The following is a 144,179-nucleotide window of genomic DNA, read 5'->3' as shown; positions in this document are numbered from 1 at the left end:
CCTCAGATAAAATTATATAATAGACAACTACATGATATGGTTGTACTTGTTTCATCTACATCATTTATAACATGAAATATTTTCATTTCTGTTTGCTTTCAGCCCCACAAATGATAAAAGAATGCAGTTGGAACTTTATGTATAGATACTGGAATATTACTATATTTGAATGAACTTTTCAAAGTCTTCTACATCTTTATGGGCTCTTCAATTAAAAAATTAACAGAAGCAAATTACTCACCCTGCTATTTAGAGTTCTTGTTTCACTGTCACCTGGAAAGTGCAGAAAACATATAAAGGAGTTTTAATATCTTATGCTTTCCTTAATGCTCAGTTGAAAAAGTACAGTTTTCTCAAAACTGAGTATTGAAATATATTTTTAAATTTTAACCATTTGAAGATTTTAGAGTATTTAAGATAAAGGATATAAGAAGGAAGCATAGAAATGTACTTAATTTTGATACACTACGATGTTTCACTGGGCTCCCCAGACAAGCTGTTTGTTCTAGGGCTCAATATAATTTCCAGAGTTAATATCAATAGAATTTAATGAAATTCTAATTGCCCACCAAAAAAAAGTCACATTGAAAATGATTGAGAGTAAGTTAAATGAGTCCCCAAATTACTGTTTTTAAAATAATTTTCAAAATGGGAAATTAATCATTTTTATCATTTAATTTTTAGATATAAGAAATTGAAAGCTACAAAAATTCACCCTGAAAATATCTGCAAAAAATAAATTTAATGCAGAATTCTGATAATTGATCAAATCACAGGTGGCATTCTACATGTAAAGATATCTCTCTTAATTAATTCCCTTCCAAAAAATTATATCTCTTCTTAGAAGAAAGAACATGTACATGCTCCTATCTTTTTTCTTCATGCTGTATGTAATGTGATGCTCATCAATAGTTCCAACAAAGCAGTAGTAATGATTTGAAAATTTATGTTATTAGAGTGCCTACGCTATAGCTTAAATGAACAGCTATGTGATGGAGATTAAAAGAATCAATCTCCTCAAAGAATGAGGAAAGTGATCAGATGAAAGAAATAACTAATTATTTTAAATTCCTTTAAGTGTTGCTTTGACTATTAGTGATTTGCCATCAAATAAATGTTTCCATTTAGAATTTTTTTTTTTTTTTGTGGTACGCGGGCCTCTCACTGTTGTGGCTTCTCCCATAGCGGAGCACAGGCTCCAGACGCGCAGGCTCAGCGGCCATGGCTCATGGGCCCAGCTGCTCCGCGGCATGTGGGATCTTCCCGGACCGGGGCAAGAACCTGTGTCCCCTGCATCGGCAGGCGGACTCTCAACCACTGCGCCACGAGGAAAGCCCCTAGAATTGTTTTTATTATTTACTTCATGATAATGCTATGATTAAGTTTATTTTTCAATTTATATGTCACAATATGACATCAAAAAGCTAGAAAAATTTAATAATGAAATCCTAAATGAATGTCATAATCCAATAAGTAAACTGAATCCTCAGATTCAGAATTCCCAGGTCCACTGACTCCTGCGTTACCCCACAGTGTGTTGTGCGGATAGAATGTGGACAAGATACCAGTGTTACATGGTATGATCCTCACAAATTGTGGGTAGGTAGAAACTGAAATAACAGAATTAATGGGAGAAAAAAAAGAAAAAAGCCTCAACTGTGCTTTAATTATTCCTGAATGCACATCTTGGTTTCCAAATACATATCTTTATTTCCAGAAATTTTTCCTTTCACATATTCTGTGGCATTTTCTCAGGTGACTGGTGATCAAGGAATAATGAAAAAACACATTGAAAATAAACAAACCAAAACAAAACTGAACTACACTGGACATTTGTCCCAGCAAATAAATAAGTTTATGGAAACTAAATCCATTGCCAAAACCACTGACCATGTTAACAAGAAACAGTGCAGAAGAGGGAAAAAAGAAGTGTGTGTGTGTGCGTGTGTGTCTGTGTGTGTATATGTGTGTGTTGACCTAGACGGCATTAAAGTTCTCCTGTTTTGACTAAACTTTAGACAGGCTTTTTCCTGAATATAGTCTTCTCACCTCCCGATTCTTAGAGCATTTACTTTAGAAAATGCGGGATTGTAAATTTTTCCTCCACCCCTTTGAGATGTAAATCTTGTTCCAGCCTCCTGAAAGGAACTCAGGAATGTCTTTCTCAAGGACCTGGGAGCCATCCCTTTGAAATGTGATCATTGAGGAAGAGAGTGCCTTGTAATCAACTTCTCTTACCACTTTCCCCTAAAGTCCTGCATTGGTTTTCCACAGTCTCAACCATCCAGTGCTCCTGTTTTTCCGTTTCAGCAGAGTTGAGTTCTGTCTCTGTGTCTATGCCAATAGTCTTGACTCTGTGAAAATAAAGTCTCATTTTAAATGGAGTCAGGAAGCCCAGATTGGGACGCTCTCACTCACATAACCACTTGTTGCAGCCTGCATAACCAGCAGGGAAAAGGAAGATAGGAATGTTACCTTTCTTCTGGTACAAGGGAGGACGATTTCACATAGGAATTTTACCTCCTGCTTTTAAAAAAATGCAAGGAATTTCTCTCTGCCCTTAGCAACAACACTAACCACCCCTTGAAGCCAAGGAGAAACCTTCACAACTTGGAGCTCTTGTTTTCCAATGAACTTTTCTTCAAAGCAACCCTGCCCAGTTTCTTTCTGAAACCTAATAAAAGCAAGCCCCTCTCCTTTGTTCTCTGGATTTGCCTGTCCTGAATTACAATTCTCTGCTATTCCCAATATTTCCTTCTCTTTACCAAACAAAATTAAAGGGCAATATGTTTTTTGACCACTAGACGGTGCATGTCTTAATTTCACTTTGTTCACTTAATTGCCCTGAAACATTAGACCAAATGACGACTAATATTCTTTAATCTTTTATTATGATAAGAATGCCATCACTAATATATTATATATACACATAATATAAAATTACTTGAAAGATTATATAGACATTCATGCTATTAATAATTATTGATCCACAACTACTGCTTTGAGCATTAAAATTATTTTTGTGACTTCCATTTTAAGTACTATGGGTTCAAAACCATTTACATGCTTGTTTACATCTTTTCTGCATCCAATATAACAATCTTATATAAGAAAAACTACAATGTTCTATTTGCAAATGGATGAATTAAGTTTACTTCAAATGGAATTATACAATATCTTCCCTATGTTCCCAGGTTCCAAAGACAACCTTCTTGTGTTTCTGTTTACTTAAAGAGATTCCAGTTGCAGATCAGTGGTCCTATGTGGCTGTAACACATCTCTGATAGACACAAAGGAGCACACGTCTGAATGTAGCTTCAATTTAGGACTATTACAGTCAGAAGTTTTTGATGGGCTTTCATCTTGTACCCTTATCTGGAATATCAACATGGCCAGTTCATCTGTTATCTTCTATATATAAAAATTCCTATATCAGAATGGGAAATACTTGTGCAAGTAAAATGAAACGATATTGGAAATCATAAAAGTTAGTTTATAGGTATTATGCTCCCTAAATTTGGTCTAAACCTATTTCATTATTCCACAACCATATTACTTATTATTTCTGTCCTCGCATTGCACTAGAGACATTCATGAATTATCAGTTGCAATGGAGTTAAGGGCACAGTTTAGTGTGATCTTGAGCATTTCTATTCTTCTGTACACATTAAAGAATCTTCACTGAAATATCAAAAGGTCTGAAGTGTTTTTACATTTTCTTTGAGTTAGGCTTGGCAGCCAAGTGTGGCTTACAGTGATAAGCTCCTTGTGCTTGAGCCCGTCAATCCTCGGCAGTAAAACTACTGAAGAGTTAAACATTTAAATCAGAGAGATGAAAATCAAGCCATAACTACTATTCATGTCAGGTATTTCGGAGGACTTTGTTATTTTACTCTAGCTAGATTGGTGTGGAGGTACATTCTCCCTTACTAAAGCAGATAACTTTACAACAATTAAAGTATAAAGAACATGGTCAACTCTCTTGTTTAATGAATGAAGATTATGAAATAAAAAATTCCTACAGATAATGTAAGGGCAAAATCCATATATATCCTCTTTGTTCAAATGTCTTATCTTCATGAAACCCCTAAACCCTAACTTTTTCCCCTAACCAAGACTGCAAACTCTTGATTGATCCCTATTTTCCCAGTCATTCTTCATCTGGATTCTCCTGTATTGTATTAATAGTTCAGTGCAGACCAGACAGTGCAAACATTTCAAACACATTATCCTTACCAATACCAATCCCTTCAATTCTTAGATCAGCATATTCACAATGAAGTATCCAACATGAAGAATACTGATCACAGAATACTGGAGTCAAGTGATTGCAGTCTACATTTTAGCTGTCACTGACTTTCCATCTTGAGGTCTTGGAACAAACACCACATGATAACTGTGCACCTCACAGTTTCAGGTAAGAATACTGGAACCTTACTCACAGTCTCCATAGAATAAGGAATTGTAAATTTGAAGCACTATGCAAATATAAGCTAACATTATTGTTCAGTCCTCCATGAAAGAAGCTGAGAATAGGCAGAAAAAAAATCATATTATTTCTCTATAAGTTAGTCACTTCTAAATTCAGACAGACCATTAGTGCTACTTTTCTTTTATTCATATTCATCACCAGTTTACTCTATTATGCATGTTTTTCTCACCTCATTGAGTACTGATGTTTGTTAATCAATTCATTTCAATAAACTATTATTTAGAGTTTCAAGCTTTCTATACATCTGCATTGCCTCCTACTTCACAGAGGAAATACAGGCCATCAGATGTGAAGGCTTTCATTGTGTCTAGATGGGAAGACACTTCTTAAACTTCGCTTATTTTTCACTTTTCCCCTGTGCTCTGAGGAAATGTGGACTGCTGCTCATTTCTGATACCACTGGGCACCTCACTATTTCAAATTATATGGTCGATATTTTCTGTATCTTCATTTTTATCCTCTTTATTGGGTGATATTTCTCAGGCTTACAAACAAATTCAATTTATCCCTATCCTAATAAAGCCTTCTTCTGACCTTCATGGCCATTCAAGTTACTGCCATTTCATTTTTCTTTCCCTCACTAGAAACCATTTTACTATCTTTATATTTAAAAAAAATTTGAAACGAACTCTAACAGAGAAGAGTTGCAAGTATAGTACAATGGACATTCTTTTCCTGAGCTGCTGGAAAAAAAAGTTGCCAATATTATGTCCCATCACACTTAATATAAAAGTGTATATTTCCTACTAATGGGGACCTTCTCTTATATAATTACAACACAGCCTTCAAAATCAGGAAACCATCATTAATACATTTCTAACATCTAATTGTTGTACCCCATTCGTAGCTAACAAATTGTGCCAATAATATTATTTAGAGCAAAATAATATAGTACATTATCTCATGTTGTATTTAATTTTCATGTCTCTTTAATCTCCTTCAATCTGGATCAAGTCCAGAGTCTCTTCTTGTCTTTTGTGTCCTTGAGCCCTTTGAGGATTAAAGGAAACTTATTTTGGTTAATGCCTATCAATTTGAGTTTGACTATTTTGAATTTTGACTAATTCGAATATTTCCTTATGATGAGGTTCAGTTTATGTATCTTTGGCAGGAGTATCATCACTGATGTTGTGTTCTCCTTGCTTCATCTTATCAAGTAGTACATGACTTTGTTTTTTTTTCCCAATACTGGTGATGCTGAACACTTGATTAAGCTGGTGTCTGCCAGGCATCTCCACTGTAAAGTTATACATTTTTTCTTTTAAATTTATAAGTAATTATTTGAAAAAATTTGAATCTTTATAAATTTTCTAAATTTCATCAAACTTTCACGTTATTCATTTTATTTACATAAGTATGGATTTTTGGATAACTGTATTGTTCCATGGATTATAGTCTATTAATAATATTAATTATTTTTAAGCTTTACTTATTCAAGATTTGGCCAGTGATAGCCCTCAAGCTAGCTCATGTGTCCAAATAGTATGGAGGTTCCTCAAAAAGGAAGGACAGAGTTTCTATAGCAAGTTATGACGTGTTCCATAATTTAACAATGTTTTAACAATGAAACAGGTAAACATGTACATACATGACATCTGAAGTTATCACCAAATACCATATAAAAACATTTTGCAATTTACTTTACATTAAATATTCATCTTTATACAGGAAAATCATGGATCCAAAATCCATTTAAATAGTAAGTGAATCATGTATATATAATTTTAACAGATTTGCAGGATAATGTTGAAACAGGACCTTGATGAAGGGTTGAAAATTAATTTAAAAAATATAACTTATTTATGTTCATATATATTTATATATATTTATAAATTAAGATTGTTGAATTTTAAAAACTGTCTTCTCCAATTTCTATCATATTTCCCCTGGAAGATTATACTTGACAATTTCTACATTTCTCTGCAATAAAGTATCATAGAGAACACTAAGTTCTAGTCAAGATGAAGTCACCTGGACCAGATTTACTCTCCTTCCTAAAACAGATAAAATATATGTAACAATAGATTTCAAGACACTAGACATAAGGAAATGAAAAGCAGTGATCCCTAAGCGATGAGAAACAAATGAGATGAGTCCTGAGATGCTCTCAGTTTACTACATTGAGAGAATTTCCTAAGTGCAGTGTTGAATTTGGAGCCTAGGTTGAATCCTCCTAGTTCCTGGGGTGAAAGAGATAGAGTTAAGTCTTTGTAGAAGACAAGGCAGCTTGTTTGCAGAAGAGCAGACCTAAGCGAGATGCTTTGAAAGAGTCCTCCTCAAGTATTTAGCAGAGTACTGCTTAATGCATGTTGGTGAAGAAACTACTGGAACCTGGGGAAAAAGCCATCTGTTATCATAGGGAATATAGTACCTGGAGTTGACACAGAGTCTGGAATAGTGCCAGTTCTCACCTGTGAAGGAAGTGGAATGCTCACACACTGCTGGAGGGCATAGAAAGCGGTACTACCATTTTGGTAAAGAGTTTTGTATTTTGTTATAAAGTTAAGCAAACACCCACCTTCTGATCCAACCATTCTACTCCTAGACCCAAGAGAAATCAAAGCCTAGGTCCTTACAAAGACTTTTATACATAAGAGCTGTATCTGTATTAACCATAATCTGGAAACATCTCAGGTAAATGGATAAACAAATTTTGGTATATCCATTAAATATGATTCTACTGAGCAATAAAAATGAATGAACGGTTAATACATGCAACAACATGAATGAATCCCCAATTATCCCGTGTAAGAGTATCCAGACAAAAAGTACATAACATGTAGTTCAATTTATTCAAAATTTTGAAACTATAAGATAATCTACTGTGACAGAAAGTAGATCAGTTATTTCTTGGAGGCTGAGAAAGGGGCTCCTGTGGGGAGAGATTATACTGAAGCATGAGGACAATTTTTGGTTGATTATCTTGATTATGATGACATTTCACAGATGTATGTCAAAATTTATCAAATTACATATTTTAAATATGTGTGATGTTTTTGCATTTTGAATTATATTTCAAAAAAGCTGCTTTTGAAAAGCAAAGAAGCAATTTAAACATTCCCTTGGTGCGGCACCACCATCAAGCCATTCTCAATTAGGCAAGTTGAAAAGAAGCAGCAAGCTCATTTGTCATATTGAGATCCTTAAAAATCAGTACACTGTTATTAATTCAAATTATGTAAATAGATATTTAGTATAAAGAGTGCTATTTATAATTTCAGAATGCCAGAATTTTAAATTTAACTAGTCGCTGGTATGTGTAAGGTACAGAGCTTTGTAAGATTTTTCTTTTCCCTTATATTTGTTCTGATTGTATTCCTTGAAATGCAAGTTTGTGTCTCCTGAATCTAGCCATAAAAAAGTAAACTATATTTTTATGCCTTTTAATTTTTGTTTTATTTTTCTGGTAATTTGTTTCTATTGGTCAAGAACCTTTCGCACAGATAGGTTGGGGAAGGACTGAATTTGACCCCTCATTTCTCTATTAACTTCCCAGGGCTGATGAGGAATGCTTCTAAGGTTTGCTGCTTCAGTAGCTCTCAAATTTGACTTTTTTTGGATACCAATAAGCATTATTTTTCCTTCTCTCCTATTTTTCCTCTCTTCCTTCTTTCCATCCTTCTTTCGTTGCCCTACATGTAAAAAATATATATTTCAAGTATTTGAGTAGCCTTTGAGACAGTTTTTATGCTTTCACCAACCAGTTCTTCATTGTCTGTAATGTGGTATCTTTTAATGGTTAATTTATTATAATTTCCCTTATTAAATATGAGCAACTTTTGGCAAAAATTCTGACCCCTCCAGCAGTGGCGCCTAGTAGATGTTTAAAAAGAGTCAAAATAATTCAACAACATTGTAAAACAAGACAATAGTTTTTTCTCTTAAAATAATATTTTTTAGTAATTCTACCATTACTCAGCAAAAATCACAGGAAGCAAGTGATCATAGGGGCTCATTTAATTTGGACAGATTTCATTTGTCAATTCACACATGGTATATCTCCTCAAATGTGATTTTTTTAGGTAAACATATTTTTAGTCCTAGTGTTTAAGTCAAATTAGGAATATGTATCAAAAGTTGACTTAAAGAGCACACATCTAAACAATTGTAAGTTGTTAGGTTTAATTTCATGTATTTAGCTAAAGCATTAAATCATTTTGGCTTGGTAAAGCATCTAAAAGCAGTTCGTAGAGTCATCATGTAGAAATACCAAGGTTTTATTGAGAGTATAAAAGAAGATTTCTCATCTAAGAGTATGTATAGAATACATCTAAAAGTACATTTAAAAATCAATAAAACATTTTGTGTTTAATGCAGGTCAGTGACAGCGTATCTCAGTGGAACCAAAGGCCATTTTCCCTGAAGGTAGCACAGAAATTCTCTATTTCTTAATGCACATTACAGTTCACTGAACTTCTCCGTTATCTAATTCTGAAATGCCCTTGGTTCATGACAAGCAGTTTCATAGACAGTGAGATTCTCAAAATTGAATAGGATGGCAACCAAATTTCTGGTCACTACCCAAGTATTCTTTTAACAAGTGGTGCCTTTCATCTTGGAGCCCTATGCTATTCAACAAAATATTTATTCAAGTTATCAAGAAGCACTTCATATGTAAAATAAAGTTTCTATTTTGTTTCATAAAGGGATATTGCTCTTTCAACTCTATTCCCATTTTAATGCATTCATGTTCTTTTCATTTTATGTATATTTACTTATTGTTTTTATTTTACATCTTTTTTTCTACCCATCCAGCACATAAAATTCATGATGACTGAAAATGACTGGATATTTTCCAAAGTCCATTTCTCTTCTAACCTAAAAACCATGATAGTAGGTAGTTAATGAATACATCCTCAAAAAAAAAAAATCTAATTCATGCTTTTAGCTGGTACCTAGGGATCTGTTAGCCCACTGTGATACAATGTTAGCCCCATATCATTATTTTAAGCTCATTCATAAGACGTTAGAAATTTTAAGATTTTTAAATAGTGTAATCATATTTCTGTGTTTCTCTTTGCACCCTGTGAAATAAAAGAACGTTATAAATTTGTAGTTGCTTAAAAAAATCATCCCGTGTTTTGGATGTATTTGTTAAAATTGCATGTTTTCAGGTTACCATATACCCTAGTAAAGATTCTTAAAAATCTCTGTACATGAGCCCCTTGGACAATCTGGTGAGGACTATGGGCCACTTTTCAGAATAATTCTTAAATACATTAAATTAAAGATATAACTTTGTAAAGGAACTAGATTATGTAAAATTCACTTATCAAGTTAATAAAATCAAAAAGTAGAATTGGGTGTAGAACTTAATGTGGTAAAATAAGATATAGCAATACATTTAATAACAATGATAATTCTGAAGCAGTGACGAGCAGAAATAATGAATTGAGATATCTACAAAAGTTTCAATAATATATTAACATTTGAGTTTTACTGCTGACAAATATAATGCTACTTTGATTTATTGCATATGTTTGAAAGAAATAACATATCTCTGTTAGAGGTTAGTTAAAATGAAGCTTTAATTCTTCCCATTTAACTTCACAAACTCCCGAACTCAATCCACAGATGACTTTGTAGTCTGTGGACCCTTGTTACAGTATTTTAGTTTTCCTATTAGAAACTCCATAATGACAAAAACAATGAGATTTTCTTCAGCTCTTAAACTGTGAGATGTGCATTTTTACTCCTCTTGTATTATCTATATTCTATCAATTTTTTAAAATAGTGTATGCTTTTGAGTCCCATAACTCAGAGGTGAAATGAACATTTATCATTTGTTAGCTGCCTAAAATTGGGCAAGTCATTTGCTTTCCAACTGTGCTTTCCCACACACTTCTTGTAAAAGTTTTGTGAGAATCAGAAATAATTACTGTGAAAACCTAGTACTTCATGTGGCAAAAATAAATAGTATCTTTGAAAAAAGGTTCAGTACAAATCAAAACTTATTCATGTGACATGTTAGTCCACACCAGTATAGAGCTTATTAATTCACTTCTGAATTTATAGAAATTACAGAATAAAAGAGAGCGCTGGAGGGTTAAAAGGAAGGAGAAGAGGTGAATTGAATGACAAAAGAACTTGGAGGTGTTTTCTATAAATCAGTCCCCAGGAGAAGTGAATCTGATTACAACCAGAGGGCTGAATCACAATGACAAGCGTAGGGCCTTCTTGCTCTTGGTGTGAAAGGGAGCATGAGATGTGAGGTGATGCTCACACATGGTCCATTTTCCTTTAGGTCTTCCTGACTTCTAGTCATTCAGCCTGAATCTGTTATTCATCCCTCTGTGTTCATGGGGCATTTGGAGAAGCATCTTAGCATATATCCAGATTTCCATCAATGACAGATTAACTTAATAATATTGTTAAGATTTATTGGAAAATAATAGTTAATATGTACATAGCACTTCTATATATGGCACTCTGTTTTGAAGTTAACAATATCTATAATCCTCACAGCAAAAATGAGATAGGTACCCTTAACATCCTGGTTTTAGATGAGAGAATTGAGGCACAGTGGGACTAGGTAACTTGCCTGAACTCATTTTCTATCAAAGCATGCAAAGTACCCAGGACTTTCAAATCACAACTACTTGGTGAAAGTCAGGTGGAGAAATACAGAATATTTTATGTGTAACTCTCATTTATAAAATTTTTGTGCACTACCTCATAACACTTTCTGAAATGTTGTTTTTCCATTGCTGTTAAAAACACAAAACAGTATAAAACATGGAGTCTGGCCTTACATTGTCCACATTTTAGTAGGGTAAGTACATACTTAAGTAAATATAGCAAAAGGTATAAATTGGAATTTTATAACAGATAATAAGAAAAATAAAATAACACTTAAAATTACACAGTACCTTACTACCTTCTTTTTAGATATGATTATAGTCAAGTGTTGATATTCAAAGCACATTAAAAATCAAGCAAAGCACGAGAAGTTGGGAACATATGGAGCATTTTTCAACAGTGACAAGCCTGGTAAGAATAATTCATAAACTGTTCTGAAGTTTTAACTCTTGTTCTTCATCTATTTTGTAAGGCATTACAATTAACATAACTAAAATCTAAAGACAGCATTCCATAATTAAACACTCAGTGGATTAAAAAATGAGGAAGTTGATATCATTTGCATGTCTCCAGGAACACTTGCATTTATTTCCAGGATCTTCTAGTAAAGAGGAACACAGCTGCTAATGTTGTGACTAATGAAAAATATAAAGTCATGAAGGACTGGCTATATTATGTATATTTCTACTACCCTAAATAGTTTTCTTTGGGTCCAGAATTTATATTACATATTATTTTGACTAGTGATTCATTTTGAAGTAATAATATGATGTTGGCTGATGTATTAGTCAGTTGAGGCTGCCATAACAAAATATCATACAGCTGGTGGCTTAAACAACAGACATTCATTTCTCAAAGTTCTGGAGGCTGGGAAGTCCAAGATGAAGGTGGCCAAAGACTCAGCTCATGGTAAGGACTCTCTTCCTCGCTGGCAGATGAGAAGCAACTTAGCTGCTTGTTTACCTCCAATTAATCTCACTCACATTAAAAAAAAGAAAAATCTGTTTCTGTTCTTCACTCTTTTGTTAGCTAAGTTCTACATTTAAAATACTTATGTAAAATTAAGCAGCATTTCATGGTTTTAAATAAGATAAGTAATCAGGGTATCTACACCCATGCATTTTGAATGATATAAAATTGAAGATGTTAGTAAGTGTTTTAGGTACTATGTAAACTTCTTAATTTCCTTATTACCTATTGCAATCTGAATTATGTGAATAACAAATATAGTCCTCAATACATAGACATTAAGCATATGTACACATTTTTACTTATCTTTGATAAAAATGGATTTTCAACAATAACATTTGTATTCATAAATAAATTAACTAAAATGAATCATGTATTTTCTTGGTATCATTTTTTTTGGCAAAAAAGTACTAAGATGAAAACATCCCAGTAGAACAATGTAATAATGAAGATATTCAATGAATTGTTGAAAACGACTCCAAGAAAGCCAGAAAGGACAATGATTTGATAGTATAATCTGCTGGCATGACTTCTAATCAGATACCATCAATGTTACAAAAATAATACCTTCCTTGAATATGGTAGCTCTTCATAAGAAGAAAATGAAATTGTAAAGAATCATTAGGTATACTGTCTTACTTTTAGTCTTTGAAATTCCAAAGCACCACAAAGGTTTGAGACACAACCAAGAGCTTGGGCAGGGTAGAATGGTAAGGTTCATCTCCTACTGAGGCCATTCCATCAAAACTGGGAGAGGTGGCTGTTTTATCTAATGTATAGAAACCAACATAGAGAGTCACAGAAGATAAAGGAACAGAGAAATATGTTCTAACTGAAAGAACAAGATACAACCCCACATAACATATTTTAAACAATGATAAAAAGACATAGGTACCGCTTGTTAAAAAAACCTTTTCTAATTTTAATTATGATAATCTACTCAACACAATATTTACTGAATATTTTCCCCTTATGTAGAAATATGCTACAGTTTCTTACCATTAGAAAAATGGTAAAATTCTGAGATGTTGATGAAAACATTACACAGCCTAAATGTGCTAATTAGTATATAATTTTACCTATTATTAATATACTTGTCAATTCTAATGTATAACTGCATCAATATTAAAATGGAATTTTAAAAAGAAAGCTAAAATATTATTTATGTAAGAATAAGAAAAAAACTTTATTTCACATATAGTAGGTATGTTTTTTTAATTCATTGTATCAAAAAATTGGCAAAAAAAAAATTGGTAATGTATCTTAAAAGATTACTAAGTGTCCTTAAATATAAGCACTGAAAGTAGCTTATTCATCAAGGGGCCAACAATTCTTGAGGTTAACATATTTGAAATTTGCATAGGCTTATGTTAAATATGATTTAATATTCAATTCATTTTAACAAAATATATTTATCATTTTAAAAGAAACTTTAAGATGAATGAGTATTCTCCGAAAATAAACTTACAAATTACAAGAAAATTAAATGAAGTTATAGTGCATTTTATGGAGTTCAGTCAAAAAGATGAAATTCCTCTTTTAAATTAACCATAATAGTTTAAAAGTCTACATAAGGTATTCTGGTTTCCAATAATTTCCAATAATGGGTGATTGAGATAGTCAAAGTGATGATAATTTATAACTGTTGATTTAAAAAAAATTATTTTATTTATGGCTGCATTGGGTCTTCACTGCTGAGCACGGACTTCCTCTAGTTGCAGCAAGTGGGGGATACTCTTAGTCGCGGTGAGCGGGTTTCTCATTGCGGTGGCCTCTCCCGCTGAGGAGCACGGGCTCTAGGCGTGTGGGCCTCAGTAGTTGTGGCTCGCGGGTTCCAGAGCACAGGCTCAGTAGTTGTGGTGCACAGGCCCAGCTGCTCTGTGGTATGTGGGAGCTTCCCGGACTAGGGCTCGAACCCATGTCCCCTGCATTGGCAGGCAGACTCCCAAACACTGCGCCACCAGGGAAGCCCCTAATTGTTGATTATTTTATGACATTGTATTTACATAGAACTAAACTAAAGGTAAGATTAAATAATTATTCGTGATTTAAATAATGGATTATATCAAACTAAATAAATCAGATAAAATATTGTGGTGGAGGATTATCTGAATTGGAGATGTATTTAAATTTCAACTGCTATTTAAGAGATGATCATAAATGACTATTTAATACTAAAATAAGGTAAACAATGTGAGACTGATGAGGCAGAGGAAAAGAAGTCTTACTTATTTCAAAGTCAGATTTAAAAATTCTGGAAAGCTGTTTATGAGATTTAACACTATCATTTTGTATAATATTATTCATATGCATTTTACTAATTTTTATTAGTGTAATATTAATACTTATTTAATACATATTAACTCCTTTGAATGAACAGATTTTTATTAAATTGAGGTCTTTCTTTTTTTTTTTTTTGAGGAGTATCAGTGCTTTGATTCCCAAAAATATATTACACACTGCTAAAAACACAGGTTAACTGAATTAATTGTCTTAATTTGAGCTCCCTTCACCAAATGAAGCTAAAAAAGTCAAATACTTGAGTTAAAGGTATTTTAAGGTAGAACTTTGTATGTATCTGTGTGATTTCCACTTCAAGCCCTTCTTGACAGATTCTGCATTAACAGACTAACCTAATAATAACCCTGGACCAATGTGCCTTTGAAATTAATCACAAGAGTGCTGAATTACAATGACTAAAACGGGCATAGCATAACGGCTCTTGTACAGTGGTTCCAAAATGAAACAGGAGCTTTATTTTTGAATTTACATGGCATGAAAAAGCTCTCTTCTTTCAAAAGCATTTTATGATGTAAACTTTCATTGAATTAATACTATTTGATAAGTTCCCTTTACATTCAATCTGTTTATCTACACATATGTGTACTTTGTTTCTCTAGAAGGATAATTTCAGAACCAATAATGGTGGTTTTCTTAATAAAAACCAGTTTTCTTAATAAAAACTTAATGTATCACATTCCATTCCATTACAGCACACTCTAATTAAATTCCTTTTCATTTCAGTCTGTCTCAGAGGGTTAGGGAAGCTCAAGAATGTTTAACAAAATTCAACAAAGCAACTACCTGAAGTTGATACATTAACCTTGGCACTGAAAGTTACTTTATTCAATCCACATATGCCAGAAACACTATTATACAATGACCTAAAAAAGACAGTATTTCACTTTAACTGGAGCGGTTGTAAATGAATAACGATAATCTCTAACTCATTATATGCATTATGTATTTTGCCCTCGGAAATGTTAAAGAAAAACAATCACCAACTGTAAAAGTGTGTCTTACTTGGATGTAAAAGCTAAAATATATCTTTTCTTGATAATAAGGAGGATGGATAGATTTTAATACTTGTGTAATCATTTACAGCAAACACATGCCTCACAAATTGAAAAATATATATTGATACATTTTGTTCCTCCATTTGGAATTCGAAGAGGGAACATGTAATTTTAAAGAGAAGATTAGCCTTCCTATTGAACATGCCCCAGGCTTATGCCCAGAGAAAGAACTCATTCCAATGGGGGTGGGGAGGTGGGAGGTGATAAGGCTAAAGGCCAGATCTCTTTCCTTGTTTGGTTCTAAAGAGTCATGGGGCTCTTTTCTGTCATAACAATCATATCGATACAGGCCCACCATCCCACCATGGCTTATCCAAATCTTTACAGCCGCCACATAAAATTTAGATTTCTAAATTTTTCATATTTTAGGAAGGCAATAGCTTATATGTACTTTATACTATATATCATCCCTAGTTATAATAATGTACTCCTTTTTTTTTTTTTTTTTTTGCAGTGAGACAAAAATATCCATATATCCATACTAGATTAGGTAAATAATGACCATAAGTAAACTTATGTCAGTTCTGGCAAAAGATTTTATGTAGGTTTCAAGTTTTTCTGCCCATTGAAGAGCTTTTTGATTTTGCAATATTTGATTCAGAACTGTAGACTCATGTGGCCATGGTTTGAAGGCCATTTATACTTTCCATTCTGGTGCACCCACCCCTAATTTCTTGACCATTCTATTATATGATGGCCAAATAAAGCCAAATAAAGGATGAAAGAGAGGGTTCAGCCTCCTATAAAGCTGGATGAGTCAGATATGGAGCACAGACTCCAGGTTCAAATACATTAGTTTGAATCCAGTTTCATTTATTGGTTATTACTCAAGTGGTCAGTTCATTTGGTTTGCCTGTTGAAGTCTCTGAAAATTTCCAGCTATATTACTTTTTCCTCTTTTGGCAGTAGCTGAAGCAGCTGCCCTAAATACATCTTCATCTTTATGGACTCAAACTGTCTACCTCCCCTTCCCCTCCACCCCCCAATCACCAACAGTTAAGAAGAATTTTTTTTTTTTTTTTTTTTTTTTTTTTTTTTTGCGGTACGCAGGCCTCTCACTGTTGTGGCCTCTCCTGTTGCGGACCACAGGCTCTGGACGCGCAAGCTTAGCAGCCATGGCTCACGGGCCCAGCCACTCCGCGGCACGTGGGATCTTGCCGGACCGGGGCGCGAACCCGTGTCCCCTGAATCAGCAGGCAGACTCTCAACTACTGCGCCACCAGGGAAGCCCAAGAAGAATTATTCTTTAAACTCCTAAGTTGTCTGCATGGCAGCTGATCCTCGCCACACCCCTCCTTTCTCTCCTATAGGTTGTAACAATTTCTTTTCTGGCTGCCTTACCCCTTAATTGCTTTAACAGATTTCCATCTCTTCTTTTTTCATCCAGCTTTCTATCTATTTGAATAAGGGATTTTAAAAGAGGAGCAATGGGGGAAAAGAAATGGATATCCTCAGATTTTAACACTCATGAATGTTAAGTCTATATCCCATCTTAAGCGATTTCAACAGTAGAATGGCAAAAGGCACATCTGCTTTAGGGAAGATAAAATGGTGAGTGTTTGAGTGAGTTGAGAGTTGTTCAGTGTGGTAACAAAAATAACAGTTTGGACACTGTTGAACTAGTTAAGGCAAGACAAGGAGTAGATGATCTAAATTCTAGTGATAGGAACACAAAGCAAAGATTGGATGCTAGAAAGATTCCAAGGTGAAAATATCTGGTTCTGTAGATGATCTAAATTCTAGTGATAGGAACACAAAGCAAAGATCGGATGCCAGAAAGATTCCAAGGTGAAAATATCTGGTTATGTTCCTCGTTAGACCTGGGGTGAAAAAGTGCAAATATAAATTCAAACATCTCACAAAAGCAAAAGTTAAAGCAATGGAACAAGAAGAGAATAGGATTCTGAAAGAACATCTCAAGAGCTCATAAAATATGTGACTTATAGGGCACATTTGAAGGAATAGCACAGATTTTTCAAGACAACAACTAAAATAGAAAAAAAATATGGTTATGTTTTGAGGAAAAAATGAAATTTGAAATCTTTCCTTTTATAAAAATGCATTCATATTCCTTATTATTTTTTTCTTTATTATGGCTTATTAGGTTATTTCATATAGATACTTTGGACATGTATAAATGTCTTGTGTCTTCTATGAAGTGCATACCATTTTAGTTATACATTGTATGTATATATATTAGACAAATGTAAGTAGAAAAGATTGAGTTATAGACAGTTGTAGCTAAGGCAGGTATTTCTGAAAACATATATGATTTATTTCATACAAGTTAATCGAGGAGAAATCAGTATTGCACCCTGATGGACTGGAAAAATGTCACAAGAGAAATACTAATTGAACAGACAGGATCCATCTTTGCCCAAGAAATAAAGCTTCTGAATGACACTGCATATATAATTAGGTGTTAATGAGACATAATTAAGAATATAAATACTACTAGTGAGGAGAGTTTGATGGACACAGTGCGGGGGGCGAGATGATATGAGAAAGATGTGACCAATTGAAAGGAAAATATGGAGTAATAGAAACAAATGCTTCTCTATTCCTACCTAATACATAGATTTATATTCTGTGTCACTGTGAATGCTAGGATGCATCTGAGTATGTGCTCCCAGAAGATGAATGGGTACTCTAATAGAGATAAAAGTTCCTCTGATTTGTTACCACCTTGTTACAAAGGAAGTCTAACTGCATAAAGCATATTCAATAAAACTACCTTCCTAGAATTTCTTTTAGTGGTATTGATTCAAATCCTTGTAGCGGCACAAAACTTGTTAAATAAATATTCAGTTACATTTCAGGGTGCACATTGGAAAGTTAAAAATGTTTTCATTTAGGGGTTGGTCCTGGGCTAGTTAAAAAATTTGATTCGTATGTTAAGCAATTGTATGAAACGACTTACACTGTCTTTCACCTAACAGTTCCAGTGTTATAACAGTCTCATAATTACTTGGCTTCCATATTTTCTTTAATCCAGTAGTTATCAATGTGCGATCTAAGGACCCCTGAGGGCCTCAAGGTCTTCCTTGTTCCAACTACAGATCTGTGTGAAACAGAATTTTCTTTATAGACTTCACCCAAAACATTATATGACAACAGAAGATAAAGATATTTATTAAAGAAATCCCAAACATGCAAGACAATCTCCTAATTTTTCTGTTTTCAAAAATATAGTTCTATTTTATAAAAAATGTTATTTATGTTAACACGTAGTGAGTTTAAAATACCTGTTTTAAATATTTCTCCATTTTTATTTCTAAATTTATAAATCTAGGAAGATATAACCCATATAAACACAATCACTTTGGGGTCTTCAATAATTTTTTAAGAGTGTTAATGCTGTAAATGGGGCCTGGGATGGAGTAGTTTGAGGACCGTCACTAGAATCCATCCTGGGCACCATCACCAGGGTGGTGGGATTTAATCATGCTGGTAAGTCTCTTGTGGCTTCCCACAGTTTTCAACAGTGTCCTTCTTTTTATTTTTTATTTACTTTTCTTTTCCTTCTTTATTTATTTCAAAAATTATTTTATTTAAATTTTGCAGCTTTATTGAGATACAACTTTGTCTTTCAATATGCTTGTTGATCCTGGGGATCTAGTGGTAGATCCCAAATGGCCCAGCCAAAATCACTGATGGACAATATTGGATCTGCACCTCTTGACAGTCCATAGAGCATTCCCACACCTACTTCATTTATATTCCCCAAGCAGACTGTAATCATTTTGAATTTGAAAGTTTTGCTCGCTCCAGTCCTTCTGTAATATTGTTCTTGTCCTCGCTGAATATCTAAAATTTATTCATATATCATTTACCTGATCTATATAGCACTCTAAAAGTCTCACTAAAAATACCAGTTCAAACTGATCTCCCTCTGTCTGCTGAACACACAAAGCGTAGGTATTAGATTCCTAATAAGACACACTGAATATTGCTTACTTTTATAAAGTAAGCATTGTGTTTGCTGCTGAGGATGTTACATTACTATAAGGACAATGTGATGGACTAACTAACCTGGGAAGGTACAAGTGTCTTGAGAGCACAATAGAGAAATCTGAAAATGAATTATAATGGACACATAGTATTTAACTGTATAATGGGAAAGGGTGGAGGTGGGAAAGAAAATTCAGGTAGAAATTAATGTATAACTGTCTCAGAGTGAGAAATAGTATGGAAATTACAAATACAGCTGTCACTACAAGGTAAAGTGAACAGAGAACAGGGTTCAGGTCATGAAAGAGTTTATATGATATGTTAATTATTTTTGACATTAATGTGGAGGTAATTTGTAGTGCCCTTAGTGTATAAATGAAAGGCTAACATATTCATATGTTTCTTTTCTATGCTTTCTTTTCTGTGCAAAACTCTATGGAAGTCTAATGAATGAGTTTTATCTTGCAAATAGTCACCTATAAGCAAATGGAACTGACATCAAAAGTAGCTGAATATTAAAGATAATGATAAAATAAGTTAATTAAAGTAATTATTGAAGATGCTGCTGCCAAACTTTTGCCTATAATATCCAAAATACAGAGAGAATTTTCAATTTTTCAAATTCATGTTAAATTGCTTGTACTTACACCATTTCAGTCCCTCTAGTTTATCAAATTACCAGAAGCCTCTTCTTTCTGCAAATCACCTGAGTTATCAATCTAGAGTGACCACCATTTCTAAAGTTACCTATACATCAAATAATGTAGTCTATTTTAAAAAATGCCCTTACATCATCTTTCATACATTTTGGAGTGAAGCACTCTAAGTTAGAAGTATAGAGTTAACATTATAAAAGATCCATTAATCCACAATAATGTGGAATAAATTTTTTATTCTCTTTCCTGAAACTTTTTTTTAATGAGGGGTTGTTAAGCTTCTCTGTAAAATATTGAACCATAGCAGCAAGGTACATTCATGGCAATGTATCAGCTGAATTCATTTGGAATTGGAAAATGTGTGTGTTCACTGGAGCATTTAAAATGATGCACAACACAGGCTAATTTATTAGAATAAAGTCAAACTAAATCTCAATTAGAAGAAAGACCACAATTAATTGTTTGAGGAGAGTCCTCAGGGTAAGGGTAGAACAGGCTCTATAAATTCTTTACAGTTATACATTTCCACCCCAAATTTAAAAAAAAATCCTTTGCTCGTTGAATTCAACCTCAGTTAATTATTTCAGTTTTATATACATCCCCATGTAAAATAAATTTTAACATCTCAAATCTCTACTTGACTTCAAGGTCATTAGTTTAATGAGATACTACCTAAGATATTTTATTAATAATCATCTCCCACGTCAGCTTTTAGTTCTTATTCATTGTTCCCCTATTTATGTAGCACAACTCCAGCTCAGTCTCCTGAAACCTAAACAGTTTAAAGGGAATCCGAAAAACCAATTTTAAATGTTATATGTGAACCTTTATAAATGCCTACCATATCTCATATAATTTTGTTTTAACAAGGTTATCTCTATTAGATTTAGGTTTGTCCCAAACAAAAATGTACCTTATTTATAACATTTTCTTCTGATAATTAGGAATAAATTTTCTGGGTATTACCTCTGAATTTGCTATATCTCATAAGATATTTTTAATTGAACAAAACCCCACTGGAACTCCTATAAGCATGTGGGTATTATTCAAAAAGCAGTTTTGCTAAGAGACTTGAAATTTTAATCAAATGGCTTTGGGGATGGAGATAAGAGAAGAGGAAGGAGAAAAACAGAGATTCAGTTCAAAGAATTTTAGTAATTATGGAGGCAACAGATAATACTTTAAGCTAAAGATAAAAAACGGAAGAAGCATTTTTCTTAGTTTCTACTGATTAAGTCAATGAATTTTGAAATTCCAGTAACAGTTATGTATTGAACTTATCTATGTACTAAAGATTTTGAAGTTTATAAACTGTAAGTAGATAAAGAATTTGGCATTGCTCCATACCAAAGAGGCAAAATGACTGAAAGTAAATATATATTAACATTAAATATACTCAAAGATATATGCAAAAAGTATAAGGATATGAAACTTACTCATCTGAGGTCTTTCTAAAATAATGTAAAACAGGGCAAATTTCTGAAGAGTAAAGGGGTAATAATTTCTCCTTATATATGGCTTCAAGACCTGTTGCTCACATATAAAACACATATCCTCCCACTTCATCACTTAATTTAAACTGGAATTAAATTCTTTTCAAAGCATATGTCTCTTGGAGATAAACAGAAGTTATCACTTATTTAACACAGGGCTAGTTCACTCTTCAATCTCCAAGGTAAATGCTGGCCTCATGTATATAAGATTTACTAAATAATTATAGCATGAAAGCACAAACAACAACATATACAATATATTAACTTTATAATCAAGCATGGATATTAGGTATATATAAAATAAAATCTATAATCAACATAGTAAAAAAATAGTGTTTTACAATTATGCAGCACCCTTATTTTTTTTAATTTAACAAAGAGTTGAGCCATTTGCTACTAAGATTCTATAACTCTAAACAATATGTTTCTAACAATATAATTTTTGTTTAATTTTAAGCATAAATTTAAAATAAGTGATTGTGTAATTTAAAGAAATCTTATTTTATAAACATTACTAATACACTTGAAAATATCAGACATTGAGGGATATGGAATTTATGATTTCAGTTAACACTGATATACAGTTTATACTTTTCATTCTGCTTAACTAAAGTCAATTGGGAGGCAACTGGATGCATATTTACTTCTACAAATTTTTTCTCATACAATCTTTAAGAGAAAACAATATAAGTAATACATAATTTTTTGAATTAATAAATATTTAATTGAGTAAGCTTACTAATTAATTTATCCAAAGATAATACTTTTTCTTCTATTTTAGATTTATATTTTGAAATAAAATACAGAATTTGTATGAATAAGGTATGAATCTATTTGAAGAAAAGATTAAATTCCCTGCTGAGGACTGCTAATTAATGTTGAGTTGACTTATGAGATATTTAAGTTTATATATAAAGTGATTAGAAATCTCTCTTTTCTCAGGAATCTAAAAACATTTATGGGATACAAGGATTCTTCAATATACGTAAATCAACGTGATAGACCATACTAACAAACTGAAGAATGAAAACCACATGATAATCTCAATAGATGCAGAAAAAGCTTTCGACAAAATTCAACACCCATTTCTGATAAAAAAAATCTCCAGAAAGTGGGCATAGAGGGAACCTACTTCAACATAATAAAGGCCAAATATGACACACCCACAGAAAACATTATTCTCAGTGGTGAAAAACCAAAAGCATTTCCTCTAAGATCAGGAACAAGACAAGTGTGTCCACTATCACCACTATTATTCAACATAGTCGTGGAAGTCCTAGCCATAGCAATCAGAGAAGAAAAAGAAATAAAAGGAATACAAATGAGAAAAGAAGTAAAACTGTCACTGTTTGCAGATGACATGATACTATACATAGAAAATCCTAAAGATGCCACCAGAAAACTACTAGAGCTAATCAATGAATTTAGTAAAGTCACAGAATACAAAATTAATACACAGAAATCACTTGCATTCCTATATACTAACAATGAAAGATCAGAAAGAGAAATTAAGGAAACAATCCCATTTACCATTGCAACAAAAAGAATAAAATACCTAGGAATAAACTTACCTAAGGAGGCAAAAGACCTGTATGCAGAAAACTGTCAGATACTGACTAAAGAAATCAAAGACAACACAAACAGATGGAGAGATATACTATGTTCTTGGATTAGAAGAATCAATATTGTGAAAATGACTATAATATCCAAAGCAACCTACAGATTCAGTGCAATCCCTATCAAATTACCAATGGCATTTTTCACAGAACTAGAACAGAAAATTTTACAATTTGTGTAGAAACACAAAAGAACCTGAATAGCCAAAGCAACCTTGAGAAAGAAAAACAGAACTAGAGGAATCAGGCTCCCTGACTTCAGACTATAATACAAAGCTACAGTAATCAAGATAAAATGGTACTGGCACAAAAACAGAAATATACACCAATAGAACATGACAGAAAGCCCAGAGATACAACCCACACACCTATGGTCACCTAATCTATGACAAAGGAGGCAAGAATATACAATGGAGAAAAGACAGCCTCTTCAATAAGTGGTACTGGGAAAACTGGACAGCTACATGTAAAACAATGAAATTAGAACACTTCCTAACACCATACACAAAAATAAACTCCAAATGGATTAAAGACCTGAACATAGGCCAGACACTATAAAACTCTTAGAAGAAAACATAGGCAAAACACACTCTGACATAAATTGCAGCAAGATCTTTTATGACCCACCTCCTAGAGTAATGAAAGTAAAAACAAAAATAAACAAATGGGACCTAATTAAACTTAAAAGTTTTTGCACAGCAAAGGAAACCATAAACAAAATGAAAAGGCAACCCTCAGAACGAGAGAAAATATTGGCAAACAAAGCAGTTGACAAAGGATTAATACCCAAAATATATAAACAACACATGCAGCTCAATATCAAAAAAACAAACAACCCAATCCAAAAATGGGCAGAAGACCGAAATACACATTTCTCCAAAGAAGACATACAGATGGTCAACAAACACATGAAAAGATGCTCAACATCACTAAACATTAGAGAAATGAAAATCAAAACCACACTGAGGTATCACTGCACACCAGTCAGAATGGCCATCATCAAAAAATCTACAAACTGGAGAGGGTGTGGAGAAAAGGGAACCCTGTTGCACTGTTGGGGGAATGTAAATTGATACAGCCACTATGGAGAACAGTATGGAGGTTCCTTAAAAAACTATAAATAGAACTACCATATGACCCAGCAATCCCACTACTGGGCATATACCCAGAGAAAACCATAATTCAAAAAGACATATGCACACCAATGTTCACTGCAGCACTATTTACAATAGCCAGGACATGGAAGCAACCTAAATGTTCATCAACAGAGAAATGGATAAAGAAGATGTGGTATAATGGAATGTTACTCAGCCATAAAAAGGAACAAAATTGGGTCATTTGTAGAGACGTGGATGGACCAGAGAATGTGATACAGAGTGAAGTAACTCAGAAAGAGAAAAATATTGTATATTAACGCATATATATAGTATCTAGAAAAATGGTATAGATGATCTTATTTGCAAAGCAGAAATACAGACACAGACGTAGAGAACAAATGTATGGATACTAAGGGGGAAGGGGGGATGGGATGAATTGGGAGATTGGGATTGATTTATATACACTATCTATACTATGTATAAAATAGATAACTAGTGAGAACCTACTGTATAGCTCAGGGAACTCTACTCAATGCTCTGTGATATCTAAATGGGAAGGAAAACAGAAAAAGAGGGGATATATATATATGTATAGCTGATTCACTTTGCTGTACAGTAGAAACTAACACAACATTGTAAAGCAACTATACTCCAATAAAAATTAACTAAAAAAAAAATAAAAACATTTATGAAATTACTCAAAGAACTTACTGGAGGAAAAGTAAGTACATGTCTAAAAATCTGTATATGTCCCACTACTTTTTTAGTTTATGTTTTGTATAATATATACATTATTATATATTATATTATATGTAATTATATACAACTGTTTTATCTAAATTGCATAGTTTTCAAAATGTTTACATATTTTCTGAAATAGGAGAAATTTTCAAATCTTCCTTTTGCAAAGAAACCTGTACACTGTGTGGTAGGAGGGACTTGATATGTTATGAAATAGAGGAGTTAAGTGCAATTGAAATGAGGAAATTTAGAAATACTGCTTAAGTAGAATCAGTACAATTTGTAACTAAGTAGATGTAAGTAAAAATGAAAAGAAGGAAGAGAAGCATGAAACTGAAGTCTGAATACAGAATAACAGCACTGAACACCTGGAGATAGATAGTGCATACTTAAGAATAAGAAATTATGGGGATAAGTTGCTTTTGGGTATGTTTGCTTGTTTGCTTGCTTGTTTACTTTCTAGATGTAGATACAAATAGTTTGGAAATATGCATTTAGATCTTAAGAAATAAGTGGTCACTGTAGATTCAAATTTAAGAATAAGGTACAGAGAAGTAATTTTCATATATATATATACACATGAAATGGATACATGAGGAGAAATATACAAGGGGGTAAAGATAATGAGAGAATATTCAATTAGCAGTCTGGTTATAGAGAAATATCAGAACAAAAATGACTGGTAGAGTCTATTAGATGTCCATAATCTTGAGTCACTATGAATAAGAGTTGCAAAACAGAATAAAACTTAATGAATATTATTTGAGGAGCTCTAGGGAGAATATATACAGCTGCAAATCTCAGACAAAGGTAGTCAAATATTGCTACACAATATAAGAGGTGCATCCTGCCAATAAAAGCAATCAATGCTGGAGAAAAAGGTGGAATAGGATACACAAGCTGATACCAGAAGATTCTTTGGACTGCATTCCCAACAGCAGCAACAAGCTGAACTGAAGGAAGTATTTAAGAAAAGATATATCAACAGAGCTCAGCTTTTCAGCAAGACCAATTTTAGGAAAGATTCTACTGACTGGAAGAAGCCCAAGCTGCCAGTCCAGGTGGGCTGCAGATATGTCAATCAGATTTCTCAAAAAGCAGAAAGCAGGGAAACAATAAAGCAGTAATTTCCAACAGAATTTTATACCCTCTTAAACTATCACAAGTTATTTTCAGGCCCTCCAAGATCTCTGGAGATACATTGTTCAGTTACACTCTCACTTCTGTCATTTGCTAGCCCTATGATTTAGGGCAGTTAAGTTTTTCTGTATTTACCTCAGAATGTTCATGTATAAATGTTTTCAATTATTAAAAATTAACTTTTTACTTGAATTATTAAAGGTAAAGCACTTAGTGAAATGCCAGGAAATACTAAGCAGTATATAAGTGTGTCATTATTATTGTAGCTTTTATTAATGGTGTTTTCAAACATGTCAGATACACAGTAAGCCTGGAGACACTGATCCCAGGTTGAAGCATAAAGCTCAGGGAGATATTTCTTCAAGAACAAGAAATTACTAAAATATTTAAGGTATTGAGAGGAAATTGAGTCAGCTGGGAAAACTATATTGCTGGGTTCATAAAAAACTAATCAGTGGAAGAAATCATAATATAGCTTACACCATGATGGAGGTACCTTACACTGGAACATCATTCTGCTGCACCTGGTGATGGAAGAAGAAAACATACTCTCATAAGGATTTGATACTCTCATCTATATAAGTCCCCATCCCCTTCCATGCTGAAGAGCCACTTAAAATCAGAGAGCTCTTCTGGATATTTTCTTCCTGCAATACTGCTGAATGCACTCAAACGGCTCCAGTGTTCTAGGGACATGTTAGTTTCTTTAGACTTGTGCCTTATAAGGTCAGCTAGTGGAAGGAAAAAAAAAATGACTAGACGTATGAGGAGGGAGAGGAAAAGTACACATCTTCTAATTTATTTCTCAATAATTAACAGTACATGTTCCCATGGGAACTCTTGGTAATGAATGGCTCTGTCTTCACCCCAAATTCTCATGCTCTTAAAACTTGTAGCTTTTATCTTTTTAATAATATAAAAATTCCCAACATATCGTTAATTCCTTGAGAACATGCATAATATCAGGACATGTATGTACAACTCTGTATGTCCAGTACAAAGTTTTGCATATAACAAATGGTCAAAAAGGTTTTTAAATGAATGTTGATACCATTTCCAATTTAAATTTAACTTGAAAATAAATTCATAGTGGGCAGGATCTCTACTATGAATTCTTTCCATCTCCACAGATCACACAACATTCCATATAGTTCAGTTGTCAGGACTTTGGATTTCAGTAACAGAAAAACAATTCTAACCAGCTCAAGAAAAAAATAACGTTTTGCAGCTTGCAGCTTGCATATCTGTGAAATCAAAGAGAAATCTCCTGCTTAAGGCATGAATAGGTCCCAGAGTTCAAAAGGTGTCATCAGTTGTCTATCTCTTCCACTTCGGTCCATTGTATATATTTCAAGAAAAATAATTCTTAAGCAGGTCTTCTTCACACGTCGGCCTTAATATCCACTGGCAGCCCAAGGATAAGCTGGTTCTCGGTCAACCATTTCAAAAAAAGAGATTCCCTTCTCTGTAGAATCAGTAATGATGCCATAAATAGGATTCTTAATTATCTAGTGTTGTATAACCTTTAATCCAATCACTATATCCAGGAGGAATGTGGTATTATTGGCTATCCTCTGTCATTTACCTACGGAAAGGAATGCAGGACAATGATAATGTTGACACTGTCTGCTGCGGGGAAGGGGACAGTTCCTGAAAGAAAACAATATGAACAGTCAAGAAATAACTGAAGTACATTTTACACAGTCTAATTTTAATTGTTGATCTTCTATTCTCTATTATTAATAGACTTGAAGCATCTATATTTTCCTTGTATTTTTATAATTCTTCCATGTGAGCATGGGCATTCTAGATATCTACTGCTGCATAACTAACTGCGAAAATTTAGTGGTTCAAAACAAACTTTAATTTGCTCATGATTTTGTGGAAGGGTCCAGTTAGCAGGTCATGTCTGATCCCATGCGGCAGAAAATGGAATGCCTGGAGCTGGTGGATCCATTTACTACATGGTTTCCTTATTTACACATCTTAGTGCTCTTGCTCTCTTCTTCTCTGTATTTCTTCTGATTTTCTAAGGGACACATGGGATTTGGGGTTTTTTCTGTTTTTTTTTGTTTGTTTGTTTGTTTTTTTTGCCGTACACGGGCCTCTCACTGTTGTGGCCTCTCCCGTTGCGGACCACAGGCTCCGGACACGCAGGCTCAGCGGCCATGGCTCACGAGCCCAGCCACTCCGCGGCATGTGGGATCTTCCTGGACCGGGGCACGAACCCGTGTCCCCTGCATCGGCAGGCGGACTCTCAACCACTGCGCCACCAGGGAAGCCCTGTTTTTTATTTTATTTTTTTAATGGAACCTTTGTCTCAAGGTAAGTGCTCTTCATATAGGATTCCTAGAAAATGTAACATGCTAGGCAATTAAAGACTATACTTCCTACTGGTCCAGCATTACTTCTGCAATATTTTACTGGTCAGATTCAAGTGAGTGAAGTACACTACTCCAGTTCTTGATAGGGGAGAGACAAGTTCATATTGCATACGGACATGCGAGAAGAGAGATACTGTGATGTTTTATGAACAGAGGTGGCTGCTATGGGTAAATTATATCTGTTTGGTTAAGAAAATCAGAATTTGATGACTCACACATTGTGATTACCATTCGATCAGCAAGAGTTGTAACAGCTAATTATTAACTGCTAAAATTATTAACGGTGTGTACGTTCCTATAAATTTCTTTTAGAGAACTAATAATCAGGGCTCTATGTCAAAAGTTGATTACTGATTAACACCATGATACCATACAAGTTTCTTGATTGGCCTTTAAAAGCAGCTCTTTAAAAAGATCTCACACTGTGTGACTGGAGGGAGTGCCACTTTCCCTAATGACAAGTTTGGGTTTTTTTTTTTAACATTCTTTCTTCTTTTAAAAATTTTATTTAATTTATTTATTTTGGGCTGTGTTGGGTGTTTGTGCTGTGCGTGGGCTTTCTCTAGTTGCGGTGAGAGGGGGCTACTGTTCGTTGCCATGCCCAGGCTTCTCATGGCGGTGGCTTCTCTTGTTGCGGAGCACGGGCTCTAGGCGTGTGGGCTTCAGTAGTTGTGGCACGCGGGCTCAGTAGTTGTGGCTTACGGGCTTAGTTGCTCTGTGGCATGTGGGATCTCCCCGGGCCAGGGTTCGAACCCATGTCCCCTGCATTGTCAGGCAGATTCTTAACCACTGCGCCACCAGGGAAACCCCTCTAATCACAAGTTTATAAAAAATGTACACACGCATATTATCTTAAAAAGCATAATATGATAGGTATATTCTTTGAACAATAAATACTACAAAAATATGAATCATACACTATGTCCATTATCAATGTTACTGCCATATGACAATATTTAATGTTTTCTTGTAGGAGGATTAAAATGATTATAGCTCATATGTCATTGGACTCCACTATAAATTCTAAAGTAAGATTATTAACTATTTTTGCCACTTTCCTTCCCAGAACCTTTAAAATCTGAAGTAAAGATTTTATCCAAGAAAATATTTTAAAACCCATGTTTAAAGCGTGTAAATATTAAGGACTACAGAATCGTTGTTTATTTTCAGAGAAACGTTTTTTTAAAGTCATACACATAAGTACCGAAACAATACATATTTTTTCTCAATTAGAAGTACCATTTTTTTCTGAAAGTGATCAAAGTGTTATAACACATAATACAAAAGAGCAATCTACGCATGTCTCATCAACCACTGAAAATGTGCAGAAGTGCTGGTCCTAAGAAACTTGAAAGAAGCTTGAGTGGTCATAGCAGCTATTCTTTCAAGCTTCCATGCATGTAGGAAGTAGATTATCACAAAAGGGTCTAGAAATAAGTTTTCAAAACCTGTGATAATTCAGAAAATGAAAAGGAGATAGAAAATATTAGTATTGAAATATTAATAAAATGCAAGATGCAAAAATGTATTACTGGGCTTCCCTGGTGGCACAGTGGTTGAGAGTCCGCCTGCTGATGCAGGGGACACGGGTTTGTGCCCCGGTCCGGGAGGATCCCACAAGCCGCGGAGCGGCTGGGCCCGTGAGCCATGGCCGCTGAGCCTGCGCGTACGGAGCCTGTGCTCCTCAACGGGAGAGGCCACAGCGGTGAGAGGCCCGCGTACCGCCAAAACAAAAAAAAGAGTATCTCTGACAATTTTCATTACAAAAGCATTAGAAGTTACTGAAAGTTATTCTGAAATGCTTGGTAACTGCATATTTCAATTATTCTGTTGCTTAGAATAACCTTCTATATACATGATTAGAAAATAGTGGGAGCTGAAGGAATATATGTTTGATATGGATTCTCATAAAATAAATATAAATTAGTTGTGAATATTCATCTCACTGAATTTCTTTCTGCAGAATAATTGAATTTATGAGTTTCCTTAAAAATGCTATAAGTTAAATAGTATAGCTACTGAACATTTTATTTTATGTGAGACAATGCATGACTACTTCAAGATATGGTGGAATGTTCAACTTCATCAGCAAATTATTAAATAAAAAAATAAAATAAAATTTAAGTATATTTGTTGATTATCAAATTGGAAAAACATTAAGATGACTTATTCATTGTTATCAAGGTGTTATGTTAAATTCAAAGTATCTATAATGTGTCTGGAGAAAAGTATATCCAGCTATCTTTGCCAGAAGATATATCAACGTGCTTTGGAAAACAGATGGATCAAATATAGCACATTTTAAAATTACTTGAACAGAAATATTGCTGTTTCTGATCTGCAAGACATAAAATTGGATGTTGCTTTTAGGCAAAAAGTTCAATATTTATAAAAACAAAAAAATGTATTAGGTTATATCCACAAACATAAATATACAAACAAATTAATAAGGTAAAAATTGTATTCATGAAAGAATGGTTAATATAAAGGAGAATATAAATTGTATCCTATTGTGATCTCCAAAGTCTAGATCCACTTACCTATCTATCAATCTGTGTCTCTGTATGTGTGAACACGTGTGCGAGTGTGGGTGTGTGTGATTAATTACTTGCTCTTTTGAAGATGTCATTCCTGCCTAGAGGTGCCAGTTCACTGGTGACATGTAAAAGAATTAAATATACTGGAAAGAAGTCTAGAAATGAATATACATACTCATTCTGAAAGCAGTGTTTGTGTACTATATGGCCTGTTTAACTTAATTACAGATATAGAAATTGGGGCAGGAGAGTGTTCAGGAAATACAATATAAATATATAAAATTCTTCTAAACTTGAGAAGAAAAACTATAAATTACTTAAAGCATTAAATGAATAATAAAATACAGTACAGCACTGCAACTATAGTTGATAATACTGTATTGCATATTTGAGAGTTGCTAAAAGAGTAGATCTTAAAAGTTCTCATTACAAGAAAAAAAATTCTGTAACTATGTATGTTGATGAATGTCAGCTAGACTTACCGTAGTGATCATTTTGCAGTATAGACAAATATAGAATCATTATGTTGTACACCTGAAACTAATATATTGTATGTCAGTTATGTCATTATGCTTCAATTTTCAATCAAAAAGAATATATAACCATAAGAATCAGAAAAACCTCATTTGATCTTTTTTTTGGCATATATGCTATTTTATGAGGGGTACAGATTCACATTTAATGAGTATGGTTTGCATTTGGGAATCCTTGAGAGAAAAAAAAGTGTTTCAATTATTTTTCTGTGAAGGAGGAAAACCAAAATGAAAGTAACACTTCCATTATGGGTTTAGAGTTCAGGTACTGCATGCAGAATTAAGATGAGCAAGAAACCTTAAATAATTTTTACTAATATTCTTTTAAAATCATTGTTCATCTATTATTAGGTAATATTAAAGTTACAATGAATGTTAATGTGACTCAATTCCTTGGATAGTAGAAAAACTGTTCTCTTAAAAGTGATTCACACCCTCTGGTTTCTTGCAAACCTGAATGAAGAGGACATCTTAAAAATAAAGTTGAAGCTTACTGTAAATGAATAAATAAATAAAAATAGATAAACATCTAAATAAGGACAACAATTAGAAACCTGGAATAATCAGCATCACAAATTTCTTAGAAGTCCAATAGTCCAGAACTATTTTTATTTTCCCATGTATATACACTCAAAGAAACCCTTATTTATCACCAACAATGTGTTTCAGCAACTATGCCTTTATCCTTTGGAAAGAAGCTAGATTCTCTGCCAAAGCATATCATATCAAATGTTAAAAGAAGGACTACGTGAATTCTTGAACACATAGAGTATGTAATATATGACTTCACCTGTGCCCTCTACATAGACAAATACTACTGACCCACTAAAGAACAACCCTGCTATAGTGTCGGAGCAAAGAATAAGGACTCTTTTTACAAAATCAGGCAGTGAAGTTCCATGTAGCCTCTTATGAGAGGGGCACGAACCTGTGTCCCCTGCATCAGCAGGCGGACTCTCAACCACTGCGCCACCAGGGAAGCCCTAGAACACTTTTTGATAACTAATGTTTATATATTTAGGCTTTTGAAATTATATAAAAACTTAAACTACTCTATATTTTGCGTTTCTGAAAATGGTTTTCCTAACCTACTAATTTTCTAATTTTATATTTGACCTCGATTCCATCAAAATCCTACTCTTCTTCTTTTGTATTATATATATTCTTATAAAACATCTTTAGTTATTTATGAATAGAGTACAATTGTATATGTATGTTAAAATAAATATTTTATCTTGGGGTTGAGGTTTTAAAGCTGAGAATAATAGATGCAAAGTAATCCCATGTGCTAATCTAAAACAAGGTGCAGGAAGATCTGTGAAGGACTTGCAAGGAGTGTGGGAAAATGCTGGGTTTTTTTTTTTTAGAAACATTATTGAAATATGATTCATGTACCACAAAATTCACCCATAGAGTATACTATTAAATGGTATTTACAGAGTTTGTGCACCTGTCACTACAATCAATTTTTAGAACAGTTTCCTCACCCTAAAAGAAACACCAAACCCACTGACAGTCAGTCCTCATCTATGCCCTTCCAGTCCTGTGCACTGATCTATTTTCTATCTTTATAGATTTACTTATTTTTGATATTTCATATTAATTCATTAATCATACCATATGTGTTATTGTGTCTTTGCATGTTTCATTACTAAGCATGTTTTCAATGTTCATCCATGTTGTAGTATGTATCAGTACTTCATTCCTTTTTATTGCCAAATAATATCTGATTGTATGGATATACCACATTTTGTATATCCATTCATCACTGATAAATATTTGGGTTGTTTCCACCTTTTGACTATTATGATTTAATCTATGAACATTCATGTAATGTTTTTGTTTGGATGGGCATATGTTTTCATACCCGTCGTGGGTATATAACTAGGAAGAGAACTTCTGGGGTATATGTAACTTTATGCTTAACATTTTGAGGAACCGCCCAACTGCCAAAAATGTAGTTTAGAAAACCATTAATTATCATGCAATTTGAACATACAAGAGAGTTTTTAATTAGAATCTATTGGACAGATAAGTCAGTAATGAGGATTTGTTTGGTGTACTTTTCCCTTTTGTTGGGAGTGGGCAGGCAGTGTCCTTGCTCATGTTTCTCCAAGTGACAAGGTCTAGATACACCTATGGAAAATATCGTCTATGTCTTATAAAACATGGTGTACTCAGGATTAGGTACTTATCTCTCTTGTGAAAAATGCTAATAATTGGCAAATCAGGGAGAGGAGCCCCATCAAAAATCATGTGTTGAGAGGTAATTACAGGCAGCTAACCAGGAACATGCCATCTGTGCCAGAGGTCTGCATGTGAGGGTCTTCAGAAGAAAAAGGCCTGAGAAACCACAAATACACAAAGAAAGAATATATATTTCATTATCTGCCAGACAGAGGCCCCTGAGAAAATGCTTGTATTATTCAGGTGACAGGTTTTCTGTCAGTTATCCTTCTTCTTTTCCCCTCCCCTCACCTCCATATTCCATCCCAATCTTGGATTTGCAAAGACTGTCTAAGAAAAAGGGAAGGAGGAAAAGAAGAAAAGCTATTAAACTGAACTCCTTTGAATTCCTCAAACTTTGTGTTACCTCTTACACCCAGGATGTTGAACTTGCCAGGCACATATGCTTTCCTTGTTTTGCCTGGCTAATGCCGAAGCTGCAGGTTTCACTTTACATCACCTTGTCCAACCAATCTTTCCTAAAATTCTCCACATTTCTACCTTTGAAACCAGGCCAAATGTCAGATACATTAGACAGTGTATTGACCTTGTAATCAAAGACATAGGATCGAGTTATAATTTTTCCTTTTATTGCTTAATTGTTTGATCACCTTTTTTTTTTTGGAATGCACTTAACTGCCTTAGTCTCTTCATCTGCAAAATGACTATGTTGGGTAAGATGACAGTACTGCTTTTCCTGTCAGCTCTGATTAGAAGGCTCAGCTGTAGTATAGCTATTTGTTAGGAAGTGTCCATTTACATTTGATTGAGTTGTAGATTTTGTTACAGCTTCAATTAGTGAAGCCTAGAAGGGATATCATTGATGTGCATCATCACTTTAACTTGTTTATTCTGTCTTGAATGATTGAAGGGTATTTCCTCCCACTACTTACATTCACTCCACTCAAGTATTTAAGTGCTTCCAATTGTTTAATATTCATGTAGTTAATGCCTTTTCTGAGAGCTTTCAATATTATTTTTTCCTTGACTGTATTATAAGAAGTGAAAATACCAAATTTTAAAATGTCTGTATTTGTTCTGATTTTTATCTTCTCTCTCATCTCTCTCTCTCTCTGTTCTTTTTCCCTTTGGCACTACTGAATGTATCATAATAAAACTGGGATTTAAGGAGTATCCATTTATCATGTGTGCTTTCCCATTTATTGTTTTATAATAGATAATATCAGTTTATGAACTCATGAATTTTTTATACAGAGATTAATATCTTTTTTGCTATGCTGAGTAGTTGAATCTGATGAATGTTGATTTTATTATTATACAACATAGGAAAATAGAGTCTGTTTATTCTTATTTAATTTATATGAGATAATTTTCATTTTTATACACTGAGGCTTATAATAATTTTTGGATATATATCTTAAAAAACATCTACAGTGTGTTTAAAATTTTACCTAGTATCAGAAAAAATTTGACTTCTAAAAATATATATTTATGGGGCAGAGTCAAGATGGCAGTGTGGAAAGATGCAAAGTTCACATCTCTCCATAACCAGAGCGTCTGCTGGACTCTGGTGGGGGACGCTGACACCCAAGGAGATGGGAAGAACCCCCCAAGTGAACCGGTAGGATGTGAGGGGACTGAGAGGGGAGGACAAGTGGAGGCCTGAGAGGACTGGCGCCCCTGAGGGGTGGCTGAGAGGGGGGAGGGGTTCCCACACCTGGAGGGACCCTCATGGACTCAGATCAGCAGGGAGCAGGCACAGCGTTTTCCCTGCCCAATCGGCCAGGGAAGTTTGCCCGGCTCTCGGGCCAGGTCCTACGCCCCCAGAGGTCCCCTCCAGGCTGGGTTGGTCTTGGGGGCTTAGGAGGGAGGCTGGGGGGATCAGGAGAGGCAGGTGGGAGGGGACCTCTGGGACGGGAGGAGCAGGAGAGAAGTAGAGGGCATTTGCCCTGCCCACTTGAGCCCAGGAAGCCTGCTGGGCTCCCAGGTGGGGATGCCCCACGCTCTGAGACCAGAGGGAGGCATGCCTGGGCCCCTTTTGTTCTGTGAACTTAAGCTCCACCCCCCACAACACTCCCCCCACACCGCCCCGCCACCTTTTCCAGCCCTGTGGGTCCTAAGCATAGGCCCCATCCACTGCCCAAACCTCACCCCTGCTTAGGCCCCACACTCTCCAGCCAAGGCCTTTTCCACCTTTTTTGTTTTTCTTCTCCTCTTCTTTTTTACTACTGTGGTTCTACTTTACCTCCTGGTTGTTGTTTCATCTATATTTTTATTTTTATATTTTTTCTAACATAGCTGCTAGTTTCCTAGTCTAATTTTATTTTTTACTTATTGTTCTCCTTTCTTTTTTTTTTTTTTTTTCTGCCCACATGGCTTGCAGGACCTTGGTTCATGAGCTGGGGATTGGGCCGAAGCTCCTGCGGTGGGAGCTCCTAGTCTGAACCACTGGACTTACAGAGAATCTCAGACCCCAGTGAATATTCATCGGAGTGAGGTCTCCTGGAGGTCCTGACCTCAGCACCAAGACCCAGCTCTATCCAACAGCCTACAAACTGCAGTGTTGGAAGCCTCAGGTCAAACAACCAGTAAGACAGGGACACAACCCTACTTATGAAAAAAAAAGGAAAAAAAAAATGAGATGGCAAAAAAAATATGTCACAGATGAAGGAGTAAGGTAAAAACCTACAAGACCAAATAAATGAAGAGGAAATAGGCAATCTACTTGAAAAACAATTCAGAGTAATGATAGTAAAGATGATCCAGAATCTCAGAAATAGAATGAAGGCACAGATTGACAAAATACAAAAATGTTTAACAAAGATCTAGAAGAACTAAAGAACGAACAAACAGAGATGAACACCACAAATGACTGAAATGAAAAATACCCTAGAAGGAAGCAGTAACAGAATAACTGAGGCAGAAGAAGGAATAAATGAGCTGGAAGACAAAATGGTGGAAATAATTGCCGAGGAGCAGAATAAAGAAAAAAGGATGAAAAGAATTGAAGACAATCTCAGAGACCTCTGGGACAACACTAAACGCACCAACATTCAAAGTACAGGGGTCCCAGAAGAAGAAGAGAAAAAGAAAGGGTCTGAGAAAATATTTGAAGAGGTTATACTGGAAAACTTCCCTAACATGGGAAAGGAAATAGTCACCCAAGTCCAGGAAGCACAGAGAGTCCCATACAGGATAAACCCTAGGAGAAAAACACCAAGATAAATATTAATCAAACTAACAAAAATTAAATTCAAAGAAAAAATATTAAAAGCCACAGGGGAAAAAAAAAATAACATACAAAGGAATTCCCATAAGGTTAACAGCTGATTTTTCAGCAGAAACTCTGCAGGCCAGAAGGGAGTGGCAGGATATACTTAAAGTGATGAAAGAGAAAAACCTACAACCAAGATTACTCTACCTAGCAAGGATCTCATTCAGACTTGATGGAGAAATCAAAAGCTTTTCAGACAAGCAAAAGCTAAGAGAATTCAGCACCACCAAAACAGCTTTACAACAAATGCTAAAGAAACTTCTCTAGGCAGGAAACACAAGAGAAGAAAAAACCCCCCCAAAAACCCCACAACAATTAAGAAAATGGTAATAGGAACATACATATTGATAATGACCTTGAATGTAAATGGATTAAATACCCCAACCAAAAGACACAGACTGGCTGAATGGATATAAAAACAAGACCCATATATATGCTGTCTACAAGAGACCCATTTCAGGCCTAGGGACACATACAGACTGATAGTGAAGGGATGGAAAAAGATATCCCATGCAAATGGAAATCAAAAGAAAGCTGGAGTAGCAATAGTTGTATCAGATAAAATAGACTATAAAATAAAGACTGTTACAAGAGCTAAGGAAGGACACTACGTAATGATCAAGGGAATCAATCCAAGAAGATATAACAATTATAAATGTTTACGCACCCAACATAGGAGCACTTCGAGACATAAGGCAAATGCTAACAACCATGAAAGGGGAAATCGACAGTAACACAATAATAGTAGGGGACTTTAACACCCCACTTACACCAATGGACAGATCATCCAAACAGAAAATAAACAAGGAAACACAAGCTTTAAATGACACAATAGACAAGATAGATTTAATTGATATTTATAGAACATTCCACCTGAAAGTGGCAGAATACATTATCTTCTAAAGTGCACATGAAACACTCTCCAGGACAGATCACATCTTGTGTCACAAATCAAGACTCAGAAAATTTAAGAAAACTGAAATTGTATCAAGCATCTTTTCTGACCACAATGCTATGGGATTGGAAATCAGTTACAGGAAAAAAACTGTAAAAACCACAAATACATGGAGGCTAAACAGTGCGCTACTAAATAACCAAGAGATCACTGAAGAAATCAAAGAATAAAAAAATACAAAACAAATGACAACAAAAACACAATGACCCAAAACCTATGGGATGCAGCAAAAGCAATTCTAAGAGGGAAGTTTATAGCAATTCAATCTCACCTCAAGAAACAAGAAAAATCTCAAATAAACACTAACCCTACACCTAAAGCAACTAGAGAGAGAAGAACAAGGAAAACCCAAAGTCAGTAGAAGGAAAGAAATCAAAGATCAGAGCAGAAATAATTGAAATAGAAACAAAGAAAACAATAGCAAAGATCAGTAAAACTAAAAGCTGGTTCTTTGAGAAGATAAACAAAACTGATAGACCCTTAGCCAGACTCATCAAGAAAAATTGGGAGAGGACCCAAATCAATAAAATTAGAAATGAAAAAGGAGAAATCACAACTGACACTGCAGAAATACAAAGGATTATAAGAGACTACCACAAACAACTAAATGGCAATAAAGTGGACAACCAGGAAGAAATGGGTAAATTCTTGGAAAGGTACAATTTTCCAAGACTAAACCAGGAGGATTAGAAAATAAAAACAGACCTATCACAAGTAATGAAATTGAAACTGTAATTAAAAATCTTCCAACAAACCAAAGTCCAGGACCAGATGGCTTCACAGGAGAATTCTATCAAACAGTTAGGGAAGAGCTAACACTGATCCTTCTCAAACTCTTCCAAAAAATTTCAGAGGGAGGAACACTCTCAAATTCATTCTACAAAGCCACCATCACCCTGATACCAAAACCAGAAAAAGATAACACACAAAAAGAAAATTATAGACCAATATCACTGATGAACATAGATGCAAAAATCCTCAACAAAATACTACCAAAAAGAATCCAACAACATATTAAAAGGATCATACACCACAATCAAGTGGGATTTATCCCAGGGATGCAAGGATTCTTCAATGTATGCAAATCAATCAATGTGCACACCATATTAATAAATTAAGGAATAATAACCACATGATCATCTCAATAGATGCAGAAAAAGCTTTTGACAAAATTCAACACAATTTTATGATAAAAAGTTGCCAGAAAAAGGGGCACAGTGGAAACTACCTGAACATAATAAAGGTCATATATGACAAACCCACAGCAAACATCATACTCAATGGTGAAAAACTGAAAGCATTTTCACTAACATCAGGAACAAGACAAGGATGTCCACTCTTGCCACTCTTGTTCAACATAGTTTTGGAAGTTCTAGCCATGGCAATTAGAGAAGAAAAAGAAATAAAAGGAATACAAATTGGAAAAGAAGAAGTAAAACTGTCACTGTTTGCAGATAACATGATATTATACATAGAAAATCCTAAGGATGCCACCAGAAAACTACTAGAACTAAGGCAATGAATTTGGTAAGGTTACAGGATACAAAATTAATGCCCAGAAATCTTTGGTATTCCTATATACTAACAACAAAAAAATCAGAAAGGGAAATTAAGGAAACAATCCCACTTACCACTGGAACAAAAAGAATAAAATACCTAGGTACAAACCTACCTAAGGAGGCGAAAGACTTGTACTCAGAAAACTATGAAACACTAATGAAAGAAATCAAAGATGACAAAACCAGATGGAGAAATATACCATGTTCTTGGATTGGAAGACTCAATAGAGTGAAAATGACTATACTATCCAAAGCAATCTACAGATTCAATGCAATCCCTATCAAACTACCAATGGCATTCTTCACAGAATTAGAACAAAAATTTTACAATTTGTATGGAAACACAAAAGACCCCATACAGCCAAAGCAATCTTGAGAAAGGAAAACAGAGCTGTAGGAATCAGGTTCCCTGACTTCAGACTATACTACAAAGCTATAGTAATCAAGACAGTATGGTACTGGCACAAAAACAGAAACAGATCAATGGTACAGGACAGAAAGCCAAGAGATAAACCCATGCACATATGGTAACCTAATTTATGACAAAGGAGGCAAGAACATACAATGGAGAAAAGACAGACTCTTCAATAAGTGGTACTGGGAAAACTGGACAGCTACATGTAAAAGCATGAAATTAGAACGCTACCTAACACCATACACAAAAATAAACTCCAAATGGATTAAAGACCTAAATGTAAGACCAGACACTATAAAACTCTTAGAGGAAAACAGGAAAAACACTCCTTGACATAAAGCACAGCAAGATCTTTTTTGACTCACCTCCTAGAGTAATGGAAATAAAAACAAAAATAAACAAAAGGGACCTAATTAAACTTCAAAGCTTTTGCATAGCAAAGGAAACCATAAACAAAACAAAAAGACAAACCTCAGAATAGGAGAAAATATTTTCAAACGAAGCAGCTGACAAAGGATTAATATCCAAAATATATAAACAGCTCATGCAGCTCAATATCAAAAAAAAACAAACAACCCAATCCAAAAATGGGCAGAAGACCTAAATAGACATTTCACCAAAGAAGACACAGAGATGGCCAAGAGGCACATGAAGAGATGCTCAACATCACTAATTATTAGAGAAATGCAAATCAAACTACAACGAGGTATCACCTCACACCGGTCAAACGGCCATCATCAAAAAATCTAGAAACAATAAATGCTGGACAGGGTGTGGTGAAAAAGGAGCCTTCTTGCACTATTGGTAGGAATGTAAATTGATACAGTTACTATGGAGAACAGTATGGAGATTCCTTAAAAACTAAAAATACAACTACCATATGACCCAGCAATCCCACTACTGGGCATATACTCTGAGAAAAGCATAATTCAAAAAGAGACATGCACCACGATGTTCACTGCAGCACTATTTACAATAGGCAGAACATGGAACCAACCTAAATGTCCATCGACAGATGAATGGATAAAGAAGATGTGGCACATTTATACAATGGAATATTATTCAGCCATAAAAAGAAACGAAACTGAGTTATTTGTCGTGAGGTTGATGGACCTAGAGTCTGTCATACAGAGAGAAGTAATTCAGAAAGAGAAAAACAAATACCGTATGCTCACACATATATATGGAATCTAAAAAAAAAAAAGTACTGATGAACCTAGTGGCAGGGCAGGAATAAAGATGTAGATGTAGAGAATGGACTTGAGGACACGGGGGGTGGGGACGGGGAAGCTGGGGCGAAGTGAGAGTAGCGTCGACATATATACACTATGGAATGTAAAATAGTTAGCTAGTGGAAAGCAGCCACATAGCACAGGGAGATCAGCTCAGTGCTTTGCGATGACCTAGAGACATGGGATAGGGAGGGTGAGAGGGAGGCTCAAGAGGGAGAGGATATGGGGACATGTGTATGCATACGGCTGATTCACTTTGTTGTACAACAGGAACTAACACAGTATTGTGAAGCAATTATACTCCAATAAAGATCTATTAAAAAAATATATGTTTATGAATATATGACAGGTGTTTAGTAAAATAATATTAAAGGCCTTCTAAAACTCAGACAGTATTAATAAACTAATTATTTTTAAATATTTCAAAACCTGAAGTACACATTGATCAACTCTTTAACTCCTTTAACTGTGCTTGTATTATTTACTTCTATTTTAATATTTTTGATATATTTTGCAGTTGAAAACAAACCACATGCTGTCAGAAGCAAAAAAAAAAAAAAAAAATGGGCAGAAAACTAAATCTCTCATACTCAAATGCTTTTAGTCTGACATTACAAAGTAGTTGCCGAGTTTATTATGCTAGATATTTGTAGCACTAGGATAATTTATAATGTGACTTTCCCTGCATTGATAGGGTGATAACACATTTGAGTTTTCTCAGTGTAAGTCTTTTCTCAGAATATTGGTTGCTAGGGCTGTTGTGACATACTCTGCTTTGGCTCTGAAATAAGCTCTATAATTTAGTTTCCAAGAAGATGAATAGAAGCCAACATTCCTTGTCATTTTTGATTCATCAATAGATTGATTGATTTAATATTTATTTGGCACTATTTTCCACAGTGTAGAGTCTCACTCACATCCCCAGTAAGAAGTAACCAAGCACAGGAAGACAAATTAACTCTTTCAAGTATTACATATTCAAGCCAACCAACTTCCACTTCCAAAAGTAAATGCATCTTGTGAGACAACTGTAATAAATTATAGCCTGAATTATATTGTTACGGTCAAATGTTGCAAAGTTCAAAGGTATTAAAAGAATATTCGGTTGATTAAGAGAAATGGTGTCAGGTTCTAGAGAGTAGATATCCTACATATTATATCACACGTTACAATATATGAAACAAAAAAAAAAAACCCATACACAAATGAATATTTTAGACGTTCACCCACATTGAAATAAGAAATTTTAAAAAATAGTACTTCATTATTTAGGACACCTTTTGGGGAATTACAGTTTGAAATAATATTTTAAAATATCTAGTACACAATGAGTGCTATATGTCAAGTGATACTCTAAGCATTTAAATACGTTATTTAGTTTATAGTCGGCATAAATATTTACCTTATTCCTATCAATATCAACTATTTGCTCATCTTGCATCCCAATGAAAAACATAATTCCTGCCTGTGAATTGAGCCATATTTACTGTTTGCATTTTCATAAGAAAACATAAGTGGAAAATAATGTAAGAAATGAATGAAGTATAAAGCTAGAAATATACTTGACAAAACATCATTATTTTTACTAATAACTGGTTCATATTGTAAGTGCCTTTATGTTTTGTAGCTTGAGGGAATAATTGCTAGTTTTGTGTTTGTCAGATACAGTAAAAACTTAGAAAAAGATATGTGTGCATAAATGTACTTATTTGTTTAATTGTGAATTAAATTAAATAATTTGTGAATAAGTTCTCTTTTTTGTTCTCTTTTACTATCTTCAGAAAAATCTTTTTTCATGATTGTCTGATGATTTATTTTCTGAAATTTTTAATATTTTGAATGTTATAATAGGTGTTACCCTATTCTTCTACTTTATCTAATGTTAAGTTTCTATAAATTGTTTTATCTGAAAGGAAAGTATACAAGATTTTAGGAGGGAGATGGAATAGTGCATATACAGAAAAAGAATACTTTAAAGAATTTAATGCATTATGTCTGAAAATTATCTGGTGAGGCTTCTTAATCAAGAGGTAAATTCATGGAGTTTTTTTTGTTTTAGTTAAAGTTAGTCTCTATCCAATGTTTTGGCAAAGCAGACAAGTATAATCTAATAAGAGCATGAGTAGAAAGTCTGTATAAAATGAAGTCTGTTCTGTTACCAAACAAAGATCCCCTGGCATTCCAGGATGGTATACTGACTCTTCCTATACATAAATATATATGCAAAGTGAATCTTGTTATTTCTAAAAGTCTCAACTACCCTGAATCACCTATAAGCATAAAACAATATATTTCATTTATATTTGAAAAATTTAAAGGATTATAGACATAGCTATTCTTCATAGAAATGCATTCTTTATAAAACATTGTTATTTTGAACTAAATCCAAGGATATCTGTAATAGGATGAATTCATGTATCCCTAGAATAGTAGATTACAGAGACTTCAATGTAGTCATATTCAAAATTTCAGTCATATAATGAGTCATATTCATTATTTCACTGGAATAACAAAACATACAATTAATTTATCAAGCAAGTAAATAAAAATGCCATTTGGTATTTTTCTCTATAAACAAAGCAACTTTAATGCCCTCCTTCTATTTTTAGTCAATCATGTAATGGGTATAGTACATTGAATCAGAAATTGGTACAAATTAACAACCTGTCTCTCTCAAGCCTTTTACACATAAGCAAATATATGTTTCTTTTTCTTTTTTTTTTTTTTTTTTTTTTGCGGTACATGGGCCTCTCACTGCTGTGGCCTCTCCCTTTGCGGAGCACAGGCTCCGGATGTGCAGGCTCAGCAGCCATGGCTCACGGGCCCAGCCGCTCGGCGGCATGTGGGATCTTCCGGACCGGGGCACGAACCCGTGTCCCCTGCATCAGCAGGCGGACTCTCAACCACTGCGCCACCAGGGAAGCCCTATATGTTTCTTTAATAAACCTTTAGACAGTGTTCTGGGCTGATTTTAGAATCCATATATGTAATAAGTAAAATACTTGTTAGTATCTATACTTCTGCATTTTCCTTCATATTAATAGGTAAGTATTGCCAGGGGATGTTGTAAAGGTCAAGTTACCACATGCCCTGGCGTACTACCCATTTTGTAGCACTCCATAATTATCCGGTTCTGAGTTTACTGTCATCATTATGATATAAAAGGAAAGCAAACTACAGTAGGAGGGAATCTGTCACTGCCAATAACAAAACAGTATGTGGTGGAACCGTTCAAATAAAGAAACTGTAATACAATTCATCCTTAGCCTTGCTTATTTTGACTTTTGTTAGTGATATACAAGATACTTACAATAGAATACATTTTACTATCAAGGTTGCAGAGATTGTATGGGTCTATATTTGCTTAAACTTTTTTATTTAAAACCCTGTTAATAATAGAGCAGACACTGTGCTTATGATATATTTACCTTCATTTCTTCCTATTGTTGCCTGAAAAGAAAAAAAAGCTATGATGTACACTTAATGTTAGACAAAACACTGAGAGTTGTATGACTGTGATTTTAAAAAGGAAAACTGGTTATATGGAGTTTCTCTGTGAGCCTATTCATTTACTGTCAGAGCAACAGGGCACTTTATAGGAAGATCTTTTCACATACAAATTTCTCATAAAAATGTGTTATAATAAAATAAGTTCAGGTCCTCTTGAGATTAGTCTTTTCATTTACTTATTTTTCTTATAGACAATTTGCTTTGAAAGTTAAGCATCTGAAAACACTCAAATTTAACATATCACCCTTTAGAAATCATGATAAAATGTTTTAAATGTCATGTAACGATATTTCATATAGAAGGGATTGCTCCTTCAAGCAATATTTATTAGATGCCTTCCAAGTACTCACTGTATTTCACATGTAATGTAGAGATGAAGAGTAACCCTTAGACCTTGAGATCACCCGGCATAAAGCAGGGAAAATGCTCTTTTTCTTGTCTTGTTGAGGTATAATTTGCCTACAACAAATCTAAGTAAACAATTTATTAAGTAACCACCAAATTGATCAAGTTATAGAACATTCTGATCAGTCAGAAAATTTCTTCTTTTCCTTTTCCTGTCAATCCTCTTCTCTGACCCCGTAGGAAACCATTGTTCCTTCCACCATAGCTTAGAGTTGCCTGTTCTAGAACTTGGAATAAATGTAATGTGAAAGTATATGTTCTTTTTTTTTTTGTATCTTCTTTCACTTTTTTTATTGTCATGTGGCATTCAACTATATGGATATGCTATAATCTGTTTATCGAAGACTGCTCATTTCAAATCACTAAGGTGAATGTTGATAGGCAGGGCTAAACAGAGCATTTATAAGACAAGGAGGAGACTTGGCAGACAAGTAGAGGTTATGCAAGCAGGAAGATGTACCTGCCCCCATTGTTTCCCAGGGACTGAGGGGTATATATATTTTTAATTTTGACTAGAGGAAGCAAATGCATAAATCTGGAGAGAAGCTTGATGCCTGAGCAAAATTTACTCTCGTATCTAATATGCCTCTTAGATTTTAAAAATGACTAATAATTTTGTGTAATGTTTTTATATGTTCTTTTTAATTATCTTAACACTATTTATGCATTGGATCAAGGAAAATGCGTTTTTGGCTATTCTACTCTGATAAAATGTAAATACAATAACTTTTTACTCATGTCTCTTTTGTTTACAATGACTTATAAATTAAAAATATCTCCAGACATGGGACTTCCCTGGCAGTCCAGTGGTTAAGACACCATGCTTCTACTGCAGGGGGCACGGGTTCAATCCCTGGTCAGGGAATTAAGGTCCTGCATGCTGTGCAGTGCGGCCAAAAAAATTTTTTTTAATAAAAAATAGAAAAAAGCATCGCAGTTTACCCTCTTAAAAACAACAACAACAAAACTCTATGCACACAATCGTGACCAACTGCTGAATTTAACCTATGTACATTATGAAGCAATTGCAGAAAAGTATTTCTGATTCTGTAATTCATTCTGTATAGAGAGTTAAAATCCTAATTTTTGGATTTTGGCAAATGTATCTTCTGTATAGATTAATATGATGACGTGATTTTTCTTTTTTATCCTGTTACTATGGTGAATTCCATCAACTGATTTTCAATTTGAAGTAGTCTCGCATCCTTGGAAAAAATCCATTTTTGCTTGGTATATTATTCTTTTTATATGTTGATGAATTTTACTTACTAAAATTTTTAAGAAATTTTGTGCCTATATTCATGAAGGACATTTCTCTGTTGTTTTCTGTTCTTTATGGTCTTTGTCTGATTTTGGTTTCAGGGTAATACTATCTTCATAAAATGAGCAAGGAATTGTTTTCTTCTTTTTTTTTCTGGAAGAAATAGTATATGATTTATGTAATTCTTCAGATGGTTGGTAGAATTCTCCAGTAACACTATCTGAGCCTGGGAATATTTTCTAAAATTAAAAATTCAATTTCTTCATAGACATAACCAATTACAGAAGGCTTACTAATTCAAGTGGTATATGTTTGCCAAGACTTGAAAATAGTTTACTCATGCTGATATTGTTTAGGGAGAAATAATTTGCCTTTTAAAATAGATTTTGTGATTTAAAACTAGGACATCAAAAGGAAATATAATGTTTTATTTGGCATTTCCAGTTTCATCAGAATCATGTAGTGTGTATCTCTGCATGTGCTAATGGAACGTATTAGGTCACAGACATTTTAATAAATGTGGAAAAGACTCATAATTTCTTGGTAGACAACCTAAGATCTAAAATGGAAGGTAATAAGTACCTATTTTTTCTGCTGTCATACAGATTATCCTGGTTATAAATGATCTAGTTTAGAGCTCTTATTTACTGTCCCATTATGTTATTTTACTACATACCAGGGATATTTTAAAAATCAGTATAATTTGACAAAAATTCTTATCTATCAGATGTGAATTTCTCTAAGACTTCCTTAAGCCAAACTCTTGGATAGAATACATTTGTGTGGCTCCACAGAATTTCTCACTTATCACAGCACTTGTCAACCTATATTATAATGACCTGTTAACTGTGGGGACTGGCTTCATGATCTTGAGGGTGTGTACTGTATGACCTTCAAGAATTGAGCTGTCTTATCTAGTAGCTAGTAGCCACATGAGTCTACTTAAATTAAAATTAATTTAAATAAATAAATAACTAATAAAATTAAATAACATTAAAAGTTTAGCTTTTTAATCATACCAGCCACATTTCAAGTGCTCAGTATGCACATGTGACCAGGGGCTACTGGACAGTGCAGATATAGAACATTTCCACCATCTCATAAAGTTCCATTGAAAGGTGATTCTCTAGAATATAGGGTCTGTGAAAACAAGGAAAAGGAATTTTGCCTGTTTTGTATCACAATTAAAGTCCCAGATATGTGGTATGTACTTAATAAACATTTGTATATTGATATCACCAAAAAAACCCCCAAAACCCCCTAATTTTAGTAAGTAAATTAATGGAGTTGACAACATACTACTGTTTTTTTCCAGGAAGATTGCCTAATATATTTTTTGCTGTTACATGTTTTAAAGGTATACTGGTGTCTTTTAAACTGTACAGGCTTTTAGAAATCCTGTAACAGAGGTATTCACCTGTCACATATATATTTATTGATATGATAAAGGAAGGCATTATAATCCTAACAAATGTCTATATACTTTAGAATACTTATAAACTATATTATATTAGTATAAATTAAACAAATATTTACGTTAAAATGATGATGCAAAAATTTAGAAGCGTTTAGAACTATATTGAGGTCTGATATATTCACAATTGTCCTATATTCTTAAATAATCATTTAAGCCATTCATACTGAATATAATTTGCTAGTGTCTAATAAAAAGGCCTACATTCATTCAGTTATGTAGTAAGACATGAAAGATTTGATGGGGAGAAGAAATCATTTCTAATTCATGTAAAGTATAAGGGTGCTGGAATATCTAGTTGCTTCTACTTGAAAAAGTTACATTCCTCAATGTCATAATCCTAGAAGATATCTGAAGAATGCTAATAATACACCATTTATGCTGTAGTCACTATGTCTTGTGATAATATTAAAAAGAGAACATTAATATACTTTTCAGATTGTTTTGTGATTCTATAGACTATGAATATATATGCATGATTCTACTGTGTTATTCATTAATTCTTTTAGCAAATATTTATTAAGCACATATTATACACTAGACACTATTCTAGGGACTGGTAATATATAGTAAAAAAGAGTAGAAAAAACATAAATAAATCATTTTAAGTAGTGATATGAGTTATGGGAAAAATTCAGCAAAGTCAGAGACATAGGGAGGGCCTGTGATGGGAAGATTTTTTTTCTTTACGCGGGGTGGTGAAAGCAGGCTTCCCTCAATAAGTGATATTTAAGCAACAAACTTGAAGAAAGGGAATGAACCAGGAAATATCTAGAAAATAGTTCTCCAGGTAAACGGTGTAACACATTCAAAGCCCCTGTGGTAAAAACATACTTGGCATGTTTAAGGGCTGCAAGAAGTGGAATGAGCAAGGTGAAGACTGAGGCTAAAAGTAGTGAGTGGGGGTGTGGGTAGTGAGAAGGAATGAGAGAAGGAGGGGTTAAGGGGGCTTAAGCAACTGGACGAATGAAGCTCCCATTAACCAATGTGTGAAAACCTGAAGATGAAGCAGGTTTGAGATCTCTGAATAAGGAGTTCCAAATTAGATTTATTAAGGTTGAGATGTTGTCAGACATCCCACTGTAGCAGTTGAGATGATTATTGTACATAGATTCCAGAATACAATACAGAATTGTGGACTGGAGATAAAAAGTTAACACTCATTATTGTAGAGTTGGAATTTAAAGTCTTGAAAATGGATACAATCACCAGAGGAGGAAAGATAGAAAGAACAGAGATGTCCAGGGACTGGAGCATGGTTCAGAAACCATTGTTTAGAGATGAACTAAAAACCTGGAGAGGACTCAAAGCTGAAAGATGTGAAAAGGCCACTCAGTAGGGACAGTGGCTTTGCTAGAGGATTGGCAGCCCCTGAAAACCCGTGGCCGGATAGGAAGCAAGCCAGAAGACAAAGTACCTTGAAATACATCTCCCTGACCCCCCAGTCTCCTTCTATCTCATGCCATCTGTTGATCTCAGTAGGAAACCAGAAGGGCAGGAGGCTGAGTTGAAGCAGTCCCTAGAGGATAAATTTCTAGGACAGATCAAGGGGAAATAAGATAATAATAGATCAGTAGAGGGAAAGGGAGACTATCTAGCACACATGGAATGCAGAGCAAGTTGGATTTAAATAGGGTTGGTGATGATTCTAGAAAGTGTGGTGGAGGAAGAGGACAAGGAAATTGAAGATATACATAAGAAAGTCATAATAGTAATAATGGAATATGCACTCCGTTAAGGAGGAAAGTAGGAAAAGGAAAGAGAAATAGTTAACAACAGTAGGATCAATAGATTATAGGTCCTGGGATATTTGAAGAACTGCTGGAGTCAGGTTACTATAGAAAGTGGTCAGGAAAGAAAGGAGATGGTGATAAGAGAGGGTGATGCTCACCCCGGTTGCAGTTATTGTTGGGGTCATTGTACGATGACGGAAACGTGTGGCTGAGGAAGATTAAAGAACAAATAATTAGAGGAATTAGTCTGGGTATGGAGATAAAGATGAATTCATCTTGTCAAGAACCTGAAATGATCTAAAATCTTTCTCATGTTAGTGTGGAAGCCAAGAGTGGTGTCATCTGATCAAGAAGTAGCTAATTATGGGGATATCTTTACTAATAAATGTGTGTGTATTCCTATAATTCTTTTTACAATTAGCTCATATTAGCAAAATGAAGAAAAGAAAAATTAAGGTCAGACTGTTTAGGTGTATTTTCCAGAAGATATTGGTATTATTTTGGTCATATTTTGATTTTGCTTAGGAATGTCTGTTAGATCAGAAGTATTTCTCACTACTTAGTGACTATTTTGTATATGATTCTTTTGAATAATAAACATCACGACTTATTAACTCTGCCTTTTGAGGAAATAAGCTGATGTACTTGTCTTTGAAAAGAAGGGAGAGTCAGGAATAGACAAATTTCTTGTGGGTAGAAATTAATAGAAAGGAACCACTATAACAGTGGGAGCCTTGGGCAGGCAAGCTATCTGTTTCCTCAATGTTCTGAGTCTTGAAAAGACACTTTAAATTTTCTCAGAATAAGCCTAGGGAAAACCCAAGAGCAATGAAGTCATGTCACGGACCAGGAGAGCTCACCAAGATCCTGTCACCAGCCATCCATCTTCAAGAACAGAAGTCCAGACGTTGAGAATATATACTCTGGGAACAGAAACAGGAATATGGGAACATAGCCATGGAAGAAATGGAAGGTAGGATCATGGTGGGATGGGTAGTTGCTGCCATGCCTAATTATGTTCACAAACACAAGAAATATTTTTCTAATTTTGATTTTTTTTAATTGTGTAGTTTGACAAAAAAGATTTGGATAAATTAGTCTGCCTCAGGCAACTTGCTGCTGATTCTCTGTTCCTGTTAGATATTATTGGAGGGAAGGAGCACACTGGGGAGGGAGGAGGGTTTGGAGCACAACTGATTGGCCTTTTATTGTCTGTAGATACAAAGTTGGAGTAGATGACAGCTGCATTTATACATTTCCTCTGTGATTGCTCTTTTTCTTTCCCTTTCCTTTAATTCAACCCCAAGCAAAAATGTGTTGTGGTTTATCGACTAGGAGAGTAAGTTTAGTAACCTCAGAACAATGTCTATTCCAATCTTGCTGAAATATTTTGGGGTACTAAACACATTGACAAAAGAAGGAAACATGATTAGATTTGATCATATGTCTTTTTTTGTAAAATTAATATTTTCTTTATATCACCCAGTTTTACTTTTTGTTATAGTACTTATCATTCTCTGAGTTTGTACACTTAAGTTATAATGTACTTGCTTCTAGTCTTTTTCTTCCCAAATAAAAATGACTGAAAGGACCCTGTTTGCCTTGTTTAGCCCTGTATGCTTAGATCTTGGAATGAAACTAGGCAGAGAATGAATGAATGAATGATGAATGAGTGCTACATTTTCAATTTTTTGATCCAGAAATGCATTCAGGCAGCATATTCACTAGGAAAGACTTCTTTCAAGAAATACTGTCAAAGGTTTAGTTCTTTCACGGCTCATGTTTTAAGGAAATAACTCTACTACAAATTCAATTCAACTAAACATAAGCCTTTGAAGTACTTCTACATGAAACTTCATCCACGTATACCTGTAAAATGCAAAGATGGAAACCACAGAGTTTAAAATGGTGCTACATTGTAAAAGAAATTCAATAAAATAAAATAATTTATGTATATATTTAATATACATATATTTGTCTACAGTTTAGATATCTTTTCTAAAAATAATTGGAGAATGTTTAGATTCCTTCATCAATTACTTTGAAAAGAAAACAATTATTATTATTGAATGCTCCAACTATTTCATTCTGTTGCTGCCAGAAATAAAAGAGCAAGCTCGATTTCAATATAACAATTCATATTCTGAATGCTTTATTAGCCAAATTCTGTGATAGTTATTTATTCCAGTGTTTCCTCCAAAAGGTATATAACTCCATTAGTTTTTGGATCATACCAAAGGATTACTCAAGATGATCTTACTTTAAATGAAGATGAATATTATGATTCTAAATATAATGATTCAGTGACTTTCAATGCACAAAAGCAGAATAGAGTCCAATACACTTACTAATCTATGTCATAAGTGACAAGATTCTCACCAAAAATTACCCAGAAAGTATAATCATAAATTATATAATGTCCATTAATATTGGTTTGAAAGGACATTCTAATAGGCAAACAGATTCACATAGTGATGAAACCAGCAGTTCCTTAAAATTTTAATATAAGGTAGATCTACTTTATTTTAAATAATTTTCTTTAATAATCAATTAAATGATAAAAATATTTGTTTTCTTTTTTGAAAAGCTACACTGTGAAAAATTTGATAGAGCAAATAATTTCCTTTGAGAATAATGGCCTATTATGTAGAATATTAAAGATAAAATTAGATTTCATTTATCCACCCTCATTTTGAGAACTCTATTGTCAAGTGTTATAATATCTCTTGGTTTGACATGTGTTCTCAGCTTCAAAAAATAGCAAATAGTTGAAGACACTTTTTGATATCACTGGAAAAAGTCATTGCTTAGTCACTGAACTTAGAAAGTTCTGGAAATGCAAATAAATTGAACATAACCATCTGCATTTGCTAACATAAACTGAGGCAGAATCTCATTACAGAAAAATATTTAATTGAATGTCATTTAATATTTAAAAATCATAAAGACAAATTGTTATATTTTAATCAGATCTATAGGAAATTATACAAGTTTATTGCAATAATAACTTATTTTATCCAGCCAAACTGGATTTTCCTTACAAATTCTTCCTCTATTTTAACCCTCATGAAAATCTGTCCCAAATTTCAATATATATTCACATATGTGCATATAAAGCCATATAAATGTTTGTTGGTATGTCTTATGTCCTGTTTCCTGCCACTATCTTCACCCTGGTCCAAATTCGTTCGTACCTGGATTACTGTTTCTTTCTGTCTTTCACAACTTCATTTACAGGCTTGTCTGATTCTCCTTACATAGAACACAGTCAGTACCACCCAATCACCTTACTCAACTGAACTAAATCCTATTATGGCTTTCAAATGCCATTTTGAAATCTATACTTATTTCCCTGGCTCTTATGGCTCTATACAGCATTCCCTGTCTTTTGTATTTGCGTGTGGAATCTCACAAAAATTGTTTCTGGCTAAGGATTTGATTAACCTCAAAAGGAACAAGGCAATGGTTGTATCAGGTAACTGCATTCAGAAATGCCTGTCCTTTTAGAACAAATCAAATGCCTGTTAAAATTTTGGGTATGATATAAGTTGGAAGCAAAACCCTTGTGAGTTTGGGGTTTTAAGTCAATGGTATAATACATTTTAAATCAATGGTATAATATGATCCTCTTTCCCTATTGCCTGACTACACTGGTACAGTAACCAAAGCATGAAGGTAGGAGTGGTACTCTCAGGATTATAAACAGTGACACACTTCCCAAAATTTTTCTATTTTCCCCAAATGGCATTAGGCTACGTGTTTAAAAGTATCTGCGTGAAGGGGGAAAAACGGTTTCCCCCAAGCGCCACAATAATGTCTTATCAAATTGGAAGCAGGCAATTCCAATGATCTCATCTTAATTTGACCTCAGCTTCTGCTGAGCAGATGTCCATGTAGGACAGTAGAGAAACATATTTTGAAGTTAAGGCTGCACTTCCACTGCCAGCAGAATCATCACAGCCTATGTTTTTTCTCATTTTGTGGAAGCCGAAGTCCCTCTATGGGACACCTAGCTTAATGAATTTTGAGAGTGCAGGATATCTTTAAGAAGGCTTGGATGAGAATAAAGAAGGTTTGTTTCTAGAGCCGTTGCATGCGGTGCCATTACCCAGAGTTCTCAACTTCTTTATCATTGAAGAAAGAGCAGCAGCTACCATAGGCCAGTTGCATGTTGACAATGCAGAATTGCTGAAAGCAACTTATATTTTCTTAAAGTGTATGTAAAACTTTTCTTCAATTTATCATGTTAATAAAAAAAACTGTATCAATCGGGGTTTTTCAGAGAAACAGAACCAAAAGGATAGGTAAATAAATGGATTGATAGCTAAAATATAAGTTTATATATTGTATTATACATAAACATGTTAATATAATATATGTGATTATCTTAATCTTATATATGTGTGTGCGTATACATATACAAAGGAATTGGTTCACATAATTGTGGCAAGTATTGGGGTTGACAAGTATGAAATCCGTAAGGCAGGCCGGGATCTCAAGAAGGATTTCTATGTTGAAGCTAGAGGCAGAATTTCTTCTTTCCTCAGAAACCCCTGTTTTTGATCTTCAGGCCTTAAATTGATTGAATGAAGCCCACCCACATTACTCACAGTAATCTACATTATTTAAAGTAAACTGATTTTAGGTGTTAATCACATCTACAAATAACTTCATAGCAACATCTAGACTATGGTATCAGGTTGTTGACCAAACAACCTGACACCATAGCTCCTAAAGCCATCACCCTGGGAGTTAGGACTTCAATTTAGGAATTTGGGGTGGGGGGACACACAAACATTCAGTACATAACAGTGCTCATTTCCTCTATATTATTTCTCCACCACATAAAAACATGTACACACTTCAAGGACCTGCACTTCTATGTTTTCATAGAATTTTGTATCTCTCATTGGTGTTACCTTTTATCGAAATGGATATTATATAGTTTTTCACTGTACTTACAATTGAATGAAGAGATGAGCTGCTTTGCAGAAGTCATCTACATATATATATATATATATATATATAATCAATCTATGATTATCAATAGATATGAGGCATACATCTATTTAATAAAATTAAAATATTCAAGTATATTTCTCTGCTCTTATTACTATTTAGTAATATTGCTATTTATATTTCATCACAAACTTGCTCTTTAGATCCTTGACTATAAGAGTTTTATATAGATTCCCTCATGGAAGATTAAGACTGATCATATCTTAGTCAATTCAGTTCTGTCAATGTCTTATTGAATTATTATGGAGACAAAACCTTAAAAGCATATTGAGAAATACTCTTCTCTTTTAATAAAATCAAGTAATTCTAGAAGTGCACAGGTTTCCTAGGGCTGCTAAATGTATGCCCATAAATACAGACTGCCTACTTCAATCCTCCATGGTGATCCAATTGCTTTGAGTAGCCTTAATTTTAATCACTAAAGAAACAATGTTTCCCATTTATTGAGGTCATGGGCAGAATGATTTCTCTTATAACTAGAAAACTTTTGGTGATGGATATTATGTAGTGACAAATTTTGGACCATCATTCTTTAAATTGGCCCTGATTTTCAGTGTTTCTTTAATGCAGGAACAAAAGGGAGGCTAAAATTTTTCTAAGAGTGTATTCCGAATAATAAAACAAGATGCCTACCTCAGCAGTCTTGCCCTATAAACATGATCCTCTTTGAGAGTTTGCCCCACTCCTGATCATTTTAAACTTTGATTGTTTCATACAGGTCTATTTCTCACTAGGTGGCTTATTTTTCCTAAGATTTTTAAACATTTAAGGTGTGCTCAATACAGAAATGTAAATATTGTTACTTTATCTTTTTTTTTATTCTGCATAGGGAAATAAAAATAAAATGAATCATAAAAAATTTGCCACTTGGTTTTAATCATTAGTACAAATTAATACCTACTTCATTTAATTAGAAGAATGCATTCTAAACTAAAACATACATGGGTTTAATTATCCATATTTCCATAGTGAGATAACAATATTACTTAGGAAATTCCCTATACAGTGTTTTACAGATTTCTAAAAGATGTTTAATTACTCATTTCATTCCAGTTCCTGTTCCGTCTGCCCTTCTGGATTACAAGGTTATATAATTTGGAGTATTCAGAGTCTTTGTCAAGAATTAAATCCAACCTTTCTTACTTCCTCTAATTAAACAACGGGCACAGAATTGATATAATTCCTTCATATTTATGAATACTGGACTGAGTAGCACTTGATGTTTAGGTATCCTTTTGTGCTGCTTTTGATCTTTGAGGTTTGAATATCAAATATCATTTTTATTTAATATTTGCTGAATATTTTAACTTAAGGAAATTCAGGTAACAGAAGTATTTGTTAAAAATAACTGAATATTTTCTTTGCAACACTTTTGGGCTAAATCTACATTTGAATGTGGGTTAAATCTTCCCTTTCTCAGCTAATTCAGAAACCACGAGAGTTGTAAATATTTAGTATATAATTCAAAGTTTCTGCTGCATTTTGATACAAAAAGGGAGATTAACTAAGTCAAATTCTTTGTTTTAGGGAGAAAATGAAGCCTACTGAGAAATGCTTCTAAATGGTGCATAACTGTTTTATGAATCAGGCAGAATGAGTTGGTGTAGGGTTATAAAACAATTAATGTTATTCATTGGGCCTGGAGTAGTAAAGTAAGAGTTCAGTGCTAATAGCATTTCATCACTGGAAGTCACAGAGAACAGGAACCTATTTATCACTGAGCTCTAACTGCAAGTACAATTTATGGCTGGAAGTTTGTGTTTCTGTTATGCTGACAGAACAAATAAAATGTGTAAAGAATTAATTTTCTGGAAGTCAGGTCAACAGTGAAGACATTTAAAAAGGATAGGATAAAATCAAAAACAGGGAAGAAATTGCTTCAACGCTGAGTCACACTGGTGAACTGTATTATCAAATAAAGTTAATCAATTCAGTAGTAATTTAAACATTTCTTCTAATTTTCAATGAATAAAATATAATGTAAGTCACTGGAGATTAAAAAAGGCTTTGAATTTTATATTCATTAGTTTACAGCATACAGCATATAAACACTGACTTCATTTATAGTATGCAGTTTGCTTGAGTAAATTACCAGAAGCATCAAAAGAAACTGAAGCACACCCAGCATTAAATGGATATAGCAGACACTACTAATTACGAGAACATTTTAATATTTAGGATACTTCATTATTCACTGGGCAGAGAATATAAGCAACCAGTCACATTACACATTTTTATGGCAGGACTGAAAACATTTTAATATTAAAATCAGAAATGAAAACAACATTTTAGAAGAAACTGAGAGAAAAATCATAATACATATTACCTCATTGCATAATGGTGCAAAGTTTATGACCTGAACTATGAAGTAATTGTGTATTCAACTGCCTGCCTAGATGTGACAGGGTGAAAAGCTTGAGCTTATAGTGGTAAAAGAGATTTTTGGAGCAAGAGAAAAATGTGTTAAATGCTGCCAAATCTAGATTTCAAGTCTCTATAACTAGATTTTATGTTATACAGTAGTCTAATTTGACAAAGTGATAATAGACTTCAGCGAGAGAAGAACCAAATTATACTGGCTCTGAATAGAAAATCTCATTTGAAGACGCAACTACTCTCATGTTTAGCTAGAGTATTACACTTTAATGAGAAACAGGCACTCAGATGCCAATCAGCAAGTCTAGACACTATTTCAATATTGTGTGACCAGATGAGAACTCTAAATTTGATTCTTATGTTCTGAGAATTAATATTCAACATTCATGGTGTAACAGACCTCTGTACATTTTCCTTGTCCTGCTCTGAAGGAGAATAGGAATATTTCTGCCTCTGTTCTTTCACACTTTTACCCACAGATGCTTTGATACTGATATATTTCTAATCATGGAATTCACTTGCTTAAACTCCATCAGTGGATTCCAATTACTCTCAGGATACAGCTAAAAATCCTTAACATTATCCACAAAGTCTTCCATTGTCAGTTCCCACTTAACCTTCCAGTTTTATCTTCTATCTGTACACAGTGACTGTACTGAAAATACTTAACATTGGTAAAGCACAGGCATGGAACTCCCAGGAGAGACTCCAGCTAATGGGCCCATGCTGTGCCAGGCACTATCTCTTAAGTTTTTGGATCTTGGGTGGTTGGAGGATTTCTACGTGAGACTAGGAGTACATGAGGGCCTCAGGGGTAAAGACCCTTTATGGCTCTTTCCTCAGCCACCCTCCTTCTAATCATACTAATACTTCCTCTGACATATAAAGGTGTTAAACTCCTTCCAATCATTGAGATCTTCATATCTGGTGTTTCCTCTTCCTGAAAAATCTCTTCTGCCCCCCTAACATTTTCATCTGGCTAAGTATTTCACATCTTCCAGGTCTCAAATTGTTACTTGATCTTCATCACAGACTGGATTAAGTTTCTCCAGTTATTTTCCTCAGATACTATTCTGTACTTTGCTTGCACAAAATAAACTGATCTTATTAGATGTTATTTCAATAATTACTTACTTAGCATCATTCTGACTCTAAAGCAATGGTTTTTGTATGGGGAGCTATAATCACCTGGGTTCATAGTCAAAAATGGCAATACTTGGAGTCCACTCTACAACTAATGTATCAAGTTCTTTTTGCCATGGCTCAAGCATTGATAGTTTAGCAAGATCCTTGGTGATTCTTATGCAAGTTACAATTTAAGAACCACTCTGTTGAAGTCAGCACTTAAGAACACTTTGCTCACTTAGCACAGAGTACAGAGCGTAGCGTACAATTGGTACTTGAGATTTTGTTGAATGAAGAATGTACATCAAAATTAGTTCACTTACATGAGTTCAGTTTCAAGTGTCAGCTTGTGAACTTATATAATATGGAATAAGCTGGGAATTGAGTTAAAGCTTGGATATAATAAAAATTTTATGCCACATTTCAATAATCATTGATGCTGAATCCTTCAACAGGAGAGCTTTTCCTGCTTCAAGGCAGCTGTGGGGTAGATGCCATATTATAAGCTCTAAATTATTGGTCCGTATTAATCTATCACTTCCCACATGTTTTTTCTTCCTTGCTTCCTCCTTCTCCTCTTTATCTTTTCCTTCACCTTTTATTTGTTTATCTCTATTTATATGTTACCTTTTCATACCTTATTAACTCCTCAACTTACATGTTAGACCTCTCTGGTTCCCAATGGTACCCAAGCATATGGTTTCAATCTTCTGTAGCTCTCAAACCTAAGAAAATAAGAAGGTTAATAATGTGTGTGAAAAAAAGCACGGAAAATATAAAGTGCTATACCAATGATGATTCCTGTTTTGACATATAAACCAGAGGACTACGTTTTTAGTACTAGTGATGACCTTTTTATACTTACAAATTTATAATACACGTCAAATAAGACAGCATCAATTCCCGAATCAATTAAATTCGGAGTAACAAGATCTGTATTTGCATGTTATTATATTTTGAGGCTCAGTTAAGTTTTGAGGTTCCTTTAAGTTACTGTACAAAGGTTTTATAAAACATTATTTATTCTGACACATATAATCATAGTCCTGTGCAGGTAAACCCCAAAATAGTTTACTGTGTAAGATTACCATTCAATAAACCCATAAAAATTACCTATGTATCTCTGAGTGAAAGATTTGGAGTTTTTCTACTTCTGGGAATGTTAATGTTAAGATAATGGAGCATTAGATTATGAAGAACCTTAAAAACCTTCTAGGCTAAATGAGAATTGCACAGGTAAATATGAAGAACTTAGGGAATTGGTCAGTTCAGTGATTTGTTCAACTAAGAAGAAGCAAAAATTAGATGAGAAGTCATAACCCCTGACTCCCAGTGAAATTTCTATTTCACCACATGATAAAGGATCTTTACTTATATTACCTATCAAAAGTGTGTATAGCCTATGTCACTCACGGAAAATACTCATAGCTATGTCTATTAGGTTTCCAAGCAAAGAGACTGCAGTTATTTTCTGATTACTAGAGTTTGCCAAATGACAACATCTTTTCAAGCAATAGGTTAGCTTGAATGTAATACATATTTCAGTTTTCAAAGCTACAAATTTAACAAACATAAACTATCTCATTTTCACAGAGAGGAAAGTTGCCAGTAAAATATGATATAAATCTTGTTACAAATTAGAGACATATGCCCTCTTGTAAAAAGTCCTTTTCCTCTTGACAAAAGTCAAGCCTTTAGAATCATTAGCACTTCTGGAGCTTATTTGAAAACAGGTATTTGTCAATCAAATTCGTAAGGATATGCCCTTAACTGCTGTGCATGTAAATTGGAATACACTTTCATTTTTATTGTAAGGATTTATCCTTGGCCAAAACTGATATACGCCCTTAGGGTGATGATTTTTACATGTTTTATTAAGAACCCTTACAAATAGAAAACAATTCTTCTCCTGTTCTAGAGGAATAGTCCAAGATGGGCAAGATATATTAAATCACTGAGCCTCCAATTAGAGAACTTTACATTAGATGATAGTCAAAATGATAAGAATATTCCAGAAAAGGTCACAATTTTGAATACATTTTCCTTCTACAATATTTTCTGTTTAAATTCTTTAGTTCAATTAAACATTATCTACGAAACATGCTTTTATTATGATATTTTGACTGATAAAAAAAGAAAATCCATCCCTACAAGCTATGAGGCTACAGTGTAAATTTTATATCACCATGCTAGGACTGGACAATAGTCTCTCCATTTTACTGCCCCACATTTTATATGTTGACTACATGTGCTATATTATTAAAAGAAGGACATGGATATTAATTTTGAATGAATGTGAGTTGTTTTAGAAATTTTTAAAATACAACATACACTTATCCGAATGCTTCAGTGTGGTGGTGATGGAAATAATCAAAAAGAATCTCTAATCACGTTTATTAATATAAACTTTTAGTGCCTATTCTACATAGTCATATGACATCAAGGGTTGCAATGGTTTATATCTGTGTTTATTTGCTTTCAGGATGTTAATTCTAGCTCCTTCACTTAATGGACACTAGATTAAGTCACCTGATTTGAACTTGATTCTGTCATAGCTGTTGTGAAATTCAGCTTGAAAACAAATCATATATTATCTCTGACGTTAATGAAATCTTTAATTAATTCCTATTCTTGGTTTTACTCATTTCTTACAGTCTCTAATCTAGTAAGCGATAAAGTATTTTTGAGACTCATGATGTCAAGAGAAGGGCACCCATCATTAATTAATACCTGTCATGACTTAATGTATTACTGGAGACTGCCAAGTGTGAGAAAGCTCATGTTATAAGAAATCATAAAATGGACAATTATGCCCTCATCTGGAAGTCGTTCTTGGCTTTCCAGAATATGTGAACAGAGGTTTTTGAGGACGGTTCCTGAATCTTCATTACTTCTTTTTACACTAGTCAAAGAGTGAAAATTTGACTTTTGAACTCCACCATTTACTTATCAAAATTAACTTTTTCTTTAAAATGAGAGTAAAGCAGCACAAGATTTTCACACATTACATTTTATTAACACTTTGAAAACAATTTAAAATTACATGTTTTTATGTTGTTTGAACTAATGTGACCATTGCCAAATTAGATGAGAATTAGATTGTTTTTACATTTTGATCTCTGTATTAATGATAAACCAATAATAAGATAGCCTCTATTGATTTGTACCCCTTGGAAAATTTAATAATCATTTAACAAAAATGTTTACTTTAGTATAAATACGGAGATAAATCTTTATTGTAATATATATTCTAATGTTACATAACATATGTATTCTAATATTATGTAACATAAAATGTAATATAATATGATATGATATGATATGTAGTGGGTTTGTCAACAACATATCTTACGAGTTTCACAAAAACTACTGTACCACAGTAGGTATAAAAATACTCCAAAATAGTTTCCAATAAAAAATAAGAGTTAAAAACTTTGTAGATGTCTCTTCCTGTGCAATTTTTTTTGCTAATTTTCACTTTTAAGTTAATCATTTTAAATCAAAATAGCAACAATGGTGATTACTGCATGGTGATGGAAAAGCTGTATTTTATAAGTGACAAAAGCCGACTGGTTCCCTACATTGCAAACAAAGCTATTTTTTAATGCAAATATAATAATATCATTAAATTTATAAAACCTGTTTTACTTCTCATTATTCATAGGCCCAAAACACACACCTTCAAACTGGCCTTTGAGACCCAGTATTTCTAGTCCTTGTAAAACATCCTACTTTTATCTCCCATTTTTCCTTTTCCAGCTTGAACGCTCAGGTCTCACTGCCTTGGTGTGGGGTCCTGAAACATTCCATGCTCTTCATCTGCTTTCATGTATATTTTTCTTCTTCTAGAAATTCTCTGTGCAGAGCTCTGCTTCCCCAACATTGAACTTTATGTACTTAACTTTTAAAAATTCTTTATATTACAGCTAAAAGTCACTTTTGCAGTAAACCTTCCCTCATCTTCCAAACTAGTGAGTTGTGCTTTATATGCTTTTAAAGCAGTAATTTATAGCTTTGTTTTTATAACAATTATCTGTATTTTGTGATTTTTAATTATTTGGATGACTATTTATCTTCTGCCCCTAGGCTGTGAACTGTCAAAGGGTAGAATGTCTCATTTTTTCTAACCTTTTTATTACCAAAGCCTGAACATAGCAGGCACTAAATAAGTTCAGTCTAAATGAACGAATGAATGGGCAGTGGACACCTCAGAAAATGTTAATTTATTTTATATTGAGATATTAAGAAAGATTCTAAATAATACAGTATCTTCGGATGTCTCTAGTATCTATAAAAATGAGGTCCTCGCACACAAAATTACACCAAATTTAAACTGGTTTTGAGATCAAAATCTCATTAACTAAACTAGAATAAATTCACGTCCTGCACATGTATCTGTTAGATTATATCTATGCTTGCCTAGCCCAAGCATACTGCAATAGTTACTTTCTATTCCTAGTTGTTTTTTGTTGTTGTTGATGGGGATTATTTATTTACCCAGTCATTTCTGATGACAGAGACTTGAAACTATTAGTAAATTCTTGAACATGACATTCTGACAATGTCAGAATATGAATTCACTGAAATTTCCATTCCTGACTTTCTACTTTATATAGGAAGAAGATTAGTGTTGGAATAGTTTTCACTTACTCTCAACTGAAATAAATGAGTTAATAAAGCTGAGGATCTCAGAATTCCCTGAGGAGAGAATTTTCAACTGCATGTTTTTAAGCATCACTCTCCTGAGGGAATTTTGAAATGCAAAACACCGCTTCAGTGATGTGCCCTATCCAGCCTCTAAACTTCTAAGAGGTTCACTGCAAAAGTGCAGCATTGCTGCTGCTGGAGGTGCATCAGACTTCTTATGTGTTTTATGGTTGCAAAAATGTTGAAAACTATTGACTTAAATAGGAGAGCTAGGCTATAAGAGAAAGGTAAAGCATTATGGGAAACTCAATACTTTCAGCTAGATATTTAATAAGCAGCCTTTCTCTTCCTATTCCGCTACCACTGTCATGGGTAAACCTTTAGATGACTAATAATGAGGATTTATCCCTATCTCTCAAGCTTCCATGACAATCAAAATTTCTTTATTTTCAAATTTAATTTAAAACTACTTCTTTTAGTTTTCTCTGATTTTAGAGAACAATGATAACTATATTTAGTAAAAGGAAAAATAAGGTTTTAAAACTCAAGAAAATAAGGAGTTGTCTATACCTTTTATTTCAATCTTAGACAAATTTACACCGACGTAAACCCTGCTCAGAATCTGTGTTTGTCATTTCAACTGAAGAGCTTTAAACTGGAGATGCAAGTGATAGATGGGTAAAACCGTTACATATTTATAGCATGCTGATTGGAACTAATTACAGAAGCACATAAATGTGGAATTTATTTTCAATAGAGCTGGCATCAAATTTATAGTACCATTTGCATTCAGTTAACTCTACAAGGAATCTTTCTCCATTTTTAACTTTGAGACAATAAAATATTTTTTTCTCAACCAATTGCTAAATGGCAGCCTTGAATTCCAAATTCAACTTTGATGTTCCATTGATATGAGAAACCAAGAAAGTAAATTAATTTTTCTAACCAGGAAGACACACAGAAAAATTAATGTTTACCTCAGAGTTTGGACATATACACAATAAGAAGTTTCAATGTCTTTTATTTTACAGGGTGTCTAATACACGTTAGACTTCTTCACAAACATGCTGGCTCTTTTTCTCTTCAGTCATTCTACGTTTGCACTTTCCCATCCTCTTGAAATTATATTTTCTTCTCGTGATTATTTTCAGTGAAATGTGAGCAGAAGTGGTTTGTCTCATTTTTAGGTGGATTATTTAAAATCCAGAGGATGTTTTCTAACATCATTTTTTCCTCCTGAGGCAATATTTCTAAGAGCAGCTACTTTGCGAGGATAACAATGACACACATCAGAGACTTTTTAAAATAACTCTTTTAAATATGTGACTTGCATAAGGAATTAAGAAAGAAAAATAAAGACAAACAAAGGCAACCTTTTTTTTAAATTTTAAACTTTAAGCCACTAAGTGTTTGGGCATCTTTGTTATCACCTAATCTTGCCTGATTGATTCATACCCCTTTCAACTTTGGTCAAACTATGATAAAACGTGGCTGAAAACATAAAATTTTGCTCAAAAATTCCCCCAAACATGCTTGCATAAAACACTCATTTGTTCACCATTCCAGAAGGTGATTTTAGTTCTTGTTATTAAGCTGGATTACAGAAACCTTTGAAGGTTACTTTTAACAGAACTTGGGGCTTATGTTGCATTTTTAAATAAAACTTGTCAGTAATCATTGTATTTCTGTATATAGGTATATTGTGTAATTAAGGAGGTCATAATACAACTTTCAAAATTCCATACATTTATGTTTTATTGTTTGCTGACTTTTTGTGATCAGTGTAGCATATTTTCATCTCACACATCTCATTCATATTTCAGTCTAACACCACTAGTGTCTACATAATTCTCTTAGGTTTACTATTAAAACCTACTGAATAAAAATCACATAACTTTAATTAGTTTCTACCATTAGACTGCCTCGCAAATACCTTTACCTGTCTCCTCCTTTCTTTTCTGATGTACGCATATAGTCTATCCACGGCCCTGGTTATTTCCAGTCATCCTCCCCCTCTGGCTTGGGGAGCTTATTACTATGTGAACAGCACAATAAGTAAAATATAAATCAGCAACCTCAACTGAGTCCTCGACAAATAAAGGAAATTTTGCCACATTGCCACATTTCTTTGGTCATTTCTTTTCCTAATTTTCTAAAATAACTTGGTTATATCTTCTCTATTCTACTTAAATCTTACTTTTTGGCCTTCCTTTCCTCTTAGTCTCACATACCATGAAGATTACAGATAATTAGCAAGAAACTTTCTCCACTTTCAGGCTCCAAATCTATAACTCTACTTGCTTTCATCCTTATCACTTTCTTTCCTCCTGATTCAAAATAGCACAAGTGATTGCATTTATCAAAGGTGAATTCTTCTTCATATGCAATGCAGTCCATCTGCTGCTACCTTCTGCATCTGCCCTGCATTCCATTCACTTCTGCCTGGTCAAGATCCTCATTTATTTCCTCTCTTTTCTTCCTCATGCATGTACATTGTCTCTAACAGTGACGTCCTTCTCGAAGCATTCAGACATGCCTTAGAACAGGGGTCCCTAACTCCTCCCCTGCGGTACCAGTCCGCGGCCTGTTAGGAACCGGGCCGCGCAGCAGGAGGTGAGCAGCGGGCAAGCGAGCGAAGCTTCGTCTGCCGCTCCCCATCACTCCCCGTCGCTCCCCACCACTCGCATTACCGCCTGAACCATCCCCCACCCATTCCGTGGAAAAACTGTCTTCTACAAAACCGGTCCCTGGTGCCAAAAAGGTTGAGGACCACTGCCTTAGAAGGCTTAGAGGGCTGTAAAGACTAAATGATACAGTATATAAAGAAAATCTGCCACTTTTTTCCTGAAGAAAATTAAGATTTCATCAGTTAATAAACAATTATCCCAAATAACTTGGAAATAAACATTTTATTTTTTATTTTTTTTTTTGCGGTACGCGGGCCTCTCACTGTTGTGGCCTCTCCCGTTGCGGAGCACAGGCTCCGGACGCGCAGGCTCAGCGGCCATGGCTCACGGGCCCAGCCGCTCTGCGGCATGTGGGATATTCCCGGACTGGGGCACGAGCCTGTGTCCCCTGCATCGGCAGGTGGACTCTCAACCACTGCACACCAGGGAAGCCCGGAAATAAACATTTATCCCAAGTAACTCGGAAAATATCTTCTCTCCATTTGCTAAGTTAGAGAGATTTAATTACAAAATCTCTTCATTTATGAATCACAATAAAGAATACAAATTTAAAATTAATAATTATAGAAAAAAGCCAATTCATCTGAATCCTTTCAAATGCATTTTCTTAGTGCAATCATCAAATATGCAAAAATAAGTAACTTCTCTCTGTGCTACCCATATACTACCATTAGTCCATCCAATCTATAACACATTCTCCCATCACTACATGGCCCATTTCTTACAAGTTAATCCATGCAAAGGAAACTTCCTCAAATCTTAAAACAAACCGTGCTCTTGAAAAGGGCAGAAGAACAATCATAATTCCCTAGGAACATCAGTCAACTACAGCTTTCCTTTTCACTGGAAAAGTTTACTAAGGATCCACAGAAGAAAAAAAAGGTGACTAGGTTATGTTAATTTGAAAAAATATATCCCTAGGTTCTTCAGATATACTCCATAAGATAACTCCACCCCTACTCCCCATTTATAACCAGTGTTGTGACATCTCTTGTTTGGAGGCTTTAACAACTTTTAAAAAAGTATTTTATTAATATTATATTAAAACAGTCAATCTCCTGACTCCTTTCTTATAATATCATATCTTTAAAGACTAAAAAGTTGTCACATTAGTTTGTACATACAGATAGCAGAGATTTAATAAATATTCTTTAAAACATTTCTAGCATTAAGCTGTATCTTACTTCACAATAGTTAATAATGCAATAATGCTCCTGTAAGAATATTTAGCAATTTAATGTGATATTTTCTGTAAATCATATACAGAATATACTACATATCTGATTTCAATGCACTATTCTCAGAAAATATTATTTTAAATGTTCTAAGCATGGATGGTTCCTAATATAACATGTGATATATCTCAACACATTTCTCTAGAGAATTTTTTCTGTTTTTTTAATCTATGAATGAAGTAATTTCAGAAGTGTGAACAACTTGAATTCAGACATTCTCTATGAGAAGCTGGCAAAAAATATGTTAGTCCATTTTACAGCAATAACAGCAATAACAGCTTGGAGATAAAATCTATAAAATAGTTATTTTTGTATAATACTTATGTGTCTTTGTACATACTCCGTGTTGCACAATGTGAATAGCGTTGGGGGGCATTCATAATAAGCAAAGCCTTGAAAGAAAGTAGGTTGACCAGAAAAGATGTGCGTTAACCATAAAATCAAGGATGGATAGAAGAGAAAACTACAAGAAGTGTGGCTACGGGCTCAGTTAATAAACAACCTGTTGTTGATCTCCCGCTTCTAAAATTTTTTGCGTGTGTGTCTGTTACTTTCTGCTTTTTAGTTCTGTAACTTGGCTTTACTCTCTTTTGTTCTAGATCTTCAGAAAACAAACTCCTTTCCTGACATTGATATCTTGTTGTTCTGCATAGTTAACCCTTACCATCAAGTTCTCAGTGTTACTTGCAAAACCTGTTTATACACAATTTGTCCTGATTGCTTCTCTGGATTGGTATTTGAGTTTGACATTGTTGACACTGAACTATATGGTGATTACTCTGTCTTCAAAAAAGAGAGGACTCATTCTTGAGACTCTCACAATTTGTTTGATGGTATAAAACTGATCAGGTACCAAACTTGGTATATTTTATATCACAATTCCACGGGGTAAAGTGAACACAGAGCGTTTCGCAGAATATATAAGTATATATTGAATGCAAAATTGGAAAGAGGTATTTATAAAATTGAAAATCAGAAAGAAAAAACCTGATTTTGTAAGAAAACTGCTCTACTTTTAACTGTCTTCCAAGTAGACTGATTAAACCCATATGTGCAACTACAAGATTCTGAAAGATGGACATTTATTTACCAAATCAGTATAGCACAGTATTATATTTCAGATTTTTAAAGTTTCTTCTTGAACAGTAACAGTATTTGGGGACTCATTATTTTTAAAGGAAAACACATATACTGCTTTTGTAGCTACATCAGTTAGGCATGAGAAATAAAACTCCAAAAGTTCAGCAGCTTAGCCCTGTAGAGTTTATTCTTGTTCTCATTTCAGTCGAAGAGGGTGGCTATGTCAGTGAATGAGCTTCAGGGGCCACGACTCTTTCCATTTCTTAGTGCATCTCTAACCTCTTCATTCAGTGGCAGGTTGGCAAAGAGAAGTTAGAGAAGCATGACTCATTTCCTAAGTGCCTTGACACAGAAGTGTCACTTACCATTTCCACTCAAATTTCATCAATAAAACCTAGTCATATTGCCCCATTTGGTCTCCAGGGAGCTGGAAGGTATAAAGCTGGTGAGCTGCCTCTCATGTAAATATGTCAAGTATTATTAATCTAAGTTACATTGTTTACCATTTCTTTTTTAGGATCCTAAATGCTACTTTGATTAAGTTGGGACCTTATACCAAAGGTCTTTTATCAGCGAAAAGAAAAATGTTCAATTTTGCCTTAATACAAATTAAATTACTATTCTGGTTCCAGGTGAACAGAAATAATTATTGATATCTATATGGCTTTTGTCTGCATCTGACTCTTTTTCTTCAAAATTAAACGTGAAAATGAAAGCATTGCTCTCATCGGTTTATTTTCCCTCTTAAAATAAATGACATGAATTACTTCTCCTTTCAAAATTATCTTTCCCCAAGTGTTGCTGATGGCTTCTTTTTAAAATGCTTTGCATTAGCAACTGCCATCCAGATGAAAAGCCCATTTGGACCTGACATTAATTTTACACTCAGTGCATAATACTCGACCTTGTCATTAGGTCAACTATAAACTGCCACGGCTGAAACGCAATTTTTCTACTACATTTGCTATTTGTCCTTCTCTTATTTGTACCCTGAGGTGTACAGGTGCCCTCTACTGTCATCACTGTCCCTTTCTTATATTCCTCTTTAACTCATTAGCTCTCATCATTAATGTACCTTTTGTTTATAAAAGATAAAGTTGCTTCTAGCATAAATCTACTGTTTTTTCTCCCATTATGTCCTAAAACAAGCAAGCAAACAAAAAACGAACAAACTCTAGTAGCCAAAACGCTCAGTTTATGATAATGAAGTCCATATATTCGCTAACTTCCGGTAAGCTGGTATGTGGCAGCATGGGTGTTTCCTCTTTCTTTTCTGTGCTCTGGCTTTCAGGCCATGCTTGTTTTTACACTGTAACACGCTTTGAATGCTGTTTCACAATTATTTATTTTGAAGCCATCTTCATATGAGCAACTAAATATTTCCTATGGTTCATGCAAATATGCTCTTGAACAACTTTTATATTTCTCTGCCATGATGACAATTTTATCTCCAAAAACTGGAGATGAGTTAACATTAAATGCACATAAACACACACACAGACACACACAAACTATGAAAATTTTGTATAATGAAGGTTCACCATTTTGTAGCCCATAATTTTTGTAAATAATGATAGCATCATTTTTCTATAACTCCCCAAAGCAGAAATAGACAAAATTGTATGACTCTATCATTAATACCAATTTTATGTGATTATTCTTTTAAGTCCAAAAATATATATCATTCTTTCTTTCATCTATTTGGATAGTCAATAACCATCTACTTGTCATGTTGATTGATTTTTCCTCACTTGATATTCAGCTGAACCTTCTTTGAGGACTACGTTTTCTTTGCAAGGGTTAGGCCGTTGAACATTGCACAGATATTTGTGACACCACTCTAAATGCATGGTGACAAAGCAAGAGAAGAGGAAGAGAAGGAGCAGGGGGACAAAGATGAGCAAGAGAAAGAAGAAGGAGAAAAAGAAGAGGAAGAAAAGGAGAAGAGGGGAAGGAGAGGGACAGGAAGACGGAGACTAAATGTGCCCATTTAAGTTTAGAAAATGGTGCATAAAAGAAATGATGAGGGCTTCCCTGGCGGCGCAGTGGTTGAGAGTCCACCTGCTGATGCAGGGGACACAGATTCGTGCCCCGGTCAGGGAAGATCCCACATGCTGCGGAGCGGCTGGGCCCGTGAGCCATGGCCACTGGGCCTGCGCATCTGGAGCCTGTGCTCCACAACGGGAGAGGCCACAACAGAGAGAGGCCCACGTACTGCAAAAAAAAAAAAAAGTTTAAAACAAAAAATAAAAAAAGAAATGATGAGAATATTTATTGGGGAAAAGAATAAGAGCAATCCTTGGAAATTAAAGCTACAATTTTTTTTGAATAGAGACTATGTGTGGGGCTATCCTACTTAGGAAGTAGGGAAATAAGTTACTTATTTATGCATTTATTTTGTTTGAAATTAGATTATGATTTGGTTTGTTTAATTTAGTTTTCACAAATGTGAATATAATTTTGTAATTAATTTATCTAGCCATTAATAATAATAAAAGAGAAATTTCATGCCAATTATTTAACATTTAAGGAATGCCTTAAGAGTAAAGGTACCATACCATATCATACCATATTATATTATAAATTATTTCTGCTGCTATATTCCACTTCTTTTCAGTAATTCCAGCAATTCACAAAGAAGTTCATTAAATGTATGTTGAATAAATAATTGAATTCATATAGCTATATAAGTAGTAGATATTTAATTATAAAATTTCTTCACACTTCTGACATAGCAAAAAATTAAACATAATTGAAAGTATATGTAAATCATTGATAAAAATATTTTACTTATGGGGCAGATTTTTTCCATAAAGTCTTTCATTGATGAAATATTTTCTAAAGGAACCCAAGTGTGCTGCAAATTGAAATGAAAAAGATAAATCAATAAAAGTTAGCAGTATAAGGGAAAACAGTGATGATGGGGATGCTGGAGAAAGCTACATAATTGGTCTTACAAGGTACTATTCCCGTTAACAAATAACTCACTTTGACTATCTTCTTTTTCGCTCTCAACCCTTAAAGATTTGGTATCCTGCTTCAACATGGATATCCTTACAGCAGTTAGTTTCTATTGAAAACAGTGTTCAAAAAAAAAAAAAGCATAATACTTTTTTTAAACTATCAAGTCAATGTGGTACAAATTACCAGCCTGAATATGGTATATAATTCAGAAAGAGGCAGATAACTGGAAAAAAATGGTGTTCTGGAGTCCTGAACAGAGCCAAGGTGAAGGAAGTAAGACTCAGAGAAATAAAGAGCCAAAGGGCAAACACAAAATTAAAATCTCTGTGGTGAGTTCACTGAAAGCGTCAATCCGAAGAGACCAAGGCCAAGGCTGGAATCACATCATGCATATGTACCAGGCTACTGAGTTTATCTTGTTGGGGTATGAAAGTAAATAGTAGCTGATCATTGATGCTATTTATTTATTTGTTTATTTATTTATTTTTATTGGCATATAACTGATTTACAATGTTGTATCAGTTTCAGGTGTACAGCAACAAGGAACTCTACTCACTATTCTGGAATAACTTACATGGAAAAAAAATGTATAAAAGAATGGATATATGTATATGTATAACTGATTCACTTTGCTGATCATTGATTCTAATGTTTTAAGAAGTGATAAAGAGTAGTGAGGACTGTGGCTGCCGACGGGAGAGGAAGTACATATCCTACCGACTGGGGACAGTCTTTAAGCAGCTACAACTGATTGCTGCCACGTGGGAATCCAGGTTCAGTGCAGTCACATTTTCAGAGTTCTCAAAAGGAATTAACAGTATTAATTTTTTATGAAATTTACAAACTTAGGTTCCATAGAATGATTGTGTGTGTATATACACACACACACACACACAAACATACACACATTTCCACACCTCTAGCTAGGCTAGTAAGAATATTCTTCTGCTCATTTACATGCAATATGGAATCGTGAAGAGTTATATGTCACTTTTAAATACTCTTCGCAAAATTTCTGCCAATGTCACTTGGCTTCTCTTTTTGCAATTTCTTTTTCTGTTCTGTGAACCTCCACACTAACTTCAACATGATGACACTAAACAAGAGTAGTTTATTGTCAATTCAGCTTTCTGCAGTTGAAGTCATGCACAGACTGAGTACTTCATTATCTTCAGCATTAAGTTGTATCCTCAAAAAGTCCATAGTCAAGTATAGTTTTATAAGAAGTTAAATTTAAAAATTCTACACTTACATGTCTCTTAATAACTACTTTAAGTTCTTCACATAATTTCTTGAACATTTGAGAATGAAAATATATTTATCTATGCTCACAAAATACCAATATTCATAGGTTGATCTTAATACCTCCAACACTGTTTTGAGACTACTCACTTGTAATATTGTTTAGACAGGAACCATACTCTCCTTCCTTGAAGAGAACCCACGCAAAGTTGTTTCCTGAACTGATCCCTTTTGTCTCTCCACCCAGTCAAAGAAAATGGTAACAATATTTCAATTATATTTATAGTATTCTACTTTAAAATGCTAAGAATCTACTCTATAATTGGCACAGGATTCGTTTTGTAGTCCTTTACAACATAAGAAATGAAAAATCAAAGTTATGATGTTTGTGGCTGCAAGTTAAAGAAAATTAAAAAACATGTCTGGAAGGGCAATTCCAGGTATGGTTAATTCCATGGCTAAATAAGAACGTAGTCCTCAGTTCTGCCCTCCTCAGCATGTTTATTCTCTACAAGTAGTTCTAAGACTGCAGTCCCATTTCAAGGTGTCACATGCAAAGGACAGGATCAAGAAGCAGATAAAAGAACATCCCTGTATTTTATCTGCTTCAGGAATAAAAAATTCCTTCATAGATTGCTTTCTTTGAACTGTTTTATACTTCTCAATTGCCACAACTTTGTCAGATGCCTTTGCCTAAAACAATCATTCACTAAGAGAAATAAGACCACTATTTTTGGCCAAAAAAAAAAAATGTTTCTGAAGAGAGGCAGAGAGCATCTTTGAAAGATATGGCAAATTGGAAGATTATGAACCAATTTGGAGTTTTGATAGAAAGGAAGATGTCTAAGAGAGAGATATAAGGAAACAACCAAGGATGAATGCCAACAAAGTGGCGACTCTGGCTGTTTTCCCTTGTCCCTTATTTGAAAACTCTTAAGTAAAATGGTGTTTACTCTACAGTATCAAATATCAGAGGCTAAGAATGTTCTCTGTTCTTGACTACAATGTGAGTAAAATTTTTATCTATGTTCCAATTTAAATTTACATTTTTTCTGATGAGGTATAATTAAGAAGAAAATTAATTAAGATTTATTCTCAGATGTTTTGGCTTGCTCCAAATTGCACAGACTTAATAAAAAAAGAAAACATTACTTTTAATAAAATGAGCCAAGAATTTTTTAATCTAATTTCTCCCAAATATGCCATTTTGGAAGATTCCTGGTAGAAGCAATATTAATAATTACACTACTAATGTTGTAAAAGGTGTGGAACTTGTCTATAATGGCCACAGGATAAATTTTTTCCATGTGTCATTATAAATAGAAGGTGTGAGGATTTCTTTTAAGTATGGGTGTTAATTTTTCTTAATTAAATTTACCCATCTCTGGAAAGGATAATAATACATACTATAATTATTATTAGATTAAGTGATACGTTACTTTTCTAGGATAAGGAATTGTGCCTGACACACAACTGGCACTCTCTATATAATTTTCATTTTCCAAGAGTCTCCAAAAACTAGGATCAAATTCCTTCTACTATTATGTGTTAATGAATTTTATTTCCGTATCTTATACTTTCCACATATTAAAAGTATTTGAAGTCTAATGCTATGGAAAATGATTGTATTTTTATTGTTCAAGGTGTTCAGGTCTGATGTAGGTAATATTCATTGATTTGAAGCATAGTAGTATCTCACACCATGATAGAGTTCTTATAAATCTGAAATTTTATACTTTATTAGAACCTTTTTTTTATAATACCATACTCTGAGTAAGATACTAATGGATAGGATTACAGTGGAAGATGGTGCTAATTTCCTTTTAAAAGTAAACTGCATTCTTGCCTAAAATATTTTATGGTTTTAATATAATATTACACTAATGGAAAATGGAAACTAACCATGAATAAATGTAGTTCACAGTGGTACATTAATCTGTGTTTTATAAAATACAGCTTTATATAATTTACTCTGTGAGCTGTGGAATGAGGAAATTCTCCACTTGTCAAAAGCATTATTTTATATGTTAATCCCACACTCCTAATTTATCCTCCACCCTTTCCCCTTTGGTATATATACACACTACTATACATAAAACAGATAAACAAAAAGGACCTACTGTATAGCACAGGGAACTATATTTAGTATCTTATAATAACGTATAATGGAAAAGAATCTGAAAAAGAATATAGATGCATATATGTATACATATATACATACGTACATATGTATAAATATATATGTATATATATGCATATATACATTTGTCTATACTTGACTTAGTATAAATAGAATCACACAACATAAACTCTTTCTTTTTTTTGTGTGTGGTATGTGGGCCTCTCACCGTTGTGGCCTCTCCCGTTGCGGAGAACAGACTCCGGACGCGCAGGCTCAGCGGCCATGGCCCACGGGCCCAGCTGCTCCGCGGCATGTGGGATCCTCCTGGACCGGGGCACGCACCCGTGTCCCCTGCATCGGCAGGCAGACTCTCAACCACTGCGCCACCGGGGAAGCCCCATAAACTCTTTTTTATTTCACTTCATTCACCAACATTATATACGCGAGTTTCACTCCATATGTACCAACTAGTAATTTAATCTTTTTTATTTCTGTATAGAATTCCAAGATAGAAAGATACATGATTTACTCATGCTACCCATTATTGAACATTTGTGTTATTACAAGTTGGGGCTATTATGAGTAAAACTTCTATCCATCTGTTTTGGTGCATTTCAGTTGGGCATATACTAAGAAATATAATTACTGATTCCAAGCATATGAATGAGTATTGCCAACTTCTTTCAAATAGGTACTAACAAAATATTTTCTTCATAATGGTTTTATAAATTTTTATTCTCACCAGTAATATAGTAGCTGCTCTGTTACTCCACATCCCCAATAACTCATGGTATTTTCAGTTTTATTTATTAGACATTCTGAAGGGGTATGCTGTGATTGTTGTGATACTAATTTGCGTTTCTATGATGAATAATGATGATGAAACATTTCCATAGGTTTTTTTCTAACTATTATCTTCTTGTGAATTACACGTTCAATTATTTTCAGCCTGTCTTCTTCCTGATTTATAAGAATGTCCCTGTTTGTGGCTGTGATAGTCCTTATCATTCCCATTACTGATCAGGTCTTTCGAAAATGAGAAATTTTTATTTTTTTTTTTAGAAGTTTTTAAATTTAATGAAGCACAGTGTTTCAACATTTTGTTTTAGTTACTGCTTACTATATACTATTTAATGAATCTATGCATAGACCAAGTTAATGAAGACATTCTTACGTTTTCCTCTAGAAGTTTGATCACTTAAGATTTAACATTTAAGTCTACACACCAACTAAAATTAATTTATGCTTATTTGAAAGGGCAACTGGATTTTTTTTTTCCTTCATGTATATCCAATTGATTGAAAAGAACTTTTTTTCTCCAGGAAATCTGCCTTTTTCAAAATTAGTGAAGACCCTGTCAAAAATAAAAGTGAAGCTTTTGTCAAAAAATCAGTTAAAAATTAATGTGTGAGTCTCTAATTGGACTCTGTATTCTGTCTCATTGGACCATTTGTCCTTGAGCCAATATCACATTGTTTGAATTACCATATATTTATAGAAAGTCATGGTAAGTGGTAATATATGTCCTCCAGCTTTATTTTACTTCAAAATTACCTTGGCTCTTTTGGGTCATCTGCATCTCCATCTACACACTATAATCATACTTTAAATTTCTAAAAAAGAAAAATTCCAGCTGGAATTTTGATTGGAGTTGCACAGAATCTTTAGTGAAATTTCGGGAGAAATGGCATTTTATTAGTACTAGTCTAACAGTCCATGAACTTGAAATAACTCCATTTATTTAGATATACTTTCTGTAAATGAAAGTATAGTTTTGAGTATACAGACATTGTGCATTTAAAATATGTTTACCAAACACATTCCTAGGTGTTTAATGTTTTGGGTGCTGTAACAAATGGAGTTATCTATTTAAAATTTATACCCATTTTTTATTGCTACGGTAAAGAAATATAATTGACAAATATATATTTATTTACCTTGTATCCAGCTAAATTCAGTCATGACTTCCTATGGTTTGTTTGTAGTATTTCTGTTTTTTTGGGGGTATGTGTGTGATTTTCTATGACATTATCATGATGTATGAAAAACCAACATTTTTTTTCAGTTTTAACAGCTATTGTTGCTTTGCCTTGCTTTGTTATATTGGATAAGACTCACAGTAAAATACTGACAAGATGTGATAATGAATAACCATTTTTCTCTGACTCAGGAGCAAAATATTAAATAATGATATCTATATATTTTTTATATATATACCATACCATATTAAGGAACTTTCCTATTTCTGTGATAAAATGAAGGGTGTGTCTTGAATTTTATCAAATGCAGCTTATTCATCTACTTATATTGTTTTCTCCTTTAATGTGGAAAATATTGATTAAATTTCAAATGTTATGACAAACTTCAGACTACTTTTTTACAATATATTAATATTTTTGTATATCTCTGGATTATTTCTGCTAGTTTTGTTTAGAATTTCCAATGTATTTTTGAGAGAAACTGGATTGCAAATTTTATTTTATACACAGGAAAAGTTTGAATAAGATTACTAGTATTTCTTCCTTAAATGTTTGGAAAAAATTTATTTGTGAAGCCAACTGGACTTGGAGTAATCTGTGAAAACATTTATTTCTATTTATCTTTTAGAATTTATTATACTGTGCTTTCTGAAGAAATCTTCCCATGTAAAATAAATTTTCAAAACTTAGTTGCGTAAGTTATTGTAATATGCTCAAATTTTTCTATATTGTAATACCCTCAAATTTTTCAGAATCTGAAGCACTTTTTTATTTTTTATCCATAATATTGGTAGTCTGAGTTTTCCCTCTCTGTTATTTTGCCTTTCTAGGGTTTTCTTTCTATTTTACTAGTCTTTTTCAAAAACCATCTTGTATACTGTTGACTTTCTCTACTATATTTCTGGTTGCTAAGTTATTGAATTTTGCTTTTATTTTTATTATTTTCCTTCACTATTTTTGCTTTATTATTTATTTATTTGTTTGCTTCGTACACTGGAAGTTTACATCATTGATTTTTTTCTTAGAATGAATTTACTTATTAGAACAGTTTAGGTTTATAGAAAAATTGTGAAGATAGTACAGAGAGTTCACATATACTCTGCACCCAATTTACCTCATTTTTTAATATTGTAATTAGTGTGGTGTACTTGTTACAGTTAATGAAGCAATACTGATACATTATTATTAAAGTCTGTGGTTTATTCATATCTCCTTAGCATGTGTTAAGGTTTGTTCTTTGTGCTGTACATTCCTATGGGGTTTGATAAATGTATAATCTCATGAATCCACCACTACAGTATCTTAACAGAACAGTTTCATCATCTTGAAATATCTCCTGTGATTCACCTGTTCTTTCCTTAATCCCCCTAAACACATGGCAACCAATGACCATTTTACTCTCTCTACAGTTTTGCTTCTTCCAGAATATCATGTAATTGTATAAAATGTAGACTTTTCAGACTGCCTTTTTTTCATTTAGCAATAAGCATTAATAATTGACTTATCTATGTATTTGTACAGCTTGATACTGAATGTAATTTTATCAGTGACTATTCCATTGTATGGATTTAACTGTTTGTAAACTCACCCACTGAACACCATTTTATTGCTTCCAGTTCGTTTTTGGTGATTATGAATAAACCTGCTAAAAATATTTGTGTGATGGTTTTTGGTAAGATTATGTGTTATTTAAAAAAAATTTTTTTAAGTCAGTTGGGTAAATACCTAGAGGAAGGACTGCTAAATAATATGGTAAGATTATGTGTTTACCTTTTCTTGACTTGCAAGTTATCTTGTAAAGTGTCTGTACTATTTACATTCCCTCCAGCAATAAATGAGTCTCAGTTTTTTCTACATCCTTGCCAGCAATTGATAGTGTCAATTTTTGGATTTTAGCTAATGCAATAGTTTTTTAGGATAAATTATTGGTGTTTTAACTGCATTACTCTAAAGACAAAACATGTAAGTTTTCACATGCTTATCTTCCATCAGTATATCTTCTTCAATAAAGTGTCATTTTAGATCTTTCTCCCATTTTAAATTGAATTGTGTTTCCTGTTGAGTTTTAAGGGTTTTTTTGGATACCAATCTTTTATCAACTCTTTTTGAAAATATTTTCTCCCAATCTATGACTTTTATTTTTATTCTCATAATATTGTCTTTCACAGAGCAAAAGATTTTAATTTCAATAAAATCCAGTCTATCAATGTTTTTTTTCATAGATCATGCTTTTGATGCTGTATCTAGAATATCATCACCAAATGCAAGGCCATGCAAATTTCCCTTTAGGTTTTCTTCTAGAAGTTTAATGGTTTGAGTTTTATATTTAGGAAATCTATGATTCATTTTGAGTTAATTTTTGTGAATGATATAAAAACTGTTTCTAGGTTCATTTTTTTTTTTCTATATGGATGCCAAGTTGTTGAAGAGACTTTTTTCTCTTTTGCATTGCCTTGGCTCCTTTGTCAAATATTTGTTGGTGATATATGTGTGGGGCTATTTTATAGCTCTGTTTTCTTTTCCAGTTATCCACGTGTCTGGTATTTAACCAAGACCATATTGTAAGTATTAATATAACTTTATGCTAAGTCTTAAAGTTGAGTAGTGTTAAGTCCTCCAACTTTGTTCTTCTTCTACATTATTGTTTTGGCTATTATCAATTTTTGCTTCTAGATAAATATTTTAAAATAACTTTGTCAATGCCTCCCAAATATCTTGCTGGGATACTGAGGTTGCATCATATCTACAGATCAAGTGGGAAAGAACTGACATTTCAAAAATATTGAGTCTTCCAGTACATGAACATGGGATACCTTTCCAATTATTTAGACATTCTTTGGTTTATTTCATCAGAGTTTTCCAACTTTCTACATAAATAACTTGTTAGATTTATATTTAATAATTTCTCTATTTTGGTGCCACTGTAATATATTTCTTTCTTTCTTTTTTTTTTTTTTTATAAATTTAGTTATTTTTGGCTACGTTGGGTCTTTGTTGCTGCTTGTGGGCTTTCCCTAGTTGCAGCGAGCAGGGGCCACTCCTCGCTGTGGCGCAAGGGCCTCTCACTGCGGTGGCCTCTCCCATTGCAGAGCACGGGCTCCAGACGTGTGGGCCTAAGCAGTTGCAGCACATAGGCTTAGTTGCTCCGCGGCACGTGGGATCCTCCCAGACCAGGGCTCGAACCCATGTCCCCTGCATTGGCAGGAGGACTCCCAACCACTGCGCCACCAGGGAAGCCCTATATTTATTTCTAACTTAAAATTCCTGTTACTCATTGCTGGTATACACAAAAAGAAACTGACTAAAAAATTTTTTTCATTAAAAAAATTTTTTTAACTTAATTTTATTGTTTTATACAACAGGTCCTTATTAGTCATCAATTGTATACATATTAGTGTATATACGTCAATTGCAATCTCTCAATTCATCACACCACCAACCCCAAACCTCGCCGCTTTCCCCCCTTGGTGTCCATACGTTTGTTCTCTACATCTGTGTCTCAATTTCTGCCCTGCAAACTGGTTCATCTGTACCATTTTTCTAGGTTCCACATATATGCGTTAATATACAATATTTGTTTTTCTCTTTCTGACTTACTTCACTCTGTAGGACAGTCTCTAGATCCATCCATGTCTCTACAAATGACCCAATTTCGTTCCTTTTTATGGCTGAGTAATATTCCATTGTATATATATACCATATCTTCTTTATCCATTTGTCTGTTGATGGGCATTTAGGTTGCTTCCATGAGCTGGCTATTGTAAATAGTGCTGCAATGAACATTGGGGTGCATGTGTCTTTCTGATTTATGGCTTTTTCTGGGTATATGCCCAGTAGTGGGATTGCTGGATCATATGGTAATTCTATTTTTAGTTTTTTAAGGAACCTCCATACTGTTCTCCATAGTGGCTGTATCAATTTACATTCCCACTAACAGTGCAAGAGGGTTCCCTTTTCTCCACACCCTCTCCAGCATTTTTTGTTTGTAGATTTTCTGATAATGCCCATTCTAACTGGTGTGAGGTGATACCTCATTGTAGTTTTGATTTGCATTTCTCTAACAATTAGTGATGTTGACCAGCTTTTCATGTGCTTCTTGGACATCTGTATGTCTTCTTTGGAGAAATGTCTATTTATGTCTTCTGCCCATTTTTGGACTGGGTTGTTTGTTTTCTTAATATTGAGCTACATGAGGTGTTTATATATTTTGGAGATTAACCCTTTGTCCGATGATTTGTTTGCAAATATTTTCTCCCATTTTGAGAGTTGTCTTTTCGTCTTGTTTATGGTTTCCTTTGCTGTGCAAAAGCTTTGAAGTTTCAATAGGTTTATTTATTTTCAATAAGTTTCAATGGTTTATTTTTGCTTTTATTTCCATTACTCTAGGAGGTGGATTAAAAAAGATCTTGCCATGATTTATGTCAAAGAGTGTTCTTCCTATTTTTCCCTCTGAGAGTTTTATAGTGTCCAGTCTTACATTTAGGTCTTTAATCCAATTTGAGTTTATTTTCGTATATGGTGTTAGGGAGTGTTCTAATTTCATTCTTTTACATGTAGCTGTCCAGTTTTCCCAGCACCACTTACTGAAGAGATTGTCTTTTCTCCATTGTATATCCTTGCTTCCTTTGTCATAGATTAGTTGACCATAGGTGTGTGGGTTTATCTCTGGGCTTTCCATCTTGTTCCATTGATCTATGTTTCTATTTTTGTGCCAGTACCATATTGTCTTGATTACTGTAGCTTTGTAGTATAGTCTGAACTCAGGGGGTCTGATTCCTCCAGCTGGTTTTTCCCTCAATACTGCTTTGGCTATTCAGGGTCTTTCATGTCTCCATACAAATTTTAAGATTTTTTGTTCTAGTTCTGTAAAAAATGCCATTAGTAATTTGATAGGGATTGCACTGAATCTGTAGATTGCTTTGGGTAGTAGAGTCATTTTCACAATATTGATTCTTCCAATCCAAGAACATGGTATATCTCTCCATCTGTTGGTATCATCTTTAATTTCTTTCATCAGTATCTTATACTTTTCTGCATACAGGTCTTTTGTCTCCCTAGGTAGGTTTATTCCTAGGTATTTTATTCTTTTTGTTGCAATGGTAAATGGGAGTGTTTCCTTAATTTCTCTTTCAGATATTTCATCATTAGTGTATAGGAATGCAAGAGATTTCTGTGCATTAATTTTGTATCCTGCAACTTTACCAAATTCATTGATTAGCTCTAGTAGTTTTCTAGTGGCATCTTTAGGATACTCTATATATAGTATCACGTCATCTGCAAACAGTGACAGCTTTACTTCTTCTTTTCCAATTTGTATTCCTTTCATTTCTTATTCTTCTCTGATTGCTGTGTCTAGAACTTCCAAAACTATGTTGAATAACAGTGGTGAGAGTGGACATCTTTGTCTTGTTCCTGATCTTAGAGGAAATGCTTTCAGTTTTTCACCATTGAGAATGATGTTTGCTGTGGGTTTGTATGTTCAGGTAGGCTCCCTCTATGCCCACTTTCTGGAGAGTTTTCATCATAAATCGGTGTTGAATTTTGTCAAAAGGTTTTCTGCATCTATTGAGATGATCATATGGTTTTCATTCTTCAATTTGTTAATATGGTGTATCACATTGATTGATTTGCATATATTGAAGAATCCTTGCATCCCTGGGATAAATCCCACTTGATCATGGTGTATGATCCTTATAATGTGTTGTTGGATTCTGTTTGCTAGTATTTTGTTGAGGATTTTTGCATCTATATTCATCAGTGATATTGGTCTGTAATTTTCTTTTTTTGTAGTATCTTTGTCTGGTTTTGGTATCAGGCTGATAGTGGCCTCATAGAATGAGTTTGGGAGTGTTCCTTCCTCTGCAATTTTTTGGAAGTGTTTGAGAAGAATGGGTGTTAGCTCTTCTCTAAATGTTTGATAGAATACACCTGTGAAGCCATCTGGTCGTAGACTTTTGTTTTTTGGAAGATTTTAAATCACAGTTTCAACTTCATTACTTGTGATTGGTCTGTTCATATTTTCTATTTCTTCCTGGTTCAGTCTTGGAAGGTTATACCTTTCTAAGAATTTGTCCATTTCTTCCAGGTTGTCCATTTTATTGGCATAGAGTTGCTTGTAGCAGTCTCTTATAATCCTTTGTATTTCTGTGGGTCTGTTGTAACTTCTCCTTTTTCATTTCTGATTTTATTGATTTGACTCCTCTCCCTCTTTTTCTTGATGAATCTGGCTAATGCTTTATCAATTTTGTTTATCTTCTCAACGAACCAGCTTTTAGTTTTATTGATCTTTGCTACTGTTTTCTTTGTTTCTATTTATTTCTGCTCTGATCTTTATGATTTCTTTCCTTCTGCTAACTTTGGGTTTTGTTTGTTCTTCTTTCTCTAGTTCCTCTAGGTGTAAGTTTAGATTGTTTATTTGAGATTTTTCTTGTTTCTTGAGGTAGGCTTGTATCACTATAAACTTCCCTCTTAGAACTGCTTTTGCTGCATCCCATAGGTTTTCGATTGTCGTGTTTTCATTGTCATTTGTCTCCAGGTATTTCCTGATTTCCTCTTTGACTTCTTCAGTGATCTATTGGTTATTTGGTATCGTATTGTTTACCCTCCATGTGTTTGTGTTTTTTACGTTTTTTTTTTCCCTGTGATTCATTTCTAATCTCATAGTGTTTTGGTCAGAAAAGATGCTTGATATGATTTCAATTTTCTTAAATTTACTGTGGCTTGGGCTTCCCCGGTGGTACAGACGTTAAGAATCCACCTGCCAATGCAGGGGACATGGGTTCGAGCCCTGGTCCGGGAAGATCCCACATGCCACAGAGTGCCACAACTACTGAGCCCACGTGCCACAACTACTGAGCCCACGTGCCACAACTACTGAGGCCCGCGCACCTAGAGCCTGTGCTCCGCAACTAGAGAAGCCACCGCAATGAGAAGCCCACCCACCGCAATGAAGAGTACCCCCTGCTCACCCCACAACTAGAGAAAGCCCGTGTGCAGCAACGAAGACCCAACACAGCCAAAAATAAATAAATGAATAAATACATTTATTTAAAAAAAAATTTACTGTGGCTTGATTTGTGACCCAAGATATGATCTACCTTGGAGAATGTTCTGTGCGCACTTGAGAAGAAAGTGTAATCTGCTGTTTTTGGATGGAATGTCCTATAAATATCAATTAAATCCATCTGGTCTATTGTGTCATTTAAAGCTTGTGTTTCCTTATTTTCTGTTTGGATGATCCGTCCATTGGTGTAAGTGAGGTGGTAATGTCTCCCACTATTATTGTGTTACTGTCGATTTCCTCTTTTATAGCTGTTAGCAGTTGCCTTATGTATTGAGGTGCTCCTATATTGGGTGCATACATATTTATGATTGTTATATCTTCTTCTTGGATTGATCCCTTGACCATTATGTAGTGTCCTTCCTTGTGTCTTGTAACATTTTTTATTCTAAAGTCTATTTTATCTGATATGAGTATTGCTACTCCAGCTTTTTTGATTGCCATTTGCATGGAATATCTTTTTCCATCCCCTCACTTTCAGTCTGTATATGTCCCTAGGTCTGAAGTGGGTCTCTTGTAGACAGCATATATATATGGGTCTTGTTTTTGTATCCATTCAATGAGCCTGTGTCTTTTGGTTGGAGCATTTAACCCATTATCTGGCATTGATCTTTTTATCCAGAATTATGCTTCCTACTCCTGATACCTTCTCCACACACTCAAGTATGCCATGCGCTCTGCACTCACTCTTGCAGCTCCCTTATACATCATGCTCTCTCCTTGGGCTCTTTGTTGTTGTCCCTTCTTCCTAGACTTGTGTTCAATGCATAATCCATAATCCATCTTTAGTGCTAATATTCTTGTATTCTCTATGTCTCATTACACTTCTGATTGAAAGCCTTCTCAGGAATTTGATCTGCTGCTCACTGATGTGTTTCCACAGCACTCCAACATTACTTTAATATAGTTGCTATCACTCTATATGGTATTACTCTACTTGCTTGTCATATCACCAAATACACAATAAGCTCCTTGCAGTCTGAAGCTAGCTTTCCAAAGCACCAACAAATCAACTTCAAACTCAATGTATATAATAAATGTTTGCCGAATGAATTAACAGATGAACGTATTCCACAATATTAGTTCATTTACTAAAAAAATATATGATGATATGGTCAAGTGAAGAGAAACTGAAAAGTAAAAATAGCTTAAAATAGTCATTTTGGGTGAAGATAATGTAGTTTTAATTTTATTTTGTACTCCTATTGTTTTATGCAAAAAATTACTTGTAAAATCATAGCTCTACCTTTTTAGGAGCATATGAATAATGAATACTTCTTTTACACACCATTAGCAATTAAGTTTTCAGGTAAGTTAGCTGTCATGTTGAAAAGAGCACAGATATCAGATTATGGGATGCCAAGCAGATAAGAATACATCCTAGGGCGCTTCCCTGGTGGCGCAGTGGTTGAGAATTTGCCTGCCAATGCAAGGGACACGAGTTCGAGCCCTGGTCTGGGAAGATCCCACATGCCGCAGAGCAACTGGGCCCGTGCGCCACAACTACTGAGCCTGTGCGTCTGGAGCCTGTGCTCCACAACAAGAGAGGCCGCGACAGTGAGAGGCCCGTGCACCGCGATGAAGAGTGGCCCCTGCTTGCCACAACTAGAGAAAGCCCTCACACAGAAACGAAGACCCAACACAGCCAAAAGTAAATAAATTTATAAAAAAAAAAAAAAAAGAATACACGCTGGGCACATCTTCACAAAACATTAGAGATTCAGTGGGTTGTCCTGGAAACATAAGGAACAACAGAGTGAAAGAGGAAGGAAACAATCTTAACCAACAGGGACCTACTGTATAGCACATGGAACTCTGTTCAATATTTTGTAATAACCTAAATGGGAAAAGAACTTGAAAAAGAATAGACACATGTATATGTATAACTGAATCACTTTGCTGTACACCTGAAACTAACACAACATTGTTAATCAACTATACTCCAATATAAGATTTTAGAAAGCATGTTTAATTAAAAAGTCAAGCTATAATAACACATAGATGGAGAGAGAATTCTGAAAAGTTTTTTAAATGTGCTTTTTTTTTTTGCCTGTGACTTATTTATTTATATACTTTTTTTACATCTTTATTGGAGTATAATTGCTTTACAATGGTGTGTTAGTTTTTGCTTTATAACAAAGTAAATCAGTTATACATATACATATGTTCCCGTATCTCTTCCCTCTTGTGTCTGCCTCCTTCCCACCCTCCCTGTCCCACCCCTCTAGGTGGTCACAAAGCACCGAGCTGATCTCCCTGTGCTATGCGGCTGCTTCCCACTAGCTATCTACCTGACGTTTGGTAGTGTATATATGTCCATGCCTCTCTCTCGCTTTGTCACAGCTTCCCCTTCCCCTTCCCCATATCCTCAAGTCCGTTAGAAAGACAAATATCGTATGCTAACAGATATATATGGAATTTAAGAGAAAAGAAATGTCATGAAGAACCTACGGGTAAGACAGGAATAAAGACACAGACCTACTAAAATGTGCTTTTAATAACATAATTTTAAGTAATGAATTAAATGTCATTAAAATACCAATACAGTAGGATTACTAGTGGGACAGTTTTTTAAAAAATAACATGGGTATAGCTCTCTCTGTGCAACTGTAAAATTTACTCTGAAAATGAAAAAGGAAATAAAAAGTTTTTTTCCTGTTTGATCATTTTACTTACTTTTGTGATACATTCCTTTGTTATGCTCTATTTTTCACTTTAAAACAGCATGTTTTTGTTCTCTACATCTGTGGGTCTTCTTCTTTTTTGTTATGCTCACTGGTTTGTTATATTTTAAACTAGTAAAGTAGTAGTTACCAGTGGTGGGGGGGGCGGACATAGGGATAGGGGAGTAAGAGGTACAAACTATTAGGTTTAAAATAAGCTACAAGGATATACTGTACAACACGGGGAATATAAACAGTATTTTACAATAACTATAAATGGAATATAACCTTTAAAATTGTGAATCACTATATTGTACACCTGTAACATATAATATTATAAACTATACCTCAATTAAAAAAAGCAGTATGTTTTTATCTTTCCTCAATAATCACATGAATGTGAAGGCTTCTGTTTTTGCTACCGTGGATTTCATAAAACAAAGAACACAGTATATTTGAAGTTTTCACTAACATTATTTTTCCTAATAATTCTTTTCTAAGAATTATGATTTTAAAATTATGCCAAGAAATATAGTCAGTGGTAAAAAAAAAATTACAAACTCAGCCTTACTCTTTTGGCAATGATTCTAGACTCTGCCACTTCTGATGTTTATAAATTATAAAATGTCTCTTTTAACTTCTAGGTTCCAACAGTATTAGATTAAAATTCTCTCTTGTTCAAGGATAATCCTAGTGAGCACAACCAAAACAGCAACTTCAAAGAGGAAGCTTCTCTCTTTCTACTATGCAGCTGTGCTGGCTGGCTCCATTGTTTATTAACTCAATCATTCTGAAAGAGCTAAATTCCTTCTGTATTTAAATTTCACCATTTTCTCTTTTATTTACTAGAGAAAGAATAGGCATCTATGCACTTCTCCATCTATTGTCTAGAATTTTCACCTTTATCTTCCGCAAAACCTTCAACTTGGTCATTTTATTAAAAGGAAATAGAAGTAAGTAAAGGATACAGACTAACATAATAGAGATGTGTATACTTTTTCCATTGATATCAACTTACCCTACCCCCCAAAAAACAATAAAAACCAATAATATAAGTGAATTTATTGTATAATATAATTATATAATTATAATAAAATAACATAATTATTAATAATTTTATATTCCCTTCTATTTCCCTTAGCTGTCATTCATTTATGCATTCAGCAAACATTTATCAAATGTTTATCATATGTCTGGCACTGAGCTAGTCACTGTGATGTGCCCATGAGGATGACAAAAATGTGACGGACGTCTGGACAGAGGATATGGATAAGCAAAAACAGCCCACGAAAGGGCCAATAAACTCAGTTCAGGGATCACAAAATTTTGAGAAACTTAAGACCTAGATTATGAGTAGCTGATGGATAGGCAAAATGGGGCAAGAAGAAGGAGACAAGTATTTAAACCAGAGAGAACGTCTTTGAAAGTACAAAAGTGAGGTGAAAAAAATAACCAAAGATCAATTTTGTATGGCTGGTAAAGAAACTGAGAAAATGGCAAATCTGACTAGCTAGGATTATGCAATGAAGAATTTATAGGCTTTGTTGAAGCATTTGGACTTTATCCTAAATTTAATGTGAAGCTAGTTGGCGGGGTGGGGGGGGGGCGGGTGGTGGTGGTGACAATTTATGTTTAGGAAAATTCACCCAGTCTGCCTTCAGGGAAACAATCGAAGACTGTCACTTACCCAAACAAGAATTAACAGTTGCCTGCACTATATATATAAGAATAAGGAAGGCTGGAAGAAGTGGAGGAGCTGAGAATATTTAAAGACAGAGTCAATCGAATTTAGTGACTGACTGATAACGAGAGACATGTGAATGGTTATGCCTGATTTCTGAGTTTGGCAATTAGATTTATGGTGCTGCCAATCACTGGGAAAGCAATCTTAGGTAAGGAGATAAGTTTGCTAAGTAAGGTAATTCAGTCAATTTAAAACAAGAAGATAGTTTATTGGTATTTAAATTTCTCAAATTGCATTAAAAATTTTGGCAATAGTGTCAGTCTAAAACATGTGATGTAACTTTTTCATGTATCTTCATAGCACCTCTGTATGGAGGAGAGAAAATCTCTAAAAGACATGATGTCAGTGGTGAGAAACTCTGGTTAACTATACTTTAGGGAGATAGATTGGCTTATTTGGCATTAATTTAAATTCTTCACCTGGTATAGCCTATAAAGAATATAAAGTCAAAGAGTACATCCAAAACCTCCAAGAGTAAATATTTAAGTCAGATATAATTTCTGCAGGGTCTAGTTACTAAAATGCCAATTTTGTGTTAGTTCTAAGTACATAATTCTTGGACACATCTTTGATCTATTGGTTTTAGGATTGAACACAGAGAAAATAGAAATTACTGGATTAACTGTCCTTGCCCCATTCTAAAGAGGGAGTAAAATTCTGATAGTGTTATGCTTTCTACTGGCATAATGTTAACAAATTGTCTGACAGAATTTTTTCCATTGGGAACAGCACACTTATATTCTTAATGTTTGGTCGGTAAATAACAAATATGTTTCTGTACCATAAATATGTTTGATTGTTTGATGATAATTTAAGAAAAATTAGCTGCAGTGTCCTTTATTATAAACGAACAAAAAAAGGTAAAATCTTCCAGTAAATTCATTATAGCAAAACTTCATTGTCTCAAGAGTAAAAAATTAGAAATTAACTCTGGCAAGTATGAATATTTTTCCAAAGTGTTCTAGTACAAAATATATTAACACTACTAAGTTTCCCTTTGCTCTGCTGCAAGGAGATTAAAAATTCAATACTTAGATTCTAACTATTTACAGAAAGAGCTTCTAAAGATCAGCATATTAAAGAAAAAGGGTGTTTACTGAAGCACATCTGTTGCTCGATCCTCATACAGTCCAAAGGTATCTTACAAGTACATGCTGGTCCTCCATTTAAAATAGCTTATTGCTTACTAACTACAATAAATTTTGGATAACTCTGTTCAAGAATGAAAGTATAGCACATTTTAAATGTGTACAGACAGACTGCTAGCAGACAGTTATTTCTCAAGAATGATCTTGTAAAAAAATTAAACTCCTTACTTTCATATTTTCTCACCAGGTCATGTGGGAAAATTCTCATTCAATTCTCATGTAACCAGTGAGGAGGATATACCCAAAACAATGTGCACATTTTAAAAAAATTTCTTACTTAAGGCACATTCAAATATTTCCATTTACATGTTTACAACACTTTTCAAGGTAATCACCAGATAAAACAGGTTTACAGATAAATTACTCTCAAATTACCTGTATACAACAACCATTCAAATTACTTTTCCTTTTATATTTTGCAAAATAAAGCAGTGCAGTTTAATTATCATGCTCACAATTCTCATCTTTTCAAGATAGTAGAAAACCAGGGCACTTTGAAACTGATGTAAAATTTGAGTTTTATAATGATCTATATGAAGTAACGTTTTCTCCCTCCCTACCCCCAATCTACCTATCTATCTATCTATCTACCATAGGAGATTTTATAAAATGGTCCCACAGATCTGCCCCCCTCTAACTGCAGTGTACAACTCTGTATAATCCTGAGTGTGGGTAGCACCTGGTCACTAGTTGTCTGACAAAAGTAGCTCTGGAAAGAACTGTTCTGACAGTTTTTAGAATGGGATTGAAACAAGGGTGGGCCTGTCTCTGTGTGGCCTCTCCCGTAGTGGAGCACAGGCTCTGGGCGCGCAGACTCAGCGACCATGGCTCACGGGCCCAGCCACTCTGCGGCATGTGGGATCTTCCCGGACTGGGGCACGAACCCGTGTCCCCTGCCTCTGTAGGCGGCCTCTCAACCACTGCACCACCAGGGAAGCCCCAAAATGTAGGTTTTTGTATGGGCAGAGAATATAAGCCTTGTGAGTGGCAGGAATAGGCTTGAGAACTTAGAACTTAAATTCCAGATGACTTTTTCCCACTGTTCCATGATGTTTTCTCAAGTTATGTTTGGGTTTCGTATTGTTCATAGATCCTCAGTAAAGTACGAAGGGAAAGACAATATTTTAGAGTTCACAAGCCACTGAGTTCTAGAGACACTCTAAGTAATTTCTTCCTGTTAGCTAGGTTTCGCAGAGCTGCTCACATCATGACAAGTCTCACTAAGTGCTTCTCTTAAGTAGGTATCAGATGAATGCCTTGGTTTCCATTATGGAAATAAGAGCCTACTTTATGGTTGTGTGTAGAATTTAAGCTACATGAGAATACGGAGTTTGTTTATTTCTGTATGCTTAGTAACTAGAATAGCACTCAGCACACAAAAGATATTCAATACATGACTGTAGGAAAATAAACACACACACATATTACACACCCATATGTGTTATTATACATTGCCCGTTTTTAAAGAACTCCATATATCACTAGATGGCGGTTTAGCATAAAACTATAAAAAATATAAAGTCTAGATTTCTGTATACAGATGGGCTAAAAATAAATGCTATTATAGATAATGAGTCCTATTATTGCTTATTTAAGTAGAAGACTTAAGTCAACCTTTAAAAGTATTACAATTTTTACAGAAGTACTTTTTACATTGATTGAAGATTTAAGGAAAAAAAAAACTTGCTTGGTTTCAAAGAAATAGATTTTCCCTTAACAGTAAATCTTAGTTCTAAAGGCACTCCATATTATAAAGTTAAAAAGCATTTTATTGTACAGTTTATGAGAGTTGACCACGCACATGAATTACCTCTTCTCCCAATGAAACGCTGAAACAATGCTAAAGAAATTTTCACACACACACACACACACGCACGCGCGCACACAAACACACATATCAGCTCGAAGAAAGGGAGGAAAGAGAACAGTCATGTGGAGGAGAGACATTAGGGGAAAATAAAGTAGATGGGAGTATGTAATACGTAAACCACAGCAAGATAAACAGACCAAAAAGGCAGGCATTCTTTCTTTGGCACACTAAGAATTTCCAGTCTTGGCAGTTTCAGAGATTGGGTAGCAAGTGAAATAGAAGTCAAGTTGACTCTTTTGAGGACTGTTTATAGCTTTTAAAGGCAGTGTCCTACTTTTACGTGACAAGTGAAATTTTAGCCCAATGAAAGCAAAGAAGAAATTCAAAATATCTCCAAGGATGGGAAAAAAAAGCCTACCTGGGCTTCCCTGGTGGCGCAGTGGTTGAGAGTCCGCCTGCCGATGCAGGGGACACGGGTTCGTGCCCTGGTCCGGGAAGATCCCACATGCCGCGGAGCAGCTGGGCCCATGAGCCATGGCCGCTGAGCCTGCGCGTCGGGGCCTGTACTCTGCAACTGGAGAGGCCACAACAGTGAGAGGCCCGCGTACTGCAAAAAAAAAAAAAAAAATAGGTTCCTCTATTTTCTTCTCTTTTCATTCCAGGTCTTATATTAGAAATTAACAATTTATTTTGGTGTACAGATTTATATACTATATTATTGAGTAAGGAACTGAAGCCATTTGCAAATACAACTTTGTTATCTTATACAAATTTTTTAGTTTTGTATACTCTTTCATTTAAAGTCATGTATCATTTACCCAGTCTTGTGTCACTTTGAAGAATTTTTGATGAAGTGTCAGGAAATTAAATAAGCAGTCATGAAACTCTTCAATACAGAATAACTGGAAGTGACTTCAATTAGCAATAATCTCAACATTAGCCAAAATACTAACGTCATTCACACACCCACGTACACAGAGAATGTTCAAATAAGTAAGCATATTAAGAATACAGAGTCAGGTTCCCCCCTATTAATGAAGCAATTTGCAAATATGAAGGGATGTTGTCACATCAGCATTAGAAATATCAACGTTAAGGTAATAACTAAGAACATTTCATGCATATTAATATATATGTATTTTTGTGTATATGAGTATATATGTGTATATACACATGGATATGGCTACATATATATTCCCTGACTATGTACATAGACAAGGCCTGGGAGCAGTGACACCATAAAAGCAAAGAACACATTTAGTTCTCAGATCTTCTACCCCTCTACCCCTCTTCCCTACACCCACCGATGCCCCTTTCCCTGCCTGGGTATCCTCCTTACTGTGCTCAGATTTTAACACAATGCGTTGGCCATTTCCTGCAAGGACTCCCTTGCTTGAACACCTCACCCCAGTTGTCCCCTTGCAGAATGCCCTTCTCACCCTGATGAATTTCTACCATTCCACACCTGTCTGCACCTACACGTGTAGGTCCTGCTCAGTTTCTGAATTCCTGTGCTTGGCTGACTCCTCCCCCACTCCCACAACCTTCCTCCTCAGCCTAGTCTCTCACAGTCTGCACTGTGTCGTGTCTCCTCCTGCCCCTGCCCTGGTGCATGGACACCTTCCTAGTCCATCCCATTTGATCTTCCTGCCCCTTGTAGAAAGTGCCTTGGCTCTGGCAGGCTGCCCTGGGTCCCCATCCTGCTTAGATGCCCTTTTCACATTAACTGGGCACCTCAGCGTCATACAAGAATCTCCCCACAGCACGCTTCTCATCTCTCTCTCACTCCCCTGACAACCCCTCTGGGACACTGCCTTCCCCCATCCCCAACTTAGATGCTGACCCTGCTGTGCCACACCTTAGAAAGAAATAGTTGAGGAAGGGAAGAGAAGGAAAGGGAAGGAGAGGATGAGGTAGTTTTCAAAGAGAAAGATGACAAGGAAGAGGAGGAGCCCAATATAAGCTCAAAGGTCATCAATTATAATGTTTAATTCAGGTTAAAATTTTTTAATGAATTATCTTTACATCTTTAATGAAACTGTATCAGAAGTACAGTAGCTAGTTTAGGGTTCCATATGGAAAAGGAAATATTTACTAACGAATATCTATAAAACAGTGACCAGAGGATCAAATGTGAGGAAAATCATGTCATAAAAATTTCTGAAGTCACAAGATTTGGCACAGACAAGAGATTTTTGAACCATGGTTGTATGATCTAAGTATTTCAAGGACTGCCATATGTAAAGGTATTATAATTATTCTCTGTGGTTCTGGGGTAACAATTAGGATTAATGGGTAAAGCATAAATTAAAGTTATTATAAATATAGTTGATCCCATAATAATATCAAAGAGTTCCAATAGAATATCCAACGTTGATGCTTAATGAATCCTGGATTGCAATACAAATGCTTCATATACATTAGTTCTCCTAGGAATTTGTTTAATATATGACAAAACATGATTTTAATTAATTTGCCCAAGGTCAAATTTATCAAATTGGTACATCCAGGAATCAAATCTCTCACAAAATGATTCCATAGTCCATGTTCCTAAATAAAAAGTAAAAGGTTGTTCTAAATATAAGAGCCATTTAAAAATATGATAGGTATTGGGACTGACATGTACACACTATTACGCATAAAATAGATAACTAATAAGGACCCACTGTAGAGCGCAGGGCACTCTACTAAATACTCTGTAATGGCCTATATGGGAAAAGAATCTAAAAAAGAGTGGATATATGTATATGTATAACTGATTCACTCTGCTGTACACCTAAAACTAACACAACATTGTAAATCAACTATACTTCAATAAAAATTTTTTAAAAATGAAAAAAAGTTACATATTAATATGAGTCTATGCTTCCATAATTTTCCTCACTTGATACGTCCTACACGCTTACCTATAAAAAACTTTGATTAGTACAAAAGCAAGAACACATTGGATAAGTTGTAAGACTCTGGAAAGAGTCTTTCTTCAAATACAAATTATGTGAAAATTCTTCTAGCTATCGTTTAGATGAAACAAGATGAACAAAAATTAAGAAGGATCAGACAGAAACTTTACTTCCTGAAGTACTTCTGCAATGCCATAAGAATTCAGAAAAACAATATAAACAGAAGTTCACCAGTAACTTCTGGAAAGAGAAAAATTACTCCACTCGGCAGCTTGCTCCGCAAGCAGATCTGGTTTGGTTTGGTGTGATATCACATAGAGAACACGTAGGATCCACCATTGCTGTATCTGTCAGAGCTCTCCCCAACACAGACTGTTTCTCCATACTTCCTCATTCTTGTGAATGTGGAAAACCACTTAAATTTTGAAAACCACTTTAAATTTTGAAAAAGTTTTACAAAATTGAGTAAATAAACTGTATTGGCATTTTACGCCATTCAATAGTTTAATTAACTGGATACTATGTCTAATTAAAGCGAAAATAAATGGGACTCCATTTATTTTTATTTTCCAAATGCTCACATTTACCTTGCCTTTTCAGACATTATTTAAACATTTATTTTTTGGTTTTTGATTTGTTTATTTTTGTCTGTTTGTCTTTGGCTCACACATGGAATGAATAGAGGAAATGTGAAATAAGATGGCAGAGAGAGAGGACAAAAATAGAAGGAATGAGAGAAAACGTCATGAGGTAAGTTTAGATGTTATGAGGTGAGTTAGGGACTAGAAACAAGCTATAAATAATGGTCGAATATGTGAAAAGTTTTAAAGTGGTGTTAACAGAAATGTATCAGACTCAGTTATGGGATGGCACATGGGCAATCATCATTTAGTGGAGGATCTGGGGCAAGACAGACAGGCATATACAGTTTTCCCTTATCTCCAGGGCACGGGCTGATGCTAGGGTGGAAGGGTGAAGGGAGGGGGAAGAAAGAAAAGAATTTAATCTCTGTACTGGAATACATGTGGAGTGGAAGGGAAAAACAGTATACACATGATATTTAACTAAATAACAGTATACAGATATTTATCTAAATATCTGTGCTTATTGAAAGGATGTGGGTGGCTGAGAAAGAGAAACAGACTTATGAAATTTAAATCAAATTGTTTATAACCGAGGAAAGCTCATATGCCTTATATATTATACTTCTTTTATATATTTTAGTTGTATAAGCTGAGCTAATGTTATAGAAATTTAACTTAATATGATTTAAAATAAGAAACTTAATGTTTATCTTTTAAAATAATCCTGATAGTTCATAAATTTTTTTATTTCCAGTAGCATATTTTTCCTAATTAACTATTTTTCAAGAAAATTTATAGAGCATACAATACCTTAAGATCTATTTACATGACCTCTTAGATCCTCTGAATATACATTCAAAGCGAAACGTTCAAAAGGTAACAGATATTATCACATAGCTGGATTAGAGCTTTTTGACATTAAACCTTTTAAAACACCAGTGTTTCAATGAAACACTAGTAGGCTCAGTTGTAGGATATAGAGCTAAAAAGAATATCTACGACAAGGAGAGTGTTTTGCAAATTGGAACTGCTAATGAAAGAACAGTTCACATGAGTATTATATTAATAATACCATTTCTCTTCAGCTTGAAATCCACCATGCGTTGCTCATATGCTTTGATACACAGGTTTGAGTTCCAACAACTAGGTCTCTCTTGTTATCCCTCTGACAGATAGTTAAATTGAATAGCAGGCAGTTTTCTCAGTGGGTGTCTTCAAATGAGACCTTAATAACTCAGTACCTGCATCTTGTCCATGAAAGTAGAATTTGGATTTATACACTACATGAAGCATGTCACTATGTTGAGCTTTGTACAATACCAAATTAAATTTAACAGTGAATTCTGTCCCCCCATAGCTTCAGGATTACCAAAGGGGCACTGTGATACTGTGTAAGCATTATCTTGAATACCTGCCTCAATCACTGGCACAGCATATTCAATATGCTTATGAATAAAAAATAGATGTTAGCTTCACTTCATTTTTATAATAATATACTAATCAAAAACAATTTATTTCTTTTACTCTACTCTGTAGAAATTATAAGCTTAATGGGCAAATACTCATACAGCTAGAATATTGTCACTGAGGAAAAATGTATTCATAAAACACCAGGTAATGAGGAAAATAAATTATGCTTTTTTGCTCCCCTAATAATGCTAGGATGCTAGGAATTCAGTAAATTCAGACCCTACAATTTACACAGATAAATTGGAGGGCCAATACTAGAATTAAAAGATGGAGGAAAGAGTTTTGTTACTCCTAGAGCAAAACAAAACTAATTTAGAAGAAAGAAGATAACAATGAATTTATAAACATTTCAGTTTTTCTCGAGTGTTAGAAAATAACACACTGCATAATTATCTGTAATAATATAAACTAAAAAACAAAACTAATAGAATATGAATAAAACATGCCAAAGAACACAACATACTAGATGCAAATAAGTAGCATATATTTGCTATTCAAGTTGAGCCTGTTGTTTACATGTAAATAAAAAACGTCATATTTTAAATAATCAAATTAAAATTTATTTTCACTTGAAATGAAATATATACATTGTAAACTGTTTTACTATGAGAATATTATACAATTATCCAAACTTTGGGATGATAGATGGGTATTGGGTATGGACGGTGAACAAAGAGGAGCAAGGACCTCACTGTCTCTCTTTTGGAAGTAAATGTAATTCTTTGGATGTATAGGTCTTATGTGCTAATCATTAAGAACTTATTTACTAATAAATCCTTTCAATTGTTGCTCTTTGCATTTTTAAAACGAAAATACTGACTGACATATTTTTGAACCAGTGTGAGTAATTTTCCTTATTCTGCATAACTTTGTGCTATTGTGGCCAAAGGGATACATTTGCAAGGTGAAGAGTCTATTATGTGATGCCATCTGTTACTTTACATAATATTCTTTTTGCCTGATGTGCTGCGTAAGGATCACACCCTCAAACTTGACCTCATCAGCATCATGATCTAGATAATGGATCTAGTTAGTACCAATGTAACTCATTCATATTCTATTGCTGAACACATTGCAGTCTCAACTCATATTTGATTAAATTTCCATTAATCATTATTAAAGATTCCTCTGTGCAAATGAAATGGCATTTAGTTCATTTAACATGTAATTGAGTTCTAATTGAGCAGCAACTGTTTCATAGAATTGTTAAGTACTTTGAATGTAAAATAACACAGCTACCAATTTTGTCAGTAAAGTTTTATGTACCACTCATTCTGTTTGCTCATTAACTTCTATTTCTAGATACTGGACCAATAGCTATTGATTTATCCTTATTAATATTCTCATCACTAATCGCATTCTTCATCCAGTTATGGAATATCAAGCTTTCAGGGAAATAAATTACACCTTTGAATATCTTTCTAAAATCACATATTTTCAGTTCTTCATGGACAGATTAATATCCTTATTTACTGTAAAATAAAAGTAGACATGGGCTCTTCTGTCCGGAAAAATTCTTTCTCTTAGAAGATACTATCTCTGGCTTGTGAGCAGTGTCTTCAAACAGAAGAAAAAGTATTTTATTTAACGTGTTCAAAATCATAAATCAAAGTTTCCTTTTCAAGTTTTTACTATCTGTTCCCAGGTTGAAAATGGAAGTGCCCATACAAACAACGTCGGGTTTTTGTTTTCATATTTTTGTTTTTACATTCATATTCTGTATGTTTAAGACCGAATTTCATTTTCCTTAATTTTTATTATCAACTAATTCTCATTATTCATGGATTCCATATTTGTGAATTCACCCATTTGCTAAAACTTATGTGTAACCTCAAAATCAACATTAGCCTCACCTTCATGGTCACCCATGGGTATGCGTCCAGTGGCGAAAAACTGAGTGACCTGTCGCACACATTCCCAGCTGAAGTCAAACAAGGCAAAGCCCTGCAAACAAATGTCCCTTTCACAATCTATTTAGTGTCATATTTCTTACAATTTTATGCTTTTTGTTGGTGATTTCACTGTTTAAAATGGTACCAAGCAGAGCGCTGATATACTGCTTAGTTTCCCTAAGTGCAAAAGGCAGTGATGTGCCTTATGAAGAAAATGCATGGGTTAGATAAGCTTCATTCAGGCATGAGTTATAGGGCTGTTGTCTGTGAGTTCAATGCTAATGAATCAATATATTTAATGTATATTAAATAAGGTGTCTTTAAACAAAACACACATTAGAAAGTTTATGCAGGTCTTCCCTGGTGGCGCAGTGGTTGAGAGTCTGCCTGCCGATGCAGGGGACACGGGTTCGTACCCCAGTCCGGGAAGATCCCACATGCCGCAGAGCGGCTGGGCCCGTGAGCCATGGCCGCTGAGCCTGCGCGTCTGGAGCCTGTGCTCCGCAACGGGAGAGGCCACAACAGTGAGAGGCCCGCGTACCGCAAAAAAAAAAAAAAAGGTTTTCGCATTGATCGTTTGATGAAAATGTTGTGACCAGAGGCTCACGGGATCCTAACCCTCTATTTCCCCTAGGAGCAATGTTTCAGTGTTTTAAAATCAGTGTTCATGATGAATTTGTAGAACATAACTAACGCAAATAGTGAAAATCAACTCTATTAATAAGGATATCCAGAAAGTCAGAGAAATGTAGAAATAGTTCAGAAGAAGATCCAATAAAATCAGCATCGATAGCAAATCTTGCTCTAGCTATAGCCTGTGAAGTGTTTCAGCCAGAATCTCTAGAGCCAGACTGCCTGGACTTGAATTCTGACACCATCACCGGCCAGTCCTACGATCATGATCATGTAATTAAAATTCCTGTGCCTCAGTATCCTCATTTGACAAACAAGGATAATAATGATTCTTGCCATTTAAGAAGAATGGTATGGATTAAGGGAAATGCTGTTTGTAGTACACTTAAAACTGTGCCTGGTAAATGAGAAATATTATGCAAGTATTTTTAAATTATCCAACGTTATTAAGGGGAAAATATACATAACCAGATACATATACCAGATACCAGATATAACCAGATACATATATCTGGTTATACATAACCAGATACAAATTCTTTTTCCCCTAAATGCATATGAATAACAGTTTTTAATTTTACAGACCATCTCAATCAAGTGAAAATATTTTTCATGCATGTGAGAGTAGCTAAGAGTACCTGACATAACTTCTTATTCCCTGACTTTACAGCTCTTCTTCTAGCGTGAATCACCTCACAGATGAAAGGGCTACACCCCTAGGGCTTCTCTAGCTCACATTTGGGGTATGGTAGAGCTGATGTTAAAGCTGTGATGGAGAGCAAATGATAACTTAATGACTGACCAAAAAAGAATCACCCATCAGAGAAACTCAGGATGGGGGATCGACATAGCATTTTTAATAGTCTCGTTATTTCTAAATCTCAAAAAGCTGACTTATTTAACTTAACCAAATAAGACTATATTTAAACCAGTTTCAATGCTCCCTGTGTTAATCTCACTTCCTGACTGCCCACTATATAGCATAATAGCTTGTCTATGCCTCTAACATTCTCTTCTACTTCTCAATTATTCTCAGATGTGTCTTAATACATTATAAGACATTTCAGTTCACTACCGGTATGTGCTTGCCAGGCTGCAGCACAGGTAGGGAGAACCTAGAAAGAACCCTGAGGTCTTGCTGAACTGTGGAGATGAGGGCACAGAGTTCAGGAAGGCAAAGGTGGCTGGAATTGCTGGGCAGATTATCTGACAAGAGGAAGTTACATAGGGAAAAGAGCTCCAGGTGTGTACTGAGGCCGCCCATTGAGTCCTGCCAAGAACTGGTCTGCATCTGTGTGAGTGGAAACTCCCCAAGACAAGGGAAAGACACACCATGAGGTACCTAGTAGACCAACAATTCCTAGAGCTTCCACAGAGCTGGGAATCGTTTTGTGTTTCCATCAGCTAGAGTGAAGAGACCTTGCACTATACAAGGCACTGGGAAGAATTCTCAGAAGCATCATGTCTCAGAAGTGGGGTGAATCAGTACCAAATAAGACAAGGTTGTTCTGGATATGTTAAGCAAACGGTTGAAAAAATGATATATCATGGCAAGACAAAGCAAAAGTCACCTAATGTAGCCGACCAAGGCATATTTCTGGGGATAAAGAGAGACACTACAAAATGTAAAAGGGGTAAATTCATTAAGAAGGCATAACAATCCTAAATGTGTATGTATCTAATAACAGACCATCAACAAATATGAAGCAAATACTCATAGAACTAAAAAGAAAGATGGATCCCATTTATTTCAAGTAACTTAATTGCAAATTATATTATGTATAATTTTTATTACCTCTTTTCCTCCCATCTTAAAACAAGCACTCTGAGCCCAGATATTTTGTCTGTTTTGTTCTCAATACATATTTGTGAATAAATATAAATAGAATGGTATTTTGAAGCAAAGTTTCCCTTCAAATTTGCCATTTTATTTTTTGTGCTATTATTATTCTAAATTGCTTCCACATTTTCAAGAATAATTTCAAACTTCCTAAAACTCTCTTTTTCCCAAATAACCATCTCAGAATTGTTGATTTTTTTATTAAAGTAGAGTTGATATAGGGTAGTATTATATGTTACAGGTGTATAATTTAGTGATTCACAATTTTTAAAGGTAACACTCCATCTACAGTCACTATAAGATATTGGCTATATTCCCCATGTTGTACAATATATCCTTGCAGCTTATTTTATACCTAACAGTTTGTACCTCTTAATCCCCTAACCCTATACTACTGCTCCTCCCACAATGGTAACCACTAGTTTTTCTCCATATCTGTGAGTCTACTTCTTTTTTGTTATATTCACTAGTTTGTTGTATTTTTAGATTCCACATATAAGTGATATCATACAGTATCTGTCTTCGTCTGACTTATTTCACTTAGCATAATACCCTCTAAGTCCATCCATGTTGCTACAAATGGCAAAATTTCATTATTTTTTATGGCTGAGTAGTATTCCATTGTGTATGTGTCTATATAAATAATGCTGCTGTGAACATTAGGGTTCATGTATCTTTTTGAACTAGTGTTCAGACCTGGGCTTTTTGAGTGTCTGACATACAGAATGGCTTCCTTCTCACATGTTACAACGACGAGAAGAGAGTCAGGCTGAGGCCTCCTCTTGCCTAAATTATCAGTTCCACTGCTGTATCTGCTTTCCAGCTTCCAAAATGTATTATTTTCTCCTCTCTCCTCAATATCCTATTTTTGTAAATGTGGTTGGTTTAGATCGTCAAGACCATAAATTTTATGTGATAGTGTAAAAAGGAAGAGATAAATGTATGTGGTGAGGCAACTAACAGAATTAGGGACATTGCAAATATGAATACATTTTCTGTACTTCAGCCTTCATTTCACATTTAAAAGGGAAATAGAGTAGTTTATTGGAAATCAAGGTCTAGGGTTTGAAGTCTGTTTCTCTTTTAAAGCAGATTTGGTACATGAAAATTAACTTTCAAAAATGTTAGGATATAAATATTTACTTAAAAATAAAATTCTTCACCTTGCAAAATATTTCACTTTGGAATTACAGTAACACCTCTCTTAAATACATTTAATATGTGATCCAATTTCTTAGACTGTAAAAATATACATGGCTTTTCAGAAATGTATTATTCTGTAAAATGATGCATATTTATATTGAAAATTCTAAGGCTGGCACTAGGATGATGATTTTAGAAATTACCTTCTTTATTTTGTTAAAGAGAAAAACCAAAGGCCCAAAATGGCATCACTTGTGCTAAAGCTCACCAAGCATAGATTTAACCTAACTGCAATTTCAACCTTCACCAGAAATGTAACTCTAGTCAGCTAGTCTGAAAATTTCTGGTCAACAACCATGAGGTAATCTGTCTCCATGCCCCAGAGGAAGAAAAAGCAATCTGTATGGTAAGACCCCTGCTATTCTCTTCTCCCCATTCACCAAAAGAAGATGTGCTGGCCTAAAAATAATCCCTTCTTGCTTTTTGCTAATAGCTCCCTTGTGCCACCCTTCTCCCTATAAAAATCTTTCATTTTCTGCAACCCTTCAGAGTGCCCTTCTGGTTGCTAGATGGGAGGCTGTCTAATTCATGAATTGACTAGTAAAGCCAATTAGATCTTCAAATTTCCTTAGCTGAACTTCCAATGGCATTAGGGGATAACGAGGAATACAAGCATGGCACCCTGCGAACACTTTTGAGTTCACTGTCTTTCTCGACATTTCTGAGGGTCGTTGGTGAGTTCCTCTGGGTTAGGCTCTGCTCTTTTTGTATTAGAGCTCCCCATCTAACTGGCTTTCCTTTATGGGGGCAGATCAGCTTGAGCTGGCAGACGATTCTGCCCAGAGCCAAGCCCCCTATCTTTTTAGACAGCAATGCCCTAGGTGAAAAACCCCAGCCCTTAGCTCTGTCCCTGGATTCCATGTTGGTAACTGTTGACGGTTGAGTCTGTGATTGCCCATTGGTCTGGAGTCTTTCCCCATATTCCACGGTGGGAATTGCTGGTGGCAGCTGCAGTTCTTCATTTGTGTGGAATTGGTCCACAGTCCCCATTCTTCGAGGACTGATGGTTCAACTATTTGACTGATGGTCAAAGTTCCATGGGAATTGGTGCTTAGCAGCCAGAGTTGGACTGGGTCTGATTTAAGAGCTACACTGGGTCCTGGATCAGACTGGGTCCAATTTGATCTGGACTGGGTCCAGTGGGAGGCTTCAGGTTGATATTAAATAAAGGCTAGCTGCTAATGAGAATTTCAGAAGTACCCAGAAATTGATTAGTGTGGCTCTGAGAAATCCAAAGTCCTAGCTAAAAGAAAGGGGGAATCTTTATATCCAAAGAGTTGAGTGTGCCACCTTCTGGCACCCCTGCTTATTTTACGTTTAAGAGCTGTGGTCCTGGAAGCTACAGATATTGAGCAAAATGGCAAAGTTTTACTAACAACAATCCTGAATTACAATGGCCATTATTGGGAACGTTCCAAATAGCTAAAATCATTTAGAAAGTGCACATAGAGATAAGGATTATGCAGAAACCTCCAAATTTCAAACCTACTATGAAATTTCAAAATAGCTCCATTGAAAAATTCATTACAAAAGAGTAATAAAAAATTAAAGAGATAAAATGTGCCTAAAACAGAAGACTGTAAGACTGACCTATAAGACTGATATAACTTCTACCGCTCCCCTCTATCCTCCTTTACTTGGATACTAAACATTTTAAAATTAGACCACCCAAGGCTACAGGCAATCCTCTTCAGAAATCTTTCACTTCTAGGTCGAAGGCCAATCTATGGGTCACAGTTTAAGAATTTCTTAAAGCCACAAAAGTTTTATAAATGAATTACCTCCTGAGATTAGTGGATAAAAAGGGCAGAAAATAAAATGGAAGCCACCAGGGTCTGACTGAACTCTGATCATAGCTGATATCCAAAGCCTGATAGGAATTTTTTCAGGCCTTCTCCCCTAAACTAAACGTACCCAGAGAAAAAGACACATTCAACAATAGGTGGATAGGTGAGTCAGTCCTTTTTGCCAATCCAAAAACATCCCCTATTGTCTCAAAATACTTGTAGTATTGGGATATTAGAAACAGAATTGTCCTGAAAATATGCCCCCCCAAAAGTCCATCCTGGAGAAATCCTGGATCCCTTTGTGAGGTAGGTTTTCTACCCCCAGCTTTTCTAGGACCTAAAAGCCATTCTTTGAAATGGAAATATTTTTCATCAGAAGGAAAAAGAAAAAACAGGAGGTACTTGGAAATCGGGCTAATAAGTCTTACAAATCTTCTCTACAAATATTCGTAATTATAAGATCTCTGTGTCTATGTGTCTGTCTGTATGATACGTATGTATGTTGCAGATGTGCGGTATTCTCCTACCTTCAGATGGTATTACCAAAATTAATTTGTAAAAGAGCTCTATTTAATTGGGTTGAGGGTCAAGAACTTATAAAGACTGGCTATTCTAAATCTCATCAGGAATAGAGAAACTAACCCAAATGGTTCTTTCAGGTTCATGTGATCTAAAATAATCTTTAGTAAATAAAAGCTAGTTTGTTGGTTGGTTTAATTAAAACAGACATGTCTTTAGAGTTATCAGCATTAAATATAATACTTTTATTCTGCCTAGTCTTACAAATTTGTCAGCAAAAAATTAACTCGGTATGAAGAAGTTTTCCTATGTAATTGTTGGGAGAAAATGACTTAAATAGATGTAACTGTGATAAAAGTTTATAGATAAACTTTTTTAGCAACAATTATATTTTATGGTACACACAGTTAAAAATATCTTCCAAAGTATTTTTTGGTAACTTGAAAGCTTAGAGTTTTGTTAAGTCAAGTTAAATGATGGAAATCTGTTGAATAGAGTATTTTCAAATAAGAAAAACAAAAAACTGAAACATCAATGAATATAGGTTTTTCTACTTTTGGCTTCTTATTATAGATAAGATGTGTAAGATGTTCAGTGCCATGCTGAGAAATTTTCTATGAGAAAGCACATTTTTTAGAAATTATAAAAGTATTTATAATCTTGTCAATCTAAAGAATGTTAATGTAAGAAACAGTTCACAATTGTTTAGCTCTTAAATTTTCACTAGAAATTACAGTTTCTAAGGGTTAAGAGTTCTAATGTAATTAAAGCTACTAAAAACATAAAAGGAAACATCTTTGTATGCAAGGAAAGCAGGATGTGTTTCTGTCTAAGGAAAGGTATGAGGAATCAAGATGCATTGTGTTAAGGAAAATGAGACTAATTTTGTCTAAATTAGAACTTCGGGTTATGAAGGACACTTCAAACTAAAAGTATACAAAAGATTGAAAAGAAAAAGAAAGGATCTTTACCCTGTGTAATCAAGCTGGCTAAAATGGAATTGTTATTATAAGGATTATTAAAATTAAGACTTAATATCAATAAAATTAAGCTTTAATATCAATAGTGTAGTCATGTAAAACTGGAACTTAATTTTCTTTCATCTGCTAAATAGACAATTAAATATTATTTCATATTGATCTGTGATCTTATTTAGTCAAGTGTCCAAACCTTTTGATATCTTTGACAAACTTCCCAAAATCAACTAAAAATAAAGTGTTTTTTTTTCTTTTTGACTTGGAAGAAACTTTAGAATTTTTCCAGAGGGCCCCTGGAACATTCTAAAAGATTTGTTAAACTAATTAGGCTTAGTTGATACATTAAATTACATGGGAAGCATTGTCAAATAAGTAACATGAAGCCTTCCTTATGTTGTATCTGTATAGGTGTGTGTTATATGTGTTCCAGAAATTGTGTGAAATTCCTACAAGTCTGATATGTCCTGGCATAAAATTTTGTCTCTCATAATAATTGAAGCTCACACTAAAAGGAGTGAAACTGAGCGTGAGGGAAATGCCCTAGCTGACTTTGATACAAAGTCAGTGGCAACAGATTCTATCAAAACTGTGGCATATGTGGTGTGAAGTCTAATGAATGAAGTCCATTCTGCTTCTGCAAAAATGACCCCCTTACTGCCAGACTTTTGCCATTCTGATATCCTTGTAACATGGCAACAGTCTGCTCCTAAATCAGAGAAACTAAAATGGGTAAACAATGGCTGTAAATTTAACAAACAGTCAGGCTATAAGAAACCTAAGATGGCCACTTGGTTCTTCCCAGCTCCCCGGCAATTGCCCTTTATCTCTTTTTACATTCCTTCACTCCCCCAACAGTGCATTTAAGAAAAACCATTTTTGTCCCTAGGGGCCTCAGACCTCCTCTTTCTGGACCCTTGAACATCTGCAGCTGGACTTCAACTTCCACTTAGCATGGGTTATCAGTAATATATGCTTGCTGTTGCACGTATGTTTCCCGAATGGGTTGAAGCCTTCCCCTGTCCCCTGAAGCATTCTCCTTACTTCTTTTCTGATGTTCTAGTCTTAGGGTGATTGCAGCAGCTTTCCCTGCTGGTCAGCGGTTGTGAACATGCAGTTAAAACTTTTGAGAGAATACAATGCACCAGGGGGATTACTGTTCTAAGTAGTATAATTTCTACTGTTTGGAGTGCATTTCATTGCTATATTCCCCAAGACGCAAAACCATTCAAAGAAAAACCTCACTGAAGGAGTGACCCTAAGTCAAGTGGCTTACTAGGTGACCATATAACTGAGTTTCAACTTCCCCAGAAGTGCCAACCAGGTAGGCCCAAGGAGAATAACCACCACAGACAAAGACAAGACCTGTAGAGGCACAAACCGTTCCCATTAAGGAAGTACTGTTAGTGGATTCATTCACAAAGACTGATGCACTTACCCATTCAAGCCAGGGGTCAGTCATGTTTTTAGCACATGTAGGAAGAGAATCTCCTGGCCTGAAATAACGAGTCATCCTAAATTTCAGTGCTTACCCCACTTAGCAATGGCCTGGGAGATACAGATGAGTATCATCTTTCCAGGCTCATGCCAGAGTGAAAGGGTTTCATGTTTAGCTAAAGTAGGAAGCCCACTAAATTCTGTTTGCCTAGCCTTGATGGCTATTAAGGCTATCAGAGTCTGTTCTTCCATTATCTCCTTCTATCTTCTCTACTTTACTCTTTATCTCCTCTGCCCTTCCCCAGAGTCCTAAACCCTATACTCTTGAGATCCTTGAGAGCTTGGTCATTTTTCTGGCTCATACACAGTAATTGTTCTGCTTCATTTTAGAGAGCATCATCATTTTGGTCTCACCTTGGAGGACTGGCAGCAGTTTTTTACTAGGTCCCCCTGTGTTACTGCAACTTCCAGATTCTTTAAAGTAGATCTTCTACAAAAGCCCCACACCAACCATCCCCTTTGTAATGCTGACCACACTGACAGCAGAGCTTGCATGAATCATGCTCACGGAGTCTATTTCTTTACTCCTGCCCAAGTCAAGCAGAAACAAGAAAAGAGAGGTTGAGGCAGAATGAAAATCTTGTTCTGCCCTATGTGCTTTAGAATTTTTAACTTAGTCTTAAATTTACTTCTATCACAAACGGCCGTAAAGATTAGAAACAGCATCTTCAAAGTCAGCAGAAATTCAACATGTTTATAGGATACTTATATTACTAATTACTTTTGTATATGAAAATACATGTTATAAATATAAATATATAACATATATAAATACTTATAATTCCATCAAATAAAAACCAAGCAAATGGGCTTCTCCTGAGAAATTAACCTCTTAAATAGAAAATATATTTTTATGAGTGACTTCTTTTATCAAGATCATAATGAAGTAGTAGGGGAGAATAATTTACTATCCCAAAATGTGTCTCTTTGGCATGAGGATTAATTTAGGCTGATTCTTTTTAAGAAACAGAAGACTTGAGAAAGTCTTTCTTTTTAACTCCCCCTTAGTTGCCTGAGAGTTTAGATAAAGGGCCTGTCCCCTGAAAAGAGCTATTAACAGAGCTATCTGCAAAGAATATGGGCTAGGTTTGGTGGGGGAAACTCTGCAAAGCCTAGAGGTCAGAGTCCACTCTGTGTCTTGTTGTCTCTGTATGGCCCAGTAAATATTTGTTTACCAAACAATTGCTTATCCAGCTCCCTGTGAATTGCCTTCTTCCCCCTTTGAAGTCCCAAACCACTACCCCCTAAAATCCTCTTTTGTCTTTAGCTAAAGATGGTATTTAATATGAGGGATTCAGTCATTTCGGTGAGTTACTTTTCCTGGGTCTCTCCCATGAATAAATGTTGTTAAACTTTAGTTTGATTTTCTTCTGTTAATCTGTCATTATGTCAATTTAATTCTTAAACCAGCCAGAAGAACCTAGAAGGGTAGAAGATTTCTTCCTCCCTGTCAAAGTCCATAATGAGGTCCATTGTTCTACTCTACACTGCACATTAAGGAAAGATGTGGGGAGGGGAGTTGGTAGAAAAACAGACCCCTGGAGATGTTAAAAGTATAGCTTTGTCACATCAAGGAAGTGTAGCCATTTGCTTGTTCATATCCAACTTTCCTTGTGTTATGTTGCTGTTTTTTAATTGACTAAGTGGACCAGGGTTGAAGATGGCTATGTAGATCCAGCAATGCCTATCTTCTTTAGGTAAAACTGAACATGTGAGTTCAAAGGTTTTGCAATAGGAGATAGGACACTACTTTGGACTAAAGCACATTTTCTTATTTTATTTTTTTTGGCTGCATTGGGTCTTCATTGTGGTAGGCGGGCTTCTCACTGTGGTGGCTTCTCTTGTTGCAGAGCACGGGCTCTAGGCACGTAGGCTTCAGTAGTCACAGCACGCAGGCTCGTAGTTGTGACATGCGGGATCTAGAGCACGCAGGCTTCAGCAGTTGCGGCGCATGGACTCAGTAGCTGTGGCTCGCGGGCTCTAAAGTGCAGGCTCAGTAGTTGTGGTGCATGGGCTTAGTTGCTCCGCAGCATGTGGGATCTTCCCGGCCCAGGGATCAAACCTGTGTCCCCTGCACTGGCAAGTGGATTCTTAACCACTGCGCTACCAGGGAAGTCCCTAAAGCACATTTTCTAATATAGTTTTACTCTCAGCCTAAAAAATTTGCTCTTTCTCTCTGTATGCTTTTCTTTGAGAATCCTTATAGGATGGAGGCATCGTATTTGGCACATAAATCCCAAACTTTAGTAATCTTTAGTAATCTGTATATGATACAGAGCAAAGTGTCAGGATTGATGGTAATGGTACCCAGCAAGTACAAATTCAGAATGTGTATATACAGGATCACAATTAACTAGTACTGGGGTTGATGTTTTAGATAGAAAAACCGACTGAAACCCAAGTTTCTAACTTGTTTTAGTGAATTCAATTTCAGGGAAAAGTTGGACAATTACATTGGGGAGACACAAAATTCTCATGACTAAACTTTGCAGCTAAAACATAATCAAACTACAAGGATGTGATATAGAGTGGAGGTATATACATATTTTTAGTTAGAAAAAACATGTTTTATAATTTTATGCTAAAAAATTCCTTACAGGAAAGGAACAGGTGGAATTCTTTGTATTATCTTTTTTTTTTTTTTTTTTTTTTTTTTTTGCGGTACGCAGGCCTCTCACTGTTGTGGCCTCTCCCGTTGCAGAGCACAGGCTCCAGACGCGCAGGCTCAGCGGCCATGGCTCACGGGGCCAGCCTCTCCGCGGCATGTGGGATCTTCCCGGACCGGGGCATGAACCCGTGTCCCCTGCATCGGCAGGCGGACTCTCAACCACTGCGCCACCAGGGAAGCCCTGTATTATCTTTATTACCTTGCACAAGAGCTGACCTGAGATAGATTTTAAATAAACCTACTCCAAATTAAGAAAATAGCACTGTGACAAGAAAGAATAAATGTTATTCAATGTTTATCAATATGTATGTGCCAAACATTCTGCTAAGTGCAGGAACTGCAAATTTTAAATATCATTTCTCTTGACCTAAGGTCTTCCAATTTTACTAGAGAAAAGAATGAAGAAAGGAGGAAGAAGAGAGGAGAGTGTTCAATGAAAGTAATACAGAAGTGGAAGAAAACACAAGACATAAAAAATGCACAATAAGGACAAAATAACAATGTAATGATGAGAAGGAAAAAGGAAAGAAGCCAAGTGGTGAATACTGAAGAGATGAGAGGATGTTGCAAAGGAAGGATAAATGCAACAAGAAGGCACAGAGGAATAACAAAGAAAGAAAGCATTAGGGGCAAATTAGACTGAAAAGGAGGAGCAAAGGAAATAGAAATACAATGTTCCTACATCTGCTGTAATTAATTCACCAAAATAGATGGTATGTGCTTTTACTCTGATAGGTTTAGTAGTAGCTAACTTGAAATTAAGATATGTAATTTTGAGATTTCTTTTCAACACGTTCAATTGGTGACACTGATTGAATAAATGCCCACTAGTAAACCAGTAATCATCAGAATTTAGAAGATAAATACTTGACAGAAACCTGCTGTAATAACAATTGCTATCTTATGTAACAAATGCAAAACTTCCATTAACTCCAATTTAAATCAAACTGACAGGTTTCACTAAGAATTTGCTATGAACGCTAAAAATTCTTGTAAAATTATGTAAGAAATAAAGCTTCCATTATAAAATAGGAAAAATACAGATGAAATAAACGTAGATGCTAGTTATTTTTTCCATTGGGGGTTTATAATTAGTCATAAAATATGTATATATGTGTAATAATGTGGTTTGTACCCAGAGGCATTCTCTCTCTCTCTCATACAAACACACAGCTCTTCTATCTGGATAATTTTAATCATTGTTGATACTCTTTATAACTGTCGTTACCATCCTCATTTATATTTCTCTGTGACTAATTGCTCCCCACTGTTAGAATGTAATGAGATCTGATAATAAAGACAAAAAAAAACATCTACTGGCTTCTCTCCCCTGTTCTCTGCATCCCTTACCAAAATTCATCCTGAGTTTTTTAAGCTAAGGAAAAAAAAAAAAAGATTAGAGGCTCTGTCTCCTGACTGCAACAATCTGTATTCATCATTGTTGCACAGTAAAGAATACCAGATTGGTCCAGCCCCTGGCATTGCTTATTTGTATAGCCCATGTCTCCAGCACTGGGTACCAACTAGCCCCAGGTATGATCTTGTCCCAGGTGGATCTAAGTACACCTGCTATACTTTGAGAAATTCTAAAATCTAAAATTGTCCAGTGAAAATGAAACACATGCAGTCTAGGTTATTACCTTTAGTAGATTGTTATTTCAGAATATGCCAAAGCGTGTGGAATGAGTTGTTCACTAACATCTAGGATTGGCAAAGTCTGGAAATGTGCCTAGAAATCAAAACCTATCATAATGCCATCATAAAAATGAGAATGAGAAAATAATTGCTACTGTGTTGAGAAAATAAATGTTATTATCATTTGTTGAATCTTCATCTGAAATATTTTATAATTGTACAATGATCGACATGCAAATAATTCTCATCATTGTGGGGTAAAACCACAATTAAATTATATTATTACAACCTGAATAAAGACAACAGAATAAGCCAGCAAATATTCATAAATACATACTTTGAGAAAAGTGTAATTTTTTGTTTCTGAAGATTTAACTGAGTTCCCTAAACAGCCAGCGGACTTTTTCAGATTGGTAAGGAGGAAGAATCCAGGAGGGTTTCACTAAGTGGCAACCCATATTAGTGTCCTGTTTCACGTAAATATACATACCCTATGTGAGTTAACTATTGTCATAAATGTCAAGATTAATCATTTTAAAGCATGCTTCTATACATAAAAATTAATTTAATCTCTCTCTGATATTCTGCTCCACCACAATACGGTAAAAATGTTGCTTTTTTGCATTTTCCCCGTTTTGCTCCACAGTTACCTATGATTTTCAAATAAATTAGTGTGTCTCCTGAGTATGCCACCCCTTTACACCACTGAGTCCTTACTCACGGAGTTCCAAAACCTTCAGAATAACTCATCAGTTTCCATGACATCTGGATACTACTTACTTCTCCAGTCTCCTCAGCATCGAGTTATTTTCAAAAACCCTACTTGCTTAAAATCTTATTAGATTAGATCATGAATTCTCAAAAAGGGGTGATATTTCCCCCAAAGGGGATAAAATCATTCTGAGTGGGCAAACTATTCTTAGATATTACACTGGTTGTGGGTCTCTGAAGCTTAAATGTACACATCCAAATTTTCATCCTTAAGTGTTTAATTTCATGGGGTGGGGTGGTGATTGAGAAAAAAATTTCTAAAAAATCGCCTTGTGGGGAACGGAGTGTTAATAAAAAGAAGATTGAGGAAACACTGGACTAGATTGTCTTTCCCTAACTCCACATACATTTGTAAAGTTCTGTGTCAATATTCATGTTTATTTCTCTATCTGGAACAACTTTATTTACCACTTGGTTAGCTCTCCTTAGGAAATCATCCCATTTTTCTAGATACAGCTCAAATGTTAACAGCTTCCATGTATACATTCATTCATTTCACCTTCCTTAGGAAGAATTATGTTTTTTAACTTGTGTTCCCATAACATTTTAAGGTACTTTTGCATCACTATATACATAAATATTTATTTATATATTGCTCTTTCCCCATGAGAATATAAGCTCATTAATCTTAGGGGTTGTATGTTTTCATCTTTGTAATCCCTAGCTCTAAAGGGCACATCTGATAGGTAGTATGAATTTAACAACTGATAACTGTATTGTTTTCCTCCATCCATACAGAACATTTAGCTTAGTGCCTTGTACATATAGGTGATGAACAAACACTTATGTATTTAATTTATTTTTTAAACATCTTTATTGGAGCATAATTGCTTTACAATGGTGTGTTAGTTTCTGCTTTATAACAAAGTGAATGTGCTATACATATACATATTTAAAAATGCATGATAATTGGATAAAATACCTCTATTTTCCATAATTTCTCCCTGTCGATCCATAACTCATCTTTCAAACTTTGTTTCCAAAGTTAACTATTCAATTGAGTGTTTTCCATATTTCCTTTGAGTTTAGATATCATTTATATATACAATATCATTTATGTATATAAAAATTTTATCTTGTTTAATAGAGCTTTACATATATTTCTCAAGATTTTTGATTTACAGAGTTTTTAAGAATTGTGTCATACCCACATCATTTACTCTTCCTCAACGTATAATGCACCGGAGGTTCACTATTCATGATATCATATTGAATATATTATATTACATCATGATTAAAATAGACAAGCTTGTCATAAATGAATAAAAGTATTTAGAAAATTTCCTTTTGAAAATGGTATGATAGCTCTTTAAACAAGCACGTAGGTACTGTATTAGTGGGAAGGAGTTTTGTTTTTACAGAGAAGAGCATATGAGAAGGCATGTAAGTAAGTGAGAAAGTAAGTAAACAGGTCCAAGAATACCAAGGGTATTGTTAGCTGAGTAGGCAAGATGGGAAAAAAAATTAAGATAAGAAGGGCCCTTTTAATAGAAAAGTAACAACTGAAATTTGATGATTTTGATGTGAGAGAGGAATAGGTAAATATACAGCTTTGCTTAATTCTAGATAAATTGTAGCCCATTCTGCTCACCAAGTATAAAAAAGAAGAATATCAAAGTCAAATTTAGGTTTCTAGAACAGACAGGTAAACTGAGTATGTGCTTTACAAATTATATTGGTCTCTTAGGGCTCTGTATAATGAGCATGAGACTGTGCAGATGACAACATAAAGTCCTGCATGAGAGAAAAACGTGAAACCTATATGTACATCCACCTGTATCTGTCTATGTATATCTCTATCCATTGATCAATAAATATAAATTCACTATATATCTATAATGGATACATTATATTTATCATATATATGTTTTACACAGTATATATTTATATGTATATATTTAATAATGAATATAAAGCATTATGATAGGTTATATATTTATTAGTTATTAAAATGTCTTCTAATTATAGAAGAAATTTAACTTAAAGGGAATGCTTCTTTATCTCCAAGTGTTTATGAAAACATGACGTGAGCATATTAATAATGAAGGTCAAATTATAAATCTAGTCTTTCTGTAAGCTAATTTATAAATGGCATTTTAAAGAAAAATCAAACATATCAACTAGATCACTCAGAGTTGTCAAAGGGAAAGTTTAAGATACCAACAAAAGAGAAAATCTTTGCATATTTACTTAAATCACAAAGGCAGACAAATGTAATTACAAAAGCCAATGGAGAAATTTAATATCAGAGCAAAATAATACAAAAGGCTAAAAGTTATTAAAGTGCCAACTGAATGTTAGAGAGATGTAGGAACTTTATAAACACTCTTCAAATAGGCTTATTTTTCAGAATGGAAGAGATTATAAAACTACAAGGAGCCAATATGTGTGAAGAAAACAAGAAATAATGAAAAGATTGCAATTAAGATTTATATTTGATACCATGGTATTGCACATTTCTTGAGATGATAGTGTAAATCCTCCTATATTTCAAATTTCTAGCATAAGCATAAATGATACTTGTACTTCTTACATAACAAAATTATAAAACATATCTTTAATCTAGTTGAAAATAATATAAATGCTCCTTCTAGGCTGGAATAAAAAGGTCTATCACACACTTTAGCAGAGTAGAATTCTAAGTAAATTGGGGGTAGAAATCAAATAAATATACTTAGAACAGTTAGTTCAATCAGCATTCTCAGTACGCTGCAGTCTTTCTTGTTGAATAAAAATTTGAAAGATCACCTTCAATCTTTTCACTTGTTAAGAATTTCACTTATCACATATACAAAATGTTCTCCTATCCCGGTAATTAACACATTTCTTGGTAGCAGCCCAGTAAGTAAAAACAGTTTCCTCCTTTATTGTGCTGTGGACTTCATCTCAAAGGACGCCCCTCTTTGCCCACCCTAATTAAGAAAACTGGCATATGAAACTTTCTGCAGATGGATTAACAGCAGGGGCTGCATAGATTTCCTTCATAGGCTTAACAGTTCTATCAGCAGCCCACATCACTTGAAAATCAGGAGGGCTGTCTACACTTCATAAGTTTTCCGGAACCCCACAGATTCCTGCCAATGCTTCCTCTACAATGACTACTCAAATTCCTCTCAAAGTTCTCCAGAATACTCTTCTACATCTCAGTTTTTTTCTAACGCCATTTTATCTTTATTTTCTTTTCCCCTGGCTCGCACACACTGGTGCTGATCTGGCCCGGGGATGATTCCTGCTATCTTAACAGTCATACTTCAGAACTACAGGCCACTGGGTTGAAGAAGATAATGAGCAAAATGAAGTAACTTCCAGCTAAAAAAGTTTACCTGATTCACTTTTTTTAATCTTGGAGAGCAACTAGAATGCTTCTGTGTGTGTAATATTAATACATATATATATACATATATAATTTTTTCTTTTCCAAGTTTCACCTATAGATGCAGATATCCTGGCTTAGTTCTACCCAATTTATATTTGTCTCCTAAACAGCAAAACAAAAACAAGTATCGTAATTTCATCCCAGGTTCTTCCATAGGATATCTCATTCTTCTTTCATTTTTGTGAGAACGTGACTAATGCATCCTCACTCTAGTTTTCTTACCTCCTCTTAGTTCTGGTCAAAGATGGAGCCTGTTGTAGAATAAGTAGAGCTGATAGGTGTGTTGTGCTTTGAACAAGCTCTCAGGGTCTCCGTGGCACCTCGTCTTCGCTTACAAGCTCTAATGTAAAGACAGATGGAGAGAAACTTACATGTAAAGACTGATTTCTGTTATTCCTCATTTTTACATCAACAGTACTTAGAAAATCTTGAAAGGCTTCTGCATGTATGATGAGACATTCGAATTTTCAGTCAATACAGGAAAATATCTAAGAATTTAGAATAATTTAAGGAAATAAATGTTGTATCAGTCAGAACTATTACTTGTATAAAACATACCTATTTTAATTACTAAAGCAAAAGGCATGTAATTAAGCCTCTTAACTCTCACAATCTCCAGGAAGGCCAGAAAGCTGGGTTTGGAGGTTACACAGCCAGGAAGGACATCTAAACCACATAAGCGTAGATGGTACCATGGTGTATCACTCAGTTCGCCCCTTCTCTGACCAAGATGCAAGCATTCTTGGTTGCTAAAGGCTCAAAGATGATCTATCTCAAGGAATTACCCTATGCCAAGGTTAGCTGCCTCACCCAAGACTGCACCTCCCCTCACAACTAACCCACATCCAATGACTGATTTTTAAGTATACAAAGCCTGTTCCACCCCTTCTTTATCTCAATTTGGAAAAACTCTAAATTGCTATCCCAGCTCCGAAGCATCCCATGGGATAGGCTGAGGGTTCTGATTCAACTTCGTGGCAGTTCTCCTTCTCTCCAATCCTGCATCCTTCACTCTTTTAAAACTATGTTACCTGAAAGCACTCACTAGTAACCTTTGGCTGGTTTATCTCCATATCAGAACCTGTTTCTCATGGAATCCCACCTACACATGGAAAGCTTTTATACCAGCCTGATCCCATGGATGCTGCCCTGGTCAGAGACATAACTGGCACCACTTCAGTGAGCAATGGATACCAGAAATTGCCACTGACATACCATAAGGCCACAGTCCTGACTAAAAAATGTACTTGCATGTCACCTGTATCCTCAGTTGCTAACTTCCAAGTGAAAGTCTCTATTAAAATTTTAGAGATTGTTTAGTCCATTTCCTTGGGTAGGCTTTATTAGCAGCTATGCTTCATGACTTGTCAGTATTTTTTTTTTTTTTTTTTTTGGCGGTACGCGGGCCTTTCACTGTTGTGGCCTCTCCCGTTGCGGAGCACAGGCTCCGGACGCGCAGGCTCAGCGGCCATGGCTCACGGGCCCAGCCGCTCCGCGGCACGTGGGATCCTCCTGGACCGGGGCACGAACCCGCGTCCCCTGCATCGGCAGGCGGACTCCCAACCACTGTGCCACCAGGGAAGCCCTGGAAAATCTTTTGTTTTATTTTCTAAATAAAAAGTATTATGCAAACCACACATATTTCTCACAGGCACTCCTCCCAAGTATTAATAGTAATGATTTAATACAAGATACACATTAAGAGATCAGATTTGAGTGAAAAATCCTACATAAGTTGTTAACCAACTACAAGTAAGTAAAAAAAAAAGATCCTTTGATATAATGTAAGTCTTTTATTGCATAACATCTGTGGATATTTCTAATATTCCACCATTCTGTAATTCCAGATAATGCTGTTAAAATTAATTATGATAAACTTCAGTTGGAGCACTAATGTAAACAAGTCTTCAGTTTGGCAGCCAACAGAAGATATGCTTTCAAGGCAGTAGGAGAAACCAGCACCCTTTACAGGATAAATGTTGATGAATTTAGTAAGCAACGAGACTGGCTGGAGGCAACATTAGAAGAACTGCAACATCTGAGTGTGGCTTGTCTCCAATTCTTCAGTTTTCCCTCATGTGCTCCAGATATCTTGGTCAAGAATCTTTCCAGCTCCAGGCTTAATTGTGTTCATGTTTCTGAGTACATTCTGACTGTAGGGAATCATAGTTTTATCCAAGAAACAGTCTGTCCAAATGCCGAGATGACTTTGCGTCTTGTCCAAATGCCGAGATGGAAGGTATATTATCCACTATGGATCCCTGGGCTCCAACATTGTTTCTTTATTGCCATAAACCACAAGGTGATAACTGGGCCCCAATTTTATCCCTGTAACACAGCACTCCTTCCCTTCAAGTTATCTTATTTCTCAAAAGTGGGCTTCTGTGTGTATTCCCTTATTCCCCTTGCTCTTGCTTTCCCCATCACAAGCAGATAATTAACTCTCTATTATTTTGTTCCCAACTAATTATTCTCTATTGAGAATATTTACTGAGTACCTAAAATATGGTATGCAATATGTTGTTTAACCAGTACAATTCTACTATGATGTATGAATTTTGTTATCATAGACAGATGAAAAATAACCTCAGAGAAATCAAATAAGTAATCCAAAGCCATACTGCTTAACAATGTTGGAGCTTGGATATTAAATATATATTTTATTCCACAATTTGCTCTTGAAAGATCCAGTTGTGGACAATTACCTAATCTTATCTTTCTCCCCGATTGAGATAAATTGCTTTAATTTTGACTGAGGTCATATGGGACCTTGATGGACTAACTTATTTCTAGTTATCCAATCTGTACCCTCAGTAACTCTGCTATCCAAATCTTGTGGGCTTCAACACTCCTCCATCATAACCCACAGCAAAGTTCCTATTAATTGGTATTCAAAGTAAACTATACATTTAATCCCGGTCTATTTTATTTCATTCATTAGCCTCTGCACCAGTGTTGTTACCTAGAGCCTTCAGATAAGATATATTAGGTTGGCCAAAAGTTTGTTCGGATTTTTCAGTAACATCTTACAGAAAACCCTAACAAACTTTTTGGCCAACCCAATATTTGAGTCATATTGATACATTTTTCCAGCTACCCCAAATCCATGTCATTTAACATCCTGGAGAATCCTTCTCCAGGATGATAAACTTTCTCTTGCTACTCTTTGTTCCTCTCAACAGAAAGAAAGAAACAATTATTTTAGATTAATTTTTAGTGAAATATTGCTTCACTAAGGATTAGATGTAATTTAAAGAAAATTTAAAAGATTTTTAAAAATTGTATTTTGGAAACTTTAAAGCATATGAAGAAGTGAGAAAACAGTACAAGCAGCTCTCAATTACCAAGCAGCCAGCTTCAACAGTTAATTCATTAGCAATCTGGTTTCATCTTTACCTCCTTGGAGTATATGGAAGCAAGTGTCCAAAAATCATATGATTCACCTACAAATAATTCAATACATATTTCTAAATGATTAGAATTCTTTAAAAAAAGTATAACCACAATACCATTTATCACATCAACACATTAATAATAACACCTTAATACCACATTGCCCTATTTTTTCTTTCTTTTTTTTCTTCTTAAGTTGGTTTGTATGAGTATCTAAACAAGTCCACATATTGCATTGGATCAATAGGTTTCTGAATACTATTTTAATCTGTAGGTTTCATGCCTTCTTTTATTTTTCTTGTAATTAAAAAAATGTTCCGTTATTGCTAACAAAACGAGGTCATTTGTCCTGTACGTGTCTCACACACTGGATATTGCATCCCTTGGTGCCATTTAATTTTTCCTTCCATTTCCTGTACTTCAAATAAACTGACAGTTTTGGTCTGATCCAACTCAGATTTTATATTTTGGACTATAAGAGTCACAGGAAGTATTTAATATTTCCTGTCACAGAAATATTGCATGCAGTCTTATTTCTTCCTCTTTTTCTGTTAATATTGATCAGTGGGTTCAAGTGTAGTTAGCCTAATCCTCTTTAGCCTCTTTCCTAATAATTTAGGCAGTCATTGAGAATCATTTTCTATGTGAATAACTTCATTAGCGGTTGCCATATGATGATATTCCAATTCTAGCATACTTTTCACCCTTTATTAGCTGGAATGCTTAATTTAGAAAATAACTTCATCAATTATTTAACTTTAGTTTGTTCAAAAATATTAGGATGAATGCTTGAGTTTATTTCTCAGTTTCAGAACACTTTGGTTTCCTAGTATCCACCAAATATGACTGAGTTTTTTATTAAGTGACATTATCAATTCATTAACTTATCACATTTTATTAATTATTAATTTCAATCATTTTTTCATTTGGTTCCACTTGTTTGGCTGCTCAAACTATGTCATCGCAATAATAGAAGCCTCTTCAAACTGCAACATGAGTCCTTTTGATATGCTCCTGGTATTTTTTGATAGGTTCCTTGATTTGGGCAATGTTTAACCAATTTTTACATTTTTTGCACTATATCTGGATTTAGCCATTTCTTTGAAGACCTTTGATTCATTTCAGTGGAGACCACAGTCTGTTTGCCAAGGTGCCCATTGCTACTGGGTTGGCCATTGTTTTATATGAGGCTTGGGAAGATATATGTATACAAAGGAGAAAGAGTGTGTGTGTGTGTGTGTGTGTGTGTGTGTGTGTGTGTGTGTATTGAAAATAATATTTTTCCATTGCTAAAGCTGAACTAATAAATGTCATCACCAATATAGATACTCTAGTTATTGAAATATTATTATGTGGTGGTAGGATATTCTTTTCCCTTTTGAATTAAGCTCTTTTACCAACTTCTCATAAGTCAAGCGTTTGTATCTTAACCCACTCATTTGTAAAATGAAAAAAGTTATATTTCTTTTCATCTGTATGCCAGCATTATGATGCCACATTTATAAAAACATGGAAATGTTCCAAAAATAAAAATGCTGCCATCAGCTTTCAATCACTGGTAGACAGCTTTCTCTTTGGTATATCTTAGCTTTCAAAATTATTGACAAGGAACTGCTAAATGATTTACTTTATTGACAAAATTTTCTGAAAATGATCCAGAAAAAAAAGAATAAACCACAGCTGTAAGACTAGTTAATAGCCAAGGAGTGCGGTTACAACAATCAAAGAGGATGCAATCACTGACATACATCTGCCCAAGTGCAAAGGGAATAATTAAGATACCTAATGAATTCCATTGCAAAAAGCAGGATGCTATATTGTGCGTCAGACTGAAGCATGAGACTCAGGACCTGTAAAGACCATTTCGAACAATGGGAGCATCTATAGAGGAGTGTTTGATGACATTTTTGAAGCATCTGTGATGAGATGGGTCACTCACCCAGACTTCAACTATCTCACCCTCACTGGGGTTCAGCGGAAGAACTTTGAAGCAACCCAATGAATAGCTGCTATTGACATTTTCTAAAAATAAGACGTGAGAAAGAAAAGTTCCAACAAACTTCTTCAATTCATTTCAACTCAATAAACATTTTTGAAGGCTCACTAATGTGCACTGTCTATGCTGCTCTTTGCATCTCTCCTGTCTATTAAAGGTTCTTCGTGCTTCAGATCCCAGTCAGATCTATCCTTCACGCTGCTGATATAATAATCTTTTTCAAACGTACCCCTGATAGGGTCACTTTCCCACCTCAAATCCCCAGGATAAAATCCAATACCTTTAGCAAGACACAAAACGTCATTAATGATTCGTCTCCTCCATCTCCTTTTATATCTCTTACTTATCCCCATGCCCTCGACATGCAAAGCTATTTATATGTCTTCTGGTGTTCTCATTTGAGTCTTTTGTGCAATCCTTGTGCTATATATCCTCTTCCTGAAATGGTCATCCATCTTCACAGGACTATATACTAATTGGCCTCTAGATAACCACATGTTGTCTTTTACCTAAAGTCTTGTATGATTTTTCAAGTTTGCTTAAATATTTGAGGGCTCTCTCCATTGGAATATGAGCAATTATAATGTAGGATGCTGGATAATATGCTTCTTTGTATAATGAACCTTCTACAATTGTACCAGTAAAAACCATTTTTTTAGATGAGTGATTTACTTAATTTTTAAATCAGTCTTACAATATGTCAAACAGTGGCCCTTTCATCAGAGAAGTCCTTGGTATCTCAAAGCCTTATACAGAAATTCTGTTTCATGGGGATCTGAAAGAGAACATTTCTTAGTAGAAAGCTTTACAACTGCCTGAAAACAATGAAATAGATTACACAGAGAAGTTTTATACTTGTCAGGAAGGAGATTGATTAGCTTTCTGAATCTTCAGAGGGGCAGTTCATTATTTTATGGTTTCTAGCATAAAGGAGATACCCAAATTTAAATCCAAGTAACAAAAGGATTCCATAAGCAAATACAAGATGCATTTGCATTGACAGGCATCATTGTCTCATTGCCTCTGTAGGGTGCCAAGACATCATCCAGGCTACCTTGCTGCTCATGCCACAGAAGAAGCAGAAGACTTGGGGATTAGGTGACTTTCCAAAGTCAAATATTTGAGTAGCGGAAGAAACTGAAACATGCCTCAGATTCTGGAGTCTTAATCCACTGTGCATTTTACCATAACAAAGACTATCACATTGTAACGAATATATATCACAGTAAATCACTTTCATTAGATATTATCAGCTCTAAAATAAAAAAAAGAAATCATTATTGATTAGCATTTAATCTTAGATTCAAAAATTAATTAAAATGATTGTTATACCTTTTTTTTACATATATATTTAAAAGCCTCCTCTTTTACATTGTTTTTTCAAATTGAATTATGTTTTAGAACTTTACATAAGCAGCTTTACGGACCTTTACAAGAAGTAGTCTGTTTGATAGCCATGTGAAAGAAATGCTTTTGTCTTACAGTATTGAGCAAAGTTAGTACATTATAAACAAAATTAATGATGGTAGAAGGGAGCAACCAACTTTCTATATGAGAAGACAGATTATTTGAAAGGAAATAAATGAAACATAAATAAGCAAAAATACGAGAAGAATGAAGACTTGAGAAAGGTAAAAGAAAGCAGAAATGAATGAGGCATTATAATGTATAACACTGTTAATAAATATTAATTAGAGGGTATAGAAATGAAGGTGATAATGATATAAGAAAATATTTTTATATCTGAAGGCACAGTAAAAAAGAATAATTCAGTGATATGTCAAGGCTGGCAGTTTCAAACAATATCAAATAACACTAAATGTTATCACTGTGTAAAAGAGGTGGTTGTAGAATCTCTGAAGGATTTTAATAAATTTTAGATTAACACTAATCTGCTTGAAATGCAGAGATTCAAAGTCAGTTGCAGGAAGAAGGCAAAACTGAAAGAACCTTCAAAACTATTCTTTACTATGTAGACATAGGTAAAGGAAAGAAGTCAATGTTTAATATAATATGATATGATATAATGTAGAGAAAGTGATGGTTCAAAATTACACAGTACATGCTTGGCGATATAGATGATATGATACAAGAATAAAGCAGTAGGACCTTCAAGATGGTGGAAGAGTAAGACGTGGAGATCACCTTCCTCCCCACAAATACATCAAAAATACACCCACATGTGGAACAACTCCTACTGAACACCTACTGAATACTGGCAGAAGATGTCAGATGTCCCAAAAGGCAAGAAACTCCCCACGTACCTGGCCGTGTGGTTGACAGGGTCTTGGTGCTCCGGCCTGGTGTCAGGCCTGAGCTTCTGAGGTGAGAGAGCCAGGTTCAGGACACTGGACCACCAGAGACATCCCAGCCCCACGTAATATCAGTCAGTGAGAGCTCTCCCAGAGATCTCCATCTCAACGCTAAGACCCAGCTGCACTCACCGACCAGAAAACGCCAGTGCTGGACAACACATGCCAAACAACTAGCAAGACAGTAACACAACCCCACCCCTTAGCAGAGAGGCGCCTAAAATCAAAATAAGTTCACAGACACCCCAAAACACACCATGGGACACAGTCCTGTCCACCAGAAAGACTAGATCCAGCCACATCCACCAGAACACAGGCACCAGTCCCCTCCAGCAGGAAGCCTACACAACGTCCACTGAACCAACCTTACCCACTGGGGGCAGACACCAAAAACAACGGGAACTACGAACCTGCAGCCTGTGAAAAGGAGACCCAAACACAGTAAGTTAAACAAAATGAGAAGACAGAGAAGTATGCAGCAGATGAAGGAGTATGGTAAAAACTCACCAGACCAAACAAATGAAGAGGAAATGGGCAGTCTACCTGAAAAAGAATTCAGAGTAATGATAGTAAAGCTGATCCAAAATCTTGGAAATAGAATGGAGAAAATACAAGAAACATTTAACAAGGACCAAAAAGAAATAGAGAGCAAACAAAAAATGATAACACAATAAATGAAATTAAAAATTCTCCAGAATGAATCAATAGCAGAATAACTGAGGCAGAAGAACGGATAAGTGTGCTGGAAGATAAAATAGTGGAAATAACTACTGCAGAACAGAATAACGAAAAAAGAATGAAAAGAATTGAGGACAGTCTCAGAGACCTCTGGGACAACATTAAATGCACCAACATTCGAATTATAGGGGTACCAGAAGAAGAAGGGAAAAAGAAAGGGACTGAGAAAATATTTGGAGAGATTATAGTTGAAAACTTCCCTAATATGGGAAAGGAAAGAGTCAATCAAGTCCAGGAAGTGCAGAGAGTCCCATACAGGATAAATCCAAGGAGAAACATGCCAAGTCACATATTAATCAAACTATCAAAAATTAAATATAAAGAAAAAATATTAAAAGCAGCATGGGAAAAGCAACAAAAAATATACAAGGGAATCCCCATAAGGTTAACAGCTGATCTTTCAGCAGAAACTCTACAAGCCAGAAGGGAGTGGCAGGACATATTGAAAGTGATGAAAGGGAAAAACCTAAAACCAAGATTACTTTACCCAGCAAGGATCTCATTCAGATTCGATGGAGAAATTAAAACCTTTACAGACAAGCAAAAGCTAAGAGAATCCAGCACCACCAAACGAGCTTTACAACAAATGCTAAAGGAACTTCTCTAGGCAGGAAACACGAAAAGAACTACAATAACAAACCCAAAACAATTAAGAAAATGGCAATAGGAACACACATATCAATAATTACCTTAAATGTAAATGGATTAAATGCTGCAACCAAAAGACACAGACTGGCTGAATGGATATAAAAACAACACCTGCATATATGCTATCTACAACAGACGCACTTCAGACCTAGGGACACATACAGACTGAAGGTGAGGGAATGGAAAAAGATATTCCATGCAAATGGAAACCAAAAGAAAGCTGGAGTAGCAATTCTCACATCAGACAAAATAGAATTTAAAATAAAGACTATTACAAGAGACAATGAAGGACACTACATAATGATCAAGGGATCAATCCAAGAGAAGACATAACAATTGTAAATATTTATGCACCCAACATAGGAACACCTCAATACATGAGACAAATGCTAACAGCCATAAAAAGGGAAATCAACAGTAACACAGTAATAGTAGGGGACTTTAACACCCCACTTTCACCAGTGGACAGATCAACCAAAATGAAAATAAATAATGAAACCCAAGCTTTAAATGACACATTAAACAAGATGGACTTAATTGATATTTATAGGACATTCCATCCAAAAACAACAGAACACAACTTCTTCTCAAGCGCTTATGGAACATTCTCCAAGATAGATCATATCTTGGGTCACAAATCAAGCCTTGGTAAATTTAAGAGAGTTGAAATCATATCACGTATCTTTTCAGAGCACAGCGCTATGAGACTATGTACCAATTACAGGGAAAAAAAACAGTAAAAAATACAAACACATGGAGGCTAAACAATACGCTACTAAATAACCAAGAGATCACTGAGGAAATCAAAGAGGAAATCAAAAAATACCTAGAAACAAATGACAATGAAAACAATATGACCCAAAACCTATGGGATGCAGCAAAAGCAGTTTTAAGGGGAAGTTTACAGCAATACAATCTTACCTCAAGAAACAAGAAAAATCTCAAATAAACAATCTAACGTTACACCTAAAGGAAACAGAGAAAGAAGAACAAAAAAACCCACAAAGTTTTCAGAAGGAAAGGAATCATAAAGATCAGATCAGAAATAAATAAGATAGAAATGAAGGAAACAATAGCAAAGATCAATAAAACTAAAAGCTGGTTCTTTGAGAAGACAAACAAAATTGATAAACCATTAGCCAGATTCATCAAGAAAAAAATGGAGAAGACTCAAACCAACAGAATTAGAAGTGAAAAAGGAGAAGTAACAACTGACAATGCAGAAATACAAAGGATCATGAGAGACTACTACAAGCAACTGTATGCCAATCAAATGGACAACATGGAAGAAATGGACAAATTCTTAGAAAAGCACAACCTTCTGAGACTGAACCGGGAAGAAATAGAAAATATAAACAGACTAATCACAAGCACTGATTGAAACTGTGATTAAAAATCTTCCAACAAACAAAAGTCCAGAATCAGATGGCTTCACAGGTGAATTCTATCAAACATTTAGAGAAGAGCTAACACCTACCCTTCTCAAACTATTCCAAAAAATTGCAGAGGAAAGAACACTCCCAAACTCATTCTACAGAGCCACCACCACCCTGATACCAAAACCAGACAAAGAAATCACAGAAAAAGAAAACTACAGACCAATATCACTGATGAACAGATATGCAAAAATCCTCAACAAAATAATGGCAAACAGAATCCAACAGCACATTAAAAGGATCATACACCATGATCAAGTGGGGTTTATCCCAGGAATGCAAGGATTCTTCAATACACGCAAAACAATCAATGTGATACAACATATAAACAAACTGAAGAATAAAAACCGTATGATAATCTCAATAGATGCAGAAAAAGCTTTTGACAATACTCAACACCCATTTATGATAAAAACTCCAGAAAGGAGTCATAGAGGGAATCTACCTCAACATAAGAAAGGCCATATATGACAAACCCACAGCAAACATCAATCTCAATGGTGAAAAACTGAAAGCATTTCTTCTAAGATCAGGAACTAGACAAGGTTGCCCACTCTCACCACTATTATTTAACATAGTTTTGGAAGTTTTAGCCTCGGCAATCAGAGAAGAAAAAGAAACAAAAGGAATCCAAATCGGAAAAGAAGTAAAATTGTCACTGTTTGCTGATGACATGATACTATACATAGAGAATCCTAAAGATGCTACCAGAAAACTACTAGAGCTAATCAATGAATTTGCTAAAGTAGTAGGATATAAAATTAATGCACAGAAACCTCTTGTATTCCTATACAGAAATGATGAAAAATATGAAAGAGAAAGTAAGGAAACACTCCCATTTACCCTTGCAACAAAAAGAAAAAAATACCTAGGAATAAACTTACCTAAGGAGACAAAAGACCTGTATGCAGAAAACTACAGGTCACTGATGGAAGAAATTCAAGATGACACAAACACATGGAGAGATATACCATGTTCTCGGATTGGAAGAATCAACACTGTGAAAATGACTATACAACCCAAAGCAATATACAGATTCAATGCAATCCCCATCAAACTACCAATGGCATTTTTCACAGAACTGGAACAAAAAATTGTACAATTTCTGTGGAAACACAAAAGACCCCAAAGAGCCAAAGCAATCTTGAGAAAGAGACATGGAGCTGGAGGAATCAGGCTCCCTGACTTCTGACTATACTACGAAGTTACAGTAATCAAGACGGTATGATACTGGCACAAAAACAGAAATATAGATCAATGGAACAGGATAGGAAGCCCAGAGATAAACCCACGCACATATGGTCACCTTATCTTTGATAAAGGAGGCAAGAATATACAATGGAGAAAAGACAGCCTCTTCCATTAGTGGTGCTGGGAAAACTGGAGAGCTACATGTAAAAGAATGAAATTAGAACACTACCTAACACCATACACAAAAATAAACTCAGAATGCATTAAAGACCTAAATTAAGGCCAGACACTATGAAACACTTAGAGGAAAACATAGGCAGAACATTCTATGACATAAATCACAGCAAGAACCTTTTTGACCCACCTCCTAGAGGAATGGAAATAAAAATAAACAAATGGGACTTAATGAAACTTAAAAGTTTTTTGCACAGCAAAGGAAACCATAAAAAAGATGAAAACACAACCCTCAAAATGGGAGAATATATTTGCAAACAAAGCAAAAGGATTAATCTCCAAAATTTACAAGCAGGTCACGCAGCTCAACACCAAAGAAACAAACAACCCTATACAAAAATGGACAGAAGACCTAAATAGACATTTCTTCAAAGAAGATATACAGATTGCCAACAAACACATGAAAGGATACTCAACATAATTAATCATTAGAGAAATGCAAATCAAAACTACAGTGAGGTTATCACCTCACACTGGTTAGAATGGCCATCCGCCAAAAATCTACAAACAATAAATGCTGGAGAGGGTGTAGAGAAAAGGGAACCCTCTTGCACTGTTGGTGGAAATGTAAATTGGTACAGCCACTATGGAGAACAGTATGGAGGTTCCTTAAAAAACTAAAACTAGAACTACCAAATGACCCAGCAATCCCACTACTGGGCATATACCCTGAGAAAACCGTAACTCAAAAAGAGACATGTACAACAATGTTCATTGCAGCACTATTTACAACAGCCAGGACATGGAAGCAACCTACGTGGCCATCGACAGATGAATGGATAAAGAAGACGTGGCACATATAGATAATGGAATATTACTCAGCCATAAAAGGAAACGAAATTGAGTTATTCATAGAGAGGTGGATGGAGTAAAGTAAGTCAGAAAGAGAAAAACAGATACCATATGCTAACACATATATATGGAGTCTAAAAGAAAAAAAAATAGGTTCTGAAGAACGTAGGGGCAGGACAGAAATAAAGACACAGATGTAGAGGAGAATGGACTTGAGGACACGGGGAGGGGGAAGGGTAAGCTGGGACGAAGTGAGAGAGTGGCATTGACATATATACACTACCAAATTTAAAACAGATAGCTAGTGGGAAGCAGGTGCATAGTAGAGGGAGATCAGCTTGGTGCTTTTTGACCACCTAGAGGGGTGGGATAGGGAGGGTGGGAGGGAGATGCAAGAGGGAGGGGATATGGGGATATATGTATATGTATAGCTGATTCACTTTGTTATACAGCAGAAACTAACACAACAATGTAAAGCAATTATACTCCAATAAAGATGTTAAAAAAAAAAAAGAATAAAGCAAACAAATACATTCCCTGAGGATGTCCTTTAATGTTAATGCCCTCTTTTTTAAAATTACTTAACATCTATATATTGATGGTTTTTCTCTCTACTTGTAATTATGCTACATTTGCCTTTTAATTCTATCATGAAAATGGCCTGTTAAATTAATATTATTCTATATTGTTTCCCATTCAGGATACTGCTCTAATGACTCTCCTGTCCCTTCACCTTGCAAAATAGTAAATTTAAAAATCACTGTCTGTCTTCTATCGTAGAATTTTCCCCATCTCTTAAGCACTCATAAGAAAGTCTTAAAATAGCAATTCTCTCCCAAGATTTCAATGGCTGCTGGTTTGTTACAGAGGCTGCTAATTTATCTTTGCTTCCTTCCACTGACATTTAATAATCTCTCTCATGGGAAGCAATTTCTTCTAATGGTAAAATGTTACTCATTGTACTCCACTACTGGGTAATATTAAAAATCTTATTCATTTGAACTAATAATTTCCCTTTCTTTAGTATATACTGGAAAGTTAATGAAAACTAGATTTTTAAAATTTAGAGCCAATGTCATGTACCTCATAATAAATTTCCCCAAATTTAATGCATAAAATATTGAGAGCCTCAGGTATATTTTAATTTTATAAATCTCTCTTTGCACGATCTGCTTCACTTTTAAGACAGGTTTATAGGTTAAGCAGATGTACATATCTTTGAATCTTCAAGTGTTTAAGGTAAACTATGCAGTCTATATAAAAGTAAGAAGCTTGCATTAGAGTTTTTAAAGGAATACAAAATACTAAAAAAAAATTTTCCATGTAGATAGAAAAGTTACTCTATTTTTTGAGAGCTGGATCCAGTACTATTTGTATAATTATAATTTTCTTTAATTTTTTTATATTTATCTTTCTATATTGAAATTGATTAATGAATAAATTATGAATAATAAGTTTACCAAGGCCATCATAAGAAATTAGGTCTTTCTGGAGATGTTTATCACTTCCAGTGGAACTGGAATACAAATTGACTTGTTTGTAAGGTTGTAAACACATATACTTTTTCCAAAATTTGAATATAATAGAGATATTATAAATGAGATGCATTATCTACTATAAATAAGATAACCTAATACAAAATTTTAACATACTCATGAATGATAGCTAAGAAGTTTTTTTATTCTTTTTTTGTATTAGATTTATCATAGTACCAGCATTTTCATATTTTTATTGAGACTTTTTCAAAAGCATACTGACATTATATTGGATGTGTAATCATCTCTCATATTATAGATACTACAAACTCTGGAGTCTGCTCGAGCAGGACAGAGGTTTACGACAGGTTCATTCACTGACATATCACTGGCACCAAGAAGAGTACCTAACACATTATTGGGGCTCAATAAGTATGTAGAATGAATAAAAAAGTCAATAAATGGATATTGACTTAAAAGCAAATTAATTGCCACATATAATTCAATTTTCAAAATTGCAGTCTTCTCTGACAAGAACACATGATTACTGCCCTCAAAAACTTTACCTTAGACTATTTTATGAGCTCTAAAGTCTGAAAATCCATAAACATGCACACACATGACTCTACTAGTCAGTTCACTAATAGTTACCAAAATTCAGTTGAGAGGTCTAAACAAAGACGAAATCACACTCATCCAGGCCATAGAACATAAACAATTACAGTTCTGATATCCTCTAGGTCCAAGGTTGCATTTAACAGAATCTTAAAGCAAGGCCACAGCCCTCTTATTTTGACTCTCCAGCCTACAGGGTATTAATTTCACTATAGGTGGTCTGTTTAGCTTGACAAGATATTCCAGTTTTCTCTTGCAATTATTTAAGCACCATTTTAGCAACAGTACTTTAAGTCTGATACCAAAATAAAGTTCTAACATTCACTGCTTTGTTAAATTCAAACTGTAGCATAAAAGGCAATAAATCCTGAAAACAAATCTGTCAAACTTTAAACTAGGGGTTAACATGTATTTTTTGAGATATACTTTGGTTCTGCTATGCAAGAGTTTATACTCTAAGTTGAAAAACAGTTACAGAATAATAAAAGGCATCATTGCGTGTTGGTATACTTTTCAACTGCCCCACATATGTCCTATTTGGGGAGAAACTCCTTTTTTGTGAGTCGTAGTGGAAGGCAAGGAGATCAGATCTCCTCTCTTCTTAGCCCCTGGCAGGCAGCTATGGCTTAAGTGCGTGGCAGAGATTCACTGGGTACTTCCATCCAGAACTTTGAACATCTCCTCAGAACTCAGAGTGGTTGAAGAATCAGGAAGCAATCTCTGCACAACCATAGTTAAAGCAGAGCAGAGAACAGTTCATTGCCAAAGTGGTGGTATAGGAAATATGACCTGGATACAGAGCAGATTCCAAGAAAGCCTTTGCTGGAATAGGTGGTTAAGCAAATATTCTTCCCTTGGTTTGGACACTTTCCACTGGACTTTTGCCTTCTAAGTCTGAACTTGCCTTAAAAAAGCCAGTCCATTCTTCTGGTGTCAAATATCACATGTGATTTTCTCAAGCTGATAATAATTATTTTTGTTTTCCTTTAATGTCTTTGAAAGCATTATTCACTTTCTTAAAGACTTCTTCCCGAGTTACACCTTGCTTTTTTTGACATCACCCACTACCCAGACAGAGCCAGCTTTACACAGACCTTTCACTTCAGCAACTTTTGCTCTCTCCTCCATAAGATATCTGTGATTCCTAGTTTTATTCTTAACATTTATCTTCTAGGAGACATTTGTTTTTCCTGGATAAGCCTTAATAGTGGTTGATGAATTTCACTACTAATTTCAAAGAACCAACTTTTGGCTTTGCTGATCCTCTTCGTTTGCCTGTTTTCCATTTTATTTATTTATTTCCATTATTAACTTTAATAACTCATTGGAGTTATTGTTTTGTGGTTTTTCTAACCTTATTAGAGTTCAACGTTCTTTTCTAAAGTATGCATTTAAAGCTATACATTTTCCTTTACATAAAATTTTGTTGCATCTCCCAAGTTTTGATATGTATTGTTTTATCTTCCACTGCTAAGAAGCTTGTATCTTTTCATTACATAGGGCTGTCCAATAGATATTCTACAAACAGAGAAGTATATAAAGGGTACTGTCCAGTGTGTTAGTCACTAGCCCTATGTGGTTATTGAACACTTGAATGTGTCCAGTGCACCTGAGAAACTGAATTTTTGATAATATTTTCTTTATTGAACAGTTAACACCCACCTCATTGGACAGCTTGATGTAAGAAAGAAATGAGGCATTAGCTGGTAGAGGATGGTTATGTAACAGAAAAGTTTTAAAGCAGAAGTTATTTCATCAGGGTTGTAAGTTTATAGGCTGATATAAATAACCTAGTAGAGAGGCAAATCCTGATGATTCAAAAGAGGGCAAATCACACAAGTTACGTCGTAAGTACCAAACGTGAATGAGTATAGAATAGAATGCACAAGGGGAAGATTTTGCCTCAGATATATTGCTAACATACTTTTAAAAATTTTATGAAGAGCCTAAATATTCATCCAAAGTAGCAGGAGATGAAGTGGAATGTGCAGTACACACAGTGATGTGATGATGGGAGTATACAATCTCTTCCATACCCAATCTCCCCTTCTTAATTACTGAATAATCCTTGTATTACTGAAGTTGGACAATATTTCCAGTCTAAAACTAAATGTCTCAGCCACCCTTGCAATAGCTTTGGCCAGTGAGAGTAAGTATGATTCACTGTCTGTGATCAATGAAACAAGCAATTTCTCCCGGACACATTTTTCTATCTTCTTCTCTACAACAGCAAGAGTAGACTGAAGCTCCATCAGGAATCACCTACAGGCATACCTTGGAGACATTGTGGGTTTGGTTCCAGACCACCACAATAAAGCAAATATCACAATAAAGTGAGTCATACAAATGTTTTTCCCAGTGTATATAAAAGTTATGTCTACACTATTCTGTAGTCTAAGTGCGCAATAGCATTATGTCTAAAAAAACAATGTATATATCTTAGTGAAAAAAATACTTCATTGATATAAAATGTTAATCATCAGCTGAGCCTTCATTGTGTTGGAATCTTTTTGCTGGTGGAGGGTATTGTCTCGATGTTGATGGCTGCTGACTGATCACAGTGGTGAGTACTGAAGGCTGGGGTAGCTGTAGCAATTTCTTAAATTAAGACAATGAAATTTGCTGCATCGATCGACTCTTCCCTAAATGAACGATTTCTCTGTAGCATGCAATGCTGCTGTTTGATAGCACTTTAGTCACAGTAGAACTTCTTTCAACACTGGAAATTCTGTCAAACCTTATCGATGCTTTGTCAACTAAGTTTATGCCAGATTCTAAATACTTGGTTGTTATTTCAACAATCTTCACAGCATCTTCACCGGAGAAGATTCCATCTCCAGAAACCACTTTCTTTGCTCATTTATAAGAAACAACTCCTCATCTGTGAAAGTTTTATCATGAGATTGGAGCATTTCAGTCACATTGTTAGGCCCCACTTCTAATTCTAGTTCTCTTGCTACTTCCACCACATCTGCAATTACTTCCTCCACTGAAATCCTGGACTCCTCAAAATCATCCATGAAGGCTGGAATCAACATCTTCCAAACTCCTATTAATGTTGATATTTTGACCTCTTTCCATGAATCACAAATGTTCTTAATGGCATCTAGAATGGTGAATCCTTTCCAGAAGGTTTTCAATTTACTTTGCCCACATACATCAGAGAAAGCACTGTCTGTGGCAGCTATAGCCTTAGGAAATGTATTTCTTAAATAATAAGACTTGAAAGTTGAAATTACTCTTTGATCCATGGGCTGCAGAATGGATGTTGTGTTAGCAGGCATGAAAACAACATTAATCTTGTACATCTCCATTAGAGCTCTTGGGTGACCAGGTGCATTGTTGATGAGCAGTAATATTTTGAAACGATTTTTTCTTCTTTTTTCTGAGCAGTGGGTCTCAACAGTGTGCTTAAAATATTCAGTAAACCATGTTCTAAACAGGTGTGCTGTCATTCAGGTAGAGTATACTTAGCATAATTCTTAAAGACCCTAGGATTTTTGGAATGGTAAATAAGCTTTGGCTTCAACTTACAAGTCACCAGCTGCATTAGCCCGTAAAAGAGTCAGCCTGTCCTTTGAAGCTTTGAAGCCAGGCACTGACTCCTCCTCTCTAGCTGTGAAAGCCCTAGATGGCATCTTCTTGCAGTATAAGGCTGTCTAGTCTACATTGGAAATCTGTGGTTCAGTGTGTAGCCACCTTCATTAATGATCTTGGCTACATCTTCTGGATATCTCACCACAGCTTCTACAATACATCGGCACTTGCTGCTTCACCTTGTACTTTTATGTTAAGGAGACAGCTTTTTTCCTTAAAGCTCAGGAGCCCAGCTCTGCTAGCTTCAGACTCTGCTTCTGCAGCTTCCTCACCTCTCTCAGCCTTCACAGAATTGGACAGAGTTAAGGCCTTGCTCTGGATTAGACTTTGGCTTCACTTTGGAATGTTGCGGAGGCTTTGATCTTCTTCCCAGAACACTGAAACTCCGCATCAGTCATAAGGCTGTTTAATTTCTTATCATTCGTGTGTTCACTGGAGTAGCACTTTTAATTTCCTTCAAGAACTTTTCTTTTGCATTCACAACTTGGCTAACTGTTAGGTGCAAGAGGCCTAGCTTTCAGCCTATCTTAGATTTCGATACGCCTTCCTTGCTAAGCTTAATCATTTCCAGCTTTTGATTTAAAGTGAGAGATGTGCAATTCTTCCTTTCACTTGAACGCTTAGGGGTCATTAACTGGCCTAATTTCAACATTGTTTTGTCTCAGGAAATAGGAAGGTCTGAGGAGAGGGAGAGAGACTGGGGAACAGCCATTCCGTGGAGCAGTCAGAACACACAAAATATTTATTGTTTGCCATCTCTAATGGGCTCAGTATGTGGCACCCCAAAACAATTACAATAGTGACATCAAATATCACTGATCATGGATCTCCATACCAAATATAACTATAATGAAAAATTTTGAAATATTGCAAGAATTACCAAAATATGATAAAGAGACACAAAATGAGCAAATGCTTTAGAAAAATGGCTCCACTAGACTTGCTTGATGCAGGGTTGCCACGAACTTCAATTTGTAGAAAACGCAGTACCTGTGAAGTACAATAAAGGGAAGTGCAGTAAAACGAGGTCTGCCTGTATCTCTGATGTACTGAGACTGGAAGGTACTCATTGCTAGTCTCTAATAAATATGATGTCACCAAAAGAAGACGTGGACCGTCTTCTTCCAAGTATGTTTTACCTGAATGAAAAATAAGCCTCTAACTTGCTTACACCTTTTAAAAATGTTTTCTAAACACAATTCTTGAAATAGATATAATTTGGAAGTGTTGGTAGTAACACAAACTAAAATGTGGCTGAACAAAAGTGATGACAAGACATTACATGAGTTCACATGGTTCAAGATAGAGTTGGTATAATAATAATAATAATAAACATTTGGTCAAACCATTACTTGATGTAGTTTTGAGAACAGACTACATTCTTACTGAGACTGTAAAACCAAAGAAAATGGTAGGGAATGTTTAGAATATTCCATATGATGGCTCCTTTTTGCTGTTTCCAGCAAAGTTCTTGAACAAAAATATGAATTCAGGATAAAGTTATCTAAGCTGTAAGCAAGAATAAAAGGAAATCCTGTTCTGAGAGTGGGGATGCTCTCTGCCTGTGCCCTGATATCAACGATCACTAAGAGTACTGTGATTTGGAGCCAGTTGGGGAAAAGGCTAACTGCTGCTGATCTGTAGCCCAAACTGAAGCTCTTAAAGCAGTTATTGCAGGGAGGTAAGATTGGCAGGAGAGAAACTGTATCCACCAGACTTTTAAAAACATCTTCCAGTAATAATCCCTGCCATATACTCACATTAAGTGCACTGATGATGACCATATTAAAAATTTCGTTTTAATTATAGTTTTATATGGTTGCAGGGTAACTGCCAACTTCAGGCATGGGAAGACAGATGGAACACAGTAAGTAGAACACAAGAAACTTTGTGCTTGAAAGTTATACCTAGACAATTTCTTGGTTATAATTACTCATCCAAGGAATTGCCCAGAAGTAAAAAACTAGGTAACTTTACAGGAATCTGAAAGTATTAACTTCAAAAAACAACTAAAACCTGGGTGGCTATACATACACTTGTGCATGTGACTATACAGCCCTTAGAAAAACCCTAGACCTCCCCAAACTGTACTAGTCTGTGAAGTGTTCTCTTAAACCTCTTTTTCCTCAAATGCCCATCTCAGAATGAGTCACAGAGGTAATGAAGAAACACTTGAATGACGAAGAGACACACGCACAGAGGAGAACCAGAAAGTGAAGGCCTCGTTTTACTGCCATGGTAAGACGTGTCAGTGAGCCCTCACGAGTATGTTTTGATAATTGTTCTGAACCAGTGCCTGGTGCGTGTTTTCTCTTCTTCTCTTTTCTGATTGGGAAGGTTTTGTGTGTATGTGTGTGTATGCGTACATGTGTGGGAGAGAGAGATTTGTCTCTACATTCTCTACTATGGTATGTTGGGTGTGATGGGGCCAAATATATTGTTTTGCAGATTACATGTTCCTTCTCAGGAAAAAACAACATCCACATGAGATGGAGAGGACTACACATCACTCAGAGACCTCATAGTTTGAATCAAAATTCTGAGGAGCAGGGGACTGTCACAGAGATTACCAGTCACCTATCCAGTATCCATTTTCCCCATCTTCCTTAGACATAGAATCATGCTGTGATTAGTGCTGCTCTGTACTCAGACTTCAACGAGGATGGGAAGATGATAAAATATAATTGGAGGAAATGGGTTAGAGCTTCAAAAGAGGTGATTCAGCTAGGGATGTGTACTTTTCTCCCTGCCCTTTCTTTTTCTGCTTCGAATTCAGAAGTCATGATTGCAAGTCCTGCAATCATTTGGCGCCCACGAGTCAAACCTGAATGTAAAAGCCCTTTGTTAAGAAAAGCAGAGAAGTAAAAGGAATTGTTAAGAATAAGAGAGCAGAGAAGTAAAAGGAATATAATTCTGTGATTACTAAGGAGATGTCATGGCATTCCTGGACTCTGTCCTCACAGATTTATATAAGTTAGAAAAACAAAAGTAGCGGGGGAACAATTTATTTGTCCTAGTCACAGTTTGGGGAGGTCTCTGGACTGAATGCCAGTTTAGTTTCCTCACTGATGGAATGTAGTTCTCTTCTGATGACTTTTGTTTTAAGTGAGATAAGAAACAAACTTTTCAGCTGAGAGTGAGTAGGATATTGAAGGGATGGGGGTTTGAAAAGAGTGATGCTGTGAAATAGAATTTTAGGAGAATGGGAGAAGAGACTAATTCACATGTTACTATTATTTTATTTAATATTAATTATTAAACAATATATATGTAGTAGAAATATCAGGCAGTACTAAACACGTCTGAGTTAAGTCATGGATTTAAATTGAAACCAGATAGTAAATTTGTATGTTCTATACCTGCCATCATTAGCTAGAGTAAACAAAGAACTGAATTAACCTCTTATGGTTTTGCCAGGCAGAAAGGGGCAAGAATATCACTTATTACTATTGTCCATGTTCTGTATGTATCACATTCAAACATTCTAAGAGGTTATATCTTGTTGGATAGTCACTATTATTGCCATGGAGCAAAGCAACTATGCAGGCCTCTTAAGAGTTTTCTTCTCCTCCTGAGCTGGCCTTTCTAAGTCCAATTAACTCTGCTAGGCGTTATAATGTAACAGTTGACAGTGGTTTATGTATTTACTCCCAAAAGGAATGTAGACATGGAAGGTTCTTGTGGCATAATCATAATCCACCTATTCAAGCATATATTATGCCCTATAAAATGCAGAGTTAGCAATTATACTTATTGATTGCAAATGTTATTGAAGCTGCCTTTACTAGAGCACTGAGAACTAGTTTGTATTGAAATTTTATTTGGAAACAATAAAAATCTTCACTGAAAACAACTATTTACTTTTCCTCTCCAATTTTGCCTTATTTGGTATGAAGTTTTTACCTTTTACATTCAAAATTACATAAATTCTAACTTGCATATTGCTCAATTCTTACAATAGGAATTAGTTTCATATTGTTGAAATTTAAAGTATATGCTTAAGTTCTTCTATAAGAAAAAATAAAAAGTAAAAAGTCTTCCTTAATTCAGATTAAAACAGAATTGTACTTTTTAAGAAACACATCTTAGTCCATTCTGACTACAGCATTTAATTAGACTGAAGATACATTTAAAAAATAAAAAGCACTGAATTATCAGTATTTTACTGAATGAGTAAGTGAATGTTGCAATATAATAATCTTGATTTATAATTGTTAAGTTGCTGAAACACAAACAGGAAAACAGGCCAATGAAACTATACCAGGAAAAAGAAGTTACATATTAGCTATACATTTTGGTCATATATATATTTTTAATCAAGTGATCAAAACTCAACATTTATTGATTTTATAAAAGTAGATTTCTAATATAAAGAAGACTTCTGAAAATAATGCTCAAAAATCAAGTTTTGAAAAATACCTAAAATTATTGAACATATTTTTAAAAAGCTATCCAAAGCAGAAGTATACGTCTTTATGTACTTAGTTGAGAACATTTTCTGAATAGATGACTAAAAACTTTAAATAAGATCAAAATATGATTTGATTTTACTGACAATAGCTAAGGCTATAAGAATATCTGATTCTCCGCAAACTGGATGAATGATGTAGCATCTATAAATAGCAGGACATTTGCTAAAAACTTCTTTAAGCAAGTTAACAGGGAATTAATATCTGAGATGGTATTCATTAGCAAGAATTATTTTAATTATCATTGTTTCTTACTACTTAAATTTTAAGATTACTGAAAATTAATGAGATCATCAATTCAAATTTGTTCCAGATTTTGACAGTATTTCTTGACTTACCGGGTAAATATTATGCATGAAATTATACATCTTAAGCTTAGTCAGGCAAAGTCAAATGCTTACATGATGTTTTTGTGAAGAGGAGAGAGAAAAGCAAACTTGGTAATAATCCAATTAGGCTGATGTTAAGTGAATGAATTCTAGGCATCTGTAGTGTAGGAGATAATCTTCAGGATTCAGAGTTTTCCAAATTAGACAATAAACTGAGACTCAGGTTTAAGGTTGGCAACATTGTATTTTGTCATTAAAATAAGTTAAATGTACTTTTATACATATACACACACAGAAATTCATATATACATAACATTCACAATAAAAATTTAATAATGGAAAAATGTGTAACACCATGAAAGTAAAAAAGGCAACACTTTAAAACATAGGACATTTCTGAAAACATATACCTTTACTTTATGAAACTTCCCTTGTGTTTGCTTTTCTCTCTTTACTGAGGATATGTAAAACCTTTATATGGTCAGGTGCTGGTCAATAGGTTAGCATTAGGATCTACTGCTACAGTGAACAGAATTTTAGACAGAGTCAGCAGACCAAACCTGAATTAAGCCTCTGCTATTTACTAATATTCTTGTCAGTGGAGTTACACTTAAAGCCATCATTTCCTTTCTTGTTAAAGAAAAACAAACAATAAAACATTCTTCCTAATTCAAAAAGATGTATAAAGTAAAATTTCTTTGTGAAAGCATATTGTGAATAGTACAGTTTAATAGACTAGCTATTACTTTTCCCTAAATAGTGTTTATAATGGATGAAGGCGAAACTAGAAGAAACTCTCTAGTGCTAAAGTATCACAGGGTGCTACATTTGATCTGGAGTATAAATAGCATTGTTACTAGAAAGGACAATGCAACAGGACTTGATTTAAATTAATGGTTCACATATGGGTCTCAACTGCTTTATCAATAACATGGGTTCTGAATCTAGAAAACAGTTCTCAAATGGTTTACACAGGTTCTGTAAAGCTCCTAAAATTGGGCAAAAACTATCAATTTTCTGAGGATGTGGATTCATTTTTTTAAAAATATTAAGGAACATATATGTATAAATGAGAGTTTTCTTATTGTAGGAAGAAGTCAAACAAATAACTTAGACGTTCAGAATACACATTCTTTTCAAGTTCACATGGGATGTTCTCTAGGATAGATCACATTCTAGGCCACAAAACAAATCTCAATAGATTTAAGAGGATAAAAATTATATCAAGCATTTTTTCTGACAACAGCAGTATGAAACCAGAACTCAATTATAGGAAGAAAAATGGGAAAAGCACAAACACATGGAGACTAAACAACATGCAACTGAAAAACAAATGGGTCAATGAAAAAATCAAAGAAGAAATCAGAAAATACCTTGAGCAAATGAAAATGGAAACACAACACTTCAGAATCCATGGGATGCAGTAAAAGCAGTTCTAAGAGACAAGTTCATAGTGATACAGGCCTTCCTCAAGAAACAACAAAAATCTCAAATAACCTAACCTATCATCTAAAGGAATTAGAAAAAGAAGAAAAAACAAAGTCCAAAGTCAGGAGAAGCAAGGAAACAATAAAGATCAGAGAGAAAATAAATAACATAGAGATTTTAAAAAACAATAGAAAACATCAATGAAACATAGAGCTGTTTTTTTTGGAAAGATAAACACAATTAACAAAACTTTAGCCAGGCTTTTCAAGAAGACAGGACCCAAATAAAATAAGTGATGAAAGAGGATAAGTAACAACCAATGCCAGAGATACAAAAAATAAGAGAATACTACAAATAGTTATATGCCAACAAACTAGACAACCTAGAAAAAAAATGGACAAATCTCTAGAAATATACAACCTGCAAAGGCTGAATCAGGAAGAAACAGACGATCCAAACAGACCAATCACGAATAATGAAATTGATTTGTAATTAAAAAACAAAAAAAAAAACAAAAAATCACCTCCCAGAAAACAAAGTCCAGGACCAGATGACTTCACAGGGAAATTCTATGAAACATATAAAGAAGAGCTAATATCTGTTCTTCTCAAACTATTCCAAAATATTGAAGAAGACAGAATACTGCCAAATACATTCTATGAGGCATTCATTACCCTGATACTGAAACCAAAGATACTATAAAAAGAAAATTACAGCTGATATCTCTGATGAATATTGATGCAAAAATCCTAAACAAATATTAGCTAACTGAATTCAACAATATATAAAAGTATCATACACTATGAACAAGAGGGATTCATTACAGGGTTGGTTCAATATTTGCAAATCAACCAATATGATGCAACACATTAACACAAGAAAAAATAAAAATCACATAATCATCTCAACAAATAACTTAGATGTTGATACAGCTGCATATTTGTCAAATTTTTCCACAGCACAAAACAGAAATAAATTCATCAGGTGAAAATAAAGTTTCAAATATATACTTACTTAATAATGAACAGAATTAGTTAAGACAAAATTAAGTATAAATACATTTAAATCTCAGCAGAAATGTAGAGAAAATAGATGGAATTATGTAATTATGGAGGACATAAATTCATCTCTCTCAATACAAGAGAGAGAAAAAAGATTTATCAGCATAATAAGTGAGGCATACCTTAAGGATATATATTAGACTTGGAACCCTCATATTAGAAAATAAAATATCTTTCCAAATACTCATGAAACATTTAATATTGTTAAAATTTTAACTTACAATAAGTTCAGTAATTGTAAATGCATAAATGTGGATATAATACAGACAATACTCTGATTACAAAATACCATAACTCCCAAAAATACACAGAAAAATTTACAGGGCAAATCTACCACACCTTCAAAACTCAGAAAATTCCAGTGTTATTTAAATTGTTTGTAAAGAGAAGAAAAAGAAAGAAAAGATCCAAAAACCTTTTATTGGGTCAGTATGAGACAGACACCAAAACTTCCTAAGTGTGGGGCAGAAGAATGCTAGAGATTTAGCTTACTATGGCAATATAATAATTCTAAAAACAATGTTAGTAAACAGAATCTAGCAGATCATTAAAGAATACTGTATCATGAACAAGATGAGTTTACTTCAGAAATACACAGATGAGCTGGACACACTATTATACTAATCTTTTAATATAATTATAACATTTTAATATGTACACATATTTTAAATAGTTATTGAGAATAGCATGATGATTTTCATAGATGCTGAATAAAAATATTAAAAATTTAATACCTGTACTTGATTTTTTAAAAAATCCAGTAAAACTGATATCAAAGGATATTTTCTTCTTCTTATTATTATTTTTTTTGTGGTACGTGGGCCTCTCACTGTCGTGGCCTCTCCCATTGTGGAGCACAGGCTCCGGACGCACAGGCCCAGCGGCCGTGGCTCACGGGCCCAGCCGCTCCAAGGCATGTGGGACCCTCCCGGACCGGGGCACAAACCCGTGTCCCCTGCATCGGCAGGCAGACTCCCAACCACTGCGCCACCAGGGAAGCCCCAAAGGATACTTTCTTAATAAGCCATATACCAGTTAGATAATCAGATCATTTGTAAAAAGAAAAAAAAAAGGTATTCCCAATAAAGTCAGAAACAAAAAATTATTCCTGTCATCTCTACCACAATTTTCATTATCTGTAGATATCAGTAAATAAAATTAGGCAAAAATAAAAATAATGAATATTTGAACAGAAAAATGAAAACTAAATCTCTTATAGGTGGTATGAAAATGTATATAAAAGCCCAGGTCAATCAACTGAAAAGTGCCACAAAAGACATTTACAAGGAACATACAAAATTGTTATCTGGAAGTCATTAGCCTTTGCATATAAAAATAACAACCATTCAAAATTTATAATGGGACAATTTATTATGGTGTGTGCACACATACACACAAGTGCACACATACAGCAACATAAGACACATAGAAATAAAGTTAACAAAAAACGTGCAAAACCTGTATTAGGGAAATGTAAAACATACATGAAGGAAAAATATAAATTTTAAAAATGCATTTCATGCTATTGAATAAGAATATCCACCTGCATAAAGTTGCTAATTTTCCCTAGATTATTTGATAATTTAATGTGCATCCTCCAATATCGAAGGCTTTTAATTCTGATATTAAAGATGATGCTCACTCTAAAGCTCAGACAGAAAAATTAACAGTCAAAAGTAGCCAAGGAAACTCTAAAAAAGAAAAGCAATGAATCAGAACTAGCTCTATAAGGTACTTAAGATATTATAAATCGTCTGTAAAATAGTGTGGTACTACTCTGTGAATAGACAGAGAGACCAAAGTTTCAAAGAGACTGTCCAGAAATGTATCCCAGTCATCAGAATTTAATATACAATAAAAGTGGCATTTCAAATTAACAATGGAAAGATTGATTTTTAAAAAATCAATAATGTTTGATAACTAATTAGTTATTTGAAAAAATAATGATGATGTGGATCCATCCCTCACGTTGTATACCAGGGCAAATTATAAGTGACCTAATTTAATCTTATTTATTTATTTTAATTTATTTATTTAATTTATTTATTTTTGGCTGCATTGGGCCTTTATTGCTGCATGTTGGCTTTCTCTAGTTGCAGAGAGAGGGGGCTACTGTTTGTTGTGGTGCACGGGCTTCTCACTATGGTGGCTGCTCTTGTTGCGGAGCATGGGCTCTAGGTGCACTGCCTCAGTAGTTGTGGCGCATGGGCTTAGGTGCTCAGCGGCATGTGGGATCTTCCTGGACCAGGGTTCGAACCTGTGTCCCCTACACTGGCAGGCTGATTATTAACCACTGTACCACCAGGGAAGCCCTGTGACTCAATTTTAAATGTAAGAAAACTAAAATGTAAAAGGAATAAGAAAAATTGGTAAATTACCTTTACCCTTAAAGCAAGCTTGACTTTTAACCTTTAAGTCAAGGTTCACATCTTTCAATCTTGAACTGAGACTTGAGTTTTAGTCTTGAAGTGAAAGACTTTCTATTTGTCAAGGAAAATTTGAAATCAATTCAGAAATTTTAACTATACATTTTTCTTAATTTCTTTTTTTTTTTAACATCTTTATTGGAGTATAATTGCTTTACAATGGTGTTAGTTTCTGCTTTATAACAAAGTGAATCCGCTATACATATACATATATCCCCATATCTCTTCCCTCTTGCATCTCCCTCCCTCCCACCCTCCCTATCCCACCCCTCTAGGTGGTTACAAAGCACCGAGCTGATCTCCCTGTGCTATGCGGCTGGTTCCCACTAGCTATCGATTTTACATTTGGTAGTGTATATATGTCCGTGCCACTCTCTCACTTTGTTCCAGTTTAACCTTCCCCCTCCCCATGTCCTCAAGTCCATTCTCTAGTAGGTCTGCATCTTTATTCATGTTCTGCCCCTAGGTTCTTCATGACCATTTTTCTTTTAGATTCCATATATATGTGTTAGCATATGGTATTTATTTTTCTCTTTCTGACTTACTGCACTCTGTATGACAGACTCTAGGTCCATCCACCTCACGACAAATAACTCAAGTTTGTTTCTTTTTATGGCTGAGTAATATTCCATTGCATATGTATGCCACATCTTCTTTATCCATTCATTTGTTGATGGACACTTAGGTTGCTTCCATGTCCTGCCTATTGTAAATAGAGCTGCAGTGAACACTGTGGTACATGACTCTTTTTGAATTATGGTTTTCTCAGGGTATATGCCCAGTAGTGGGATTGCTGGGTCGTATGGTAGTTCTATTTTTAGTTTTTTAAGGAACCTCCATACTGTTCTCCATAGTGGCTGTATCAATTTACATTCCCACTAACAGTGCATGAGGATTTCATTTTCTCCACACCCTTTCCAGCATTTACTGTTTGTAGATTTTTTGATGTTGGCCATTCTGACTGGTGTGAGATGATATCTCATTGTAGTTTTGATTTGCATTTCTCTAATGATTAATGATGTTGAGCATTCTTTCATGTGTTTGTTGGCAATCTGTATATCTTCTTTGGAGAAATGTCTACTTAGGTCTTCTGCCCATTTTTGGATTAGGTTGTTTGATTTTTTGATACTGAGCTGCATGAGCTGCTTGCAAATTTTGGAGATTAATCCTTTGTCAGTTGCTTCATTTGCAAATATTTTCTATCATTCTGAGGGTTGTCTTTTCATCTTGTTTATGGTTTTCTTTGCTGTGCAAAAGCTTTTGAGTTTCATTAGGTCCCATTTGTTTATCTTTGTTTTTATTTCCATTTCTCTAGGAGGTGGGTCAGCAATTCTTAGCAAACCCCCAACTCAGTGCAGTCCTGATGATGCTACCTGAAGAGTCTTCTTTTAAAAAATTTTATTCAATTTATTTAAACTAAAAAATGTTTAAATGTTCATCATATCTTACAGTTGCAAGACCAGTTTTCTGAATGACAAACTCAGTTTTTAATTTTTTGGGTGGCTGATATAAAATAAAAATTGAATTCATAATGTTTACAGGTCTCTTATATCAAATATATGGCATTGTTCAGGAAAGAAAAGAAGCCAATGAACTGAAAAGGAGATGTTTATTCCAATAATTATAAGTATGCGAAACCACGTCCCCCTAAAACAGTTCCCCTGCTGAGTTTATGATTAATCTCTCTGCCCGAAACTTTATTCATTTTCTTGTCTTTCTCCTGTTCCCCTCAGGATTGAGGACTATCAAAGAAAAGGGGGTATTAAAATCAAGCAGGACCCTGTGAGGCTTTCTGGATACAGAAGTCCCTCCATGTTTCTTGTTGGTAGAAAAAAGGCTT

Source organism: Pseudorca crassidens, chromosome 18, assembly GCF_039906515.1.
Source record: "Pseudorca crassidens isolate mPseCra1 chromosome 18, mPseCra1.hap1, whole genome shotgun sequence".
In the NCBI taxonomy this organism is placed as follows: domain Eukaryota; kingdom Metazoa; phylum Chordata; class Mammalia; order Artiodactyla; family Delphinidae; genus Pseudorca; species Pseudorca crassidens.
This window is presented reverse-complemented; position numbering follows the sequence as displayed.